Source organism: Macadamia integrifolia, chromosome 10, assembly GCF_013358625.1.
Source record: "Macadamia integrifolia cultivar HAES 741 chromosome 10, SCU_Mint_v3, whole genome shotgun sequence".
NCBI lineage: Eukaryota > Viridiplantae > Streptophyta > Magnoliopsida > Proteales > Proteaceae > Macadamia > Macadamia integrifolia.
The window spans coordinates 12,841,064-12,985,242 of record NC_056566.1 but is presented as its reverse complement, the minus strand read 5'-3'; the positions used below and the strand labels follow the sequence as shown (position 1 = coordinate 12,985,242).

Here is a 144,179-nt window from a genome sequence, read left to right as displayed (position 1 = left end):
TCTCTGTTTTATGTTTCCTTTTCCTGGGGTAACTCAATTTTTTTATTTCTTCATGTACTTTATTTATTTATTTTTAATACTATCAATCTTTTAGCCAAAAAAATAGATTTATTATTTGAGTTTCTTTTTGTTATAGATCTATCCAAGGTTTCTTTTGATGTCCATGCCAAAGGTGGAACCGTAAATAAATCTGCTTATGACAATGTCAAAGATAGAGTATTATTTATTCATTTGAGTCTGGTATGCCTAGACTATAATCTTATATATCCATTTATATTTTTTTAATATTAATATATTCTTTTATTGATCTTTTGGGACCAAAAAAACAAGCCACTAAAGATTGATAAAATAAACTCATTAAAGATTGATACTATCTTCTGCACTCTTACATTAGAAACTATTGAAGACCCATTACATGCAAAGGCCATTTCGAGCTTAAGGAGAAAGAGAAGAAGGAAATGGTCATTTATTTTTTGGGTACATGCAAAAGAAAACAAAAGAAGAAAAGAAATAACCATCTAGACTCTCTTATTGGGCTTTTTATTTTTTTGGGGACTGATCTCATTCTCTCCCCATTGGAGGAGAAGATCCAGACTCTTATCTATTTCTCAGGTACAATTCTTATTTAACCCTTGGAGACACATGGGCTCGCAATGGGCTCTTCATCATAACTGTGAACTCCTCCTTCTCTGAAAAGTCAATTTTTTCTCCATCACCAACCGTCCATTTGAAATCTTTTACGAAATTCGCAACAAAATATTCAAGATGAAGTGTGGCCAATCCAAGTCCAGGACAAATCCTCCTCCCTGCACTAAATGGCATCATCTTTATCTCTCTACTCCCTGTTATATCAATTACTTCCCCTACATCACCCAAGAACCTCTCTGGCTTGAACTCCATTGGATCTTCCCAAACTTTTGGGTCCCTCCCCATCTGAGCCACCATGAAATTCACAATGGAATTCTTGGGTATAAGGTAACCATCCAACTCAAAATCTTCAACAACAGTATGATGCAGAACAAAGTGACCAGGTGGGTGCAACCTCAAAGCTTCCATTACCACCGCCTTCAAGTATGGCATCTTTTGCAAATCTTCTTCTTTGATCTCTTCTTTTGAATGCACAACACCTTTGATTTCAGAATAGAGCTTTTCTTGAATGTCTTGATCCTTCACTAGGTGTGCCATGATCCACTGCAACACTGATGATGGTGCATCAGTCCCAGCATCCAGAAACTCAGAGACTAGAGTCATTATTTCTTTGTCACTGAGATTCCTTTCTCCTTCTTCTCCTTTGATTTTAAGATCGAACAAAGAATCGATGTAGGAGAAAATGTGTCCATCATCTGGGTTTGATCCTTCTTGTCCCTCTTGTTTGATCTTCTTCCTCCATTCTCTTCGAGCTTTTATTGGAGGAATAAGAATGGATTCTTGTCTGCGGCGCACATCAAGCAGTTTGAGCCAGCTTTTTCTGAAGATGAATTTCCCAAGTCTAGGGAAAAAGAGAAAGTAATTGAAGCTAACGTAATTAGACATTAGGGTTCTCTCCAAGTCTTCGATTTCCCTAACGAGCTTCTCATCAAGTTTCTCACCGAAGCAAAGGAAGAGCATCAAAGCGAACATGGCGTATCCGATGTGATCGATTACGGTCACAGGCTTGCCTGATTCAGAATGGTCTTTGAACTGCTGAGTTAGAATCTGTAAGACCCATCTCCTAGCTTCACCAAAGGACTTATAACGAGCAGGGTTGAGGACCTCAGAGGTGATATTCCGGCGGAGAAGCCGCCAGAGAGCACCGGAAGAGGAGCCAACGTCGTCATGGTTGTTAAAGAGGACGCGGCTAGGTGTGACTGGTCCTGGGCGGTGGGCAAAAGTTTCACTGTTCTTGACTAGGGCTTGATGTGCTAGAGAATGGCTTGAAATGAAGACAACAGTAGTGTTGGAAGCAACGCTTATGGAGATGATGGGGCCATACTTATCACGGAGTTGTTGGTAGACTGTTGATTGGATATCAGAAAGTATTTTACGGAACAGAAAGATGTTGCCAAGGAAGGGCAATCTTGAAGGAGGGCCTGGTGGGAGAGGGAGCTTGCTGGTTTTCTTGGCTTTCTTCTTGTCATCAAAGAAGAAGAACTTGAGGGCTGCGCCAAGAAAGAGAGGGAGGAGGATATGCCAAACCTCCATTATTAGAGATTGGAAAGGTGGCTCTGGGGTGGTGCTTTTTTAAGGTTGTAGTGAAGTAATACTGTAAGAAAGCTTTTGTTGAAACACAATGAGAGTTGGACCCTTTTTATAGAGTTTGGATGTCCTGGTATCCGTACAGGGCCCACACTTCAAATCCACTCAATGTGAACTGTTATAAGAATAGAGAAATTGAACCGATTCTGAAGTGACAGAATCATATACATGTATCAGGGATTCAAGGTGGGGATAAGGGATGAGGGAGTGGAATCTACTAACCCACATGTACTCGTGACGATAATCCTCTGTTTTTCTCATTTCTGTTTTTTCTTGTTTTGCTACTTGCAGAACACGACACGTGGACAACTTTAAGACCAACGCACCGGATGTAATAATCCTCACCCAATCTTGACCGTTAAATCCTCTATTGTCCACGTGTCATGTTCTACAGATAGCAAAACAAGGAAAAACAGGGACGAGAAGAACAGAGGATTTTGACCCCATGTACTCGTGGTGACCGAAGAAAAAAAAGAAAAAGAAAAAAGCTATTTAAGTTGAGCAGTTTAATATTTTATATTAAGTATCGCTATCAATTGGTTGGGTTGGGCCGGGTTGGGTTGGTCTTATTCGGGTCTAGTATGCTTGGTAGGCCTATATTCTTGCATCGTGACCTGTCTATTTAAGGAATGAGTCAGAATCTGTTAGTCTTGTGATGGATTCGATCAAGATCTAGGCTTTAACTGAGCTTCTCCTAATCAGGCTAATCGAGCTATAATCGGGTCTTAAACAAGGTAATGTATCAAAAAAAAAAAAACTTAAGCAGTCTTTAATTATTTTAGATTTAAGAAATTTTAATATATTTTACTAAATAAACAATAATTTAGAAAAATGTATTATACATAATTACATTCAATTATTGATAAAAAAAATATCAATATATATATCCTATTCTATCCAAAAAAATCAAAATATAAATATAAACAATCGAGTTAAACATGTCAAGTCGAGTCGGACTTGTAAATAGGCCAAGCCAGTCGGAAACCCATCAATCTTACTCTTTGCACTGTATACTACCTGTTTATAAACAAGCCAGACCTAAGCATGACACATTTAATAATCAATGTAGGTCAGACCGGCCTTTAAACAATTGGACTCAGTCAATCTAATCGATGCGGACTTAGGATTGAAACCTCTAATATTAAGTCCCCCAAAACAAGATTTTTTTTTTTTTTTTTTAAATCCGTTCGAAACCTCAAATGCAAGAATCAATCCTTCTAGAATTGACGAAAAAGCTGAAATCGGGATTTTTCACTTTAAGGATTCTACACTAATAATTGGATTCACCTTTTTCTCTGATCACACATATGAACTAAATTCTGTCCATTGTTCATATGGCACACCGACGACTATTCAGATTTCTGGTTTTTCTCTGGCCAATCATCCCATAAAGTCTTTAAGGTTCCTTTGATTTCAAAGAAGTTGAACGCGAGTGATTGTGACTGACTCTTTTTGACTTTGGATAAAAAGAAATTGAAAGGTTTTGTGTTTTGTAAGAATGATATTTCCTTAATAATGTGAAATGATAACATGGACACATTTATATTATATGGGTTACCAAGACTCCAAGAAAGAATCTTAACAAACTAGTACTGTCACGTGGTGTTATTAGTTACAGTTAGGTACATGGTGGTTACATAAGGGACGTTAATATATGAAGGCAGTCTATGATGGTTAATCCTTATCAGCCCCGTTCTCAAGATCAACGGGGTGAACCAACTGTGAGCCTGTCTTTCGAGCCATGAAATCCTAAATCAGAAAGTCCCTTTGTGAGGATATCAGCAATTTGATCCATATTTGAGATATAGCGAACCTCGTGCTGTTTGGTAGCAACCATGTCACGTATCAAGTAAAAATCAATCTCGATATGTTTGGATCGAGAATGAAAGACCAAGTTAGCAATAAGTTACGTTGCTCCAACATTGTCGCATTGGATAATCGATGGCTGAGAAAGGGAAACATCTAACTCTTGAAGTAATTATCGTAACTAGAGAAGTTCTGTAGCAGCAGCCACCATGATGTCATATAGGCAAATCACCTCCAATGAAATAGATCAAATCAATCTCTTAAACTTTTCAGCAAACATACTTCAAAATGGACCAATGTCCAAAAAACTATTTTGATCTCTCAAAAGATATGATAAAAACAACGTTATAGGTTCATATTTATGTCCTAAAGCAGAATCAACATGGAAAGACACAGTGAAGAAGTTGGCCAAAATTCCAAATAAAACAATGCAAGAAAAGTTGAAAATAAGTTATGATGAATTAGAAGATGACGAGAAAGCGATGTTTCTTAATGTTGCTTGTTTTTTAATTTGAATGGAAAAGAAAATTTCATATTGCATATGGGATGGCTGTGAATTTTTCTCTGAATTAGGAATTAAAATTTTTTGCCTAAAGTCATTGGTTAAGATTGGTGAAAAAAATGAGTTAAGAAAGCATGATCATCTAAAAGAGCATGGAAGGGAAATTGATCGTCAAGAAAACTCTAAGGAGCTTGGGGACCATAGTAGATTGTGATTGCACAATGAGTTATTGGAAGTATCAAATACTAAACAAGTTGGTTAGCCATAAATGATTAGTACATTTAAATGTGTGTTTCGAGTCATTAATGATGCTTTGAAGAATAAGCTGACTATCAATTTTCAGCTAAAGTAATCAGTCACTACAACATTAACCAAATTGCCACCATGATGTCATATAGGTTAATCACCTCCATGGCATCAAAATGCCAAATTTCCGTCATGGCACCATATCCCCAAATTGCCATCATGGCGTCATATCACCAAATAACCTTATCATTAATTATCGTACCCATCATCAATTGGACATTGCACAATGAGAAGGGCATTTTGTGCACCTTACACCTAGGACTAGACATTAATTCCAAAAAGATTCGCTATTTTCTCGTCACACTTTTATTCCATAAATTTTGTGCACCACACACCTAACTGCAATTAATATTCCATTAGAGAGGGGACGGCCGGGATCTCATAGATTCACAATTTCCCACTCTTTTTTCTTAGGTACGAGTTAGTCTCCAATCCAATTCTACCAATAAAAATCAGTCTTCAGTCCAAAAGGGACCAAAATGTGCATTATCATAATGTAGCCTCCAAAATTTCCAAAGGGGTGTAGGATCCTATTTGAAATTTCAATTATTTTGGCGATGAACCCTATGGGGTTTCTGAACCTTCCAAAAATATCTCCCATTATGTCTCTGCACTCTTGACTCTTCATCGTCAATATGTGCGTGTAAATTTATCATTTAAGCATTTCCTTAAATAAATGACAAATTTACACGCACATATTGACGATGAAGAGTCAAGAATGCAAAAACATAATGGGAGATATTTTTGAAATGATATATATACATATATATATATATTTATATATATATATATATATATATCCTGAATATTATATGGGACCTGAGATAGTCCCTAAAATTTTATTAAAAATGAAACTGATAATAAAAAGACAAGAAAGACATAACTCACCTTACCCGAGAGACAAGTCACTCTATCACTCTCAAAAACCCAAAAGAAAACACTTATAAAATAACTATTACATTCTAAAGACTCGTAAACCAACTTTGTCATCTCGAATGATGCAACTAAGATCACCAAAAAGAAGATCATGATCATAGAAAATCAAATTTATTGTAGACTCACAAGTAAAATTAGCTAACCAATCCACTACTCGATTGCTTTCCCGAAATGAAAACGAGATGTGGGCTCTTAGAGAATCGAAGAGGTTGATAATTTCTTGAAATCAATATCAACAACTCCACAAATTATAGGATCTTTGGGTAACCAACTTCACAATCAAAGAAGAGTCAGAGTTAACCCAAAAATCGGAAAGGCCCAATTCCTCACATGCACAATCTCAATAGGTGTATTTAGAATCTAATATCTTACTCTTGTCTCATTTCTAAAAGTTCGATAAAGTAGGAGTATAAAAAGACTTTTCAAAAATAATTCGAAAGTTTATACATGTGGAATAATTTTATTTCCCTTCATTGAAAAAAATAAATATATTATGTTAAAATGATTAAAAAAATAAAATTATAAATCATTTCACACATTTAGGGGTATCAATAAGAAAATCCCTTACTTCAAAGACCTCTCCAGCTCCAAAGCAGTTTGTCTTCATCACAACTTTTTCTACTAGTGATAATTGATTATGGATTATGCAGGACTAGAATTACTACGCATGCTTCCAAAGAAGATTTATTTATTGTTAGGAGTTTATAGAGTTCCTTACCATTAGTTTTCAATGTAGAGTTTATTTTTACCTTTCAAATTCCACAATTGGGTTTGAGTCAATCCCTCTCAACTTTAAAAAAGAAGAAGAAGAGACTAGGCTTACTCAAAACCAAACTTCTATTCTTCCTTTTGACCTAGTGAGGTGAACTGCCCCATTTTGTATATTGGTCTTATGGAATTAGTACACACACAGCCGCCTAGGCTTACTCAAAACCAAACTTGCTTGCCATTTGTAATTGCAAAAAAAATTATTATTATTATTATTATTATTATTATTATTATTATTATTATTATTATTATTATTATTATTATTATTATTATTATTATTATTATTATTATTATTATTATTATTATTATTATTATTATTATTATTTTCATTATTATTATTATTATTATTATTATTATTATTATTATTATTATTATTATTATTATTATTATTATTATTATTATTATTATTTTAACGATGGATTTCCAGATATTCATCCTAACTAGTCCCGTAAATTCATATTGGTCACACAATCGCATCGACCAGACCATACCGAGGTTAAATAAGAATCACTCAAATTTTAAGACACTTCAAATTGTATCCCAATAAATTTTTGATAAAGTTCCAATTCAAGAACTATACCCATCTTTATTTTCTACCCCTAATTGCTCAATTAGATCTCTTTCTCTTCACTCACATCAGTCTATTCACTAATAACATACCAAAAGAAATTAGTCATTCACCAAGAGGCCTTCCCCCCCCCCCCCTCCTCCTTACAATGAGGGTATTTTTTGAATTAATTATATGAGTTGTTTAACAAGATTAGACCATAAATAATTTGATGATTTTGTTAACAAAAACAATCTGTGTGGACCTGGAAATTGAAATAGAAGGATGTTGATAGGACAAAGCGGAAAAAAACGTCATTTGTATTAGCAGAAAGAAAAACAACAGCTAGAGTGGAAGAGTCAAGGGTCAAGAGTCAAGATTCAAAAAGGAGGACTCTACATTTCTGTCACACAAAACCTAAATCAAAAGTCACATTGGGCGGCCATGTCTCACAAGCAAGGGCTTTCCTATCAACCTCAGCTTCCAAGTATGGCCTTTTTTGTCCATCTATTCTATCAATGAACTACCTAAAGTCAAATAGAACTTCCTAAACAAATAGACCGGACCAACCTACAAAAATTAAGCGGCCCCTTTATTGTTTTACAAAATAGGAGTTTATAATACAATGTAACTTTTAATTTGACTGCATAAGCCAAAATGTAGGATTTGGAGCTCTTAGCCTTGGAACAATGGGATTGACACTTTGCCGTAAGCACCTTGCCTTCCTTATTCAATCCCATTGCAACATCTCTTGCTTTAATCAGTATCCAATATGTATTGATATATTACAGTCTAATCTGATACCAATCCAATGTGATGCTGACCATTGTGCTACCGTTCTTACATAATACTAATCTAATACCGATATGAATCCAAGATAAAGAATCAATATGGGACACCAACATGACAATATCAGGCTTATCTATATTGATCGACATTGATACCAATATTAATACCGATCTGATAATGGACATAAACATAGTACAAAATTGAATTGGCACCATGATGGAAGTTTGACAACATGGCACCATGATGGAGATTTGATGATTTAACGATTTGATGCTCTGAGGGAAATTTAGCAAATTGGTGATATGGCATCATGGTAATGATGTAGTTATCTATAAATTGACATAACAATTTGAAATTATGGTGGTGATTTGGTGATTTGATGGCATGGCGACGATTTAGCCATATTGCAATGTGGCGGTAAATTAGAGATATGGCGATTCAACTGGGAAAGATTTAGCCATATCTCAATATTTTTGATACGCCAATACAGATTGGTATTGATCATGATATTGATTTTGCTATCAAAACTATCAATATCGAAATGCAGATTGATGGGAGCTGGATGTTTTCTCATTGCGCTTCATTAATATATATCATTCACAATAATAAAATAAATAAATTAAAAAGAGCAATTCTTACTAACACGAATTTTGTCGAGGGTTAGACTCAAAGATCTCCAACTCACATTTTGAGTTTCAAATCAATTGGAGTTGATCAAGTGATAAAATAAAACTTAAAAATTCAGGCCTACCAAGAGGGTATATGACAAAGCCATCAATGAGTGGGGGCAACCCAAATCAAAGATCACCCACCTTGTATTCACTACCATTTCTGGTGTTGATGCACCCGGTGCTGACTTCCAACTCATCAGGCTTCTTGGCCTTTCCCCGACCGTGAAACGTATGATGATGTATCATCTAGGTTGCTACGGTGGTGGAAGTATCCTTCGTGTTGCTAAAGACCTTGCTGAGAATAATAAAGGTGCTCGTGTCCTCGTTGTTTGCTCAGAGTTGAACTCTGTGAGTGGCTTCAAGGGACCTACTGAGACTGACTTCCACATCCTACTTGGGCAGGCAATCTTTGCAGATGGCGCTGCAGCTTTAGTAGTTGGTGCAGACCCTGACATGTCAGTTGAGCGCCCATTGTTCCAACTCTTCTCTACAGGTACTCGAATTCTTTCATACTCAAATGATATGGTTGAAGGTCACTTGCGTCAAACGGGTCTTTCAATCAGCTTATGCAAAGATGTAACCAAAACTATTTCTAGGAACATTGGAAAATGCTTGGAAGAAGCATTCAAAAATATTGGTATTAGTGATTGGAACTCCATTTTTTGGGTGTCTCACCCTGGTGGGCCGGCAATTTTGGACCTCATTGAAGTATCCCTTGGTTTAAAAGAGGAGAAATTGAAGGCATCAAGGGAAGTGTTGAGCGAATATGGTAATATGTCGAGCCCCACTGTGATGTTCATTTTAGATGAGATGAGGAATAAGTCTATGAAAGAAGGAAAAGCCACAACTGGAGAAGGGTTTGATTGGGGTGTGCTATTAGGGTTTGGTCCAGGTTTAACTGTGGAGACAATTGTCTTGCGTAGCATCGATACAGCTTAATTTGGGCTTATTGATCTTACCAATTTGCATTGATTTGTAGTTATACTCTAGTTTAGTTGGGGTTTTCTGTATAGCCCTATATTATGTCCCTTCATTGGTTTCATTATTTGGTCCTTTTAGAGTTTTTCCCCTAGGGATGCCCCATTTATGTATTAATATGGTGATATGATTTTTGACATTTATTGTTCAATGAGGGCCAAGGTCCTCCTTCCTAAGTTATGATTTTTGCATCCAGAAAAGAACTAAGTTCTATAGGTGTTTTCAACCTTGTTATTTGCATTCTGTGTCTGTTTGATGATTTGTTCATAGTAATTAACATTGAATTCTACAAAGTTAATTGCTTCTATTGGAATTGGAATTTGAAGAATGTGGATCAGGTTCCGTACGGTAGAGTCACACAAATGGAATTCACCATAGAGTTGGTTGTTGGATGAATTCCATTTGTGTGGACCAGCCACATAAATTCTCGTACAAGGACTTGATCTACTCTCGAATTGGAATTGGAACAGTGAAATCTGATGGTGGCGTTTTGTAATTATTCGATGTTTATGGTTGCTGACCATGCCACATATGAACCCTACTGGCAGTTTATTATCGTGCCATATACATAGTACAAACTCCTTTAATACATAGTGATGATTGGATTGTCAATTAAGAGGTTGAGCCGAGGAGACCCAAGTGAACTTTTTTTGGTGGAAAGGTGGAAACCCAAGTGAACTGAAAGCATTGAAATCGGACCCATTAAATTCCCTGTTGGTTAAAAAAAAAAAAATCTTGTTGGCCTCTGATTTTAATAAAATCTATAATGTCGTTCTAGTTTTGTTTTATGCCAATTGGACTGATAAGACCGATCAAACGGACCAATTCGAATCTGATAAAATATTTGGTGGGCAGGCTTATTTTTCGATTCAGGAATTATTTTCATGGTGGAAACATAATTCTAATGTTGCTCTTTTGAAGAAGATTTATCAAGCTGTTTTTGTTTAGATTACTTAAAATATTTGGAAGAAACGAAATCGTCAAATATTTGAGAATTGTAATAGAGGTTATAATATTCTCGTTAAATCTATTATGAATGATCTTCATGATTTCTCCTTACTTGTATCGGTTTAGATTAAATCGATGAAATAAGTGCAACTTTCAAGCACTATGCGTCTTGTTAAGACTGCTAAATCTTCCCCTCAAATCTTAGAATTATATTGGAGCCACCAATTGCTGGTTGCTTCAAAATTAATATAGATGGATGGTCATTGGGGATTAATCTACATTATTCTGGAGCGAGGGGGTGTCTTTAGAGATCATTTGGAATCTCCATTTAGATGTTTTACTTCTTACGAAGATATATATATACTAATTTTTCGGTGAGTTTGCAGCTTTCTTTGGAGCACTAAGACCCGCTATGGTGTTATACATCAATTATCATAACATTCCATGGATATTCAAACAAAAATGGTGGTTCTACAAAGCCTTCTTTGACAGCTCTTCATGGATAATCTCCCATTGTTATCGTGAAGCTAACAATGTCACTGACAAGTTAGCAAAACATGCATCTGCCACAATGTCTTCTATTGACTAGGATGTTGCTCTCTCTTTTCTTGTCTAAGGTATTAACTGGGATGCTCAGGTGAGACAGATACAAATTAATTGTTGTGGTTTTCCCCTTTTTTTTTTCTTTCATTTTTGCTATAGAATAACATTGAATATAAGTTAACCAAAAGTACTGCACCTTAGTTCACAGTTCAGCAAGCAAAGCAACTAAGAATTCATCAAGACGCTGCATTTAAAGAAGTGATCTAGGATCTTCCCTCATTGTTTTAGAACTGTTGCGCTTATAAGTTCAAGAAAATTACTCGCTTACATTTTAAGTAGGGCTCTTTTTGTGTGTCCTTCCTCCATCACCCTCTCCCTATCCTTTACCCACCTTCCGGATCTCCCTCTTTTCTCATATACCTGTGAGAACCTCCTCTTACCAGATCGGACTTTGAAATGAAAATTTACAGGCCCCTCTCCCTCTCCCTCTCCCCTCTAGCTATAGGCATCTCCTCCAGCCTCTTCCCCACCCCCCCCCACCCCTCTCCCCCTCCCCCTCCCCCTCCCGTCCCAACTCAAGTTTTAAAACAACCATTACTGTTCAAAGCAAGAACGGGTATCCATCGCTGCAAGAACGCCCTGCTCATAGCAAACTTGAACTTTCAGGCTATGTTTGGTAGCCAAGAGAAAAGAAAAAAGTACATTTTTTTGTACTTTTTTCTTGTGTGAAGAATTTTTCTTTGTACTTGGTATGTTTTCACCTAGGAGAAGATTCAGCTTTAGAAATTCAAAATTCCTCTTGAAAATTGTGAAGTTTTCTTTTGCTCCCCAAAAAAATTTCTTGCAAAAACACAAGAAAACATGAGAAAAGATGAAAACATAATAAGACAAAAAATGAATGATTACACGATGATTTCCTATGTGTCTATCTCTCTCCTAAAATTCAAAATTTTTTGAATTTTTTTTTTTTCTTTTCTTCTCTTGGTAATCAAACATACATTTTTCTTACCATTTCTTCTTTTTTCTTTTCTTTTCTATTCTAGATTCTCTTTCTTTTCTTTTCTTTTCTTCGTTACCAAACATAGCCTCAGTTCGGTTTGTCCGTAGATCCGCATGTGGCTAATTGCAAAGTCATCTCCGCTTTACTTGAAGGTCTACCTTTTTCTCTTTTTCTTTTTGCTTTTTTCACTATGAACACTGACGCCTACTTTCAAAGTCAACTTTATTACATTGTTCTATACAGCCCATGACTTCTCCATTTTCTTTTTCTTCATTTAAAACTAAAGGGGTAAATTATAAATTCACCTCTCACCATGCATTGACGCTATACAAAAAAGAAAAAATAGACTATATAAACAATCTCCAATTGAAATTACTGTTGTAAATGAATCGCAACTCCAAAGTGATGCTATACAAAAAATACAATATTGGTAGAAAGAACTTATTTTTTTCTCTAACTACGGTTGGCACTTCTTCGGAGACCATAGCGATGATGCATCCCTTCTGTACCCAAAAAAAAAAGATGCATCCTTTCAATATTAAACCTATGCAACTAGAAAAGGTTCGGGAAGAAGTATATATATATATATATATTTATATTTATAGAGTTAGGGATCAATACTTGGTCGTAGGGTCACTACACCAGTGCAGGGACCAACTAGGGGAAACACATAGGCATTCAACAAGGGCAGGTGGTCATTTTGGAAAACTCTCGTAGGTTTAACGGAGTATCAAGAAATTTTAGGCAATTTTTTATTTCTGTTTTTGAAGAACTGCGCCGAATGTCTCCAAGCTTGAAAGGAAGGGTGACTTCAGTGTTCGATCTGATAGGCTCAAGAAGTCTTGTTATCTCTGTCCCTCAGAGTCGGCAAAAAGTGATGCATGAGGTATTTTGATGCCATCCTCCAAATTTCTAGATAAAACTCAATATATAGGGAAAGTAGGCGTCGGAGGTGTCTTCAAAGACTTTAGTCCGAAGAATTTTTTCTTCATTTGGAGTATATCTTGGTGTTACAACAAACTTCATTGTAGAGTTTCGTGCTTTACTTCTAGGTTTGCAACAAGCAAAGGACATCATGAATCTCACGGAGGGTTGGGTTGAGAGTGATTAGGTAGCAATGGTGATTATGGCATCAAAGGGTTAGTTCCTTGGTATGTTTAGCAGCCATGATTTCTTAGAGAGCATTGAGTGGAAACTCACCCACTTTTATCGTGAAGCAAATCTTGTTTCAGACTTCCTTGCCAAGTCTATTGTGAAGTTCGAAACTATAGTTGACCCAGTCTCTTGGCAAACTACGATGCATGATGACCTTCAAATAGACGCTCAGGATAGGGCCAGATTTTGATTTATTAACCCTAGTGGATTTTAGCTCCTTTTATTATTATTATGATCTCTGGTCTATCCTCTGCTGGTGGCAATGTTGGAGGTGGGGTTTACTCTAATGAGATCTCTGTTTTATGTTTCCTTTTCCTGGGGTAACTCAAGTTTTTTATTTCTTCATGTACTTTATTTATTTATTTTTAATACTATCAATCTTTTAGCCAAAAAAATAGATTTATTATTTGAGTTTCTTTTGTTATAGATTTGTCCAAGGTTTCTTTTGATGTCCATGCCAAAGGTGGAACCGTAAATAAATCTGCATATGACAATGTCAAAGATAGAGTATTATTTATTCATTTGAGTCTGGTATGCCTAGACTATAATCTTATATATCCATTCATATTTTTTTAATATTAATATATTCTTTTATTGATCTTTTGGGACAAAAAAAAAAGAAGAAAAAAAAAAAAAAGCCACTAAAGATTGATAAAATAAACTCATTAAAGATTGATACTATCTTCTGCACTCTTATATTAGAAACTATTGAAGACCCATTACATGCAAAGGCCATTTCGAGCTTAAGGAGAAAGAGAAGAAGGAAATGGCCATTTATTTTTTGGGTACATGCAAAAGAAAACAAAAGAAGAAAAGAAATAACTATCTAGACTCTCTTATTGGGCCTTTCATTTTTTTGGGCACTGATCTCATTCTCTCCCCATTGGAGGAGAAGATCCAGACTCTTATCTATTTTTCAGGTACAATTCTTATTTAACCCTTGGAGACACATGGGCTCGCAATGGGCTCTTCATCATGACTGTGAACTCCTCCTTCTCTGAAAAGTCAATTTTTTCTCCATCACCAACCGTCCATTTGAAATCTCTTACGAAATTCGCAACAAAATATTCAAGATGAAGTGTGGCCAATCCAAGTCCAGGGCAAATCCTCCTCCCTGCACTAAATGGCATCATCTTAATCTCTCTACTCCCTGTTATATCAATTACTTCCCCCACATCACCCAAGAACCTCTCTGGCTTGAACTCCATTGGATCTTCCCAAACTTTTGGGTCCCTCCCCATCTGAGCCACCATGAAATTCACAATAGAATTCTTGGGTATAAGGTAACCATCCAACTCAAAATCTTCAACAACAGTATGATGCAGAACAAAGTGACCAGGTGGGTGCAACCTCAAAGCTTCCATTACCAACGCCTTCAAGTATGGCATCTTTTGCAAATCTTCTTCTTTGATCTCTTCTTTTGAATTCACAACACCTTTGATTTCAGAATAGAGCTTTTCTTGAATGTCTTGATCCTTCACTAGGTGTGCCATGATCCACTGCAACACTGATGATGGTGCATCAGTCCCAGCATCCAGAAACTCAGAGACTAGAGTCATTATTTCTTTGTCACTGAGATTCCTTTCTCCTTCTTCTCCTTTGATTTTAAGATCGAACAAAGAATCGATGTAGGAGAAAATGTGTCCATCATCTGGGTTTGATCCTTCTTGTCCCTCTTGTTTGATCTTCTTCCTCCATTCTCTTCGAGCTTTTATTGGAGGAATAAGAATGGATTCTTGTCTGCGGCGCACATCAAGCAGTTTGAGCCAGCTTTTTCTGAAGATGAATTTCCCAAGTCTAGGGAAAAAGAGAAAGTAATTGAAGCTAACGTAATTAGACATTAGGGTTCTCTCCAAGTCTTCGATTTCCCTAACGAGCTTCTCATCAAGTTTCTCACCGAAGCAAAGGAAGAGCATCAAAGCGAACATGGCGTATCCGATGTGATCGATTACGGTCACAGGCTTGCCTGATTCAGAATGGTCTTTGAACTGCTGAGTTAGAATCTGTAAGACCCATCTCCTAGCTTCACCAAAGGACTTATAACGAGCAGGGTTGAGGACCTCAGAGGTGATATTCCGGCGGAGAAGCCGCCAGAGAGCACCGGAAGAGGAGCCAACGTCGTCATGGTTGTTAAAGAGGACGCGGCTAGGTGTGACTGGTCCTGGGCGGTGGGCAAAAGTTTCACTGTTCTTGACTAGGGCTTGATGTGCTAGAGAATGGCTTGAAATGAAGACAACAGTAGTGTTGGAAGCAACGCTTATGGAGATGATGGGGCCATACTTACCACGGAGTTGTTGGTAGACTGTTGATTGGATATCAGAAAGTATTTTACGGAACAGAAAGATGTTGCCAAGGAAGGGCAATCTTGAAGGAGGGCCTGGTGGGAGAGGGAGCTTGCTGGTTTTCTTGGCTTTCTTCTTGTGATCAAAGAAGAAGAACTTGAGGGCTGCGCCAAGAAAGAGAGGGAGGAGGATATGCCAAACCTCCATTATTAGAGATTGGAAAGGTGGCTCTGGGGTGGTGCTTTTTTAAGGTTGTAGTGAAGTAATACTGTAAGAAAGCTTTTGGTGAAACACAATGAGAGTTCGACCCTTTTTATAGAGTTTGGATGTCCTGGTATCCGTACAGGACCCACACTTCAAATCCACTCAATGTGAACTATTATAAGAATAGAGAAATTGAACCGATTCTGAAGTGACAGAATTATATACATGTATCAGGGATTCAAGGTGGGATAAAAATCCTCTATTTTTCTTGATCGGTGTTTTGCTGTGTTTTGCAACCTGCAGAAGAGGACATGTGTCCTCTTTTAAACCAACGGCTGAGATTACTTTTGTTTGAAAGGGTAACTAAATCCGGTTCAAAAGAATGGATGACTCGAACCAACCATTTGAACCGGTTCTAACCAAACAATCAGTTAGTTTTTGAATTTCAAATTCCTAAAAGGAGATTCGAATTTCGAAATCCCTGTTTTCAAAATTTGCCATTTTCCTTCGCACGATTCTCTCTCTCTCACCCCTCTCGCTGCATCTCTCTTACAGGAAACGGTCTCTGCTCATGATTCTCTTTCACCCCTCCCACTGCATCTCTCTCACAGCACTCTCTCTGCAAACGAGTCTCTCTCTCACCCATCTCACTGTAGCTCTCTCACAACCCTCTCTCTGCTGACGAAGGAGCGGGTTTCTCTGCTCTGTTGCGGTCTCCTCCGCTCGCGAAGGTTTTTCTCTGCTCACGAAGGTCTCTCTTCCTCCCAAGGTATGTTTCCAGATCTGAACAAGTAATGTAGTTCTTGAGTTATATTTCTGTAACTTTAGTTATATATTGGACGGAATGAAATGCAATAGCAAATTCCTTAGCATGGAAGGTTTTCTCTATGTTGTGTACAACCATTCAACAAACTCCACTCCGTGGTTGATGGAGGGTTGTACTCCAACTTCTACATAATGAATAGATCTCTATTACCCAAAAAATAAGAAAATTGCCCTCCCCCCTATCTCTCAGTTTAAATGATCAAATCCCCTTTGTGGAGAAGTTCCAAGAAAATCAAAGTTGGATTATAATATTGAGACAAAGATGGGAAATTTCAGGTTCCTGATGACCAGATTTTTGGATCCTAGCTTGAAGGATGGGAATTAATTAACTAACACCTGTGCCCTATTCCACATATTATTGTTTTATATATATGGTCCTAATACTTCTAGATATTGTTCCAATTTGTTCAGAACAGCCTAGTACCCCTTTTGTTATGTGGGTTAACAATAGGCAGATCAATCAAAGCCCACTTCAATTTTCTATATACGCTTCAGAACATATGCTGTAAGAGAACAAACAACTGCAACCTATAATCATGCTGGATTGAATTTAATGAAAAATTTGTCTTCGATCAGAAATATGGATTTGCAGATAGGTCTACAATTTCCTACATAACATGTTAATCATGAAAATCAAAATTTACATGCTTCAATTACAGGCTGGATCAAGAACATAAATTATATATATATATATATATAAATGACCCCAGAAATTGGGGGAAAAAAATGCCAAAAAGAGCTACAAGAATTATAAGACATTAGGGCAAATGGCAGTTCTCCATACTGAGCAAAAGTTGTATCCTCAAGCAATCTGCCACACTAGGAAAATGTGATAAAATACTTCATGCAACAAACAACAAACAACAAACAAATGAATTAACAGAGAACCACAAACACTGGCACAATAGAGAAGAAGGAATATCAAGTACATTCAGTTAATGAGGATCCTTATGTTTGTGCTATTAAGTACAATTCAGTTCCATTGGATCTTTTTTTTTTTCTTTTCTTTGTTATTGCCAATACATCTAGGATTCTAAGCATTTTTATTGATGGATTAGCCTCTGTACTAACAATTTTTTTTTCTATAAGTAAGGAGTCTTTAGCTCAAAATGGTAGAGCATCTGGGTTAATGCCCAGGTTATGGTGGTTCAAATCCACCAAGACTTTGAACAAAACACTTTTGAAGCACTGTTAATGTTTTTTTGAGTTTTTGATGGATGTAGGTCTAGTGTTATTTTTTTTGGGTTGTAATTGTATGCTTTCTGGCAAAGTTCAAGTTTATATGTGTAATGTAGCAGCAGAGATGAGGCAAAACCAACCCTTCTGAGTTTTACATATTCTTCCTCATCTGGGTCCACAACCTATTAGCCAACAACATTTACTTTCCTATTATATACTTGGGTGTCTTGTCCATTGGTGCCATTGCCACTGCCATTAATCGTCTCAATAGTCTCCCTGAGATACAGAAGCAATTGAACCATTGCTTAAGAAGAAATGGTAAGCAGCAAAAATGGGAGATGTAACTACAGTAACTCTTTTGATGGGTGTGGGGATCTCAAGGAAATGAAGAAAGGGTTGGAAACCCTGTTTTGTCTACTGCTCAGGGTAAGTAAGAACCTGTTGATTGGGTATTTATTCTCTGTTTTGAGTTTTATGGGTTTGTTTATTATATTTGTTCATAAGTTCTAACCCTTGAACACAGGTAACAAAACTTGAAGATAATCAAGTATGGATCTCATAGATTTTTAAGTTCTTGGTTTCAATGAAGTGGGTTTCTGTGATAATCTTGTTATTTTGGAGCTTGGACTGATAATTGAGTGGAAAATGTGGTGATAAGGAACAGGTGAATAGAAGAGGAGTTGCAAGGATGGATGGATAGGGCTTGCAGATAATGCAATATCATTGATCCATATTGCTGTTATGTATGAATCAATATTGCTACTTTTCTATGAAATGCCGATTTGCTGCTTTGATCTTTAGATGGTCCTATATTAACCCATTTTGAGTGTAAATAAGTGAATCTATATGATCTCCAGCTTTTTCCTGTTTGTTCTGATCACATCATTGAACCGAGAAAGAGAGCATTTCCTAACCATTGAGAAGTAGCAGATGTTGTCACAGGGGAATGAATATATAGGGAAATGAGCGATAGATTGGTTGATGTAGGTAACAAGCAAAGGATGGCCATTATTTTCATCAATTAAATCTTTGTAGAATTCTCAGATCTGAGAGCCTATTGTAATGTTTTTATATTAATGCATATTACAATCCAGGTAGAAATAACATACAGTTTAAAATGAAGTTCTGAAATGTGGGGTCTTATATGAAGGAAAGTACGAACAGAGGCCATTTTAATGTCAACATCTCTCAAATTTTAATGCTCTTTACTCATAAATGCTTCACTCTGTGTCTGGCTTTCTTGAATTTCTGGTTGATTCAAATGATTGCAGATTTTGGGTACTGAATTCTGGGTTGTAATATTATGCTTTCTGATGAATTGAGACTTTTTTTGGATTGAGTTTTTTCTTCCATTTGTTAACAGGTCAGATCATCTACTTCTTCTTCCCTGTGATTTCCAATATCCTAGTAACCTGCCCACATGTTCCATCCACAACTTTCCAATATCCTAGTAATCATCAGACAAACAGTTTAGCTGCTCTTTTGGCTTTGGAGATGAAAAGCTGACATGGGCATATGCTGGATGGACAACAAGCACATATTTAGCCATATCAGTAATAAAATACTCTGTTTTCAGCAATTCAGCAAAAGTAGACTTGTTCACTTTGAACCTTTAGAATAACTTTAAGCATTTCATGAGAAAAAATTCAGTGGAATCTTGCTGAAGGAAATCTTGATCACCCAAGACTTCAAATGCATGGAATATTTCAAAACGTGAGAACTGGAACTGAAGCCACTGTGCTTTCCTTCATGTTCCTGCCATATGTGGATTGATTTTCCTCTTTTTTTTTTTTGTCCCGAACATTGAGAAATACCCTGCTTATCTTAACCAAACCTTATCCCAAAATAATGGGGATAAAATGGTACATACCAACAAATGAACTCAAGTAACTGGTTAGATGTAAGGGAAATCACCATTGAAAGTTGCTACCAAGAAAACTCAAAACAGAAGTGCCATAGGTATGATCCTCCCTTCCATACCAAATAACATCAAGAATCTAACCTTAGTTGCAATTGATTTTTTTTTTTTAATCCAAATAACATAAAGAAAGTAATCTATTCTTGCTGAGGGTTTAAAATGCTCATTTTGTTTTGACCTTTTAATGCTCATTCAGTTTTTTTCAATAAAGGTTTCAGTATTGGCTTGAGGCAATTCAGCCATAATTGGAACTTAAATGAGTTTAAATGAGTTTCATTTTCTTGCAACCATTCTTGTATTTTTCTTCTCCTTGATACTTCATCTAAGGGCTGGGCATACCCCAGGTTCCAAAGTTGACTCTACTTGTGTGGTAATAGGAACTATAGAATGTAAGTCTTGTTCTGGGTGCAACAGCAGTGAACTTGAAACCAGCAGCCTTGAACCCAGCTTTCCCTTGGGATTCTTATTCAAACAATAAGGATTCAGTCTCCTAACAAATAGAGGATCCAGATTAGGGACAATCACATAACACACAAGGGTTTACTTTTACACCACACTACACAACTCATGTCATTTAATTATCATTGTCAAGGGAAATATTAAAATTAAACTGTTGAAGAAGAGTCTTGGTGGATTCGAACCACCATAACCTGGCATTATCCCAGGTGCTCTACCATTTTGAGCTAAAGACTCCTTACCTACAGAAAAAAAAAAAAATTTGTTAGTACATTAGAGGCTAGAGATTAGGTTGTTCTACGGCAAACCAAGAGAACAGAACAGTGATATCTACCCAGTAATTAAACAATATAGGTAGATCATTCAATTCTAAATAGTGGAAATGAAACCACAAGGAGTGATCTGCAAGTGAGATCTACCCAGTAACCTACTATTACATTATCTACCTATATTGTTTAATAATTACAAATTTGATTAGTATATATCCCTAATTTTCTGTTCCTTTTACTGTATTTGCAGAAAATGTAAGAGTGGAATGAAGAGAATTAAAGGGGATCTGGGTTCTAGGGTGGCATTTAGAACGAAATCTGAGCTTGAAATCATGGATAATGGATTCAAATGTAGGAAGTATGGGAAGAAATCAATTAAGAGCAGCCCAAACCTAAGGTAAACAGCAACTAGTTAAGAAACCTGCTTTAGTAATTTGGAGCATTTGACACCACAAACTAGTCTATCACCGGATGGATCTATATATAGTGTTTAATCTGAGAGAAACCTTCTTTTTTTTTTTTTTGGATTTTCATGGTCTGCTATTGTTTATATACAATAATTCTTTTTTGACTTTACACTGAGAGTGCCTCTCTAGGGTTTAAAGTTGGAGGGACGTACGGCATACCAAGAGAACATAACAAATTAGAGAAAAAAAAATTAGGATCATTTGCAAAATCTAAAATCACACATTATAGATAGGGGTTTACATGTCGCCGATTGGTGTGGGAAAAAGAAGTTGCACAGAGAATCTCTTGGTGTCGCCTGCTTCCTCTTGCAAGATATAGGTAGCGAAAACCCTAGGAGAAGCCTTCGTCAGCGATAATGGGTGACAGAGAGAACAGATAGAGCTTCGTGACCAACAGACAGAGCTTCGTGAGAGCGAGAGATTTAGGGTCAGCTTTCATGAGTACTCAAACCCAGATCAAATAGAGAGTATCAGCGATCTCTTTGTGAGCAGAGAGAGAAATCGACATAGGGTAACAGAGCTTCTCCTTCATGAGAGAGGTCGAGAGCGAGTTAGGGTAAGAGCTTCTCCTTAGTGAGAGCGACCGAGATGAAACCCTAGCAGAGCTTCTCCTTCGTGAGCAGAGAGAGGTGTGAGAGACAGAGAGAGGGGTGAGAGAGAGAGTGTCGTGCGAGAGAGGGCTTCCAGCGGGAGTTTCTGAATGTTTTAATTCAAAAAGTGACTCAGTCCGGTTTGATTCATTGAATGGTTCGGTTCGTTTACCTCAAATCGATTTTGCATGAGCTTCAACCTAAGATCAATCTTGGCCGTTGGTCTAAAGAATGGCACGTGTCCTCTTTTGAACCTAGCAAAACATGGAAAAACAGAAGATTAGAACAACCGAGGATTTGTATCCACAAACAACTCCAACACTGATACAGATATTAATATAATAGTAAAGCCCAAACCTGTAACATAGATCCAAATTAAAAGCCAATCAGCTAGGTCATAAAAGGGTTGTAAAACCAGAAAATAAAATAATGAACACTCACTGAGGTTCAGATATATTCAGGCCTCAAACAACCCTCAAAGTTATAACTTGAGTTGATGGCTGGATGATGAGATCTGAACAATCTTGAACTAGATCAAGAAAATAGGAGATATTCAAGAAATCGATAACCTGACCTGAAGGGGCTCTACAATGCTGATCGAATGACCCTGGTGTCCAATATTACTTTAAATTATGGACTCAAGTGGCTGCAGGATCTGGGAGATATGCTGGCCTGCCGCCAGGTTGTTATTGGGTCTGTGGATCTCCATTGTGGCAGAAACAGGTGATGAGGGCTTGTATTCAGCCAGCCTTCAAACATGTCTCGGACAGAGTAAATAATGCTCAGAAAATATAGAACAAAGAAAGGAAAGGAAAGAAAAGAATCGGTGGAAAGGGGAGATTGGGTTGAACTTCTCACTCTCTCATAGGTCTCTCACCTCAACTGCATCTCACAACATTGTTTGCAAAAAAAACTCTTTCCTTCTTTCTCAAATCGTGTGAGACTCTCTAGGAGTTGGTTGCAATATATAGGCAAGAATGCTTGCCATAAAAAATGAAGCGAGGAAATAGGAAACAATGAAGTAAAGGAAACCAATTTGCTTGTAAAGACAAACAACTTATTACAAAAGGAAATAACTAAGTCTTCTAAAACTTCTCAATCGAGCTCCTCTCGCTGTCTTTCTGGCCAAGGCTGAATTAATAGAAAGAAATCCTAATCGGTAGCCTTAAGAAAGGTTTGCTGCCCAAGGTACGGAAGCCCAAGTGATCTTGCATATCTTGCTGTCTGTGAAGTGTGAACCACCTTTGAAGCCCCAATTGAAGATTTGGTCTACATCAGATGGTCACCCAAAATAACAAAAGATGAAATCCCATTAAAGGCCTGAAATTGTGTCTGGCAGAAAGCTTCAGGTCAGACCTGATATTCACAGTAAGAGTCACAGCACACACAAGCTTAAGATTGCAGACTTGGCAGCTTGAATTGCTTCTAAGGCTTGAACCATGGTGCAAAATCTCAGTAGAAGACTAGAGATCGATCCTAGTCTTGTGGAGCTATTAGAACACTGAAACAGGAGATGTGGACTGAGTTTAAGAAACTCAAGTAGAGAAGGAACAAGAAGAAAGAAGAAGGGAAGACAAGAAGAAGAAGAAGAAGAAGAGGGAAGAAGGGATCACATTCGAACAACCTGGTCTCACAACGTACAACTAGGAGGCAACCTCACAAACTTCTATTCCATCAAATCTGTTTCAATGAATGAGTTACAAACATATAAATATTAAAGGAAAAAGACAATAACCTAGAACAATTCCAAAACTCGCTAAAGTTTTCCTATGTATCCTCTCCAAAATAAAAGATTATATAATAATGTCCTTAATAAATAAAGCTTCTTAAATATTCTACTGAACCCGACCATAATTGGACCCGGTTCTTCTCAATATGGGCCTCCAAATGGGTTTGCAACAGTCAAAGGCAGTGCTAATTCATCGATTCCGTGTTGAGATATAATGGTAAAAATAAATGCGAATAAATAAAGCTCCTCAAATATTCTACTGAACCAATCAACCATAATTGGACCCGATTTTTCTCAACATGGGCCTCCAAATGGGTTTGTGACTGCCAAAGGCAGTGCTAATTCATCAATTCCCCCAGTGTTGAGATATAACGGTAAAAATAAATGTGCATAAATGGGGAATGGATCCTCCTTATTTGCAACTCGGATAGAATAAAAAATATGAAGCTTTGGTGCAATAGAGAACACCAAAGTGGGGTTTCAGTTTGGCTGTTTTTATGTCACGGGAGCAACCTGATCTTCCCCTTGACAAAATGGACAAAGGAGCAACCACAACAACGATTCAAAGAAGCTCGAGGTAAGGCTGAGAAATCATTGTACTCTAACAACTTATGAGGACCACTTTTACTTAAATGGGCCGGTCACAATGGGGGATCCCAAAGTAGGGAGGATCGATTAAACCCAACCTAAATCGGCCCGGACCGACCAATTGACACCCCTACCTATCGATACCCTCGATACTTCTCTGTTATAGACTACAAAATAATATCCATGATTGCAGAACACTTAATCGAGAGCTCCAAAGGCATTCACTTTTTTTTTTTAGGTGGGAGCAAAAAAAACCTGATTCCTTGCTTCTACTTGCATAAGCGGCTCTTGTACTGTTGATTTCATTATCATTTGAGTATTAAAAACTCTGCAATCATGGATCATAATCAGATTTATGCAAGAAAATATATATATATACTTCCTTCGAATCTTTTGCTCAAATATTGATTTTTAGTGTTGCTTTTTTGCAATAGATCACTAGATTAGTGAGAAAGTAACCTGAATGATTGCATCAAATAAGGATTTTTTTTGGGTATTAGTACATGTAAGGAACTTCATCATTTATGCATAATCAATTGAATGCAGTTGTCTCGTCGTGCTTTGTTCTCCTTTTTATACATGACATATTTTACATATTACTTTTTGGTAAATAGTTTACATATTTATACTGTTTTATGCTTCAAAACTGTATTTTGCATATTTCCTAAGCATTTCTGTATATTTCTGACCATTTCCATATGTAACTTTAGCATATCTTGAGTCTATTTGACACAATACGATACAATACATCTCTTAAATCCCTTCTGATGCCGATACTTTAGACCTAGTCATTTTTCATTTATCATCTCTTCCCCTCCTCTCTTTATCTGCTTAGAATTCAATTTTCCTTACTTTTGTTGTTTGGATCCATGTAGCTGACCTCATTAAATTGGATAAGGCTTAGTTTTTTGTTGTTATAGAAAAAAATAGTCATTATCTTTCATGAAAATGATAAATTTTTAACTCCTCCCTGAAGTTGTTATCTCAAGCATTTTCAAATTATAAATTCTTGATATGGAAGGGGTAATTCCGCAACATCAATTTTTTTTTTCTAATGATGATGGAATCTTTAATTAGTTCTTGTTTGATGTTCAGACAAAGAATAAAACTCAGGAAACAGAGTTACCTTGATTTCTCTCCTCATCAGAAGCAAAGTGAAGTGTTGGATGCACTGCTCTTCCTCAACAATTATAACTGAACAGTCTGAACTAGAGAAAAGACAAATTTTGGCCCAGAGTTGGTTTATTTGTGGTTTTTTTTTGTATTTTATGATGCCGTACCCTACATGATAGTACTTGGAAGAATCTTTCTATTGGGTTCCCTCTCTTCTCACATATTCTTTAATCATCTATTATTTCTTTAACTGCACTCTTCTCGTTAATTTTAATTTCAAAAGATTGGTCTTCTGTATGTGTATGTATCAGAATTACAAAATCGACAAGTTAAGTATTTATTGTGTTCACATTCTGATACATCTCTTCGGTAATGACTACTGACTGCTAAATAATATCATTTTCTTGGCTTTCTGTAATCCAAGAAGGTACTACCACACATAAACACGGGAAACCGTTCTAAGGAGTCATCATTCGACGCTTACCATCCTTGGATTGGGGAGTGATCATTCGACGCTGCATGAGATTGGGGGATCAAATTTCTGGCAACCTATGCCCAGATCCATCTATTCAGAAAGTAATGCTTTGAGAGGATTCCATATTGTTCTCATTGGCTCATGGAAATCAAATTAATCCCCTCCTACTTTTACTGGATGAGCTTTCTGACCTCTCTAGGTTCAGGACAATTGAATTGAATCTACAGTTAAGTTTGCTCTGTCATTTGGCTGACCTAACAAAAATCTTCTCAGTTTCTAGGCTAGAGAAACTTTTTGATGATATGGCTGACTATATACGTTCTCCAGTTTCTTCATACCATGCATACAACTCTGATCAGAAAATCTTGTTGTAAATTTCGTTCCAGAAGTGCCTGAACCAGTGTCTTGGTGAAGCATTTGCCAAGTCTCAGGAGTATGTAACAAATATGGAGAAGTGCATAGATTTTTTGTTTGCTGAGCCTGTGTTGCCTTTTGATGCCACCATAAGGCTAGAACGTGCAAATTGCATGGATGAGTGGTCAAAGGGGGTTACCTATCTTAGAAAGTCTCCAAGGCGATGGTTGTTTGAATTTTAAAAGTAACCGCAAGCATACGGATCAGTGTAGCTAACTGGTCGAACTCAAGGAGAGCAGCCACTTTAATTTTAGCTTCTTTTAGTAATGCGAAAGTGTGACGATTGATTATGGTGATCTACTTCTAATTACCGACCTAAAACAAATGCATCTAGAAATGTCCTAACTAACACATCTAGGGAAATTGGTATTGAAATTGCAATAAAAATTGAACGACCTAACCGTTCACATCTAACACGAACTATTCGTCATCTAGGAATTTAAATATTCAAACCACGCAATTAAAAAGAAAATAACTGAAAGTAAAAGTGCTGAAAAGTAAATAAGTAAAATAAAAAGGGAATAAGCTAGAGAGAGGCACACAAGTATGTATATCTACTTAGCCCGAGGGATGCACCATAAATAATATGAGTTTCCCTACTTGACCAGAGAGTACTCTTACGAGAGATTTTCTACTTGACTTTAGGGGAATGGATGCAATACAAATAATCAAAATAAAAGGATGGCTCCATGGCTGGAGAGGGGCAAAACCAACGCATAATCTAGCCATACCTTGGGGGAAAAGAAAAACAATAATGTAAAGCTGAAAAATTTAAAACCTACTTTAAGAATGAAAGGATAGCAAGAAGAGGGAATGAGAGGGGGGGTGAGAAGACTACTGTAAAAGCCTACTTACCTGAATATCCATACTTGAACTTGAAAACTTGATTGAGATTTGAAATACTAGAAGTACTAAAACCAGATCTAGAATAAACCAAATCTGAAATTGCTAGTACTAGAGAAAACAAATCTGAAAGAGAAACTTGAACTTGAAAGGAAATGCTCTACAGCTTGTTCTTGTCACCTAGAACTAAACCTAGAACTAGAACTTGAAAATTACAACTTCAATTGCACAAAACATAAAATTAAAAGACTAAATCAAAAACAAAAGTGCTTGCATTCATTAAATAAAAGAGGATTACAAAAGTGTTTAATAGCAAAAAACTAAAACTAGAACTAAAGGGAGAGAGAGAGAGAGAGAGAGAGAGAGAGAGAGAGAGAGAGAGAGAGAGAGAGAGAGAGAGAGAGAGACAACTAAAAAAAACCCTAAGAAGAGAAGTGTCTCCCTTTCTTACATGATTCTTATTTATAGGGAAGGGGAGAAAAAATCCAACGAATTGGGTTTCTAAAAGGTAGGATTTTGTTTGAGAATTAGGTGTTGATGTGGAGGGGAGAGAAGAGGAAAATCGTGCAAGATGGGAGACCCAACCATTTTCTCTTTATTTTCTTTTTTCTTTTTTATATTTTCTCTCTTATTACCTATTTTTCCTCTTTTTCTCTCTCCTTCAAACTTGCGCACAACCCTTGGACGATTTTCTCTGCTTGCTTAAAGATTTGAACATCTTTGTTGATGATGTGGAGGAGAGAGACACGATTTGGGCAGGAATTATTTCTCCCTTTTTTTTTCTTTCCTTTTTCTCTCTCTTCTCCTTGAATGAATTTCTCTTGCTTTGCTTTGACCAATCTTCTAATTTAATGGAAAATCTCCTCCGTGCCCTTAGACTTTAAGTGGTTGGAAAATAGGAGAGCAAAAAAAAAAAAAAAAACAGCCAATAGGTTCAAACTTGAGACCTTCCAGTTAACATGGGATGTTTGCATACCACAACTCACTAACTATGCTAAGTAATTCTCGTTACAAAAAAAAAAAATCTTCAATTACTAAAGGGGGGTCCATCGGTCCTTGTTGGCATTTGGAATATTCTTTTGTACCCTTGGGACAACTACAGAAGGGCTAGCCTATATCTCGGTTCAGTTCTGATCTATTATTCTTTTTCTGGCCCGAAAAGAATAATTGTGTATGGGTGCCAAAACGAATGCGTACTTTTAATGCAACACATCTATTTTCCTCAGAATTTCATCCTCTTTGTAGCCATGAAAAGAAACTGAACCTCTTTACGTGTAAAATTGGAGATATGGTGCCGATAATTCTTAATACCTTTAAAATTCAAAATCTGCAAAAAGAGTGTAAAACCCAAGGTAGCTCCATTCTAAGTATGTAAAAATGTATGCTTTTATATCCTAGATTTCACACATAAATGTTCTCATCAGAATTCCCCCACACTTAGGCTTTGCTATTCCTCGAGCAAAATAAAAAGAAAAAGAATAAAAACAAAAAAACTAACTCACTTTCATAGGAATCACGGTTGCACTAGCATGTGCAACAAGCATTTAAACCACTAGGTCACCCCTAGAGGATGAGTTGTGTCTCGTGGGTGTTTGCTGTGAATATACACCTAAAATTCAGAAAAACAAATCCCAATCTTGGCTAAAGGTGAGGGCCATATTGATCCCGAGTAAAGATAATTCCTCTTACACTTGATCTAGGGATCTCCACACTTGAATTTTTATTACCCCATATCGATTTCAGGCACAAGCATATTTCTTTAATTTGAAATTCACATTGTCTCTTCCAAAACATCCTTATCTTAAGGCAAGACCACTTGTGAAGTAATAGGGAACCAAGGACTAAGGCATTAGAGTGTTTTTGACCAAACATGTTACCAAGGCATTAATGACATTTATACATACTTTTTTGCTATGTGGTTTTTTTTTTTTTCATAATAAACTCTATCCGACTCCACTACTGTTGGTCTGAATGACATGGTGGAGTAAACACTAGACACCCAAGTTACCATGTAAGCTTCGCTTTTTTGCATATAGCCATATAGATAGTGATGCTAAAGTTATTTTTGAAGTTTCCTCCCTAGGAATTTTGATCAAGACACTATGCTTCCTGGGGCGCAATGCCCTCAGGAAGCATTCACTTATATCACTTATAGTTCTAAGAAAATCAACTCTTACTTTTCACTTATATCACTTTCCACACTTCATTTAAAATTATGTATTTATCAACATATGCCAAATTAAAAAGAATGTGTTAACTCCAAATCAATAGTACAAGGAACCCACAGACTTACATATGGTCTAACACCGTAAAACAAGGGTTTCTTATTTTTCAAAAAGAGAGTCTCATCTCAAGACACAGGCTTGTTTCTTTTTTCTCAACGGGGTTTTTATGTGTTCAAGATGGATACCTTAATAAAAAATTCTTACATTCATACTTCAAGCAACCGAATGGCATGATCATTAACCAAAAGCCAAAGTAGGATTTCATCCTTAGCAAGCTCAAAAAAAAAAGAAAAACAAACGAAGGAAAAAAAAACAAAAACAAAAAACAAAAACAAAAAACAAAAAACAAAAGAAACTGATTTTCCTCCCCCACACTTAAGTCATGCAATGTCCTCAATGCGTGGAAAGAATTAAAAGCAAAGACAATGCAAGGGGGTCATACCTGGGTAAAAGTCAGTCATCTGTGTAAAGAGGTTCATAGAGATCCTTAACCTCTTCACTAGCAGTAGTAGGAAGCTCAAAGAATGGTTTTAGACGTTGACCATTGACCTTGAAAATTGCACCTGTGCAAGGGTTCAAACCTCAACAGCACCATGAGAAAAAAATAGTCTACAATATAAGGACCATCCCAATGGGATCTCAACTTGTCTTGAAAAATATGCAACCTAGAATTATAAAGAAAAACCTTATCACCAGGAGTGAAAGACTTCCTAAGGATTTTGTCTATCATGAAAACACTTGGTTTTCGCCTTATAAATTCTAGCATTATCATAGGCATCATTCCTAATCTCCTTTAACTCTGCTAGTTGGAGTCCTCTATGAGTACCAGTAGTAGACAAATCAAAATTTAGCTGTTTGATAGCCCAAAATGCCTTATGTTCTAACTCAACCGGTAAGTGACATGCCTTCTCATACACCAGACAGTAGGGAGATTGACCCAAATCGATCTTACAAGCAGTCCTATACGTCCACAAGGCATCCACCAATCGATTAGACCAATCCTTATGATTAGGGTTCATAGTATTTTCTAAAATTTGCTTAATCTGCCTATTGGATACCTCAACCTGACCACTAGTTTGAGGATGATAGGGTGTAGCCAGCATATGGGTGATCCATTATTTCTTCATCAAGGCCTCAAAAATCCTATTACAAAAGTGTGCACCTCTATCACTAATAATAGCACGTGGTGTATCAAAGCGGGGGAAAATGGGCTCTTTCATAAACTTGATCACCACTTTGTGGTCATTAGATTTACAGGCAATGGCTTCAATCCATTTGGAAACATAATCTATAGCCAATAAGATTTATAAATTCTCAAAAGAATTAGGGAATGGTCCCATGAAATCAATACCCCACACATAAAAAATCTCAACAACTAGAATTAGGTTGAGGGGCATCATATTTCTCTTGGTCACACGTCCTAAAGATTGACAGGCTTTACAAGACTTGTAATACATAAAAGCATCCTTGAAGAGACTAGGCCAATAGAATCCACACTATAGTAAAACTTTGGCCGTAGTCTTCTTCGCACTAAAATGGCCTCCACATGCCTGATCATGACGAAAAGAGAGAATGGAATGCTACTCATGATTAGGAACACATCGTCGGATAATCTGATCTAGACATATCTTAAATAAATAAGAATCATCCTAGAAAAAATACTTAACTTGAGAATGAAACCTATACTTATCTTGGATGGACCAGTGATCCGGAATCACACTCGAGACTAAGAAGTAGACAATGTCAGAAAACCATGGTACACTGGATACTGCAAGTAATTGTTCATCAGGAAAATTCTCGTTGACTGGAGAATCGACAGTCAAGGAATTGGGAAGCCAAGATAAATGGTCTGTAATTAGGTTTTCACTTCCTTTCTTGTCCCTAGTTTCCAAATCAAACTCTTGCAAAAGCAAAACCCACCTAATGAGACGAGCTTTGGCATCCTTTTTTTGAATAAGGTATCTAAGAGCAGAATGATCAGTAGTATACACCACCACATTGACCCAATTAAGTAAGATCGAAACTTTTCTAATACAAACACAACAACTAAAAATTCATTTTCAGTGGTAGTATAGTTGAGTTGTGCATCATGTAGGGTCCTACTAGCATAGTAAATGACAGTGGGCAGCTTATTAATCCTTTGTCCCAAAACCGCTCCTATGAAAAAATCAGAAGCAGCACACATTAGTTCAAAAGGTTCAGTCCAAAGAGGTGGTTGAATAATTGGTGCATTGGTTAACACCTTATTAAGTTGCTCAAAGGATTCTAGGCATTCTGTAGAAAACTCAAAAGTTTGATCTTTAGCAAGTAGTGAGGTGAGAGGCCGAGCTAACTGACTAAAGTTCTTAAGAAACCTTCTGTAGAAGCCAGTATGACCAAGAAAAGACCGGACATCTTTAACAGATTGGGGAGGTGGTAAATTAACAATTAAATCCACTTTGCCTCTATCTATCTTAATTCCCTCCTTGGAAATTGCATGGCCTAAAACAATACCAGATTTAATCATAAAATGACATTTCTCCTAATTCAAAACCAAATTCTTAGATATGCACTTTTTCAAAACTAGAGAAAGATGGTGAAGATACGCAGAATAGGAATTTCCATTAATCGAAAAGTCATCCATAAATACTTCTAAGAATTTTTCAACCATGTTAGAAAAAATGCTCATCATGCATCGTTGGAACGTAGTAGGGGCATTGCAAAGCCCAAAAGGCATACGCTTGTTAGCAAATGTTCCATACGGGCATGTAAAAGTGGTCTTATGTTGATCTTCTAAAGCAATTGGGATCTGGTTATAGCCGGAACATCCATTAAGAAAACAATAATATTCATGTCCAGCTAACCTCTCTAACATCTAGTCAATGAATTGCAATGGGAAGTGGTCCTTCCAGGTTGTCGCATTAAGTTTTCTATAGTCTATGCACACTCTCCACCCTGATTGGAAATGGGTTGGAATCAGTTCGTTATTGGCATTGGGAATTACAGTAACACCAGACTTCTTGGGCACTACATGAACTGGGCTTACCCATTGGCTATCAAAAATAGGATAAATTATTCTATGATCTAAGCACTTTAGGATTTTTTTTTTAATAGCTTTCATCATCACTGGGTTAGCTCTTCTTTGGGGTCCCGTGGATGGTTTGGAATCCTCCATAAGGTGTATATGATGTTGCACAATAGAAGGGCTTATACTCTTGATATCAGCCATGGTCCAACGTAAGGCTTCCTTATTGTCTTTAACACTTTAAGTAACTCCTCTTCCTGGCTAGAATCAAATCTGAAGAAATTATTATAGGAAGAGTCTGGTCAGGCCCTAGAAAAACATATCTCAAATTAGTGGCAACTCCTTAAGAAAGTGAAAAATAACATGGAATTGTCTCCCCGGCAATGGTGCCAAAAACTTGTTTAAATTTTAAAAATAACCGCAAGCGTACGGATCAGTGTAGCTAACGGGTCGAACACAAGGAGAGCAGTCACTTTATTTTTAGTTTCTTTTAGTAATGCAAAAGTGTAACAATTGATTATGGTGATCTACTTCTAACTACCAACCTAAAACAAATGCATCTAGAAACGTCATAACCAACATATCTAGGGAAATTGGAATTGAAATTACAATAAAAATTGAATGACCTAACCATTCACATATAGCCCTAATTATTCGTCATCTAGGAATTTAAATACTCAAACCACGCAATTAAAAAGCAAATAACTGAAAGTAAAACTGCTGAAAAGTGAATAAATAAAATGAAAAGGGAATAAAGCTAGAAAGAGGTACACAAGTAGGTATCTCTACTTAGCCCGAGGGATGCACCATAAATAATATGAGATTCCCTACTTGACCAGAGAGTACTCTTACAATGGCTTTTCTACTTAGCTTTAAGGGAAGGGATGCAATATAAATAATCAAAATAAAAGGATGGTATCATGGCTAGAGAGGGGTAAAGCCAACGCATAATCTAGCCATGAACCTTGGGGGAAAGGGAAAGCAATAATCTGAAACTGAAAATTTAAAACCTACTTTAAGAATGAAAGGATAGCAAGAAGAGGGAATGAGAGGGGGGGGTGAGAAGACTACTGTAGAATCCTACTTACCTGAACATCCATACTTGAACTTAAAAACTTGGTTGAGATTTGAAATGCTACCAGTACTAAAAACCAAACCTGGAATAAACTAAATCTGAAATTGCTAATACTAGAGAAAACAAATCTGAAAGAGAAACTTGAACTTGAAATGAGATGCTCCATAACTTTTTCATGTCACCTAGAACTAAACCTATAACTAGAACTTGAAAATTACAACTTCAATTGCATAAAACATAAAATTAAAAGACTAAATCAAAGACAAAAGTGCTTGCAATCATAAAATAAAAGGAGATTACAAAAGTGTTTAATAGCAATAAAAACTAAAACTAGAACTAAAGAGAGAGAGAGAGAGAGAGAGAGAGAGAGAGAGAAAGCAACTAAAAAAAAAATCCTAAGAAGAGAAGTGCCTCCCTTTCTTATATGATTCTTATGTATAGGAAAGGGGTGAAAAAATCCAACGAATTTCATTTTTAAAAGTAGGATTTTTTTAGATTGAGGTGCTGATGTGGAGGGGAGAGAAGAGGAAAATCGTGCAAGATGGGAGATCCAACCATTTTCTCTTTATTTTTGTTTCTCTCTTATTTCCTATTTTTTTCTCTCTCCTTCAAACTTGTGCATAACCCTTGGACGATTTCCTCTGCTTACTTGAAGATTTGGACATCTTTGTTGATGATGTGGAGGAGAGAGACACGATTTGGACAGGATTTTTATCTCTTTTTTTTTCTTTCTTTTTTCTTTCTTCTTGCGCAAGAAACCCCCTTGGCCGAATTTCTCTTGCTTTGCTTTGACCAATCTTCTAATTTAATGGGAAATCTCCTACATGCCCTTGGTCTTTAAGTAGTTGGAAAATAGGAGAGCAAAAAAAATAGCCAAGAGGTTTGAACTTGAGACCTTCAGGTTTACATGGGATTTTTGCACACCACAGCTCACCAACTACGCTGAGTAGTTGTTACAAAAAAAAAAAAGAACTTCAATTACTCAAGGGGGGTCCAGGCATTTGGAATATTCTTTTGTATCCCTGGGACAACTGCAGAAGGGTCGGCCTACATCTCAGTTTAGTTCTGGTCTAATATTCTTTTTTTGCCCAAAAAGAATAATTGCATGTACGGGTGTCAAAACGAATACGTATTTTTAATGCAACACATCCATCTTGATCAGAATTTCATCCTCAGCCATGGAAAGAAATTGGACCTCTTTACATGTAAAATTGGAGATATGACGGCCAATAATCCTTCAAGCCTTTATAGTTTAAAATCTGTAAAAAGAGAGTAAAACCCAAGGTAGCTCCATTCTAAGTATATAAAAATGCATAATTTTATACCCTAGATTTCACACATAAATGTGTTCATCGGTGGTTAACGGATCTTCTGGATGTATAGAAATATGAAAACAATGCACAGACTCGAAATTATTCAAGATTTATACGTACAGGTCTATTCTTATCATTTTAACTGCTACTGTACCATACAGGCTTTGGAGGAGGGTATTGTACAAGGAAACCACTTTACTAACCTTGTGAAAAGAATTCAAGCAAGAGCATAGTTGGTAAGGAGTCGCCTAGGCGTCCAGGCAGTTTACCTTTGGCCTAGGCGACAATTGCCTTGTTGCACTGCATGTCACCTTGTGTTTAAACACTTATATATGCCAATTATCATTTAAGTAATTTTTTTTCATTTAATTAAGATATTATTATTCATAAATAAGCAAATACCCCTATTTGAATCTAATAAAAATAGTTTAAAAATCAAATTCCAAAAGGATAAAAAGTCAACCCCCCAGTCTAAGAAAAAAAATTGGATTTTGGTTATAGGGGTGATTTTCAACTTTTAAATGCTAGGGTTTTTCTCAATTATGAAAATTTTATAAATTCTATCATGTTAAAACATTGCTAGAAACCAAAAATCCGGCAAATAAGTGAGAAAACATAAAATTTTAACAGTACTCACGCACTTAAAATTAAGTTTGATTAGAGCATAACTTTGTCATTACGACTCAGATTTAAGTAATCTTAGACTTGTTGGAAAGCTTGTTTTATGTTATAACTAAGACAAAAAGTCTCATGTAAAAATAAAATCACTTGACTAGTCAAACTTATTATAGAACAAGAGCATTTCTCTAAATGTTGATTTTTTATAACTTAATATGACTTAAGGTCAATTTTTTATGATTTAATATGGCTAAATGTTGATTTTTAATAACTTGATGTTGCTTAATCTTGATTTTTTTATCATACAAGGTATATATAGCTTACTAAATAATGTTAGAAAATAGGAAAAGTAACACTTGGTAGCATTGTTCACCTTAAGGGCAGACGCCTTCTCACCTAAGCACTTAGACAACCCTCCATCACCTTGGCGCCATGACAACTATGTGCAAGAGCTAAGCTAGTTGTGATTGGTTCAATTCCATTGACTGAGCTTGGAATACTAAAAGCTTTTATGCTAAACATAGAATCAGATGGTATGTTCCTTCCTTGGACATGAACTAACTTGTGGAGGGGTTTGATCTACAAGTATTCATAATTAAATAAATTAACATGGATATCTATGCTTGTTACTATAACTACATGACGGTCATTTGGCATAGGTGCCATTGAGTAACATTAATGTGTCTGAGCTTGTCTTCATTTTATGGCTATTGAATCTGTGAGCTGGAGCACCTAGCTAGCCTGAGATGCAAACTTGAAGGGAGTTTTTTAAATAGGTAGATTGGAGAGTGTGATAGGGAGGGAAGAAGGGAGAGCCTGGCTTTTCAAACGATAGCCTAATCTTGACTCTCTTTTTAGAACCTGTGTATGGCTTGCACAAATGGGAATGAAGAATGAGGGGTGGAGGAAATGGGAGAGTTTAATAGACATTGTCTCTCCTTTTGTTCTTCTAGAGAAGTAAGAGAGATTTTTCTTGTGTCGTGAACTTTATTAAGGCTGCATTTGGTAATGTTCCAGAAAAATGTTTCTACAGTTTTTCGTTCTATGGGAATGAAAAAAGGGAATAAAGCGTTTGGTGCATTTATGGTGTGTTTCGTATTTTTTTTTTTTTTTTTAAAACTAAAAAAAAAAACGCTAGAAATGAGAATTGACGGAACGACAAAAGGTAGTTCTGTCATTAGAAAATAAATGCATTTTGATACAGAAACTGAAATTTCCATTTTTTACAACGAAACGTCATTTGTAGAATAAAGATGCGTTGGAATTGTGATTCTGAGCCCTATCCATCCTTATGGTCTCTTTCGACCTAAGTCCTTCGTATATGTCATGTCATAATCGAACCCCTCTTTTCTCCAATTCTAGGATTTCTAGGGATTTTGGGTATAGAAAGGGGTATTTCAAGGTTAGACCATCTTAGTCAATTGTTATCTATATAGATTGGAGGCAAATGGTTATGTCCACGATCTGTGAGTCATCATTCGTAAATTGGGTGTATATAGAATGCCCCTCTTTGGCCGAGGCCGGTGCCACAGCCAAAGGGCAAAGAAAAGAACGAGCACATTTTGTCACTCGGAGCATGTACTGCTGTCACCTTACTCAAGTGTGACAGAGGTGCAAATGTGATATGCGATTTTCAACCGTTTAGAATCTTACCCAGACCATTGATCATAGGAAAGAGATTTGAGCCCTTCCAATCCGGCAAAAGATGTTAGTATGTAAAATATTTGATTGGCAGTCATTATTCATGCCATTTGAATGTAGGAAGGAGATTTGAGCCCTCTCAATCCTGCAAAATATGTTAGTACATGATAAATTTTGATTTTCCTAGGCTAGGTCTCCACAGACTAGTCTAGGGTTTTGGTCTTTAGGCCTCTTGGACCCTTGGACTGGGCATCTTGATCTTGGTTTTCTTAGGCTAGGTCTCTATGGACTAGTCTAGGGAATTTGGTCTTAGGCCTCTCAGACCATAGGACCGGTTCTGGCTTAGGCCATTTGGGGCCGGATGCAAAAATCTTAAATTTTGAGATCAAGGCCGAGGGGGCTCCACTTAGGCCGTCCGAGTCGATGATCGTGTGAGATCAACCAGCCAAGGATGTCATGGGATAATCACTCAATGGATGGAATATTTCAATTTCATTCATGGGGCCACAAGTGGTTTGCGGGGCTGCCTGCTTGGCGGGGCCGTGAAAAGCTCGCGGGGCCTCCAAGAAGGGGCCTTTCTATAAAAGGAGTGGTCCCCTCCCCCTTGACTCATTGTCATTTCTAGTAAAAAAAATTACTTCTCTTGTGCCTTTCTAGTCTTCAGTTTTTTCCTTAGCCATGTCTAGGAGGGGAAGGAAGAGGACCCATGGTGGTCGGGTCCTACGGGGGATGTCTAGTCAGGCTTCATCAGCAGAAGGGGTAGATGGGCCGGCCTTCTGGTATACGGGGCAAACGCTCCAAGGTACGTAGGGCCACATTTGTAATGCGGCCTCGGATATATGGGTGAGTCTTTTCTAACCTTTATCTTTTTGTTCTTTTCTTTTCTTTTAGATTCCCCCGAGGGCCAGCTTCTCGAACCTCGGGAGGTATGGTTTCCCGAACAAGGTTCGGAATTGGTACGAGGTCCTTTCCCTAGGGATGAGGCGTAGGATTGGCTATACCTATTTACGTCGGTTGGTCGAGCTGGAGACCAAGAAGCTGGACTGCGAGTTGATGAAGGCCATGATCGAGCAGTGGTGGTCAAGTACCCACTCATTCCACCTTCTAGTCGACGAGATGACGATTACCCTCCTGTGCTTCTATTCCTTGGCTGGGGTATTGTTCGGTGATCGTCCCCTTGTTCTGCCAAAGACTTTGGATCCGGAGGATTTCTTTGCCTTGACTGGCATTCGGACGGCCCATAGGATGATTCAGCTGGCAGACCTATAGGACGGTGGACGACCTCACGAGGTTCCTTGGACCCTATCAAGTCCCTGTAGTGCCTACGCTCCTTCCTCCTCTACACTATAGGATAGTGTTTATTCAGCAACTCTTGTGGTGACGTGGACATCCATTTGGTGCACCTCCTCCAGGACCTCGATGGGATTAACTCCTTCAATTGGGGCGGAGCGGCATACGCTTATTTGTTGGGGACCTTGGATCATCTGGCGTACAGGGACCGTAACATTTACAGTTCGGGTTGCATCATCCAAGTAACTCCCAGCCTTTGTCTTTTTTTTTTTTTTTTACAATGTAGCATGGTTTCTTCGACTAGCCTTGGGTTTATGAGCACTCGATGTTCATGTGCCCGGATCTCCACAGTCCTTATGAGCTTTTCTTCCCAGCATCTAGGAGATAGGGGACAAGTGCATCATGAGGGGGCGTTCAACTCTTCCTAGGGGATCCTTTTCCCGTTCTCTATTGAATGGTCTTATGATGGTGAGTCTTTTTACTCCTTTATGTTTTCCTGCTATCTTTTGTATTGTGCTCATCTGCCGTTGAGAATCCTTTTTTTTTGTTTGATGCAGGTGAACTATAGACCCTTCTAGAGGATCGAGTTCCTCGACCCAGATGAGTTGGAGAGGGCCATGTACTTGACCTGACAGAGAGTATTATTTCAGGGCCATTTGGGCAGGGCTTGGTATTTGAGAGAGCGGTTCACCCCCTAATTATCGGATGAGGCCGTTGTGTCCCTTCTTGTCTCCCTCCTCCCACCATGCATTGCTCGGAGGATATTCCTGAGGGTGAGGCAGAGGAGATCACCGAGGGAGTATGGGATGATGACTTCTTGGATATGGCAGGGATTATGACTGCTTTCTGGAAACGAAGGCAATCTGTGTGCCCTTGACCCCAGAGGGTCCCATGGTGCATGTCTGTTTATTATTTCTTTTCTTCCCTTTGTGAACCCAAAGTTTCTTTATTCTTACTTGGATATGATTACAGTGGAGGACAAGAGAGATGGCCCCTCTTCCCCCTCGGCCTCAGCCAGTCGCCTTTGGTTCTTTTGCTGCAGAGTCATCTTCCGTCAAGGGTAGACCAGTGCACAATATAGCTATCACTTCTTTCCCAGGGTTCCCCTCTTGGACTTATCCTAACGCAGTTAACCCTTTGGCTCCTAGGGATATGCCGAGAAGTTTGGAGTGGGATGCTTTCATTGGCCTTCCGATTCCATATGACTGTGTAAGTTAAAATCCCCTTTTTTTTTTTTTTGCTGATATAATTCTTCTCAGGTCTCCCCGGAGGCGTATGCTGAGATCCCGCGCATGCACTATAGCTTATGCTCGGAGCTGTATGATAGAGACTAGCAAGTGCGGGTCACGGTATGATTCCTTTCTTTTGCCTGTTTTATTTATTTTGTTACCATCCTAACCTTCTTCTTTACTTTTCAGGACACACAACTCAAGTCTCAGATTGATCAAATTTGCAACTTGGAGGACCAGCTAGCGGCATTGCAAGTGAAGTATGACAATACGATGGTCTCAATGGATGACCATGTTGGACCGAGTAATGGGACTAGGGCAGCTCATGATGAAGGACCCTTATAGCCATTCCCCCTACTTCCCTTCTATTCTTATCATTCCCGCACAGTTTGGAAAAAGCACGGATCTTTTTTTCTTTTTTCTTTTTGTCTTTCTTTTTCTTCCACCCCTCTTATTATCTTTCATGATTTTTATTTTGTATGCCATTTTTGGAAATTTTATTCCTGAAATGAAGATTTGATTTTAGGGACCAAAATTTTCTCTCTTTTTGTGGGATTTTGAGAGTCTAAATTAGAACAGGGCTAATTCTAAGACTCAAATTTTCATTTAGGATAACCAAAATAACGCAAAAGTCCAAGTATCACCCCATCAGGCAATGAAATAAATAAAAACAGGAAACCAGCATCCTAGCCCTGAACTCAACGATAGGATAGGTGAGTGACAATTTGGGTAGACAATTTTTGAGGTGGATAGAAATTCACCTTCTCCGGGTCTTTCGGCTTAGTCCATATTGATGACCAATGTATATGTGGGCAAATAGAAGGACGTATGGGTCAAACCCATCATCCTAACGTAGTTGCACCCCGGGGTCCTCATTAGGAAGTCGTCTTGGGGCCACTATGGGCACCTCCACCTGATGTCTTGCACTGTCCTGCGCGGTTCTTCTTTCTAGGTACTCCTCCCAATCATCAATGAGCTTGAATTCTGGGACTTCCCTCTTGTCTTGATAGTGAGAAACTCTGAGCTAGCATTCATTTAATGGCTAGACCAATTTTAACCTCTCGAGTAACCAAAGCTGAAAAATAGCAGGGTTACCTCGATAATGAACTATCCTAAATTTGTGGCCGTGGCTCATGTCATCAAACCCTTTAAATGTCTCAGCAAGGACTATAAGGACAAATCCTTCCTCCTTTCAATTGGTCTACCACTTCTATCAGAATAAGTGGTGCACCACGTCCATGAGTTCGGAGAACATAGTGAGCAAACATGCAAAGTAGATGAACATCCTGCGATCTCTGCTGATGGATCCCCCCCAACGAAAAAAATTTAATGAAAACTCTGGCCACCTTCAAAATGTCAATCTTTCTATATCTGCTCCTTTCCCCATCCGAAGAAGCTTTGAATCTCTTATGAATATTCTCCCTTCAAGGACAGTTGAACCAATCCGCTTTTAGGTGGGGAAAACATACAAGCCCGAAATTCTTCCAAGGTTGGGCAAATTTCAATCGTCCCAAATGGAAACACATGGAGATCAGCATCCCAATGATGAGGCACTTGGCGAATTAGGTTGTTGTGCAATTCTATACACCCAATCTGACTAAGCATTGGCATACTTGCAGATTCTAGCAACCTCGGTGCTTCCATGTTGATGTCTAAGGTCCGTCTTCTCAATATCGCATCCAAGGAGCCCATAGTCTTTCCTGTAATCATTATAAATTGGGGGTAAATTTCTCAAGGTATTGCTCATTGATTACTAATTCTACCAAGGTTTACCACTGTTGCATCAAGTTTTTTTTTTTTAACCAAATGAGGGTGGGAAGGAACTGGCCTTGATTACTAGTGTTGAGCAGCGACCATCTTCGGGGGAACGAATTATGGACAAGAGTTTGACGGACCCTAGGTGAATGACAGATACCTAATGGTTAGATATGCCAAGTGGCAATTCTTGGGGGACACAAGCTATGATGATTTTTAGATACCTTAATTATTAATCTGGAAACCTTCCACTTGCTCGGAGGCTGTTGAGACCACACTTGCACAGGTCAAGTTGCCTACATATCCCTTAAGAGGAATCGGGTTAAACGTAGTTCAAGTGGTACACCCTTTTTATACATAGTATCTCTTGAGTTGATCTATGTTGACCAGCCTAGACATATCTCTGCCATTGAGGTCCATAAGTCTTTACAGCCTTGCCTGACAAAATTTCTTTGACAGTGAATGGGCCACTCCAATTTGGCCTGAATTTTCCCCTTGGGTCATGAATGGGGGCTCTTTGTTCTCAGAGAACTAGTTCACCTTCTTCTATGTGACAGGGCATTTTTTACTTGTTGAATGCTCTTGCCATCCTCAATTGATATTTTCTTAGACTATCCAAGGCCTACATACACCTTTCATCCAAAAAGTTGAGCTCGTCATGTCTAGCCTTCACCCATTCTCCTTCAGGTAACTAACTGGCTATCCAAAAGTACCCTTAGGGGTGGTACTAAGATCTCTACTAGTAGCACTGCCTCAACCCCATACACCAAGGAAAAAGGAGTAGCCTCAGTCGAGGATTGTATAGAAGTTCGATATGCCCTTCAGGCTAATGGTAACTTTTTTGCCCAATCATTGTGGGTTTTAGCCACTTTTTGGAAGATGACCTTGATGTTCTTGTTAGTTGCTTCCATTTCCCCATTGGTTTGTGGCCTATAGGTGGTAGAATGATGCCTCTTGATGCCAAACTTTGGGCAGATTTTGTCAGCTGTGCCCCAGAAATGGGATCCTTGTTCCGATATCAGCTCCTGTGGTACTCCATATCGACAAAAGATATTTTCTTGGATAAACTTTACCATCTTGGCAAATGTGAGAACTACATATGACTAAGCTTCTACTTTTGTGAAGTAATCAATGATCACCAGGATGAACTCGTGCCCGTTAGATGTTTTGGGGTTGATCTTTCTTATGACATCGATGCCCCAAGTAGAGAATGGCCAAGGAGAATTGAGTGAGTGCAGCTCTGTTGGCAGGATGTGTATGATGTTGGTGAATATCTGGCATTTGTGGCAGCTTTTGACAAATTCGACACAGTTTGCTTCCATTGTGTTCCAGTAGTATCCTAGTCTGAGAATCTTCTTGGCTAGCATCTTGGCATTTATATGAAGCCCACACAGACCTTGATGAATTTCCTCCATGATTGTTCTATCTTGATCATCATCCACACACAGCAACTATATCCCGTCATAGGATCTCTTGTACAGTAGGTCACTTTGGAGAATGAACTGGGTGGCATATCTCCTTAGGAACTTCTTTTCCCCATCTTTAGCTTCAATTGGAAATTTCCTTTCCTTGATGAACTCCATTATGTGAGAAAACCAGGGCATGCCGTCCATTGTAAGAGAATTTACTACATTCTAGTTTATGGGCTTGCTCCTTTGCTTTACCACGAATGGTCACATTTGGGCCATAGGATTGCTTTCTACCATGGAAGCCAAGGTTACAAGGGCATTGGCAAACCGGTTATTATCCCTTTGGAGATATTCGAAGGATATCTTATCAAAGTGTCCAATTACTTCCTCTAAATGCTCTTGGTACAGCTTCAGTATCTCATCTCTAGTTTTCCACTTCCTTCCTTGCATTTGAAAAATGACAATGGATGAATCTCCATACACCCTGATCATTTTCACCCCAGTGGTTAGAGATAATTCCACCTCAATGCATAGGCTTCATATTCTGCAATGTTGTTGGTACAAGGGAAGTCAAGGCAGAATGAAGAAGGCAAATAAGGCCGTCTGGTTGGATGCTCCATCAAAATATAGCTACCATTATTCAATTATATCTTTTTCTTCAATTGTCATGATATCTTCATCTGGAAAGGCATCATCTAAGATTCTTCCATCCTCTGTAGGGTGAGTAGCCAAATGATCAACTATAGCTTGCCCCTTGATAAACTTCTGAGCAACGTAGGTGATGTCAAATTCTAACAATAATAGCAGCCATAGAGCCATCTTTCTTGTGAGAGTTGGTTTCTCAAAGAGGTACTTGATCGGATCCATCCTTGAGATTAACCGTACTGGATATGCTACCATGTAGTGTCATAGCCTCTTTGTTGCCCATATCAATGTAGCACAAGTTCTTTCCAGAGATGTGTATCACATCTCATATTCTAAGAACTTTTTACTGAGGTAGTATATGGCATGCTCCACCCCTTTTTTCTGTCTTCAGATCTAATAAGGAGCCCATGAAATACTCCCCACCTGTTAAGTATAATAGAAGTGGTTCCCCCTCCACCGGAGGTGTCAATACTGGTGGGTTCATAAGATATCCTTTTATCTTATCGAAAGCTTGTTGGCACTCATCATTCCATTTTATGGGTTGATCCTTCCTTAGCAACTTGAAGATTGGTTCGCAAATCGTAGTCAACTGAGCTATGGACCTGCTGATGTACTAAATATGACCCAAAAATCCTCATATCTCCTCATTGCAAGGTGTAGGCATTTCTTGGATCGCCTCAATCTTGATGGGGTCTACTTCAATGCCTCTTTCGCTCACAAGCCAACATTTTCCCTATTTTTGCCCCAAATACACATTTATGAGAATTCAACTTTAGTTGATACTTCTTGATCCTCTCGAAGAACTTCCTTAGTGCAAGAACATGCCCCTGCCAGTCCACTGACTTTACTATCACATCATCCACGTAGACTTCCACCTCTTTGTGTGTCATGTCATGTAGGATGGCCATAGCTTCTCTTTGAAAAGTTGCTCTGTCATTCTTCAATCCAAAGGACATCACCTTGTAGCAATAAGTTCCCTATGGAGTAGTGAAAGTTGACTTCTCACAGCCATTTGGGTGCATGCTTACTTAGTTGTATCCTAAGAATCCATCCATAAATGATAGCAAGGTGTGCCTCATTGTGTTATCGACCAATGCATCAATGTGAGGTAAGGGGAAATCATCTTTTGGGCTCCGTTTGTTAAGATCCCAAAAATCGATGGACATGCACACCCTACCATCTTTCTTGGGAATCGGCACTATGTTTGCCAACCATTGGGAGTACTTCACCACTTGTAGGAGCCCTGCATTTCACTGTTTCATAACTTCTTCTTTGATCTTTTCACTCCATTCTGGACACATTCTTCTGAGCTTCTGCTTGACTGGCTTCGCACTGGGATAGGTCTGCAAATGATGTTGTACAATGTTAGGATCTATCCCAGGCATTTCCTCGTAGGACCAGGCAAAGACTTCTACGAACTCCCTTAGAAGACTGATCATCTATTCTGCTTCTTGATCATTTAAGTGGTACCAATTTTCACCTCTCGAGGGCATTGGTCAGTTCCCAAATTAATAACACTAGTATCCTCATGGATGGGTTGGGATTTCTTTTGTTTGCATCACTTTATTAATTTATGATATTCATTAAGATCATCATCAAAAAAAGGAGGTAAGTCGTACTTGGAATAAAAAATTTCATTAATGAAAGAAGGAGTAACAGACTCGATGTACACGGACTCTGGACTTTCCTCAAGAGGGAAAACAAACACTCAATCATAAACAGAGGACTTAACAACAGACTTGATGACTGACTTGATTCTTTTATCAGTGGTATCTAGGTTGGTTGACTCAACAACATGAGCAAACTTTAAGTTCTGCCCCATGCTTGTCCAGTTCAGGAGTGGCTCCCTGGCTTTATGAATGAGCAGAAGGGGCAATAGACCCTCTTCTTCTTCCACAATTATCACGGCTACATTTTCAGAGCTGCCTGTTCTCTTCCTTTGGCCACTTGCGTACGAAGATGAACTGGCTAATTTCATGCTCCATGAAATCGAACTTCCTGAAAGGTGACAATCAATGTAGATTATTGAGCCCTCTTTCGATGTAGTCCAGCCTCTCCATCCTATTATGTAAACCATTCTAGCCCCTTGGTCACAACCCTATCCGCCAGTATGGACTTTTCCATTGCAGTTGAATTGAGCACAATATATGCAAGCCATCATCCTTTGCACCCTTCTTTCTTTGGCATACACACTCCTCCCTTGGAAGGGCTTTGGTTTGAGCTCATGTAATTCCTATACATGCCCTTCTCGTAGGAAGTGACAAATATGATTCTTTAAATCAGTAAGAAGACACAAGGACCAAGTAAGTCTTACTTTTTCTTCCCATTTTCTCTTCAAGAGAATTCAAGAGCTTGGTGTTTCCTTAGGTTAGATTGACATTATTGGATTTTCAGAGGAGAACTCATCTTCAACCAATGCCACTTTTGACATTCCAATAATATAACTCTCTCGATCAACTTCCTTAATTTGCAATTATTCCAACTCATGAGTAACCCAATCAAATTCATATTGAAAGAATACCTCGAACCCTGGTTGCCTTCTAGCGACCATCTCATCAAACCATGGTTCGACATTGCCACAAAAGGGAAAGCTCTCTCCTTCCCTTACGAAGTACCCGCCGAGAGTGGGATAGTAAGAAGCAACTATATTTCTAGTCATCCTTAATAACTTTTGCCCCTTACTTGTTTTGCCATTTCCCGGTCCTGGAGGCTGAGGATCGTATCCCAAACCGTTTCTTCCTTTACTCACCACTAAAGTAGGCACATTTGGGATGCCCTGGTGATATTTACCCAACCCCATTCCAGGGAAATACTGCATATTCTTCATCATTCAACTAACTGGGGGACTCCAAATGGCTTCAGAATTGGTTGGGATGATTTCTTTGGGAGCCCCTTTGGTGAGGACCATGCAAGTTCCTTCTATCTCGAATCTAACTGAGCTGGACTTCATCATCTTGCTCTTCTCCCTTTTCAATGTTAGCTAAAGTATTGACTATCTCAAGATATCTATTTACAGCTATCACTTTCCCGTCATGTATGAACTTTACCTTCTGATGGAGACTAGATGATACTGCCTTTGCTTGGTGCAACCATGGCCTCCGAGAAACGTATTAAAGGATGCCGGTATGTTGATAATCTGAAAATCCACATCAAACCTCATTAGCCCGATCAACATTGTTGTAGTAAGAACCCTAAGGGCCTTCCTTTTAATGTTGTCATATGCTCGTATTGTCAGGCTAGATTGACTCATATCCTCCATATTGATAACAATACTTTTAGCCGACCTCAAGGGTAGGACATTCAAAGCAGACCCATTATCGATGAGCACTTGTGGGACGATCTTGTCAAAACATTCAACCGTTATATGCAAGGCTCTATTGTGTTGTCCTCCTTTTGCTGGTAACTCTGTTTCTGTGAACATTAGTGATTGCACCACATATGTTGCCCTTACTATGTGTGAGGGCTGTACCAAATCGGTCTCAATAGGTACTTGCATATTGGTTAGGGATTTGAGAGCGGCCTCCCAATGTGAGGGGGATGCCATCAACAAACCCCAAATAGAAATGTTGGCTTGTGCCTTCTTGAGTTGGGTCAAAATAGGGTTGTCGGGCTGCTTCCCTGAACTACTAGCTCCAGCCACGTTGTAGTTTGGTTGCTTTACCACTAGGGCCTTACCCTTGTAGTCTTTCCACTTCGGGTTTCCATTATGCTTGGAGGCTTTTTCACAACAATTTCTATAAGATATTGATCCTTATCATCACTATCTATTATAGTGATTATCCCGATCATGGGATCATCTTCTTCTTCAGATTCCCATTCTCGGCTTAGGGTAGGAAGTCGAGGTCCTCCACAGATATCAAGAGCTTTGCTTGTAATTTCTCGATTGAGTTGGAAAGATGCTAGAATCCTGACCCACTGCTTCTTTCAATGTATCTTCTCCTCCTTTTTCTCTAAGGTTTTTCAATTGTTCGGCATAGTAGCGTTCACTGATGGCTACATCGCCTAACATTTGGTCAATTTCCTCCACACGAAGCTTCATTACGACAAAACGCCCATAAATATCAATTATCTATTCTTCAAGCTCTACTACAGAGTTTACATCGCATTCGAAAGCAACTCTGGATCATTATCATTGTCTGCATCAGTGGTGGAATCATCTTCCTCTATTGAAAGTGCCAAACGAATAGCATATGTTGGATCGATCATTGGGTCATCTCCCCCTATAGCATAAAATGAGTATGTCCCTGGATCCCCTGCTACATAATATCCAGACTCATCATCTTCATCATTGCTCCAAGGTTCAAAGTCATCACTATCATTCAAATCTTCCTCCTCCTCCTCATCATCATCTTCTTCACTGGTCTCTCCCTTACTGGGCTCTTCATCAGATTCTTTATTGCCATTAAATTCCCCTGCATCCAAACGCTCATATTATTCAGAACATATGGATCAAAAATCTCCATAGGATCAGACCTTGTTTCATTGGCTCAGATTTTAGCCATACTAGGCTCATCATTTTCTGTATCACTCCCTATGTGGACCAGGGATACAAGCTCTTTGATCTGTTCCCCGACAGCTAGTTCCATTACTGCCTTCAAGATGTCATCTGTAACTTCCTCAATTTCCTTAGGAGTCTCTTCTTGAGAGACAGCTATCTGAATTAGAGGTGTAAGGTCTACCTCTTGATCCTCTTCTAAAACATTTACTGATCCTTTGACGAAGTTGGTTTCAAAGAATCTGATAATGTGAGTATCTCCTTCCAATCATATCTTCCTATCCACCCTTCTTTCAGATCATTCAGTCGTTTGAGGGAATAAGACTAGGTTGGGGATGATAAGGGGTACGAGGTGGGATGGTAGGAAGGAGATGTGATATGGGAAGTGGGGTACCCTGATGAGGACAGAGGGTCATAGGATGATGTTGGAGGATAGGAGGTGGGGTACTCTAATGAAGATAATGGGTGGTAAGATGATGATGGAGTTCTTGATCTCGGGTAGTATGGCAAGAAAGAGGACGATGGTGAGGGTGGATGATATAAGGCGGTTGTTTCTTCCGATGGGGTTGGTGATGAGGGGGGAAATGCGGGTACTTGGTTTCCATACTCTGATTATTCTCCTGATGATTCTTCCTTCTTTGGGGTCTTCTTGACTTTGGCTCTTTCTCCCATGATTTTTTTATAGGTACTAGCATTTACATGGCCTTTGCGCTTCCTTGGTCTGATAAGTTGAGATGGGGCACTTTCTGTCGACTCCTCTTTCAACATACTAACCTTACCATGATTCGAGAGTGGATTGGTATTGACATTGGGAGGTTGTTTGACTTTAACCTCAATGGTTCCATTGTCCACCAAATCCTGGATTGCATGTTGCAAGCTCAAACATCTTTCGGTGGTGTGCCCCTTTTGAGTGTGGTAGGCACAATATTATACCAATCTGGAGGAGAATTACTAACCACTCTTGGAGCTATGGTCCCTAACAAGCCTTGCTTATTCAACTTCTCATATACTGAGGTCAAAGGCATTCCTAACTCCATAAAATATCTTCTTGGGCAGGGAGCCTTTTGGGGAACATCCGACTGTAATACAAATGGCTAGGAGTGTGAACTGTTTGTCAATGATTATGTGACTGTGTTTACCACATTTCCTCGTCCCATTTTGGCACCTTTCCCTAAGTCTTGAGACATCCCTTGATACTGGGTGTCTTTCAAGATCTTGTTCTCAACTTTAGTTCTTGTGGCAATCAATGCCTCAAAGGTTTAAAGGTGCTAGTAATAAAAGACATAATAGTATGGTCTGGAGAGATTCTCAATCAGCATTTCTACTTGTTCTACTTCTAAGGGTCGATCTACCATTTTGGTAGCCTTTTCCCTTAACCTCATCAAAAAAGCGATGAACCCCTCTTTGGGTTGCTATCTCAGCGTTTCAAGCTCCCGTCGCTTCACATCTACCTTAGTATTGTAAGAGTACTGCTTAGTGAAGGCTTTCACAATGGCTGACCAATTCTGGGTTTGTGTTGGCTCTAATTGTGTGAGCCATCTTAGTGCGGCTCTGGGTAACGTCAACATGAATGCTTGCCCTATCTGATCATCAACAAGCTGCCATGATCGTGCAATGGCTAAGAAACACCTTCAGACGGGCCTTAGGGTCTCCTGAACCATCAAACCTATTTGTCTACCATTTGAATTTCTCGGGAATTCTTACCCCAGAAAAGAAACTCATATCATCAGATCCTATTCCTTGGCCTTCAAGGCCTTTCCCTGCTCGGACCAAATTTTTGAGCTTTTCCAGTTGTTCTCTCATCCTTCTTTCCCTTTTGATTTTGGGAGGCTCCCTCTGAGCATGTGCTGCAAATTCTTCCTCTTCGTCCTCTATTACAACTCTTGGTGGAGGGACTCGGTTATAAGCCCCCCGCAGACTAGTTGGTCGAGTAGGGGAAACTCCTCGTTAACCAGTTATCAGATGGGTGAGACACCCCGCTAGCTGACTGGCCTGGCTGGTTCTGACTCTTCTGTGGGAGGGATCATGTCTACTCTTGGAGGGTTCTCTAATAGATGCAGCACTCGTGATGTTTAACTTCAGCCATTTCTATTTGTAGCATCTCTACAGGACGAACCCATGCTGGCTCAGGCATTTCATTGTCGGTTGGATCCATATGGACCAAGCTGTGATCACCAGGAGAAAGACAATCCCGAAGAGATGATGGAGGGGATACTGGACTTAAGCGAGTCAACTGATTACCTGGCATGTCCAGGCAGACCGTGAATAATCCTTGAGACGTGGAATTATGCCTAAATCATGAGTGATTTATTTTAGGATTCTTGTATTCCCACCCCCTTATTCATTCATCCATTCATTTATCAACCAATGATCCATCCGAAGTTAGTCCACCTAATGATAAACAGTAGATCGGGATTGATACCCCTAGCCAACTCAATGTCATTAAGTGGGAAATACACACAAATAGCTTAGACAGAATATTCCTATAAAACATTCCAAGTTAAGAAGGTTATGCTTTCCTTAATCTTATCCCATTAGGTGACCTTCCTCCTAGTTTCCTCTGGTCTTTGAATAATTAGGGACTTTGCATGACTTTTGACAGGAATCACCACGGAGTCATATGTACCAAATTATCCATATATTGTTTCTAAAGAGGAAGGACACCATTTTATCCGAAACCCACTTAGGAGAGCATTTCCTTATGACTAGAATGCGTTGTAAGAAGATTCTTTCCCAAGACCTCAAGTAAGTTCTACAAGTTAGCTTGTGGCATTCCTAGCATTCTCCATCTATTTCCTACATGATGTGAGCATGTAGTGGATGCAAATAGGACCGACCCGGCTAACCTTGATAGGATCTATATACGCAAGGTACATGATCCTTTTGATATACCCAAAGGTACGTGATCAAGAGGGTAGCGTCCTTGCTCATTACTCGTGACTACACATGCAGTTAAGCAACTGGCTACGGGGGTGGTAGAATCGTGAGTGATTGTGTACATAAGTGTAATGTGGGGGTTACTATCATTCGATCTCAAAATGTCATAATATGCGTGGACCTCCCCGAGGATGTTGGCACAATTACGAACATCCTCGCATTTCAACAGCATCCTTCACACCCTTGTACAGGATGAGCTACCATTTGCTCTTAGAGTACTCTCCATGACATGCACTGACCTCCTCGAGGGTGAAGGCATGACAGGGAGTCCCTCGCCAAATAATTTCACTTCAAGCACGATACATAATGTGGTTAGTGAATACATTTACAAACATGGGTTAGCCAAACACGTTCTCAAACAAGTGTGGTGGAAAATGTTCTTGCATTTAAAGATAGCATATAATTTCAGAAGCTTGATAGATCCCCAGTGGAGTCGCTACTCTGAGGTAGTGGCCTGAATTTCCTAGCCCTTCTCCTCTCTTTCTATGTCTTTCTCTTCTGATGTGTGCCTTCGTGGGCCCTGGACCACCACATCACCACTCAGAGATACGTGATGGCTTATTTCACAGGGCTCCTCTCTCTCTCTCTCTCTTTCTCTCTCTCTGTTGAGATGAATGGTTCGGAGGTATACCCTCATTGGGTTGATGATGGTCCAATGGGGGGTTGGGATCATGCAAAAGGGGTTTGGAGTCACCACTTAGGATTATGGGCCTAAGACCAAGGGGTGGGCTCGATTCTTAAGAAAAGGGCCCAGAAGTTGGTCTAGTCCCGAGAATAAAGTACATGTTAGGTTGTAGAATTGATAAGGTGTTAGGCACCCAATCTACCCAGTTCAACCGATCTTCCTACTAGACGCTTAAGAACGAATATTTTCCATGATTATTTCTACACCGCATGCATGGCTAAATTATGGCATATATATACATTAACAAAAAATAATTACATATGCACACTAAAACATGATCAATAAAATGTATACATTATGACAATTCAGATGAGGGATTATACCTGAGCTTAACCCCTATCTCGGGTCAAGAGGGGTGGACCTCCGATTGGTGTGGATATGAACTTTCTTGTGAATTCTTTCGGCTCAGGGGAAGGTGGTCTTGACCTCCAACTTCCTTTCTTTAGAGATGCTAACTATAGTGGTCTTCGGATATTTGATAGAGGTTCGGCTAGGGAAGAGTGATTCTTGTGCTGGTAGTCTAGCAAAACTTTGGTTAGGGAAGGCCGGTTATGGAATCAGTATTTTAGTAGAGCTTTGGCTGGGAAAATGTGATAAGAGGCTAAGACTTTGGTGGATTTTGGCAGAGCTTCGGCTAGGGAAAGGCTCCTGGATGGCTAAGGCTTGGGCGGCACTTCAGTAGAGCTTCGGCTAGGGAAGGGCTACTAAAAGACTAAGGCTTGGGCGGCACTTCGACAGAGCTTTGGCTAAGAAAGGCTACTTGGAATGCTAAGGCTTGGGCGGTACTTTGGCAGAGCTTCGGCTAGGGAAGGCTACTTGGAAGGCTAAAGCTTGGGCGACACTTTGGTAAAGCATTGGCTAGGGAAGACTAAGAAAGGGCTAGGCAAGCCAAGGAAAAGGGGCTAGAGCGGGCAATGCTAGAGGGGTGCGAATAAGGGCAAAGGGAGGGGCCAACAAGAGCAAGAGGGATATGGGATTCACTCACCCAAGGTAAGGGGGTAGGTATATCAACCAAGTGTGTCTTGGGGTAGTAAATAGTGCCCTATTTATAGATTTCTAGATCCCAAGGAGTGATTTTCGGAGGTTTTTGGGTGAGAGAATTCGTGGCCCTAGATCTTGGTCCGACGATTCTATCTTCTGAAGGTGATATCAGAAGATCCGACGGTTCGATTTTGATGTACCATATATCGTTGGGATCGTGATTCCGTGCACTATCCATCCATACGGTCACTTTTGACCTGATTCCTTTGTATATGTCATGTCATGATCGAATCCCTTTTTTCTCCAATTCTAGGATTTCTAGGTATAGAAAGGGGTATTTCAGGGTTAGACCATCTTAGTCAATGTTATCTCTGTAAAATGGAGGCAAATGGCTATGTTCACAATCCGTGAGTCATCATAGCCGGGGAGGGTGACAAAATTGGGTGTCTACAGGATCCCACAGCACTTCATAACCTTTCGGTTTGTTATTGCCTAGCTTGCTCTAAGCGACAAAATGAGGTGTCTATATCCCTACTGTTCCGTCTCCTTTTATTCTTTGACGTGTGACTATATTCCTTTTTCCCCTTGTTTGGATCATTGAATTCCTTATTCTTTATTTGATGTTTGGTTTCCTTCTTCTTTTGGGAGTTCTCATTTTTCTTTCTTGCCTTGTAGCATTGGGTACTAATATGGGAATTCTCCTAATTATTAGACCCTAGGGGCTAATAGGACTTAATTAACAAAAGCTACCATTGTACTAGGCTAGAGGTAGGCCAAAATGTGCATAAAAAAAAAATAAAAAGACTAAGGTTTGAACCAATGACTAGTGGATTTTGATGATTTGGGGTAGCTACTAACCAAAGGTAGTGATTGAGAAAAATAATAATACCACAAGCGCATGGGTCGTGTGTAGATGTGGGACAATCACGAGGAGGTGAGCTCCATGGAAAATTTAGGCAGAATGTACTAACTAATGGGGTTGTCACAAATTAATTTAAATTAGGCTAACAACTATGCAAAACCAATGAAATTAAAACTAAACAAATTAAACTAACAAGAGCAACAAAAACTCATGCAAATTAACAATGTTGCTAAAGCTAAAATAAAATCAGGTGATGTAAGAATAGGCAGAAATAACTCAGGAATAAACCACCAAGAAATTAGAGATAACATGTCATAAAATTGAATCACTAAATTGTATGTTTGAACTAGGTCAATAGAAGATACGAGTCTAAACCTAATATATTCTATAAGTAATTCAACACATATGGCATAAAAGATTATAAGCAAGACTAGATTGAAAGTAAACAATTATGCATACGATTGAATTTTTAGTGGCATAAATGATTTAGAACTTTTCAATTTAGCTTTGGTTGAATGGGAGTTAAATTAATGGGTAACCAATTTAATCACAACTCACTCTTCTCTCATGGTCTCATCCATCCCCAAGTTGGGTGATTTAGTTAGCCATGATGAAGAAGAAATAACAGTGAGATAGAGAGATTGAGACATAGGATTCAAAGAAAATAAAGAAGGAGAGAACAATGTTAGTGAGCAAACTCGCATGAAATAATCCAAACTCTTGAATCCAAGCTCCAATTACAATTCAAAGTAAAAAATAAATCCTAAACAGTTTGTCTAATGCAGAAAAATAATCTAAGCTAAGGAATTACAAAATCAGGCGAAGAAGAATTAAGGGTGAAGAAAAGAGAGGGCGGCAGTTTCAGGCTAGGTCCAAATCTCCTCTCTTTTTTGAGAAAGAGTTAGGGAGCAGTCATATAGGAGAGAGGATAGGGAGAGAGGCGGTAGGAGATAGAGAAGAAATAGGAGTGGAGAGAGGGATGCGTTATATGAGAGAGAGAGAGAGAGAGAGAGAGAGAGAGAGAGAGAGATGGATTCGTGAGAAAGAGATGTTGGGGAGAAGGGTAACATGAGAGTGAGAGGTTTTAAGGGCTGATTAGAACAAGGAGAGAGAAAGTAGAAGAGGTGGAGTTGTATTATGAGTGGGAGAAAAGAAAGGGAGAGAGATGGCATTAGAAAGAGAGAAAATATGTAGTTTCCTATTTCTTCTCTTCATTTTTTTTCTTTCTTCCCTATTTCTCCTCCAATCTTGTGCAACTCCCTTTGGCCAATTTTTAACTTGCTACCCAATCTCTTGGTCAAACTTCAAATTTGATGTGAAATTCCTCCTTTGCACTTGATTGCTTCAGTGAAACCTTTTTCCCATCTTGCCCTTGATCACATATGAATTGATCCATATGTAGCTTGGTGTCTATATCGCATCACATCCGTCCAAATAGCATCAATTATGTGCATAGCCTTGTAACCTATATATGTGAGAAAAATAAATTATGTAATCACTTTTATTATTGATCTAGAATCAAAATACTCAATTAAAACAGTAACGATGTCTAAAATATGGCCTAATCAGGTGGCCTTCCTTAATAGGCATAATGAGATGAAGTCTCCCTTTAGGTTCTGTTCGAAGGAGATAAGATGTGTGGAAAGTTCAATATCTTTCATTACCAAATCTTTGACACCTAAGTTTGCTATAAAATAATGAAAGAAATATGGAATGAAATTGACTTTTGATTGATATGAAATATAACTTCTACATTAGGGAAATGAAAGTAAGATAGGAATCTCTCTACATTGCCTCCTTCATCCTTTGCATGACTCTATCTTTGCTTATTACATTGCCGCTTCTCCGGACAGACTCCAAATTTTCCGATCTATGGGATCTTATATCGCATGCTGAAGCTGAAAACATTATCAATGATGTGTCCTCATTGTGTACAGTATGCATGGTACAAATTGGGCTTCTACCAAATCGGGGGTTAGATTGGGGATCAAGCATGGGTCAACTTTGGAAATTATCCCCAATTCGCTTAGGTTGTGTTTGGTTGTATATTTCGTTGGAGAGTCTTTCTAGTGAAACACGGTTCTCTGTTTTTTAAACCGTTTGGTTGTTTTAGAAGGTGTTTCTACTTAAACATACTAATTCATTTGAAACACCTATTAAAGCTAAATGTTGTTCATATAAGAATTAGGGTAAATAGCAAAACTCACTTTTGACACATATATTTCTAGCCCTCATATAAATAGCTGTTGTTAAGTAGTCATTTATACTTTTTAAGATGTTGGAGCTCTTCAACTTCTTGTAGGCCTGTTTGCCCTTGGACGAACCTCGTCCTTAAAAGTTAATACTTAAGCTAATGGGGAAGGTCTATGGTCCCTGAATGAGTAAAAAAATTAAAGGGGGGTCTGGTAATGGAGAATGATCAGATAGTGTTTCTAGTGTTTGAAATATCGTTACTAGTCCGCTGTTGATCTTTTATCCAATGGTAGAATCTTGAAAACATGGTAGAATTGTTTTGAGAATCCCACAGTGGCCTTCACAAGCACAGTAATGCAACAATTTCATATCTAAACCAGAAATTATGCTTCTTGGGTTCTACTGCTCACCTTCATGATACATAATTTTTGTAAATTCTGGTCCTTTACATCAATAGTTTCCTATCTTTCCTCATTATTACTACCTTCACTTTTTTTATTGCTAATTTTGCTGGTATTACTTCTAATCCTAACTTTTGGGAGGGAGGGAGAAAGTATTAAAGCACGCATTGATAGTTACACAAGCTATTATTAATGGATTCTTGTTGTGTTACCATAAACTCTTATCTTATCCTAAAATGATATTTAGGAATTTTCTAACATTTATTGTTCCTTTAACTTTAAATTTAACTTGCATCCTTTGAATTCTATTGCATTCTCACTGAAAGACAAGGGTGTGTGTGCGGGGGGGGGTTGTGTATGAATTGGAATATTTGGCTGTGTTAGTTCTACTAGCTAATTTAAAATATAAAAGCAGTCATAACATTATTACGACCAAGTAGCTTTATTTGAATTCTTCCTGATTTTGTTGGTTCTTTGGCATCTTTCAGGCATGGATAGATGTGAAGTTGACATCTTCTCAACTCTGTAGAGAAAGCGTGTACAAAATGTCTCTAAAGCACTTGACCCTCAAGTGTGTCTCTTCGAGGCAAGTTCATAGTAGTTTTGGGTTATACTATGTGGACTGCTATATGTGCCTTTATGTATGGAACATAATTGTTTGTATGGCTTAAAACAGAGTGAAGGATCAATCATGCACAACCGATGAATTTGAAGTTACTTTATCCTTCATGCTTGGATGCAAACTATTTAGTTGTGAAGGCTTTAAGTTGAAATGAAAAAATACCATTTGCTTAGAAGAATAACATTATATTGGTTTAAGATCTCAGGGAGTTGAGCAACCCTTTCGTGGAGCAAGCATTACTATACACTGTGGCAACTGCACATGTAATATTTTCTGACAAGAGTAAGGACATGCTATGCAATCTACTTTTGCAAGGTAAAGTTTGTATTTTATGCACTCATCTTGCCTACTTAATATAGCAATAGGACTCCATGAATCTAAATTCGTAATTGTATTAGCGATGTAGGTCTTGATATTACAATCTTAGGTTGCAATGATTTCTATTCATACTGTAATAAGGTACTCTTCTCATAGTGATGAAGTTGTTTGTTTTAGTTTTCTTTGGCTTCATGGTCTTTTACTCCCCCTCCCACTCTTTAATAGAAATAATTTTGAAATTCAAACATGGTAGCAGGTTTATTCTTCTGTTTATTCTACTTTATTTTACAAATTACTAAATCTTGAGCCTGAGTCTAGTTAAAAATGATGTGAAGTGAAGGGAAGGGAAGGGAAGGGAAGGGAAGGAAAGGAATTCAGGAAAAAATATAACGGGAATTTTTCTCTCTTTACCTATAATTTTGTGTAAATAACTTTAAAATTTTCATATCTAGTAGTTAAAGTTTAATCACTTTTCAAGGGAATGTGATGATGTAGGGGGTTCCTAGGTGACTAAGTTTCCTACAAGATTAACTAACTAGGTAGGGTAGACTTAAAGGACTTGGGTAGGACAAAACAAAGAAAGCTCAGCAAACAAGATTTAACATGCAAAATAAAATGAGACTAATGAACAAAGTAGCAAAGAGCAATAATAATCTAGGAAGAAAAACACATAAACTCACTCAAGCTTCAAGGGGGAACATGGGGTAGGGAACATGGCAGCAAGCTAAATTAGGTTATGACATTAGCTTATTAAGCACCAAAGATAGATAAAGATATCATATTATATGCTCCAAAATCAGTTATACTAGTAATAAGAAAATCAACAATACTTAAGGTAAAACAGTGATGTAAATAAAGGTTAAACAATGGCTAAAAAGGGGGGTGGGTTTTAATGGAAGTAATGGAGTAAATAATGAGGGGATAATGGGGGAATGGGAGGGTTCATTCTATACTCACTTATTGCCCAAATCTGAGAACAAAAGAAGACAACCCAGATTTTGAAGTCGGTGTCCAATAACACTCCAATTATTGAAAGGAGCTCAGCAGGAGCCTAGTTTTAACGTAAAGAACAGCAGCACCTAGTATTGAAGAAAAAGTTCGACAATAGTCTAACATCAAAGGGGAGATCAGCAGCAACAGTTCAACATTAAGGGGGAAAAACAACAACAGCAATTCAGCCTCAAGGGGAAATAAAACACTAGCAGCAGTTCAGCATCAAAGGGTAACAACAACAGCAGATGTTAGCCAGCAGCAGTAGAAAGTAAGCAGCAACAGTAAAAGTAAACAGCAGCAGTAGGAAAACTGGGAGAGAGAGGGGGAGGCGAGAGAAGAGGGGAGAGAGAGAGAGAGAGAGAGAGAGAGAGAGAGAGAGAGAGAGAGAGAGAAAAGGAGAGAGGCAAGAAAGAGAGAGAGAAAGACGAGATTGAGAGAGAGGGAATCGTGAGAGGGGTGGGTGGTTTGCTCATTGGCTGATTTTCAATTCTAATTCATTAATTCTAAGATGGCCAATGGCCTTACTCATAAATAGAGAAATAATTACTAAAAAAAAAAAGATTAGCTTTAGGAATATAATTTCAGAATAAAAGTTTCCTAAAACAAATAGGAAATAAAATAGGGGGTTATTTAGTTTCCTACTTAATTCAAAGACTTAAATAAAATAAGGTACTAGGAAATAAGCTACTAAAATAACTAATAGCCGTGGGGTCCATAAAATCTGGACGGTAGGAGAGAGAAAGAGGAAGAGGCCAGCGACAGTCTCTTTCCTCATTCTCACGGTAGACCAAGAAGGGTCGACCAGTAGCCTTCTTCCTCCTTTTTTTTCCTTCTTTCTCTATCTTCCTTCCTGGTTTCTTCTAATCCTCCAACCACAGAGATGGGACTAGTTGGGTCTTCTTCTTCTTTCGATTGTACACTTTGATGTCCCCATCAGAATGGCTCACCAAGACTATGAGGATGTGGAGGTTGCACACATTGTTGCTTTGAAAGAATTCTACTATGTTCATTTCTATGTTGAACAAAAAAAGAAGTATAGAGAAAAAGTGGGTTTACCTTGAAGCTCCAAGAAATCCTCTCTAGGTTGATTTTGGTTGATAATGAAAGGTAGTAGAAGAAGATTGCAAAAATTGATGTTTTGTGGCCAAATTTCCCCATTCTTGGTCGAAACCCATTAAATTTGAGAGATTCTACTGAAATATGGGAAACAATGTATGTTTCTATTGAAACATGTCACTTACATAAGCATGGGCTGGCCAGTTTGGTCGAACCATGTGAAACTTAGGAAATTTCGTCGAAACCTATCAAAACTGGTCAAATCCAGTAACATTTTGGTTTTGATCCTTGGTTCATTTCGAGCCATACCGAAACTGGGAAATTTCGAGGAGATTTAGATCCTTGCTGGAGAACATGAATCGTCAGAATCGAAAATGACTCTCAAGGGCTCAAAATTAGCATTCACATAGACTTATTGGCTTTAGTATGCCTTCCATAATCCCCTTTTGGATTTGGATGACTCTCACCCACTGTTAAGTGCTACCACACAAGCATTATGTGGACTTCCTTCTGCTCTCCCTACTTCACTAGTAGAGGGTTCATTAGAGATTGTTTTGGGGGGAAGGGGGGAAGAGTTTGGGAACAGGGGATGCTTTGCTTAACATATACTAGTGGATCTGTGTAATGATGTAATCAAAGATATTACTTTGATTTGCAACTTTGCATCATTTTGTTCTTCAACCCTGTACAACAACAGCGTTGGAATCCCAATCTAGAACCTAAATCGGAGTTAGAATTACAAGCTGGAGTGGAGTGGCAGTAACAACTGCGACGGGAGGGGCAGCAGTGGCGAAGTAATCATAGCGGTGGTGAGACTCTTGTGACTTGGGAAAAACTCAATGTCAAGTGAAATTCAGGGTGACTTGGATTGAGCCGCCTTTTTTGTTTGTTTTTGTTTTCTTTTTTTAATGTCTAGGCAAGTCAACGTGACTCTTGATTAGGTTTTCAATATTTTGACTCAATTTGGGTGACTTGCTCGAATCAAAACCTTGTTTTTCCAATAATAATTTTTAATTATGTGTGTTCTAGTACTGAATTTTGTGTAGGGTTATATTACACTATTAGAGAAAGTATACATCAGCTTACAATGTATAGAATTTAAAGCCAAACTAACATTGAGTGATTTTTTACAATTTAAGGGTTCCACCATGTTTAGAGGGCCTAAAATAGGATTTTCTAGAAGTTTCAGGACCTAATTTGGCCATATGGACCTTAAAATCAACAATGGAATCTAAGGGTGTAAATCGGCTTGGTTCTAGGTATTTGGCTCAGTTTTGGTTTGGGTCAAAAGAGATATGTTGGAACCGACTTGGTTTTGACATGTGATACTCTAACTGATTTGAGCTCGGTTTGATTTTTATTCGGTTACATTTGGTTTCAGCAAAACTGCAAGCTGAATTTTGAGAAACTGCTTACTATTAGGTACATAGACAAAATACAAAGAAACTAACCCACTAACCCTAGCTAGATGAATTGATAAACTAATATCAAAAGTGAGACTACTCACTCATCACATGAAGGATTGGACAAAAAGGAAAAAAGAAAAAGATGAAGAGACGATTGTAGGCAAAGCGTGAAGCTTAGAAGTTTGGAACACCATGATTGTCAATCTTCTCCTATCGACTGGGGTGTATTGGTTCTAGTTTAGAGTTGGGAGATGAGAGATTTGAGAGATTGGGAGATATCTTCCCTAGCCGAGGGCCACCAGAGAATGAAGATGAAACCCTTCTACCCAAGGTCTTGGCTACCATACTTGGGAAGGAGTGCTTGACAAGAGAGAATATGCAATGAAGTGAAAAGTAAACCAGCTGCACAACTCCAATTCCAAAGCTTCTACTATGGGACTCTTCATTTAGATAAACAGAATAGAAAAACTAAAGGACTTTCCTTCCTTCTTCATTGATATTATTTAAAATTTTTTATTTTGAAACTATGCCATGGGAGTTGTGTCATAATAAGAATAAGACATTATACAATTATACATAATACATCTGACTTCTAATGTCCCTATTCGATTTTGAATTTAATGAGATTGGGGTAATAAATGCTATTAAATTCGGTTTTCGGTTCTTTGGTTGAATCCGGGACCTAGTCGAACCGAAGTAAATACTCTGGTACTCAAATCAGATTTGAATCGAATTTATTCGGTTCGGTTTGATCAGATTAATTCGGCTCGGTTTCTATCTTGGTATTCGGTTTCGGTTACAAATAGACACCCTTAATTGAAACCTGCAACCGAAACATACTAGGTTTCAGTCAAAATTTGCAATATTACGAAATATTTTGGTTTCAAGCCAGGTTTCAAAACTTGGTTGTGAATATGAGCTATTGCTCATATAGTTTCCACTTATTAGTTTATGATTACAACAACAACAACAAATTTTTTTTAACCAAATCAGCAGGTACACTACAAGTTTGAGCTTATGGGCGAGACATTATTCCTCACTTTAAATTTCATAGATAGATTCTTAGCATAGCAATTAGTTGGAGTGACAACCATGTAATAATGTCAACAGTCTCTCCCCTTGGCTTCTCTGTTCTTTGGATTTTGTTTTTTAGTGTTTCTGTGTTTTCAGGCTCTTAAAACCTACCGGTGGACATAGGGACAAGGACTTCATTTTGGAAGGGAGAGGAAGATACGAAGTTAGGGTTTCGCATTTCTGGATTAGCAAAACACAAGCTTACAGGCACAGTTCAGCTCCTCCAACGGGTCTCATATCAGCCCCATTGTTCTCGTATCAGCGCCATGGGTTTTCTGAATCTTCTTCATTCTTTTGATGGCTAGGCCATGCTTGTACGAAATCTGGAGATCTATTGTCTCATTTCTGGAAATCTGGTCCTTATTTGGAGATCTATTGCCTCATTTCTGGAAATCTGGTGATTACCCAAAGTATTAGTCCATGTGGGTTTTTCATCATTGAGAATGTTTGGAGAAAACTCATCTTTAAAAGCTATAAGATTCCCAAATCCATGTTCCAGAACCAGCATATTCAGGGCATTTACTGAAGGGTTTGTGGGCTAACCAAGTAGGGTTCTGGAGGGAGATGCCACATATATGTAAGCATTGCACAGATCTGTATTGTTCACATATATTGGGTAACATGCCTGGGCTGTTTCTATCAAAATATATAAATTGTTTAAAGATTCTCAACTTGTGGTTTTTATTAGTTTCTCTTTCTCTAGGGAATGGACCTTCTCAACTTGTGACTATCATATGTCTACTGGCATGTAAAAATGTTAAAACAAAATAATAGAGAACTATAATTATATGCTTCTGCACATGCAATATTGGATTCTTTGAGATTGGTTTCCTTCTCTACTAAGATTCAGACTAAATTCAATGTTATATTTGATGATCAGTTCGCTGAAGGATTTCTTTCTTGACAGCCAATCTAAGCCCTGAGGTTATGTTTGGTTGTTAAGAAAGGAATATAAATGGAAAGAAAAAATTCTTAGAAAAAAAAAAATAGAGGAGAGACTTAGACACATAACCTTCATCGTGGTGGGTTTATTCATCTTGCGGCCTTTCCCATTCATGGACTGGATGAGGTCATTGAAGAGTATAAGATATAAATTTAAACATTTTAAATGAATCATGAAAGATGGGGACAAGAAAAACCTTGCGGTGGGAAACTCAAGTTTAACACATGGGTTTTTCTGGTATCACAGTCTTTCGCAACTCCTGTAAATTAAATATAGCCTTATCACTATTGCGGTTTTCAAGGATCTGCACAACATGGACCGACGATCGTTGCCCCTACGATGATTGTTATGGGCGAATGTGCCATAGGCATGGCAAGCCTTCAATTACATTGTACCATTCGAGTGGAGCTGTTATTACACCTTGAGATACTTTAACCCAACAACAAAAATGCACAATTTTCTCTATTGAAAACATGGTTTAAAAGCCTAGGTGTATATGGTAGAAAGAGGAGAGATAAATCTCTAGGTACAATTTTTATTTTATTTTATTTTTAAATACTATCAACTGATGGAGTTAGAATAACCAAACAGTTTTTTTTAGATTGAATCCAAAGAATCAAACTGACAAATTAAGTAACCAAACAATTTTTAATGACTGATTCTACAGAATCATTCTCATAGATTTAGGTCAACCAAACAGTTTTCAGGAAGAAATACATAACATAATTATGGGTAACTAAACAGTTTTCCAGAATGACTCAAAAATAAATAATGTTCATCAAAACCACTCTCTACGGAATCTATGCCAAATAAAAAAAAATAACTCTAATGAATTATACAACCAAACACATTTGCTTGAAAGCGAGAATTAGTGGCATAGTGAGATAAGTGAATTCTCTCCTTTTCCCTGTGGTTTTCGTCCGACCTCAACTTTCTTCTAATTTATATGATGCCAAACAACATGCTTCAGATTCAGGTAACTATCTGTTGTGTGCCATTACTGAGTATGATACATGCAATATTGGTCTGACTTTTACCAAATGCCATACATGGTGAAAATGATCCATATATGTAGCATAAGTTATTCTCTATTGTCTACTCTCTATGACGCAAAATGTTCTTCCTTCATCACTAGCAGAGAAAGGCTTAATTTGTATGGTATGTATCGTCAACTATGTTTTTCATGTAGTCCATCTCCATCCATCAATGGTTATAAACCTAAAATGTCCAAATCAATACTTCACATAGCTGAAGGGCTGCCTGGATTAGCAGTAATGGCATGTGACATGTTGTTGTTAAGACTCAAGACCTCGGAACGAGCTAGGCGTTCACTTTGCCATCTCAAATAGCAAACATATGATAGTGGATGAATCCTTTCTCCATGCATACGTGTGTGAAGTACGAACTTGTTTCCTTGTTTGAGCCTTGAACCTTTGAACGGTAGATATTGAGAATGGATTCTCTCCTAAACTTAAGACGGTTTTTCATTTCACACTTTGATGGGGTGTCCACGTAAGTATCCTCCAAGTGATTCTGATCTGACGTCTGAGCCCACCTTAACATAAAAACTGTGGAAATCAAACTGAAAACATTTATTAAAATCGAATTGAATCATTTATATTGAAACTATTTCATAAAGGGTAATTTATAGCCCCACCACTTGGAGAATACCAATATTATAGGATCACCTTCTCTTTTTCACCAAATTAGATTCATATTTTCTACGGTTAGTATCTGTTACAGAATATACTAAAAAGGTTGACATCAACAGGTCATTTTTTTTTTTAAATATCATTTTACCCCTAAAAATAATGGCAAAGAAGTTGTAGAAGAGCTGAAATCGAGGAGTTCCAATGGTTCTTCGTGAATCCCAATCCTTCGTCTACCATAAAGATCTCCTCCGACGATGGTGCAATCAACGACAGAGATTTGAGGAACGTGGAGGTGAGGCTTCTCCCAGAGGCCGCAGTGGTCTCAGTTGGCCGGAGTCCCGAGACTTACGTGGTGGCATTAAAGGTGAAGGCTCCTCCACCCCCGGCATGCACTAGCACGACAGCGCCCCTGCTCGATCCCTCTCGCCTTGCGTCGATCGATCTGGTCACTGTGTTGGATGTCAGCGGAAGCATGACCGGTGCCAAATTGCAGATGCTGAAGCGTGCCATGCGGCTTGTGATATCATCGCTTGGCTCTTCTGATCGGCTCTCCATCATTGCCTTCTCGGCGTGCTCCAAGAGGTTGTTGCCGCTGAGAAGGATGACGGCTCAGGGCCAGCGCTCGACGCGGCGAATCATCGACCTGCTCGTCGCTGGGCAGGGTACCAGCGTTGGAGAAGCTCTGAGGAAAGCCGCTGAGGTGCTGGAAGATCGGTGGGAGAGATCCCGTGGCGAGTATCATGCTCCTATCGGATAGCCAGGACGAGCGTGTCTCTAGAGCGAATTCAGAGGATCGACGGTGCTCGAAACCCCAAGTGTCGTGGACAAGATTCTCACGTTTGGAGATCCCGGTGCACGCATTCGACTTCGGGGAGAATGCGAATTTAATTAAGCCCATGTGTCATCCATCCTCGAAACCCTTTATTTTTGTTAGAAATTATTCTTTTTCTTTTTTCGGGTGCTTCTTGTCTTCTTCGTCTTCATTGATTTCCTTCTCTTCGTCTGCTCTCCCGCCAATTTTAGTGGAATTTTTGTGGCAAAAAATCGCAATTAACCAATAAACTTCTCAGGTTTTTGTTCTTGGGGTTATTGGATTAAATTCCTCTGAACTTATATAATAGAAATGGAATCAGTTAATCTCTACTCTGCTAGAGCTTCAATTCGAATGCGTTTTTAAAGATTGTGTTCCATGTTCAATGGTGGCCATTTTCGATTCTCGCTGACGATGGACTTTGTTTCGGATGTCGGAATCACAAGTCGCAGGAAGGGAGAGAAGGATAGAAGGAGAGAAAGTGACAAGGAGAGAATGAAATGGTATACAAGCGAAGAGGGGGTATTTTTGGGATAATAAGATAAGAGTGTTTTATTCATAAATGCTAAATTGTCATTTTATAACATCACTTAATATAGACGGATGAGAGGGGTTCTGAGTCTAATTGGTGAAAGATGAGGGGATGTTCCTATAATACTGGCATTCTCTAGGGGGTGGCACTATAAATTGTCCATTAATAACTAATTTTATTTTGTTTTTCAAATTTAGACCATTTAGTTAAACAATTTAAATAAAATAAAATCGAATCGAATCATTTAAACCGTTTAAATAAACCAAACCGAGTGACATATAGATGATAAGTTTAAAACATTCAATGCAAAATTAACATACAGTTTAATAAAAAAATAACTTTACATCAAACAACTATTAAAAAAAAATAGATAACAATAAATAATTAAATTCAATGTTGAAATTGATATTCATTTCACTAAAAATTTTAAATATAAAGAAATCATTTAGATAAAATATTAGAAAACATAAGAAAATCGATTATAAATGATTTCGTTGAATAAATAGTTCGATTTCAATTTTATCTAAATAGTCTTACATCGAATCAAACCGAACCGTTTGACACGTAACCTATTACCGACGTATCGCACACGATTTGTTGGCGATTCTCGAATCTCGTTAGACTAATTCTGTGGTCTGGGCAAAATGGTTGGACTTCGCTATGGTTATCTGGACTAACTGTGGACGTGGGGTATTGGGCAACGTTTATATCTATGCGACAATTGAGCTGAAGTGTTGGAAGTTTTCGCTATAGCGGTTGAAACATAGAAGAAGAGGCAAAACTGTCGTTTTCAGAATAACCCCTTATACAGGTGGGAAAGTTTGATACATTTCGAAAGAGTGCAATGACTCGTGCACCTGTGTTATTCGATTCCCTTTTCCCAAGAAGAAGAAGAAACAGAGGTAGGAGAAGTAGAGGGCGGAGAAAGGCAGCCACAGCAGCGTTCACAGAGACCACGTGCACCTCAAACGTTTTCTCCTCGGCTTTCTAGGTCTCACCTCGCAATTGATCCAGTTTGCAGAATTGTAAGTGAATTTTCTACTTTCGAGCAGCTTATTCATTCTTTTTTTTCTAGGTCTCACCACGCAATTGATCTTTTATTTTCAATGTTATTGTTTCTGCTGAAACCAACGTCTGGATTTGAGCCAGTAACCGTTGAAATCGTTTTGCCCCCACCCTTCCCACCCTCTTGTTGTGAAAATAGTTTTCGAAATTTACTTGGAAACCAGGAAATGTTTTTGAGAATGTGCCCAAGATGCTCAAGAAACAATCTCGTTCTGGAGAGGCTTGGATGTATCTCTCTGAATCTGGAGTTGTATTCGAATGAGTGGGGTTGGGGATTCACTCGAATACATGGCGGGTGTTACTGTGGTTTCGGTGAGGCCGTCAATTAGCTGACTGCATTTTCAGGCGGTCTTCCTGAATCGTTTTCATTGCTTGTTTCAGGTTTAATTCAGTTGTGTTTTAATTTTTGTAGCCCTTATAATTTGAAGTTTGATCCTATCCAAGTTGATTACTGAACTTATTGGGTCGGTTTCTGACTTCAGAGTTAGGTCTGTACTACTTTTAAGTGCCTTACGGTTAACTCCAACCTTGCAAAGCTAATTTCAATACACCTATCGATTGGAACAATATTTTCATCTTTGGAGTTCGTACTGGAAGATGGCTTAAGACATGCAGTACTTTCTATGTGGCAGAATGAGAGTTGAACTCATGACCTCTTATTTGTGAGGTATTGGTCCTTGCCAACTGAGCTACCCCTTTGCGGTTATACGGCAGAATGGCGGCAACAGAAGCAACACATTCATACAATGTGTGGCTAAGATCAGGTGTCGAGATTTGGTGGGCAGACTGTAAGTAATATCATTAGAATCTGAATACACCTGGGTGATAGCGGTAGCACCAATAGGAGACTATATAAGTCAACTGGGATGGTTTCATCTTCTGTAGCAAGAACCAATGGCTCTGTTCCCATGAATAAGTGATTTGATGCAAGAAGTTAAAGCACAAAACCAACATTGAGGTAATGTGAAAAGACATGATTCCTATGGTTTTAAGAGAATATATTCTTATGAGGGACTAGTTTTAAATGGGTTAAACATAGATTAATCACCAAGAGAGAGAGGTTGACGAGCTATCTTTACCAGTCATGCTATTTGGCCCATAAACAGTTGAAAAAAAGTGACTTTTAAGTTTTGTCTTTTGAGGTGTGTTTCCCTTTGTTTCCATATAAGGTTTCAAATCAGTTCAGACAGGATCAAATAAAAATTATTTGTTTTTTACATTTATTCTGGATTTCCTTTCTTATTTGAAGTTAAAATAATATACACTTGAATCTCAGAGACGAGGAAAAAAACTCCATTCTCTTTTGAAGACACAGTGATCTTGATTTTTTAAATGGTTACCTTATTGTTTTTTGTTATTGTATAGTGCTGTTAAAATCGAATTATTGGAATGTAAATTTGGTGTATTTTCACAATTGCAGAAGATTGAAGTCAGACAGTTTGACATGAGTTGTCATTGCTTCGGCTCCTGTGTGACAAGAAGAAGGAAGGATCATGCTCATACTCATCAAGAGGAAAATGGTAAGAACGTTTTGATGTGTTTGCTTACAATTTTTTTGACAATGCATCCGATAGAAGCTATTGATGTATATACAAGGTCTGTCAATTAACATGGTAGGAGATCCCCATAGTTTTTTTTGTCTGACCTCCCCCTGACATGCAGCTGGATAGAAACTTATGCATGTTCTTCAGTGCGTTTAAAAAGAATAAATAATTTCTCTTAGCTACTTGCCATGCCACACTTGCACTTTGTGACGTCTTTTTTTTTGGGGTTATTTCTAGGGAGATGCATGTAAATGATGTAACATATAGTGAAAAGCAGTCTGTGAACAGGAATATCTTATGTTTCTTGATGACTGGTCCTCTCTGTTTTGGAATGTATTGCATTTGTCACAACCTCCTTAATGGCTCATCTTAGAAACCGAAAAATGAGAGAGCAAGCAAAATTGACCAATGAAATATGTTTCTTTTGTCCCATGGGACCCATGATGGCAGTGTAATCACTGATATAACAGAACCATTGGGAATTCCATCTGTTCTCAATGTTTGACTTGTGGGGTATTTTTGCAGTGCCTTTGCGAGGGGATATTAAATTCTTCTCTTACAATGAATTGAAATCTGCAACAAAAAGTTTTAATGCAAGCAGTAAGCTAGGTCGAGGAGGGTTTGGAACAGTTTACAAGGTATTTTCATGCTTGTTTAAATTTCACTGTGACAATAAGAAAATATATAAACTTGTTTTCAAAATCGCCGTCTATCCATCTTCCTTCATTTGTTAACATTTGTGAAAATTTTGAAAGGTATAATTAGCATTTGATATTTTGGAAACAACCTCTTTTGCGAAGCAGTGGGTAAGGCTACGTACATTTGCCCCTCCCAGACCTTGCAATAGTGGGAACCTCGTGCACTGGGATTATAATTTGACATTTGTCACAATATAAATGTCCTTGTACTTTTGGATATATTTGTCATAGATTTTCTTATGAGGTTTTTATATTCTTGTTTAAAGTCCATTGTGGTACAAAAAAACTATATGAACAGGGATTCAGACTCTATACATGTCCATCTTCTTTCATTTCTCAACATTCTTGAAAATTTTGAAAGCTAACAATGTTGAGAATTTTATACTTTTGAGCGTATATTTGTGATAGAGGGCCTTAGGGAAGAAGGGAACAATAGAGGAGGGGGAGGAATTCACGCGACCAACCAAACGACAAGGTTCAACCAAATATTTAATTCATCGTTCAAATTTCTGTCTAATACCTTGGGTTACATGCTTTTATATAATAAACTGAATTTAAAACTTGCCTAATTAAAATCTAAAACTGAAATAGCAATTACTAATTACTTCCTAAATTCTAACTAATAAAATTAGAAACAAAATAAAACTTAAAGTGGTGACTCCCTAATGGACTAATAACTACCCAAAATAAAAGATTACATTTCTTCCTAAATAAAATAACTCAAAATTTTCCTAAATAAAGTAAATCATAAAATATTCTAAATAAATTGTTTAGACACTGCTTCCTACATAGATTATGAGATACGCTCAACTTCATATATAGTTTGTAAGAGCCGTTAAGCTCTCAACAATTTATTTTAATAAAAGAGTTGGCTTGTTTCTGTTCGTGGTCTGTGTGATTTAACTGCCCTGTTGGTGGGATTCCAGCAAGGTCGTGAGAGGTCTGGTCATATCCATTACTAGAGTGTCAGTCTTGTTTTGGCTTGACCGAAACTAACCAAAATGGCCGAAATTTTACCGAAATAGTGCATTTTAAGGCTATATAACATATGTAAACCTTTATGTTGCATGAAAAGTTACACAAAGTGGTTGTTTGGATTTGCACCCTTGGTTGGTAGTATACACTGAACTCTATTGTATACCTTGTGTAATGTTGCCTACTCTACACATTGTTTTAATACTAGAATGTTGTACATAGTGTACGTTGTGTTGCATTGTTGTCAACACAGTATGTTCTGAGTCAGCAGAGCAGTACAACTGTTAAGTGATGTGGCAGTGGCTCAAAGTATTAGAGCTGATAGAGTATCAGGGATCACAGAGTATCAGAGATGGTAGAGCATCAATTGAGAGTATCAGAAACACCAAAGTGTCAGAGATGGTATCAGTTGAGAGTATCAGAAATGGCAACTCCTTGATATGACAATATGACAAGGTTAAGGTAGATAGATGATGAGGGTCCTTGGATAGTTTCCAGAGTCATGATAGTGATGTGTGTTTGTGGGCCCCATAGTGCTTGTTAAAGAATGGTGAATGGTCCCACAGTGCTCGAAGAAGTGCACAAGACTCCACAGTGGCACTAGGGGTAGTTTGGTTATTTTACAACATCCGAAACTGTGAGTACAACCTGTAAGGTTTTTTCTGTCAATTCACATTAGACAGGGACTATGGTCATAAGGATATTTATGTGAAGGGGTTTCTGGTGCTTTTAGTGATGAGTGACATCAGCAAGGGTATTTTGGTAAATTCAGTATGCTCACATTGTCTTGAGATGGTCAGAGGTGATAACATGGTAGTATATGGTCTCTCTGATGACATATCAATGTTGTGTGGATAATGTGATGGTGTTTGAGTGCTTTGGTTCAACCATAGTAGGTAGTGCGGATTTCTAGGTCCGAATTTGGCAATTTTAGATTTTTTTCACTCGAGGGCATTTTTGGCATTGATGATGACCCTTTTGGAAGTCGACTCCTACATAGCTCTTGTGAGCATAAAAAATGCTTTCTAATGCACCTGGATTTGTCCCGTTTTGATATCGAATAAAGAAGTTACGGCTTTCACAATGTTCAGGGACATTTTGATCTTTTTACATGGCCGATTCTGTTGATGGGTTGTTCAGAAGGTTTGTAGAGCTTCGAGTCGTGGTCTATACCCTTTTCGTTTTGACTCGATCTGAATCCGTATGAGAGAGTTATGGAGGTTTCTGCCGAACTGGTCTGGAAATTCCAAAATCTAGTTTGAAAGTAGCTCTCGGGTTGCTTAGGGAGTTTTAGTACATTTTTTTATGGATTGGAGGGTTTTTTGTGCAATTACTGAAAGTTAGTCAATGAAGACTTTCAACATATATTGTTTGGTTCAAGGGGGTTATGTGTAATTCTCCGAAGTTCGTGGTCCTCATAGTCACTAAGGACTATTGCTCCTTTATCCTGATCCTATGGTTAGGCTCTGCTGATTTGGCGATGCACAGACAGATGCGTTAGCCAACAGGAGCACGAAACATTGCCTTATAGATGCGTCAGCCTCTTTATTAAGATTGTACAACCACGATTTGTTATTGTAGGCTCATCCAACGGTCCAGATCACTTTTTGAAATCTGATCTAATGGTTGAGATGCGCCCTGCGCCTCTGCACGCCACCAACGTATCCTATGCCAGTTGGAAAGATTCCAAATACTTGTTTCTCATTAATCTGACTTCAAATTGCCATAACTTTTGATCCATAAGGCCAAATTGGTCCATTTAAGTTGCTACCTTGTTTTTTCGTGCTATATCTATTGGAAGCTTTAGAACAGAGTTTTGAGCACAAGAAACCTATTGTTTTGAGAGGGGAAGTTTCCCCTTTGTTAGTTAGCCATTGAATGGGCCTTGTTGCTTAATGGAGGTTATTTTTACTCTATTAATGGTGGTTTGAGAAGATAGTTGAAGAGCTTTAATGGTTCATTGATTCCAAACCAAGAGAAGAACCAAATGGGTTAGAAAAAGGGCACAAAAAATATCAAGAGAAGTCTCACCTTTCACTTGTATGCAATATATGAAGTTCATCTAATGCCTCCAGTGCTTGAGTATCTGAATAACAACATAGAGTTCCAAATCATAGGTGGAGTACCTTGTTTTAATTTCATTTAAATTTTTTACTATAGAAGGCAATTGGGTGACCCGCCTACAAGCACTCCTCTAATCCCAACAGGGAATGCATCTGTAGCCACTTCAAACATAAGGTCAGAATTTGGTAGTCTAAGCATAGGGGTTTTTGTCATCTTCTGCTTGATCACCTTGAATGCTTTAGTGGTGGCTGGAGTTCATTGGAAGGTCACTTTTTCTCCTTTCATGCACTCTGGAATTGGTGCCATAATAGCTCTGAAATTCCGAATGAACCTCCTGTAGAACAAGACAACACCATTGAAACTTCAAACCTTAGTTAAAGTCTTGGGTATCGGTCAATCTATCACGCTCTGTATCTTCTCTGGATCCTTGTAACTCCTTTGGATGACACAATAAATCCAAGGAACAGAACCTCGGGCAACATAAAGGAACACTTCTTCAAGTTATTGTAGAGCTTTTCAGCTTGTAGCACTCTCATCACACATTTCAAGTGTTTAAGATGTTTTTCTTGTGTGCGGCTGTAAATAAGTATGTCATAAAAAAATATACAATAAGAATCTTGCCGATAAAGGGGCGTAATACATGAGTCATCACGCACATGAATGTGCTAGGGGCATTGGTAAGACCAAAGGGCATAACCTTCCATTCATACAATCCATCCTTTGTCTTAAATGCTGTCTTCCGCTCATCTCCAGGGTGGATCCGGTTTTGTTGATATCCACTCCTCAAATCTATCATTGAAAAGATAGAGGCTCCTGTCAACATGTCTAACATATCATCCATTGGATTCACTCTTCTATCTCCTTCCCCTCTTACGTCCTAGTTAATGGCAGCCCTGTTGGTTATTCCCTTGCTTTGGTAGGCCACCATCAAATCTACAGAGTTTTATTTTTTTTATATTTTCTATAACTAAGTGATTGATTTCATGCTTTTCAGTTGCATGATACCATATGTACAAGTAATATGATTTTTAGAAATAGTATCATTTCATATAATAATAAAAAATATTTATATACATAAAGGCATCTGCTCAGGCACCTAGAGGACCAAGGGGTCTTAGGCGATGCCTGTAGAACCAAGGCAGTTACCTTTTATAGATAACCTAAGTTGAGGGGTCTCCAGCTCTCAGGAATACACTTGGACCCCTAGGCAACGCCTTCATAACTATGCCAAGTATTGTTATTAAAAGGACCCGGTCAACCCTTTTTTTTGGGGGGGGGGTGGGGGAAGAGTCCATTATTGTGTTGGTGGATTGGGTTTTGCTGATCCAATCCTGATACTTGAAACCATGGCTTGAGAAAAGACCTAATTTTCAAGGGAAAAGGATGGGCACGCCGCCCGTGTGCCTCACACTAGCGGGCATTGTGTCTATCTCTCTCTTTCCCCCCTTAGGAATGACCCGCATGCCCCTCCTGTATGATGCCCCATCCCACACCCCCATTGGTGCTCGCTAGTATGTGGTACGCAGGCAGCGTGCCTATCCTTCTCCCTTTTCTTTATGACCTAGTAGAAAAATGGCCCTACTATATTATTTGGATAAGACAAGTAGGCTTTTCTTCTTGACCCCAAATCATTGAGAGAAGGCTTTGTTGTGTTGAGGGGCATTGGGTTCTCGATCTCACACTTCTCAGGTGATGTTCACTCGTGCACTACTATGTACTACATTGACAGAGGTCTTGCATTTATGAGGTTCATTAGGATCTGCCTTAAAGTTAATTGACTATGAAAATTTTCTGTTAGTTAGTAATTCTAACCAGTGGTTGTGCATCTGGAGTGTTATGTGACCGACTTATCCCTTTAAAGCTTAAAGGAGAATTTTATAGGACTGTTGTGTGACCAGTTTTGATGTATGGGGCAGAATGCTGGGCAGTTAAGAAGTGCCATATAGAGAAGCTATGTCTAACAGAGATGAGGATGTTTAGATGGATGTGCGACAAAACTAGGAAGGATAAGGTAAGGAATGAGCACATTAGAGCTGACTTGGGAGTTGCCCTGATCAACGACAAGCTCCAGGAAAGTTGTTTGAGGTGGTATGACCATGTTCAAAGGAGGCCTGAGGACTCCCCAATAAGGAAGAGTGATTTGATTAATTTTGAAGGAGTTATAAGAGCTAGGGGAAGGCCTAAAATAACTATAGGAGAAATAGTGAGGAATGGCATGCATAGTCTTTGTCTTGTCCCAAGTATGACCTTGGATAGAGCCTTTTGGAGGGCTAGGATCCATGTTGCTGACCCCATTTAGCTTAGATTCTCCTGACCTATTGGGCTGTGTCTCTTTCCTCTGACTCTCATCTTCTATTTCTCATCTCTCATCTTTTTGCCTCCTTCCCACATTCTCTATTTGGACCCTTTTTCTTTTCTTGGATAAATAAATTTATTTATTACCGAGAGAGAAAAGAATATATAATGGAAAAAAGGGGGGAGGGGAAATAAGGCTAGGACCTTTCAAAAAAGGCAAGCTGGACAGAAAAGAAATCATAAGTAAAGGGGAGCTCCAACAAGAACTGCACCAAAAGCGAAACAAAAGGGGGAACATCACTGGGGGGAAATAATATTAGCCACGAGGCTCTAGGGAGAAACAATGAGCCTGTTCCTTGGGGAGCTGGAGACTATATGGTAGCGGAGAGATCTGAGCTTTGAGTTAACATAAAAGTAGATGGCCTTCCAAATTTGATCCAAAGAGCGGGAGTTGGAAGTCCATCTACGAATGTTTCGCTCTATCTAGAGGTGATTGATGGTTGCGCAGAAAGCTAACTTGCCCAATATGTCACAAATTGAGGAGCCTACAAAAGTCATATCCATCCAGATCCATTCCTTTTCTTGGGGGAGAATATGCCTTCTAGGTGGCCAAAAACTGTGAAGGACTCTCTTCTAGACCAAGGAGGAGAAAGGGCAGGAGAAAAAGTTGTGGTTGGTGTCATCAATGCCACTCTGACAAAGGCAGCAAAAGGGGAAGACATGGATATGACGGTGAATGAGGAAGGATTGCGTGGGGTGGCGGTTAGATATAGTGCGCCAATCTATGAAGCTATGGCGAGTAATGTGACCTTTGAACCAAATGATGTTGCGCTAAGGGGCAATAGGGCCAGTGGATCTGATGAAGTCCCAAACAGAAGAAGAAGAGAAAGTCCCAGTGGTGGAGGGGAGCTAGATACATTTATCTTCCTTTCCACGGTGGCCAAGGGGAAGGGGCGGGAGAGAGGACCAAAGATTAACATGAGGAGGGGGAGAAGTGGGGGGGGGGCCGCCATTGTTAGAGATGATGGATTAAACATGGGCATTTCTGCCAACCCCGATGAGTAGAATCCCTGAGGGGTGTTAGGGATCTAGCTAGAGGGAAGTTGACTGGTCGTTGCCATTGGAAAAGGAAATGGCATTTAGAGCAGTGGGCCGGAGACAGAGAATTTCCCCCCCAGATCTAGGAGGCATCATAGGGAAAGGGGGCGATGCAAAGAGAATTGTGCTTAAGGGGGGAGGAGAAGACCCGATCAACCTAGATGCTTTTATGCTTAGAAGTAATTTTCCAAATGAGCTTAAGGATTCCCACAGAATTGACCTCTTTGTTTATTCTCACCCAAGGCCTCCTTCAAATTTGGGGGGGTAGATTTTGTCCTAGCTTAGGGGATGAAGGAACTTGGTCGAATACGTGCCTTTCCTAAGGAAGGAACAGAAGAGGCTTTCAATATACTTGATGGTAGAAGCCAGTAGGACAAAGATGCCCAACCAATAGAGGTACATGGACTAGAGAATCGATATGATGGGGATGAGGTAGCCTGCATAAGAAAAGAGCTTGCCTTTCCAAAGCTTCATCCTTTTTCTCAGAAGATCAAGCATGGGGGAGTAATGATGGGTAGAGAGCCTACAGGTGATGAGAGGTAGGTGTAGGAATTTGGCCGGAAGGGATCCATTGGAAAACCCTATGAGGCCAAGGAGGAGAGCTTGAGAGGCTTCAGAGAAAGAGGCTAGATTTGAGAAGGTTGATGCGGAGGCCCGAGAGACTTTCAAAGAAATGAAGAGAGGACATGATGGAGAAGATGGAGAGAGGATCAGCCTTGGAGAAGATCATAAGATCATCCGCAAAAGCAAGGTGGGTGAGCATGAGAGATTTACATTTGGGAATGGGAGGGATGAGGAGTTGGTCGGTGGAAGATTGAATGGATCTAGAAAGGACTTCAAGGTCAAGAGAGAAGAGGAAGGGGACAGCCTTGTCTGATACCCAGAATAGACGGAAAATAGCCTGCAGGGCTGCCATTAATCAAGACAAAAAAGCAAGGGGAGGAATGTAAGAGTGAATCCAATGAACAAAGGAAGGGGGAAAACATATCTGAAGCAAGACATTAATGATGAAGTCCTAGCTAATAGAGTCAGACCCTTGAGCATATCAATTTTGAGAAGGGCAGCAGAAAAGTGGGATTTACGATCAAATCCTTTGACAATCTAATGACAAAGAATGATGTTGTCTGCAATGCTTCTCCCAGTAATGAACGCAGATTGGGACCACATGATGCAATATTCATTGTGATCATCTTTTTATATATCTTAACTTGGGATAAGGCTGAGTTTGTTGTTTTTTGTTGTTGGTTGTGCATGCTCAATTCATCCTATCCTTTGAATTTTTGTGGGAAAATTTGCTCTGTACCCTTCTTGGGAGATGTTCCTTTCATTATTTCACCTAAACTGAGTATATACAGAAAACATTGCTGGCAGAGAATTAGAAAAGAAGATAAATCTAGATAAATTGACTTCATAATCTCACTGTTTACTTTTCACTTGATTATCATCGCTTAGGAGCTTTAAAATGTTCAAGTTTTAATGGGCATGGATTTTTCTACTGATCACTAACTTCAGAATTTACATTCTACACTGGAGATAGTGAGGCATGATAAAATGGTTCTGCTATCCTCATGTCTGAAATGTCTTCATTAAGTACTTTTCGTTGGTGTTTTTTTTCTAGGGAATCCTTCAAGATGGAACACAAGTTGCTGTGAAGGCACTTTCTGCTGAATCAAGACAAGGGGTGAATGAATTCTTGAATGAGATTCAAACTGTCAAAAATGTTAAGCATCCTAACCTAGTTGAGTTACTTGGCTGCTGTATCCAAGGGAATAATAGGATTTTGGTCTACGAATATGTTGAAAATAATAGCCTTGACCGTGCATTATTAGGTAATTTCAATGATCGATGCGGGTGAATAACTTTTTTGATTTCTTAAAATGAACTTTATGGAAAGTTTGTTTTCTTGTTCTTTTAGGGACTAAAAGTAAAGCCATTATGTTGGACTGGAGTAGAAGATCTGCCATTTGTATTGGGACTGCCAGAGGTCTGGCTTTCCTCCACGAAGAGCTGGAGCCACATATTGTACATAGAGACATCAAAGCTAGTAATATACTTCTTGACAAGGACTTTGTCCCTAAAATTGGAGACTTTGGGTTGGCTAAACTTTTCCCAGAAAATATTACTCATATAAGCACACGAATAGCAGGAACAACGTAAGTAATCTTTCATATTATAATAATTTTGGTACTTCATTTATTTTATTTTTTAGCATAATGTCATTAGTTCCCACACTGGCATACGATTGCATCTTTCTACTTTTATTCAACACTAAGAAAAAATAAAGATGATCACTTGCCTAATTTTTGTTGGAAATTTGATTACCTTAGTGCTCTTTCTTGACCATTTATTGATTTATTAAGCATAAATACCATGCATATCATTTTCTCTCTTTCTTCTCTTATTTTATTTTATTTAATAGGTTCATTGGCATTATGTGTCTAAAATTTTTCAATCAGCTACACCCTGTTCTATAGATCTGTAGTGCAGTCTTCTGTAACTTTTTGTACTGGAATCTAGTACATGGAATCAAGCAATTAGATAAATAACAATGAACGTTCCAATTCAAATGATCAAAGTTCAATTGTGGTTCATTAACCTTTCATGAATGAGGAAACATAAAATTGGTTACATGTGCTTTTCTTATTGTTATTATGTTGTGATGGTAATGTTCCTGCATATTTTTTTTTTTTAATAGTGAAACAAAATTCATTGATCGAAAAGTATATTACATTTGGTAATCTCTTTCATGCATTTGCTTCATGTCTGTGAGCCTGTTTTGTGGATGCCTGTCCCCACTTTCTTGCTCTGTTGAGAGATATTATGATACATAAAAATGCAAAACTAATCTTGAACCAGGAGAATTCTAGCAGGAGATTAGCTTGCAACGGGATTGCAGGGAAAAGGAACAAGAACCAGAATTAAAGAAAATTTATTATCTCAAAGAGAACTATTCTGGTTGGCCTAAAACTAGGAGTCCTGATCAGGTATGGAGGAGTTGAAGGACTTTCTCCCAGTCCAACAAAAATTATCAGTATAAACTAATACATCTCAACAGAAAAATCAAGGGATTCGATAGGAGGACAGAAACAGAAAGAAGAAAGAAAAAGAATAATGGAAGCTAGGCTTACTAGTAAAGGGGAGGAATCAAACAATAGAATGGTCACAGGACATAATGTCAAGCTGATTACAGGTGTAATCAACCCCAAAATATAGCAATTCAGGCTCCAAATAACAGCTCAGAATTGGTTCAGGTTCTAATACAGAATTGTAACTGAGAAATCAACCAAATTTGGTCAAGGAAAGAAAATCTGTAAGTCACTAACCCAAGCCCTCTATACCTTCACAATTTCTGGATGTTCAATATCTGACTGTTCTGATATGCTAGTGTGAACTGTCAGATGAACACACAGTGTATTCATAGTGCGGTTATGATTATTCCTCACTTTTAAGATTTGACGAGTCTTTCTATCATAGAGAAATTAATGCAAGAGCATCTTGGGGATGCCTGATGGAAGATCCAGATCTGTTCTCTTCCTTAAGAGGATTAATACAAGAGCAGTTACAATTAGTACTTCCTTATCTTTCCTTATTTTCACTATCATTGACCATTTCCTCTCTCCCCTCGTTTCCACCTCATCAATATCTATTTTTGGGTGAATAATATAATTCACTACCAAAGAGAAGGAAAAGTACAAAGTCCCAAAGGGGGAAGAAAGAAAGAAAATAAAATACAAAAAGCCCAAATCCTTAAGAAGAAGAGGGTTGGAGACTAGAAAGAGGAAATCCCCAGGAAACAACAATATGCTTGTTCCTTGGGGAGTTCATACATGAAAATTGGATAGAAGAAAGCTTTCCTTTTTTTTTTTTTTTTTTTTTTTTTTTTTTTTTCTTGTGGGTGAATAAATAGTTCATTACCAAGCGAGAGAAAAGAAAAATTACAGCCCCTTAAGAGGGGAGGGGGCAGAGAAACAGAACACCTTAGGTAGGGGAGCTATTCTTGATGGTGGAGCTGGGAAGATCCCTAGAATTTACAATATGTCTATTTCTAGGGGAGGGGATACAAAAGGAGGACATCCGGGAAACCGTAGCCTTGACATCAAAGGATATGGAGCTCCAAATCTTATCATGACAGCGAGAGTTGGAAGTACATTTCCTATGATTTCTTTCCATACAGATTTGGTTGAGCGTTGCACAGAAGGTGAGCTTTCCCATAGTATCACAAATAGATTTTCCATGGAAAGTCATATCCATCCAGATCCATTCTCAGTGAAAAGCAAGGATATCTTGGTTGGCTGGCCAGCATTTGTCCAAAATTCCTTTCCAGATGGAGGAGACGATGCAAGCAAAGAAGAGGTAATCTATCGTCTCAAGCTCATTGCCGCAAAGGATGCAAAAGGGATCAGTTGGAATACCTCTCTGAATGAGGAAATCTAGAGTGGGCAAGGAGTTGGTGAAAACTCTCCAGGCCGTGAAGCTCTGGTCGGGGATATGGTGAGGGAACCATATAAGGGCCCGTTTGATAACGTTTCAATCGTTTTTGTTTCAAGAAACGGCAGAAACATAAATTTCTGTTTCTAGAAACATAAATGGAATTGAAGGTGTTTGATAAGTCATGTTTTTGGAAGTCGATAGTAACCAACGAAAGAATGGCCACGAGTCATTTCCAGAAACGGCGAAACAAGTGCCTGGGTCATTTCTTGAACCATAAATAGGTAGAAATTTCAATTTCTATTTTTGAAAACAAGTGAAACGAAATGATTTTATCAAACGCTTTTTGTTCCGTTTCTGCCTTTTTTGGACACAGAAACAGCAGAAACGTGTTTCTTGAAACGTTATCAACGGGCCCTAAGTCTGTGCCATGGAGAGGTTTGGCCCTGAGTCTTGACAAACTCCCAAGCTGCCTTAGCTGAGCAGAGCTTCGAGGGGGAAGGCATCCAGTGAATAGTGTCTTGCCTTTGCTAGTGGGAGGCTGGAATGATTGGCAGAGAGTTCCAAATGTCAGCAAGGAGAGAACTCTGGACTGGAGGGGACCAATTGCCAGAGGATAAAATATCAGCCACATGAGCAAGCTTGGGCAAGCCTGAGATGTATATATTCCTGGCACTTATAGTGTGATATAAAATTCCTTTGGGGTGCCAAGGTCAAGCCAAAGGTAGGTGTCTTCCCTATTGCCAATTTAATAGGAGATGACTGATGAGATGGAGGGCTGGATAGTTATGGTCTTACGCCAAACCCATGAAGCATCTGCGGGGACCTTAACTGTCTAAAATGAATAGGATCTGAGGTGGTTTGAGTATACCCAATCTACCCATATATTGTTCTTCTTGGATATAATTTTCCAAGCCAACTTGATTATACCTGCCACTTTGACATCCTTGATCCTTCTCAAGCCAAGCCCCCCTTCGGCTTTGGGAAGGCAAATTACAACCTAACTGATGGGCCGAAGAAATCTCTGGAACATTGTTTACCTTTCCACAGGAAGGAGGCAAATATGGATTCCAACTTGGATGAAATGGAAACCGGCAGCCCGTAGATACCTGACCAGTAAATATAAGAAGCTTGGAGGATAGATCTGATGAGCTCCAGACGACCCACAGAGGATAAAAGCTTTCCTTTCCAAAGTTGAAGCCGCTTTCTGATGAGATCAAGCATAGGAGTGCAATGATGGGTAGAGAGCCTAGCTGGAATGAGAGGGAGCCTAAGGTGTTTCAGCGGAAGGGTCCCTAAGTAGAAGCCAGATTGCTCAAGGAGGGAAGATTTGGCAGTGTCAAAGATACCCAATAAGAAGATGAGGGATTTTGCAGGGTTAATGTGGAGACCTGACATAGTGGCAAACTGAGACAAACATAACATGATGCTATCCACTGAAGAAATCTACTATGGAGAAGATCATCAAGTCATCAGTAAAGGCAAGATGAGTGAGGTTACTAGCCTTACACTTGGGGATGGCTGATATGTGATTCTGGTCAGTTGCCACTTGTAAACTTCTGGAAAGGACTTCCATGACAAGGCAAAATATGTATGGGGAGAGGGGGCAACCCTGTCTTATACCCACAGAAGGAGGGAAGTAACCAGTCAGACTGCGATTCACTAAGACTGAGAAGTGAGGGGAGGCAATGCAGTGGTAGATCCAATTGATGAAACCTGGAGGGAATCCCATGCTTTGTAAGACTAAGACAATGTAATCCCATCTCAAAGAGTCAAAGGCCCTGTGGAGTGTGGATGTCTATCTTCACGAGAGCTGTAGAGGAATGGGATTTTCTATCAAACCCTCAAACTATTTCATGGCAGAGGAGGATGTTATTTCCAATACTTCTCCCAGGGATAAAGGCCGACTGATTATTGCTAACAAGAGAGTCAACCACAAGCTTGATTCTATTTGCCAAGATTTTTGCAATGAACTTATAGAGAAGGTTGCAGAGAGAGATTGGTTTGAAATCTTTCATATCATCGGCTCCCTCTTTCTTTGGAATGAGACAAAGAAAAGTGTGACTAATCCCTTTGATTTGGCTGGGGTTGAAGAAGAAGCTTCTGACTGCTGTGATTATGTCCTTTTTTATGAGCTCCCAATTGGACGAAAAGAATCCCATGCTAAACCCATCGGGACCCGAGGCTTTGCTTTCCTTATTAGAGAAGATGATAGTAGTAATCTCGTCATCAGTGGGGATGGCTAGAAGAGAAGAAGACATGTTGGCTGGAATGAACTTGTTTAGGAGACCATCCGGAATGGGGGAAGGAGGAGTTGGATCCTTCATGAATAGGTTCTTGTAATAGTCAACAGCCACATTTTTTATCTCATCCACTTTGTGGACTTCGGTACCAACAGAGTTGGTCAGCTTGGTGATAGAGTTAAAGTTGTTCTTGGCCTTTACTGATTTGTGCAAGTAGGTAGTGTTAAAAGTCACCAAGCTCCAGCCAGTTAATCCTGGATTTTTGTCTCATGAAACTCTCCTCTTGGGCAAGAAGAGTGGAGAGATGGGCTGCCTCAACCTTCTCTTCATCAACCAGAGAGGAATCAAGGGGATCAGACTGCAGATGAAATTGAATAGAAGTGAGCTTGTTCCTGCAATCAATAACTTGAGAAGAAATATTCCCGAAAGAGTTAGTATTCCATTCTCTGAGGGCAGTTTTGACATTCCTCAGCTTTTTGGCCAGGGCTAAGAGGGTTGGAGTAGGCATGGACAAGTTTTAACCAAGCTTCCTTTACAATGATGGGAAAGTTAGGGTGGGAGATCCACATGTCATAGAATTTGAAGGGTTTGGGGCCGAAAGAGGTATAGGGTTGAATAAGGAGGGAGATGGGTCTATGGTCTGAGGTGGTTGAGGCTTCAAAGGAGGCATGAGAGGAAGGAAAGGCAGTGAGCCATGCTTCATTAATAAGCATTTTGTCCAATTTATAAGCAATGGGGTCTGGGCCAATCTTTTGTTGTTCCAAATGTATTCCATTCCAGACCATCTAAGAGATCTTCAACAACAATGTCTTCAATGTAGGTATTAAAAGCCTCAATAGAAGCCATGTTTGGTGGGTTTCCTCCCTGCTTCTCATTTATGAATCTGATCACATTAAAGTCACCACATATTCCCCATGGTTGGGAGTCAATTTGGTTGGCAATCAGTCTAAGGTCATTCCAGAAGATGTCACGGTCTGCTATTCTGTTGGAAGCATAAACAGAAGCGAGGAAGAATTTGGAGCTGCAGGCAATGTTAGAGATGGAAAGGTGAAGATATTGGGAAGAGGAGGATATAGGGGTGACATTGAGTTTAATGTTGTCCTACAGAAAGTAGATGCGGCTATTGGGGTGGGAGGAATGGTTGGACAGAAATGACCAGCCAGGGGCAATGGCAGAAGTGATTTTGGATAGGTTGGGCTCTTTGAGATGGGTTTCCAGGAGGCAACAAAAGGAGGACGTGAGATCTTTAATAAGAAGGCGCACAACTGCATGTTTTAAAGGGTAATTGAGGTCCCTGGTGTTCCAAACAAAACCTTGAGACATCAGTTACTCTTGGGAGAGGGCTGCAAATGGTCCTGGGAGGTGGAACCAATAGGATTGGCGGAAGGCCGAGACTTGCTTCATCTCTGATATGCCCGGGAGCACTGTTGGGAGGCTGGGATTGAGAGAGATTTGAGCCTTGGGGCAAGGAGGACTTGGCCGCAAGTTTGCGCTTAGCTTTAGTGGGGGGCACCTGGGATTGGAATTTCCAGACGAAGAGGGCCTATTGGGTGAAGAAGATGGAATGTTTTTGCGGGTTATAGCATAGTCCAGATTTGAGTCCGGAAGGTGATGGGTAAGGGTCGAAGAATGGATAGATGGGTTCTGGGCTTGGGGAGAGGATGGGAGCCCAAAATGGTTGGTCGAAAGTAAAGTGTTGGGTCTGAGTTGGTTTAGGATGTCCGGTTCAGGGGTTTGGTCTAAGGGTTTGGGCTCAGTAACATTGACGTTTGGAGGCCCACTATCGGTCTCTGGGAGAGGAGAAGATGTGCTATCACAGGCACGTGCCCCCTCCGCAATGATAAGAGGGTTGTCTTCGAGCGCCTTCGAAGATGTAGTCGTTGGTTCCGTCTCTGGGGAGGAAGGCCTTGAGGCACGAGAAACCAAGGACAAGTGGTCTCCATCAGGATCCGAGGTACTACCGTCAGAATCGGAAGTGTTGCTATCGGATATCGAGCCAGAGGAGTCGGTAGAGGATTCTCTAGGAGAGTTCTCATCAGAGCTATCCTCGGAGCTTCCATCGGAGTCGTCAAAGTCAGACGCCAAAGGAAGGTCACCATCAGCAGAACCGACAAGCAGGGATGGAGCTTCGATGTTGTTAGCGATTTCGCCCAAGGGGGCAAATTGGTTTTGTCTAGCAAGTAAAGGCAAGCTTTCCTTTAATGTCAAAGGAAATGGAATCCCAAATATTTTAAGAAGAACGAGAGTTGGAGGAGCTACATTTCCTAATTTTTTGCTCAATCCAAATTTTGTTGATGGACGCGATGAAGGCAAGCTTGCCCACTGAATCACAAAAAGAAGAACCATCGAAGGTCATGTCCAAATCCACTCTCATTGAAAGGAGATAATCCGATGATGTCTTGGCCAACATTTACCGAGGAGTTCTTTCCAAATAGCAGAGGAGAAGGGAAATTCAAAGAATAGATGGTCAATGACCTCAACTCCATTCAAACATAAGGTGTAAGAAGGAGAGACCTGAATTTGACGATGGATCAGGAAGGATTGAGTTGGGAGACAGTTTGAGAGAGCCCTCCAACTAGTGAAGTTGTGCCGAGGGATGTGATGCTTAAACCAAACAATCTTTTCCCAAGGAATAGGAGTAACCTGTGGATGGAGGATGGGAAGCAAGGCATGCACCACAAAATAGTGTCACGTCCACCATTAGGATAGATGGGAGGCAAGGCAATCTAGACACAAGCAAGAGAAGGAACATTGGAGATCGGAGGCATCCGAGAGCCAGCAATAATAATATCTGATACCATATAAGCTTTTGTGAGACCCGTGCTATAAATAGCTCTAGTAGGAACTTGGTGAAGTAGAATACCAAGAGGATGCCAATGGTCAAGCCACAGAGAAGGTTGTATTGCCATCACCAATTCTAGATGAGATAGCCTGAACAACAAGGGATCAGACCAATAAGATCTTGTGCTAAATCCAGGAGGCATCAGATAACAAAGGGGTAGTCCTGATAGAGTCCAAATGCAGGAGACCTGAATAATAAACCCATTCCACCGATAACTTTTCTTCTTTGAGGCAATCTTCCAAATCAGCCGCAGATTTGACATCATTGATTCTCCTAATCCCAAGCCCCCTTTAGATTTGGGAAGGTAGATATTTGCCCAACTCATTGGACAGAGGAATTTTGATGATTTAGAGCCTTTCCAAAGGACTGCAGCCATAAGAGATTCCATCTGCTTGATTGTAGATTGAGGAAGCATATAGATACCCGACTAATATATGTAAGAAGACTGGAGGACATGCCTAATGAGAACCAACCTCCCTGCATAGGATAGTAGCTTGCCTTTCCAAAGTTGGAGCTTCTTCCTTATAAGATCGAGCATAAGGGTGCAGTGGTGAGCAGTTAGCCTAGTGGAAATAATTGGAAGCCCTAGATACTTGACAGGAAAATGACCAATGGAGAAACCAATTTTGTCTATAATGGAGATCTTGTCCAAATCAGACACCCCATCCAGGAACGAAAGGGATTTCTAAGGGTTGATACGAAGCCCTGAGAGATTCTCAAATAATTAAAGACATCCCATAATATTCTCCAAAGAATCAATGCTAGCTTTAAAGAATATCTTAAGATCATCTGCAAAAGCAAGACGAGTGAGCTTTATGGCCTTGCACTTTGGGATAGGGAGGATACTCTACTGATCCATGCACATTTGAATACTACGAGATAAAACTTCAAGAACCAAAGTAAAGATGTAAGGAGATAGGGGGCATCCCTGACAAATCCCAACTGAAGAGGAGAAGTAACCTACTGAACTGCCATTGACTAAAACAGAGAATCTGGGTGTGGAGATGCAACATTTGATGCAATGGACAAACACTAGAGGAAATATCATCTTGAGCATTACTTCCAATAAAAACTCCCATCTCAAGGTATCAAAGGCTTTGTGGATATCAGTCTTCATAAGGGCGGAAGGAGAATGAGATTTTCCATCAAAACGAATGATCTCATGGCAAAGGAGGATATTATCTAAAATACTCCTACCAGGGATGAAAGCTGATTTGTTTTCACTAACAAGAGTGTCCATCGCAATCTTGAGTCTAGAAGCCAAGATCTTTGTAACAAATTTGTAGATCAGGTTACAAAGAGATATGGGTCTAAAATCTGTCATATAAGCTGCCCCTTCCTTCTCTGGAATCAACCAAAGGAAAGTAAAGTTAACCCCTTTAATCTGACTTGGATTGAAGAAGAAGCTCTTGATGACCTTGATGAGGTTTACTTAAAAATATCCCAAACGGCCAAGAAAAATCCCATACTAAATCCATCCGGACCCGAAGCTCTGTTAGACTTCTAAGAGTGCATAGCGGAGATAGTTTTGTCATTTATAGGAATGCGATGGAGGGCACTGAGGAGGTGATCAGGAATGAACTTGTTAAGTAAGTAAATCATCCAAAAAGACCTCCAATGAAGTGGAAGAAGCTTTAAATAAGTTCTTGTAAAAGGAAGCAACCTCAGCTTTGTTGCATTCAACACTCAAAATAGGGGGGCTATCAGAAGGTAACAACATAGGGATGGAGTTCAGATTTTCTCTAGCTTTAATTGATTTGTCGAAGTAAGTCAAGTTTGAATTCCTAAGCTCAAGCCATTCAATTCTGGCTTTCTGTCTGAAGAAATTTTCTTCTTAAGAAAGAAGAGAAGAGAGCCACAAAGACCTCTTTTTTCTCTTCAGCGAGGAAGATGTCAGAGTCGTCAGATTGGAGCCTAAAGTGGATGGCAGACCACCTGTTCTTGCAATCCAAAACCTGGGTAGAGATATTACCAAGGACATCTGTATTCCAACCTTTGAGAGCACACTTAACATTCCTTAGCTTCCTGGAGAAGGCAATGAGGGGGGAGGAAAAAGCATGCACCAGCTTATCCCAAGCTTCCTTCACCATAGTAAGAAAGGTGGTATGGGAGGACCACGTATGGCTGAATCAGAAGGGAAATAGGGCAGTGATCAAAAGATAAATGGGTCCTTAAAGGAGGCATAAGAGTAGGGGATGGTAGTAAGCCATATCTGATTAACCAAGAACCTATCCAACTTGCAAGCAATCCGAGAGTTGCCACTGCGTTTGTTGTGCCAAGTGATTTAAGGCCAGACCATCAAGTCATTAACATCGATATCCTCAATGCAATCATTGAAAGCTCCAACCGAAACAATGTCAAGTTGATCGGCACCCTGCTTTTCATGCCCATAGCGAACCACATTAAACTCTCCACCAATACCCCACTGGAGAATCCCAACCTGGGTAGCAATATTGCGGAGTTTGGTCCAAAGGTTTGCGCTGTCAAGGGGGCAGTTAGTGGCATAAATGACAATGAGAAAGGATAATCTTGGGGGCATCAGAAATACTGAGATGGAGGGTCTGGGAAGAGGAAGAAAGCAGGGTAACATCTGATTTTTTAGGATCCCAAAAGAACCAAATACGACCATTTAAGTGGTGGTTGTAATTGGGAAGCGGAGGCCATGTAAGGGCAATGGAAGAGGCTACCAGGGAAGCATGCAACTCTTTAACTCTAGTTTTAATGAGACAACCAAAACTAGGATGGAGGAGCTTAATATGGAAGCGAACAACATGTTTTATAGGGGAATTGAGGCCCCTAGTATTCCTTGATTCATTTGAAATCAGAAGGAGAGTGCATCAAGGCTTCCTTAGCGAGGGTGATTCTCTGAAGTGACAACTAGAATCTTGTTCCAGCTTCTCATTGATGAAATGCCAATCAATCTCAATATGCTCTGTCCAGTCATGTTGAACCCGGTTATGAGCGATACTGGTAGCAGCCTTATTGTCATAGTATAGCCGCATAGGATTAGTGATAGCAATCCCAAGATCATTGAGTAGAACCCTAAGCCAGATAAGCTTGCAAACCCCTTGAGCCTTAGCGCTGGACCTTGAGACCACAGATTGTTTCTTACTCCTCCAATTAACCTTGTAGGTGACAAGGTTACTACCACCTAGGAGATTGCAATAACCAGAAATAGAGTGACGATCATCAACAGAACCTGCCCAATCAGCATCAATAGAGGCCTTTGGTCTGGTATTGTTGTTATTTGAGAACAAGTCCCTTTCTAAGAGTAGATTTCAAGTATCTTAGGATACGGTACACTGCTTTGAGGTGAGTGGACAGCAGAGCATGGAGGATTCGACCCACAATCCATACCGCATATGCAATGTCGGGACGGGTGTAAGAAAGATAAATCAGCTTGCCAACAAGTCGTTGATACCTTTCTCGATCAACTAGATCTCCACAATCACTGCTAAGATGATGATTAGCCTCAATAGGAGAGTCTACAGGTTAACACTCAAGTATGCCTGTCTCACTAAGAAGGTACAAGACATATGTCCTTTGTGAGATGAAAATTCTGTTGTGAAATTGTGCTACTTTGTACCAAGGAAATATTTTATAGGCTCCAGATCCTTAATTTCAAACTTTGTTGCAAGTTGAGCTTTGATCTTAGAAATTTCAGCATCATCATTTCCTGTGATCATATGTTGTCCATTAACCATAAGAGCAGAAAATTTACCACCATCACACCTGGGAAATAAGGTGTGATTGGCGGCTTACTTTGCTTGTAACCAAATTGCAGTATAGCTTTGAGGAACTGACCATACTTTCTTGATAGGAGATGAGGATTCAAAACCCGGTGGAATGTATATATAGACTTCTTCCAAATCACCATTTAGCAAGACATTTTTGATATCTAATTGTTAGAGATTCCACCCAAGGTTGGCACCGCAGGATAGCAAAGCGCGAATAGAGTTCATTTAGCCACTGAAGCAAAGGTCTCTTGGTAATCTATGCCATAGGTCTGAGTGAAGTCCTTGGCAATTAATATGGCCTTGTACCTCTTAAAGGTGCCATCTACCCTGGTCTTTACAGTAAAGACCCATTTACACCCCATAAGTTTCTTTCTCTTTGGAGACGGAACAAGCTCCCAAGTACCATTCTACCGGAGAGCTTGCATCTCCTCCAACATAGCATGTTTCCACTTGGGATCAGCCATAACATCTTTCTAAACCTGTGGAATAGAAACAGAGGACAAAGTGGAAACAAAGGCTCGGTAGGACAAAGACAGGGACTCGTAAGAAACAAAGTTTGAAATAGGATACTTAGTACATGTCCTAACTCTTTTCCTAACAACAATGGGAATAATAGTAGAATCAGTAACAGTAATAGGAGGATCCGTATTACCTGACTTAGGCACAGGAGGTGGATCCAGGAGCGATGGGTGTGATGGGTCACTTGCGGGTTGTTTCTTCCTGTGATAATATGTAAGCCCCCTTTACTACTTTCCTTGAGATGTGGCTCCCCCTTAAGACAAACATGCTTCCCCTGCCCCCCCCCCTCCCCCACCCAACCGAAATGAATAGCGTCAATAACAAATGAACTTGAAGGAAGCTTGGCCATTGCATTCTTCCCCTCAAGAGATGACTGAAAATAGGCTCATGATTATGGAAAGTGACATCCATAGTAACAAATAGCTGGCGGGAGGGGGGGATGGTAGCATTTGTACCTCTTTTGGGAAGAGGAGTAGCCAAAGAAAAATGTAACGGAAGGCGCAAGGATAAGGCTTAACCAAAGACCTGAGATGGGATATGGGAGGCAAAGAAGTTTGGAGTCCAAAACACTGGAGAGAACCCTGTTAATGAGATATGCAGTAGTAAAGACTGCATACCCCTAATAAGGATTCAGAACATTCATGGTAAATATGAGGAGAGGGTGATGTCCAGAAGATGACAGTTCTTCTACTCAGGAATACCATTTTGTTCGGGAGTGCGAACACAGGAGGTCTGAAACATAATCCCCTGACTATCAAGATATTAGTGAAAGCTAGCATCAATGTATTCAGTTCCATTGTCACCCTTTAAGATCTGAACCTTGGTATCTAACTGGGTCCAGATTATGGTGTTGAAGGTTTGGAAGCATTGAAATGCCTCGGATTTGTGAAAAGGAAGAAAGAATCAGGTTAAGTGGGTGCAATTGTCAATAAAGGAAATAAACCACCGGAAACCATCACAACTGACAACATGAGATGGACCTCCCACTCATCAGAATGAATAACAGAAAAAAGGATGCTCACTTTTCTTAAAAGAGATAGAACAAGATTGTGTTTGGATAGTTCACAAGTTTCACAATGAAAAGTGTTAGGACTACAATGTCTTACTAACTGTGGAATCAATAAATATAAAGTACGAAAAGAAGGATGACCAAGGCGTTGATGCCATCGGTGCACTTGTTGAAGGACACTATCAACCAGAAGAGTGTGAGCAAAAAGAGGGGTTTGCACAGTGATGTAGTACTATATTTGTAAGAATCAAAATAGTAGCCAGTTGACAAGGATTTATATTCAAAGGATGGGCTAGATGCAAATAATGAAGACTAGGAGTGTAATAAGACATCAACTATGGAGGAAAAACAAAACAATAACCCTGAGGGGGCAAAATAGTAATTTTTAGCCTAAAATTAGGTTTAAAAATTAGGGTAATAAAGCGCAAATAATCTCTGATTTCAATAGTTAACTTGAATCAACAAACGGAAGTAAAACAGTAACTATTTGAACACAAAATAATAACTTTTTCCAAATCTTGAGAAGGGAAGGGCAGACTTGGTATTTTGCAAAAATCTCAAGACCAAGCCATTTGAAAGGGCCCAAATTTTATTCGATCTCCAAATTAGGGTTCTTGAATGCCTAATCACAATTTGAGTTCAATTAGATGGCTGAATTGCTTAATCCGAAAAAACGTGTGACATCCAGCCTTTTAGAAGACTTGAAGAAATTCAAGGAAAACTTGAAGAACAATACTTGTTGTTGGATGATGAAGACGATGAAAGAATAAAAAAAGAAGAAAATTGAGATGGGATCATAGTTGTCACGGCGCCAAGGCGAACCAAGACGGTGGAGGGTTGTCTAAGCGCTTAGGCAAGAAGGCGCACGCCTTGAGGCGAACAAGGCGACCAATTGTTATTTTTTAATTTTCCTATTTTCTAACATTATTTAGTAAGCTATATATACCTTGTATCATAAAAAATCAAGACTAAGCAACATCAAGTCATTAAAAATCAACATTTAGCCATATTAAATCATAAAAAATTAACATTAAGTCATATTAAGTTATAAAAAATCAAAATTCAGAGAAATGCTCTGGTTCTATAACAAGTTTGACTGGTCAAATGATATTATTTTTGACTTTTTGTATCAGTTATGATATTAAACCAGCTTTCCAACAAGTCTAAGATTACTTAAATCTAAGTTGTAATGACAAAGTTATGCTCAGGTCAAACTTATTTTTAAGTGCGCGAATGCTGTTAAAATCGCCTGAATGAAAATAATTTTATGGATATCAAAACAAAAAATTATTTTACTGGACTTTTGGTTTTTAGCAATGTTTTAACATGATAGAATTTATAAAATTTTCATAATTGAGAAAAACTCCAGCATTTAAAAGTTGAAAATCGCCCCCTATAACCAAAATCCAGTTTTTCTTCTTAACTGGGGGGTTGACTTTTTATCCTTTTGGAATTTGATTTTTAAACTATTTTTATTGGATTCAAATAAGGGATATTTGCTTATTTATGAATAATATCTTAAGTAAATGAAATAACAAATATAAAAATGAAATAACAAATATAAAAATGAAATAACAAATATAAAAAGCATTTACTTAAATGATATTTGGCATAAATAAGTACCAAAACACAAGGCGGTATGCAGTGCAATAAGGCGACTGTCGCTTAGGCCCCAGGCAAACCGCCTGGATGCCTAGGCGACGCCTTGACAACTATGGATGGGATAGATGTGGGTGGGGTGGTGGAATGACTATCTCGGCCTAGGTCTCTCACCCACAACTGTCTCAGCTGTTGAAGGATTCTCTCAGAATTTTGGGAGTATGAAGCTGCAATTTCATTCATAAATTCGTGTCCAATGTTGTAGCCCCTTAGAAACTTATATAGAAAACTCAAAATAGACTCGTACACAAAAAAAGAAAGGCCTAACCCAATTCTTAACTAATTAGGAAACATAAACTGACTAAGAAAACTACAATAACAAAGAAAATAAACTCAAAACATGACTCTAACTAAGCTAATGAATTAAATCTCTTTTTTTTACTTTCTACCCATAATTTAGGCCTTTTAAAGTGGCCCGTTACCAAAAAAAAAAAGGGAATCAAAGGCCCAACATAGACATAACCTAACCCAAGGCCATTTTCAATAAAATAAGCCCATTGAGTGATTTATCTGTATCAATTCTCCACCCCTTAAAAAAAAACTTGACCTCGAGTTTTCAACATGAGAAGGACCACCTTGGTGTGATGAAGGTTAACTTGCAGTCTATGGTAAAACTTAGACAATTCTTTGACAAGTTGTAGTTGTCAAAGTACATATCCAATTCATAAACTCATTCAAGGAATATGTATGAAGTAATTTCCCCACGAAAATAACGTGGCTCCATCCTTAGTTAGGTTAGGCTCTGATACCAATTGATGTAGTACTATATTTGAAAGAACCAAAATAGTAGCCTGTTGACAAGGATTTATACTCAAAGGATGGTCCAGATGTAAAAAATAAGACAACTATAGAGGAAAAACAAAACAATAACCCTGAGGGGCAAAATAATAATTTTTAGCCCAAAATTAGGGTAATAAAGCGCAAATAATCTCTGAATGCAATAGTTAACTTGAATAAACAAACGGAAGCAAAATAGTAACTATTTGACCACAAAAGTTACTGTTTTCAAATCCTAAGAAGGGAAGGGCAGAATTGGTATTTTGCAAATATCTCAAGATCAAGCGATCAGAAAATGCCCAAATTTTAATCGATCTCCAAATTAGGATTCTTGAATACCTGTCCATAATTTGAGTTCAATCGGATGGCTGAATTGCTTAATCCGAAAAAACGTGTGACATCCAATCGTCTAGAAGGCTTGAAGAAATTCAAGGAAAACTTGAAGAACAATAGTTACTTGTTGTTGGATGACGAAGACGATCAAAGAATAAAAAAGAAAGATGAAGGATTGAGAGGGATAGATGTGGGTGGGATGGCTATCTCAGCCCGGGTTTGGTCTCTCACCCACAGCTATCTCAGCTGTTGAAGGATTCTTTCTCAGAATTTTGGTAGCACAAAGCTGCAATTTCATTCATAAATTCGTATCCAATGCTGTAGCCCCTTACAAACTTATATAAAAGACTCAAGACAGACTCAAACACCAAAAAGGAAATACCTAACCCAATCCTTAACTAATTAGGAAACCTAAACTGACTAGGAAACTGAAATAACAAGGAAAATATACTCAAAATAGGACCCTAACTAAACTAATAAATAAAATATCGTTTTTCTACTTTCTACCCATTAAATTGGCCCATTACAAAGAAAACCCATGGGATCAAAGGCCCAACACATACATAACCCAACCCAAGGTTTATTTTCAATAAAATAAGCCCCTCAAGTGACATCTACATCACACAACAGTGGGGGCTTATCAATATAGTACAGCCCGTCCCATACCTTACCATAGTCAATTGTTGTGCCCGTCACCAGATCCTGCAAATGACAATGGGTGGAATAAAATGAGATAACAATTGAGTTCAACGGTAAGACGATAAATAGAAAACATGTTAGCATAAAGATTGAGAATATGAAGAACAAAAGATAAAGAAATAGTAGGTGAGCATTGAACAGATCCTTTACTAGAAATGGAGGACAAGGAACCATCAACAACCTGGACTTTGTACTTACTAGAGCTAGGGATGTAGGAATGGAACAAGTTTGATAAGCTAGTCATATGCTCTGAGGCGCTAGAATCAAAGATCCTAGAGGGACCAGAAGAGGCAGAAACTTAAAAAATACCTAACTGAGCGAGATGGGAAGCAAGTGTTGAGGTTGGTGTCCCTAGGTTGGACATCATGCTATAGGGCCTATAGCTGATCTGAGTAGAAAGGCAGCGAGGAAGACAAGCCTGATGTTGGAGGAGTAGGGCCAAGAACATAACTATCAACAATCTCAGATAGATGAGCCTAGGGCTGGGTAGATCCTTGTTTCACACTACAACCCCCTCCCTTTGGGTGACCATGTAGCTTCCAACATGTCTCTTTAGTGTGACGAGGTTTACCACAGTAATCACATTTAATTGTTTCTCTGGTGGGTGTGGTAGATTTAGAGGAGTCAACAATAGCAAGAGTGGAACCAAAATAAAACGTGGAGGAGTCATTGTTGGCATCATAACAAAACAACGGTGGTTCTTTTACTGAAGGAGATTGTAGGCCTATAGTAAAGTAGGAAGCGTGTAACGACCAAGGATCTGAACATGTATCGGATCGTATTCTGGATTGAGATCGGTAAAAATGTCAGACTCACTCCATTTCTCGTTACTTCTTGTATTAGTTGCACATGGCATAGGAAAAGGGTGGCAAAAATCAAGTTGTTGCCACAGAGAGTTTAAGGTAGCATTGTAGGTAGACAAAGACGGATCTTTATAAGACATCTCATAAACCTGGCAATGCACAGTTCATAAATCTGTGCATAATTGCTAGTATAGGCATAGGTCTATTACACAGCCTCCCAGAGTTCTTGGGCAGAGTTCATCAAAACAAAGCTAGAGCTGAGAGTAGGCTGCATAGAATTGAGCAGAAAAGACACAACCAGTGCATTGTGGGCCAAGTAGTGTTGAGAGCAAGACCTCTAGGTAGTCGAGGCTTGTCATCAGTCAAGTGCCCCGAAAATGATTACCTCGTATGGTCAGTAGGCAGGCACGCGACCAGGGAAGGTAATTAGACCCATTTAGCATCATTGTACCTGGTTAGAGAGTAAGCCCCAACACAAGATGCCTCACCACTCCCAGAGTCGACCATGATAGTGCTTTTATCCCAGGTACAATGAAGCTAACCAAGTCAGAGAAGAGGCCAATGAAGATGGGTTTAAATGGGTTTAAAGAAGTCAGGAGGCGGATCAGGCTATTACTGCATACTAGGGTATATAGTCAAACAACAGACCATAGGCAGTGTAGGAGGCAGTGGTGGAGGCACAAGAGGTGGCAATAGCATTCAGGGAGGCGTGAGGCGCAATGGGTAGGCAGTGCTATTGGTGAGCAACGAGGGCTGCTGGGAGGCGGAGCGGCAATAGGTGATGCAAGAGGCAACGCAGGTAGCAGGGGCGACATAGGGGGCAATGCAGGTAGCAGGGGCAACAGGGCGACATAAGCAACATGGGCTGCAAGGGGTGATGCAAGCAACATGGGCTACAAGAGGTGACGCGAGATAGTAGAGGCTGCAGGTGTGACGTGAAGCAGCAAGGCTGCAGGGTCGGCGTGAGGCAGGAGCAAGGCGTCATTGTAGGGAGCAGTGCAAGGGAGGCACTAGGAGCAGGGCCGTAGGAGGGAGGCACGAGACGACAACGCTAGGGACAACGGCAAGTGGCGGAAGGGCAGGAACGGATCATGTGGTAAGGTTAGGTGGTCAATTGTGTGGCATTGTTCAGTCAACCATGCTTGACCAAGGGAGGCCGAAGCCTCAAGAACGGTAGAGGGAAACTTATTGATGGCTGCAAAGAAATTAAAAAAATTATTTAAGGTTTTTGGCTTTGATACTAAGTTGAAATATAAAATATGAGAGAACAATTAATAACATTCACCAAAATCAAGCATATTAGAACTCGTAAAAATTTAAGTCTCAATAAAATTCAAAAACAACTAAATCATAAATAAGATGTCCCAAACAATACCTACTAGTGGCAATCTAAGGTGGGTTCCCAAAATTTAAATTAAAAATCACTCTATCAAAGTTTACATAAAGCAACATCCTATTATAATCATCTACTAAAGTTTAATAAATAAAAAGAAAGCTTCTGGTCGACCTCGAACTTGCTGCATCTCATACCACCAATCTTACTCCTTTGTAATGTCACATTAAATGGAGTGAGCTCACAGTCTTGTAAGATAGAATGTAATAAGGGAACAATATAGAAACAATAACCGAACAACATACAACAATTAAACAGGTACTTTTAATATTTAAAATTTTCCTTATAGTAAAACACAACCATTTACTAAAAAATCCCATTTTCATTTCACACTTAGCCAGCATTGAGGGAAATGAGCTGCTTCTGTTCCTAGCTATGAGAGGGGAACTCGGCCCCCCAAAACGCATAGTCACACATATGTCACCACACTGTGACTAAATATACACCATTGTGCACAGGGGGCATAAGTCTCGCGGCTCAACGGAACACCCCTCTCTAGTCCAATACGGAGCAGTCCACTTGCCCTCACACTCTTTCACAATTTCACATTCCCAAAAAATCACATTTTAGTCACAATGTAAAAACACCAATCAAATTTTTAAACGAATATTTAAAATAACATCCACGTTTACTCAAAATCCCTTTCAACATAATTTAATATGTACCACGTATCACAAGCTACATATGAATATAACTCAGTCTCTACATATAAGTGAATATAACATCAATCATAATGTTACAACATTCAACATGCCATTACAGTCATCTCATGCAAAAACAAGTCAAACATACCACACGCTTGTGTACATTTAGTACAATCCACTTACTTCCGTTTGCAAAAGTGTTATCTCCACACTCTGAGTCCCAATGTCTAGAAGGTCCCAATCTAAAATTAGTAATACCCTATATTAATTACTATTCCGCCCGAGTCCTAAGATTTGGGTCCCATAATAGGTTCCAAGTAAAGAACCCCATATAAAGATCATAGTTTCATTTGGGTCCCAAGAAAGAATCTATATAAAGATTTTAATTTGACTTGGGTCCCATATTGGGTCCTAAGAAAAATATCCAATTAGTTTAATTTGGGTCTCATATTGAGTCCCAAAAAGAACCTTAACATTATTGAAGGTGACAAGTCCAATTAGATCATTAATAAAATCAAGTTTAATATAGGTCCCATACAGGCTTCCAAAAAGAACCCTAACATTATTGTTGAGGGTGACATGTCCAACTCGGTCATTAATGAATAAAATCATGTAAGAATAAAAGGTGGAAGAATCAATACCTGAAGTGAGCAGAATAAAGCAGTGAAGTAGGCAGGCACAATTTTCCCCTTCCACGCTCCCCTTTCTCTCATTTTTTTTCTTTCTTACGATCCTCCTTCTCTTCTCTCTTCCTTTTCTTTTATAGCTCACAACCCCCTTTCTCCTCCTCCCTCTCGGTCACAACTCTCTCCCTCATTCTTTTTTTCCTTCTCACTCACGGAATCCTCTCTCTCTCTCTCTCTCTCGCGACTTTCTTTTTCCCTTCTATCTCTCCTCTCTCACGTCTCTCTTTTTCTCCCTCCTCTTTTGCAGATCTCTCTTTTCCCTTCTTTTTCTCTCTTCTTCTCTGTCACGTTATTGTCTTCTCCCTACTCCCACGATTTGTTTAATTGGGGTGGGGTCCACAACAATTTAAAAGAAAAGAAAAAATCTATTAAATAAAAAGAAAAAGGATTTGATTTAAATAAAACCCCCTTACTAGTAACAAGATTTTAACCTAGGATCTCTAGTTAGACAAGGTTCTAACCACTGAGCTGACTCATTAAGTCATTAAATAGAGCCTAACTTTAAATATTTAAGCAAGCTTAGAAAATAACATAAAAGAGATATCTTATTCTAAGGTTCCAAACTTTGGGGGCATTACATCCTCCCCCACTAAGAGGAAAATTTCATCTCAAAATTCACATACCTTATTTGTCAATTAGATGCGGATGATGAGTTCTTATTTCGTCCTCGCGCTCCTAAGTTGCTTCCTGTATTGAATGATTTCTCCACTTTACCTTCTCCAACAGTATAGTCTTGTTTCGCCACAATTGCTCCTTGTTTTCCACTAAACGATCCAGTGCCTCCTCATAGGTTTAAATCCTTCTTCAGTTGGAGTGCCTTATATCTTAAAGCATGCAAAAGATTTGGTCTATACTTCTTCAACATGGATACGTGAAATACATCACGCATCCCAGATAAGCAGGCGGCAGAGTAAGATGGTATGCCACCGGCCCGATCCTTTTAAGAATCTCAAATGGTCCAATGTACCTAGGGCTCAACTTGCCCTTCTTTCTGAACTTCATTACTCTCTTCATAGGGGAAATCTTTAGAAACACCATATCATGTACCTCCAGATCAAGTCTCTTCCTTTTATTGTCGGCGTAGCTCTTTTGTCTACTTTGTGATGCAAAGATACGTTTTTGAGTCAATTCTATCTTCTCACAAGTCCTCGGTAATATTTCAAGACCTAGGATCTTCTATTCACCCACCTCATCCCAATGGGCAGGAGATCTGCACTAGCGTCCATAAAGGGCCTCATATGGTGCCATTCGTATAGTGGTCTGATAACTGTTGTTATAGGAGAATTTAACAAATGGTAAACGATCTTCCCAACTACCCTTAAGATCCAATACACATGCCCTCAATATATCCTCCAAGATCTGCATAGTTTGTTCAGACTGTCCATCTGTCTGTGGGTGAAAGGCCATACTAAGGTCCACTCTGTGACCCATGGCATCCTGCAAGCTATGCCAAAATTGTGACGTGAACCTCGGGTCTCAATTAGATACAATTGAGACAGCTATCCCATGCAATCTGATCATTTCATCAATATACAACTGAGCCATTTGTTCCAAGGAGTAGGTCATCTGTACAGCGAAGAAATGTGCTGATTTCATCAACCGATCCACAATCACCCAAATTGCATTTTGTCCCCTCTTCGTCTTTGGCCAAGCTCTGACAAAGTCCATAGTTTCTCATTCTTACGAATTGCAGCTTTCAATGCTGTCTCAAAAACCTATTCGACTTGTACAACTTCAGAGTAATGTGTTCCCACTTCCACTCAGGTATAAGATGTGGCTGTAATAGTCCCGATGGCCTCTGGTGTTCAGCCTTCACTTTTTGGCCCGTTAAGCAATGTTCTACAAAATTAGCAATTTCCCTCTTTATGTTATTCCACCAATACACACCCTTCACGTCCTAATACATCTTCCTGCTACCTGGGTGTATAGAATAAGGGGTACTGTATGCTTCTTCCATAATTTTCTGTTTTGGGTCGGCATCATCAAGCACACAAAGTCTTGTACCATACCTCAAGGTCATATCATCTAATAGGACAAAACCGGGTTGTTCACCTTCCTTGACTCCTTGATTTTCATCAATTTAGGATCCCCATCCTGAGCGGATTTGATCTTCTCAATTAGTGATGGCTGTAAAGTGAGATGCGCCAATCTCCCTATAACCCGATTCACCCTCACTTCTATGTTCATCTTCCTAAAGTCCTCGAGTATATGTCATTGTGTAGTTATGAGGGCTGCAGAGTATCCCTTTGATTTCCTGCATAAAGCATCTGCCACAACATTAGCTTTACCCGGGTGGTAATTGATGGCAACATCGTAGTCTTTGATTAACTCAAGCCATCATCTCTGCCTCATGTATGACTCCTTCTGGGTGAGGATATACTTCAAGGTTCTATGATTGGTGTATATCTCACTCTTCTCTCCGTACATATAATGTCTCCAAATCTTCCTTGCAAACACTACTGCTGCCAATTCGAGGTCATGTGTCGCATAATTCTATTCATAAGACTTCAGTTGTCGTGACGCATAAGCCACCACCTTGCCATGTTGCATTAAAACACAGCCAAGCTCTTTCCGAGATGCATCACTATATATCATTAATCCTCCAGTATTGGAGGGAATCGTTAACACCAGGGCAGTTGTTAACTTCTGTTTCAGCTCTTCAAAACTTGCTTCGCATTCATCGGTCCACTCAAATCGGGCATTTTTCCTCATTAGTTTTGTCAATGGTACAGCAATCCGAGAGAAACCCTCCTCAAACCTCCTATTTCAGTCACATTAGTGGGTCTAGCCCAATTAGTGATGGCTTCAACCTTGCTATGGTCCACCGATATGCCATTGGCCAATACTACATGGCCCAAGAAGATAACCTTGTCCAACCAAATCTTACACTTGTTGAACTTTGCATACAACTTTTCCTCCCTTAGAATCTGCATCAGAGTTCTTAGATGTTCCTCATGCTCCATTCTTTTAGAGTAGACCAGTATGTCATCGATGAAGACAACCACAAACTGGTCCAAGTACTTGTGGAATACCCGATTCATTAGATCCATAAAAACAGCACGTGCATTAGTCAACCCAAAAGGCATCACTACAAACTCATAATGACCATACTTTGTTTGGAAAGCCGTCTTGGGAATATCTTCCTTCCTAACCATAATTGATGATATCCCAAATGAAGATCAATCTTTGAGAACAGTCTCCCCTTGCAGTTGGTCGAAGAAATCATCAATTTGCGGTAGCGGGTATTTATTTTTTATGGAGGCCCGTTCAACTCCTGATAATCGATGCATAATCTCATTGTGCCACCCTTCACAAATAATACAGGAGCACCCCACGGGGATGCATTGGGCTGAATATAGCCTTTGTCAAGTAACTCCGGCAACTGCTCCTTGAGTTCCTTCAACTCAGACGGGGCCATATGTTATGGCACTTTAGAAATTGGCGTCGTGCCAAGAATAAGGTCGATGGTAAACTCGACCTCTCGATCAGGTGGTATTCTTGTTAAGTCTTCTAAAAACACATCTGGAAAATCTCAAACAACTGGAATCTCTTCAAAAGTCGGCCCCTTGGTTTCAACATAGATTACATTAGCCGAAAACCCCCCAACACCCCTTTTTAAGCATTCGTCTAGCTGATTTCATAGGAGTAGACGGTGTGGTTTTAGCACTCACCAATTGGAACTCAACTTCACCTTGAGTCCTAAAAATAATCTCCTTCCTCGAACAATCGATGACTAGCATGGTATGCAGTCAACCAATCCATTCCTAAAATTACATCAAAGTCCTTCATATTTAATAGGAAAAGGTTTCCTAGTAGTTCATGATCATTAACTTTCACTACACAAGACTCCAACAACATAAGGGACTCCATAATGTCACGCAACAGGGTGGCAACAAACAACTCACTACCTAAACACTTCCCACAATATTTATCTTTAACGAAAAAGCATACAAAATAAAAGAATGAGTTGACCTAGAATAAAAAAAGAATATAAGCTGGTTGACTAGAAATGGTAAGTGTACCTGTCACTGCCTCAAGTGATGCCTTGGCATCATGCTCTATCAGTGCAAAAACTCTCCCCTATGCCTTAGGCCTCATACCTCCTTGAGTGCTTTGGTTGGACCCTTGAGGACAGTCCTTGATTACATGTGCTGGCTTTGTACACTTGAAACAGACTTTTTCAGCTAGTTTCTCGGGGCAATCATTGGGCATAATGCCCCGTCCTTACACATTTATAACACGTCACAGACTCCTAGTAGCACTCCCCAGAATAGGCCTTTCCGTACTTGGAGCAATTTCCCCCAAGTTTCTTGTTATTGCTAAAATCACGCCCCCCTTTGGCAGCTCCACCCTGATAGTTGTTTGGTTTGAATTTCTTCCTTTGTTCATTTGCCTAAGAACGGCTGTCTACCTTGCAACTCTTATCTACAATCAGGGCTCGCTTCAGAACATCACTGTAATTATTTGATTGGTGGCTAGTGACCACAATCTTTATCTCCAGTTTCAGTCCATCTTCAAATTACCTGGCTTTCTTCTCCTCTATGTTCACTAGTCGTGTTGCAAAACAAGCCAACTCCTCAAACTTTCTCTCATACTCGGCCAATGATCTCATCCTTTGTTCCGCTGTAGAAATTCCTTCTCTTTCTCCTGACGAACTGGTGTTGGGTAATACTTGTCATTAAATACTTTAACAAATTTATCCCAAGTCACTGGTTAAGTATCCCCCCTAAGTACACACCTCGTAGTCTCCCAACAGAAATCAGCATCACCCTGCAACATGAAGGTGGCACACTCCACCTTCATTGCACCATTAGTCTTCGTGAATCTAAAGATCTTATTCATCTCCCGCAGCCATGACTCAACAGATAAAGGATTAGTGGTTCCCTAAAACATAGGTGGTTGGAACTTCCTAAACTGCTCAATTACCTTTGCTACATCTTGTCTCCTCTAATAAACAACCATTTCCTGAATTAGATGTGGTAAAAGAATTTCCCGATGTGTTTCCATATGATTTGACGAGATTGCCCCCGGACCGAGAGAGAGTTTGTTATAAACTTACTCCTAGGGTCGGCACTTGTGCCAAAAGCCCTTTACCGCATGGCCCCCGCAGAACTAAAGGAATTACAAGTATAGCTTCAGGACCTTCTTAAGAAGGGATTCATTAGACCTAGTGTGTCTCCGTGGGGAGCACCGGTACTGTTCGTCAAGAAGGACAAGAGTATGAGATTATGTGTTGATTACCGAGAGCTTAACAAGCTAACAATCAAGAACCGGTATCCTTTGCCAAGGATTGATGATCTGTTTGATCAGCTGCAGGGTGTTAAAGTATTTTCCAAGATTGACAGATCGGACTACCACCAGCTCAGGATTAAGGATAGTGATGTCAGCAAGATAGCCTTCAGATCTCAGTATGGAGATTACGAGTTCTTGGTGATTTAATTTGGGTTGACCAATGCATTGGTTGCATTCATGGACTTAATGAACCGAGTATTCCAGGATGTCTTGAACAAGGTTGTGACCGTATTCATAGATGACATCTTGGTGTATTCCAAGAATGCAGAGGACCATATTGTTCACCTAAGACTGGTATTGCAACGCCTGAGAGAGAAACAACTCTACGCCAAATTCAGCAAGTGTGAGTTTTGGCTTTCACAGGTGGCATTCTTAGGCCACATTGTCTCAGATTAGGGTATAGAGGTTGACCTAGGAAAGGTGAAGGCAGTTTTAAAATGAGACACCCCCAAGAATGTGGTAGATATTTATAGTTTTCTAGGATTGGCCGGGTACTACAGGAGATTTATTGAGAACTTCTCCCGTATTTCTGCACCCATGACCCGACTCAAATGAAAGGGCGTGAAATTTGATTGGTCCGATGCTTGTGAGGAAAGCTTCAGCAAGCTAAGGCAAAAGTTGGTTATCAGCCCCAGTCTTGACTATTCCAACCGGTACAGGTGGTATGATTGTGTACAGTGATGCTTCGAAACTAGGATTTGATTGTGTGCTAATGCAGCATGGGAAAGTCATTTCCTATGCATCCCGCCAATTGAAGGAGTATGAAAAGAACTACCCAACCCATAATTTAGAGTTGGCAGCTGTGATATTTGCCTTAAAGATTTGACGGTCACTACTTGTATGGTCAGAAGAGAGATATACAGTGATCACAAGAGCCTCAAGTATTTCTTCACCTAAAAGGAGCTCAATATGAGACAGAGGCATTGGTTAGAATTGATGAAGGATTATGATTGTATTATCCACTACCACCCAGGGAAAGCTAATGTATTAGCCGATGCACTTAGTTGGAAATCTCAGGCACTGACTCTTACATCACTGACCACTAATGAGCATCTCATCGAGGAGGCCAGGAAACTAGATTTGAAGCTACTAGTGGAAGGTGTCACCTTATCATTATCAGCCTAGCCTAGTGGATAGAATTACTGCAGCTCAGGTTACTGATTCAGAGTTGCAGAAACTGATTACAAACTGCAAAGAAGGGAAATAGAAGGACCCGGATTTCTCCTTGACCGAAGGGGGAATTCTTAAGTTCAAAGGAAGGTTCTGCGTCCCTAGCGATTGTGACTTAAGAGACTATCTTGAGAGAGGAACACAGTTCTCCATACTCCATCCACCCCGGTAGCACCAAAATGTACAAGGACCTAAAGGCTGCCTACTGATGGAAGGGAATGAAGAATGATGTATCCACACATGTGTCAAGGTGCCTCACTTTCCAGCAAGTCAAGGTAGAGAAACAGAGACCTCATGGCTTACTATAGTCACTACCTATTCCGGAGTAGAAATGGGAGAATATCACTATGGACTGTCACAGGATTACCCCGCACTAACAAGGGTATGGATACCATTTGGGTAGTTGTTGACTACTTGACTAAAGCAGCTCACTTCATCCCAATTAAAGCAACCTTCTCCATGGACAAGTTGGCCAAGTTATATATCGACAACATCATCCGGCTGCATGGTGTACCAGTTAGCATCATCTCTGATTGAGATCCCAGATTTACTTCTTAATTCTGGATATGTGTGCAGAAGGTTATGGGTACACAACTGAATTTTAGCATGGCATTTCACCCACAGACCGATGGGCAGTCAGAGAGGACTATCCAGACCTTGGAGGACCTATTTCGAGCATGTGCCTTAGACATGAGTTACAGTTGGGATGAGCATATCTCTCTTATTTAGTTCTCCTACAACAGTTACTAGGCCACCATCGGTATGTCTCTGTTCGAAGCACAATATGGTAGGAAGTGCCGAACTACTCTCTATTGGGATGAAGTTGGTGAACGACACTTCTTAGGTCCAGACTTGATACAAGCCACTAGTGAGAAAGTGGGTGTGGTTAGAAAGAATCAAGGCATCTTAGTCTAGACAAAAGAGTTTTGCTGATGTCAGGAGGAAACATCTGGAATTCGATGTAGGAGATAAGATCTTCCAACGGATCTCCCTAGTGAAAGGAGTGTTGCGGTTCAGTAAGAAGGGAAATTTGAGTCCTAGATATATGGGACCCATGACATACTGGAGAGGATAAGATTGGTGGCATACAAGATAACTCTACCTCCAGAGTTAGAGGGCACCACCTATAATGTCTTCCACATATCAATGCTGAGGAAGTACATACCTAACCCGACTCATGTTCTGACATATGTACCCCATGAGTTGGATGAGGATTATGCCTAAATAGAGTTTTCAGAGAAGATTGTTTGACCAGAAGGACCACATCCTCCGCAATCGTACTGTTTCATTCGTCAAGGTGAAGTGGATGAACCACCCGGAGCAAGAATCCTTTTGGGAGTGAGAAGATGAAATGAAGAAGCAATACCTTGAATTGTTTAACTTATAGGTATATTCCGTTTTGAGAATGAAATTCTTGTAAGGTGGGGGATGTTACACCCATACCCTAACCCAGTCTAATTTGAACTTTTGTGGTAGATCTCGGACCGGAGATACAGAGTATCAACGGGTTTTGGCTCGCTGAAACTCATTGCAAGAAGGGAAGGGATGACCCCACTTGCTTGTGCATTTCATGACAGTCCAACTGGAGAGGATTTAAGTCTTTCGATCCCAAGTGATAAGTGACCCGACACCTCCCTACCGAGTCCCGGCACATACCTAAATTGTCTGAAGAACATGGCCATAACCTAGGGCAACCCCTTAGGGAATGACCAAGTGGGGATAACAGGCAATCAAGGCACAACACTGCCTTGACCACCGGATACAAGGCCATTGGAAACACCTGGGCTGAATCCGGTGACCCTGAATCCAGTGCCCATTAAGCTCTCGAATGGGTTCCAATGCCCATGGGTCCCACCACCCACATCGTGGTCAGTCTCGTATGACCCCATGCACTCTCCTACACCCTTCCTTATGACTTGTATTCCCTATGAGTCTAAGGAGGTGGGCCCACGTGTCCCGAATGGCGGGTTAACCCACTTGGACCGGATAAGGACCAACTAAACAGGCCCTAAGGATTTCACTTACTATAAATAGAAGTGAGTCATTTCTCACTTCTCACTTGTCCAAAAACATGGACGGGAGAGAAGAGAAGAGAGAAAGGAAAAGAAGGAAGGAGAAGAGGAAGGAGGAGAAGGGAGGAGCTTGACCTAGCTCCCGACTTTGCATCCTGCTGTCGGAATCTTACGGGAGGTAGGTGCTACTTCCTCTACCACTCTCTTTTCTTCATTTGAGCTAGTGTCCTTGAGTAAGGGAGTGAATCACCAGATTGAAGGGGTAAGCCTCGACCTCGGCACCTCTTGGAGTTCAATTGAGTGTGCATTTCACTCTCCCATGTGATTCCCAAGCTCAAACCAAGCCGGGTGAGCTCCGGCAACTCTTATGACCAAATGAGTAGTTCAACCGTTCAGTTACCGTATCTCCCAAAGCTTAAAGTGGAGGTGGGAAGACCCCCTGCAAACTCTATGGAAAAAAACCTGAAAATCGTGCTCGAGTCAAAAAACCCCAACTCCCACAGCTCATTTATGGGAATCTATCAGAAACAGCCACTGGAAACAACCTGGGTTGGATCCGGTGGCATATTTCCGATGAAGCCCAGGCTCTTATGAGTTCTCTGCCATGGCCACCGGAAACACCATTAATATTTTCGGTGGATTTTTCATATTTTCGGTGACCTGTCTAATGCTGTCAGAAATTGATAGTGTTTGTACCCTTTGGGTGTAACCCTTGTGGGGCCCCTCTAATGTTTCTGACAAGCATTAACACCTGATTACTCTTGTACCTAGGACAGAGACAAGCACGTACAACAAGTCTGATCGTTAGTTGATTCCTGTTGATACACTTAGAACCCGATCCAACCAAGTTACAACCAAAGTGAGGGATGGTTGACTTTTATTTTAGGATGAGTGATATATTTTAGAACTGCTCACATGTGTTAGAAAATTTAAATGATTGTTTAATTTTGATATGATTATGTTGATCTTATGGCATGTTATTTATGACGAATCATTATGTTTATGAAATGTGGAAATTGGATATGTGATTATGTTAGATGTGGATTGTGAGGCGGGATTCGACGTGGCCGAGGTGGTTCTGGTACTGTGATCGCCGTGTGGATGTTGCATTCATGCATTGTGTATGTGCATTAGATTTAGATATAGTCGTGGATTGCACTTTGTGGCCGATGGTGATTCCGGTATCGCGTAGTCCATACTCAACTGCTTGATGCTAGCTAGGCTTGGAAATAGATGCGATGTGCCCGACAGGTGATTCTGGTATCGTATTTCATACTAATTGTATCATTATGCAAGGCATATAATATATTGTGGTTAGGTGACATTTCCTATGCTACGTCCCCTTGCCAATAGGGGTAAGGTGTTGGATAACCCAGTGGTGGTATGTTCGATGAACCTTTCTGGAATGCCAAACCTGTGGTACGATGTGATAGCAATGCAGGAACAAAACCAACCTAAAACCCCCAAGGATATAATAGCAATGCAGGAACAAAACCAACCTAAAACCCAACCCGATAGGAGAGAGAGAAGGACTTACGATAGGGCTAGAGAGAGAGAGGTGCCGCCAGGTCTGTGGGGCTCCAATTGAGCTGCAAACTTGGTGGATTGTAGGGCCCAGGGATGGTACAAAAACCTCCAAAGTTGATAGTCTTCCGACTGCTGGTTGTGGAGTTATGTACTTTCTTGATTTTCAGACCTAAGAGAGAGAATCCAAAAGAATTCTTCTAGAACTGTAGTAGGGATGCTGGGGCAGCAACAAGAAGAGTATTGAGTGATCCTTGGGTGGTTGTGAACACCCTCTGAAAAGGCCAGACAGATTAGGGATCAATTGGGGAATGAAGAGGAGATCGATCTCTCTCCTAATTCCTCTATGGGTGCTAGTTGGTTCAAGATTTTGAAGTTCTGAATAGATCTGATTTTCTTAGGATTCTTCAATGTCAATAAGCAGTAGGGAACTAACAATAAACAGTAACAGTAGGTAATAACATCAGCAGAAAATAAGAGAAAAGGAAAGAACAAAACAAGACAAGTGGGGCTGGGATAGGCTCTCTCGGCTCGAGCATCTCACCCATAGCTATCCAGGTTGTTTAAAGAATTGACTGCAATTATTCATTATTCAAATATGAGAATTGAGAGTACATAAGCTCCTCTATATAAGAGGGCAGATTAGCAGTCATACCATAACTGGGAGTTAGACTCCAAGTCGGATTAGACCTTATATAATAGAAGTTGGACTCTAAACAGGACTAGACTAGAACTCCAGCATGGAGTAGGTAACTAACTAGTCATTCACTAATACAGAAACCTAAACTGACTAAAAACTGAAATAACAAAGGAAATAGACTCAAAACAGGACTCTAACTAAACTAATGAATTGAATCCCGTTTTGCTACTTTCTACCCATATTTTAGGCCCATTAAAGTGGCCCACTACAAAGAAAACCCACGGGATCAAAGGCCCAACATACAAAACCCAACCCAAAGCTTATTTGCAATAAAATAAGCCCATTAAGGGACTTATCTACATCACCACAGAGTAGGCCTATTTCAGCTTCATACCTGGCTTATTATACACAGGAAAATTAGGTTAATCTTGCCCTCTGTGTATATGCCACTGGTTAAGTATTCAGCCCAACTTCCCTCAATGCACTGCCACGACCTGGCACCCGAGGCAAGCAGCTGTGTTTGGACATGAGGTATCACATCCGAAGCTCACAGACCATATGTGCTGTCCGAACCATAACTTTCAACCCATATATCAATTAGGTCAACCTGATCTAAATTCTAGATGAAAGCTAACTTGATTTCCAACGAATCTCACTATTACTACTCTAGGACCCAATGAACACGTGAAGATACAAGGGAAATGAGTTACATCCTTGACATTAAATCTGTAATCTACGACTCATCTTTGCTTTAGACATTGCACCCCATAAACTTCCTAGACCAAGTGAGTGTGAGAATCCACTGAGGGTGTTGACAACAATGACCACTTCTCAATAACAACACCTTATCAACAGTTCCATTGTTTGTCAGTCAAAGTTACTTCACCTCATAGAGCGAGTGTTTGATGTTTCATAGATTTTTCGTATAGAGTATCACTTGGACATAAATGTAGAGGAACTTTTCCTTCTCAAGTTTGTCAAAGACCTAGGTTTCAGACTTAAGAGGAAGCCATGAAAAGTTTGTCAGAGAACAAATGTGATGAGGTTGACACCTGCATCAATAGATTTCACCCGCTGGTCGTCGAACTTTTTACTGTCAGGGACCTTCATAACCATGCAATATGTAGTATATAATTTCAGACGAGACCTTTTGTTTTTTTTTTTTTTTTTTTTTTTTTTGGGGAGGGGGGGGGGAATTAGTTGATGTTTTTTTGATCTTTCGTTGTTTGTCCTGCTGTCATGGAGTAGTGCTGTGTGTTCTGCTCCAGAGTAACCTTCATTGTAAAGTGATTAGGCTTACTGCAAAACTGTTCTCAACCAGTTTTGTTGTCTGAAACTATCATAGTATTTTGGATAGACCACTTGGGGAAGACGGTGAGTCTTATCTCTTAATCATGGTACGATATTTCGGTTGAAAATTTTCATGAAATATTTCAGTTTTCAAGAACCCTTGAAACAAATCAGGGGTTGACTCTAATAGGGATACCAGATTTCAGCTGAAATTTCAGCATTGTTTTGGCAAAATGATACAAAGCAATGTTATAAATTCAAGATTTTGATTGAATTTTGACCCATTTCATGAGTTTTGAAAGGAAGAGAGAAAAAAACCCCTGAAATCCCAGGTTTCATGCTTTTTGGCCAAATCACCTACACTTCTTGGTGGAACAAGGTGTTGGGGACTAATTCAATGCTTCTGATTTTCTGTATTTTTCCAGTTGTGTCGACTCAGCACTAACAATCATCTAGTGGTCTTGCTCCTTCCTGAAACTACATGGTGCTAGGATGGGTAGAGGGGTCCAATATATAACATGCAGTCATGTAACTTGTACTCAAAAAGTATTTATGTAATATGTGACATGTAACATGTATCATATTAGTACATCTACCTTGTAATGTTATTTATAATTATGAAATGCTTTTTTTTTATTTTATATTCATAATGCATATTTAGTTTTAATTGAATTTTTGATATTCTAATACTAAATTATGTGTAGAATAGGTTACATGAAAGCATACAACAGGTACGACATACAATAGCTAGCAACCTAGGATCCAAAGTAAATATTTTAATATGTCTAGAGATGCTTAATTAAAGTTTCTCGAAGTTTCATGCCAAAATATGACAGTTTGACCACCGAAACGGCCAATCAAATTTGCAACTGAAATATAATACAAATTCTGAACCTTGCTTTAAGCTGAGATGGTTGATTTGTTGGCTCCTACACTTTTGACATCCAATCTACATCGTCTTGTTTCATGCAGTGGTTATTTGGCACCAGAGTATGCGATGCGTGGTCAGTTAACCAAGAAGGCTGATGTATATAGCTTTGGGGTCCTCATGCTTGAAATAATAAGCGGTAGAAGCAGTACAAAGGTGACTTGGGGAGGGACCCAGAAGCTTCTTCTGGAATGGGTGGGTCAATTTCCCTTGGTAAAATTTGGCAATCTTCTCAGAAGTAACATCAAAAAGTCTTGAGCTGTTTCTCTCATTATTTTTTGGACCAATTCATTTTTTGAGTTAAATTTTTTGTTTTAGGGATTCTGGTTTTTCATTTGAAATTATTGGTGACTGTCCAATTTCCAACCTCTGTTTTCAACAAACGGCTGATATACTTCCATTCAAAATTATCCATGTACTATCCTTTCATGTATATATTTACTAAACCATTGGTTGGATTTCACAGACTACTACAACTTATTTACCTGCTTAGGGTATTCCTCCTTTCAGTTTTCTTCCCCTTCAGCCCTCTTTTGGACTGAGCTATTGAGTTCTGTTTCTGTCCTCCCTCATTTCAATAATTCAATGTCAGTTTAAAATATCAATGACAAATGAAACAATTATTCGCTCAGCCTACGTTGCCGACATTGAAAGGCATTTCTCTTCCTACCAGCCTCCCGTTTGATGGGCTCCATTGTGAACTGTTCAGTTGGAATTTGAAGTCTGTTTTCTGTGATGGAAAAACAAACACTCTCATGCCTTGTTCATGTTCTAAATGATTCATCCCAACTGTTTCGTTCTTTTGTCCTTGCCTATCTTGTATCTCCTCTAATCTTTAATTTTATGCATCGACAGACCTGGCAACTCTATGAAGAAGGAAAATTATTAGAGCTGCTTGACCAAGAGCTAGGAGAGTTCTCGGAGGAAGAAGTCCTTAGGTACATTAAGGTAGCTCTCTTTTGCACCCAAGAAGCAGCTGGCCGAAGGCCTACAATGACACAAGTTGTTGACATGCTCTCTAGACACATCTGGCTCAACGAGAAGGAACTGACTCCCCCAGGTATATTTCAAGAATTAGGAGGGCTCAGTGGAACACTGCCTTCATTGAATAAAGCATCTATCGACTCTACCACCCAGCTGCAAAGTTCTGTTTTCACCATCACTGAGATGACACCTAGATGATCGAATTATCCAGGTGCAAAATAATTTTTTAGACCATAATTGTTTCTGTAAATTTTTTTTTTTTCTTTTCGGGTGGCGGTTTTGGGGGTGGGGGAGCCTGCGAAGGAATAGATCTTACATCTTATGTAGGTGCTGGGAAAGTTAATTGAAGCTGTTTGGGGATGCAGTAAATTGATACCGGCTTGCAAATAGTTTTCATTGTTGTTGGTTTATTTCTTTTTGGGGGTGGAGGAATGTGTTTTATATGAAGCTGAATGTTAATTTGTACATCAACAACCCAGCCTTATCCCAACTATATGAAGCTTATTGTTATTTATAGGGAAAAAGAAACGTAAAAGGTAGTGTGGCTCCTGTGCCCAAACTTAGTGGGGGGCACCGTGCCACCCCTCATGAAATGCAGAAATCCCTCCCGTGTTTCAATTAGCTCCCGCGCTGGTGTAAAGACCACGCTGCCTTTTAAGGAACCCTCTACCTATTTTATTTTACCAAAAAATAATGAAAGAAAATCACAATGGAATGCTCCCCAATAATAAAAAGGGAATACCCAACTCTCTTTCTACCACCCCCCTCCCCTTTCCCCTTTTTAATCCTGATTTTTTTGCTTTGCACCCAAAACAATATCTGGGAAGCCGGTCGGTCATCTCTAAGGACGGAATCATCCATGTGTCAAGTTCCAGCTTCAATTCCATCTTTTGGTCCACCAAGCTAGGATATCTAAACTTGTATTCTTTTAACAGAATCTAATTTGCTTTATAATTGTTTCTATACTTTAAAAAGAAATGTTTATAATCATTATCCCATATGATTGTATAAATTACTTAATTTTTTTAATCATATTTAGTAATGATATATTTTAAATGTAAATTTTTTTTTTCAAATTATAGCAAAGGGTTTTGGATGTAAAGAAGAGTAAAATTTTATAACCAAATGTGGAATGATTTGAAATTAATGTTAAAAGTCACATGGTTAATTTCTTTTTTAAGTATGAAAATTTAATTTCCCTTCCCTTTAATTCCCCGTACACCTAAACATAGCCGACATATTTGGGCCTCATAGGCAGTAGGAAATTTCACAAATACATGCCTTACTGAATTTGAACTTTTTAACGAGGAGCTGCAACAAAAATGCACTTTCCTGGAGTAACTGAGCAAGACTGAAATTTTATTGCTTCATGTGGCATTGAAGCCTCGAATCTCCCAAGGATTTCGGGTGCAGGTGTGATAGAAACTTTTCCCAAATTATAAATATATTCGTGTTTAGACCAACTAAAACTTGTACGTATGATGCCCAACTCCTTTCCAATCCTGTAACCTGGTTTTGACGCTCTCTTAGACTGTATTAGATATGTCAATTTATGAGACCTACAGCCTAACCTAAGCTTTGTTTTATTAGAAGACTTCTTTTTTTTTTTTTTTTTTTTTTTTGAAGGGGAGGTTTGATAGTAGTCTCTGTTCTTGGACCTACCGAGCCACTCTCCTAATCAGTAACAAATCTGGCCTAGTCTTCTGGGTTGGATGGTAGTCTCACACATCACTGATTGACATTGTCAATGTTCATGAATATATAGAGGCTGAGAGGAGGGCGATCACAGCTCTGAAAGTTTTGTTAATTAATTGTTTGGTGAAGATTAAAATTTGTACATGAAAACAATTGTATGTTAGCTTAGTTGGTGATACCCCTGGCTAGCAGTTGGTAGGGGTAGGAGGCTTGGGATTGATCTCTTGCTTCACTTGGGGTGCTGGGTGAGCGTTATGTTGTGGGGGGGCCGCATATATATTGCTCTTGTATTTAAAATTTTAAAATTCATCAAATTTAAAAAAAAATAAAATTGTAAATAATTTGGGAACTTAAGAATGTGACCCAGAATACACAATCTTTATAATAACTTCAATGAAAAATTGAATAAAATAGACCAATTTTTTTGGCCCTAGATAGGCAAATTGGTAAATTGTGTTTAGTGGAGATGAGAATGTTAAGATGGATCTGTGGGAAAGCTAGGAAGGATAAGGTAAGGAATGAAAGCATTAGAGCGGACTTGGGAGCTGCCCCAATCCATGATAAGCTTCGGGAACGTCATTTTATAACATCCTAAATTCAGAACTCACTCAATCTTGAAGGTGGTGGTAATGAATTACAACCAAAAGTTAAAAGATAATGATGAGAATGGGTGGATGAATGAAAGTGATGGACAGGTAAGGGAATTGATTTATTTTAGGTGTTGGGAAGGCCCCACACATGATAGGATATCATGGTGTGAAGGCAGGATAGCAGGGAAGCCAGCAAGGGCTAATCGATGGGATAGGCCCCTGCCAACCGGCCAACTGGCCGAATGCCCAGATTTGGCATTTTTCCTTTGTGGGCCCCACTACTTTGCAAGGTTACTCCACCCATTTCTACCATTGATTAGGGAATTATTAAGAGCCCTAATGCAATTGGAATTATGTCAAACCCTAATTTCTATATTAAGTTATTTAAGTTTAAATGCTGAGGAAAATGTGTTTTTACAAAATGTAATTGCCAAACAGACCCTAGTTTAGCTTATAAATAGGGGGGGGGGGGGGAGTCTGCTATTCTCTCCTCTTAGCTGCTGTGAAATAGAATGAAAACAGAGAAGGGAGAAGAAGAAAAGAAAAGAGAAGAAGGGAAGGAAGAAAGAAAAGGAAAGAGAAGGAAGGAGAAAGAGAGTGCAGCAGCCCTCTTGCTGCTGTTTACTCATGCTGTTCCTACTATTGTATGGCTGCTGCTATTACTGTTCATGCACCTCCTTAAGCTGCCAATAGTTGGAAGAAGTTTCCAAGGTGCTGCCACAACTGGAATAGATGCCTAGAGCTGGACAGGTGCATGTAAACTTGCCTACACCTCCTAGGAACTTCAGGAAGGTAAAACCCTTAATCCATCTTTGTGATTTGAGCTAGAATAGGAATCGTCCATGGTTAGGGTTATTATATAAATGAAATTGGGTGAGGGAATTTGCTCATGGGAACTCAGTACACCCTCCCACAGCAAAAGGCCCAATCCCTGAACCCAAATGGAACCCAAAGTGACGGAGGGTTTGTCCCATAAACCCTAAACCATAGGGCTTTTCCAAATTGAGTAAAATTAAATGAAATTGAAGGTGGGATAGACTCTTACCTGACCGAAATTTTTACCCAGAGACAGGCAGAAGGTTTTGCTGACCCTTTCAGGGAGCAAATTGGGTAAATTGAGACCTAATTGAACCAAGACAGTGCTCCGAGACCCAAATTGATTTGGGGAATTTGTTTCTAAGGTAATGAAGTGGATGCAATGAAATTCAGGTGTTGGAACCACCTGGCACAATTCTGCCAAGAGAGGCAGGGCTGTTAGGCTGATAACAACCAATTTTACTAGGGGAACCGGCTAGCCGATTGGTCCCTGACAGAATAGGGTGGGTAAGGAGCTTTGAAGGCTGTAACCCTATAGCTTGTACAGGTATAACCTTACTTGTTCAGTAATGGTTAAGCCATGTGAAGGCATGCTCTATGACCTAAAAAGGGGAAAGAAAATGCTATAGAAGGTGTTGGGTAGTGAAATATCAGTATTTCCCCTACCTATGCTTGGGACCTTATCCAAGCACGTTTATGAGCTAAGAGCAGTGCAGACATATCCAGTAGGGCAATTATGAGTTAAACACTTGTGAATCCAATCTAGTAGACCAAGAATGGGCTTAATGACTATGTAGGTTGACTAGATAACCTACCCAGACCTCAGGAGCTGGACTAGATACCAGTCCGGTCAACTGGAGTGAAATACTGACTTGGGGCCAGTGTGCTTCTTATCGGCAGAGTAAAGAATCTAGAATATAGATCCAAATGAGATTTGAAAAGTAAGATTTATAAAAGGTTAATAACAATGGAATTTAACTCAAATGTAAAATGGTTACTTAGGAACCTGCAATATACCCGGTGAAGATACTCATGATCAGGAATTTAGCGAAAGAACATTGGATTCGGGAAATCAGGTGAGTGGGTGTTTGGTTTGTTTTTACGGAGTATTTCTTATATGTTTTCATTTTGTCTGCACATGTGGAAATGTGATGAAACTTGTTATTCATTTATTTTGTATAAAAATGTATAAATTTTCACATGATGCATGTTTTACCGATTTGGATGTGATCGAGGTTTTTGTGGATGAGTAGTGTGATTTCTATGTGGGAATGGATATAATATTGACGGTCTGTGGCATGGTGTGGCTGAGGTTTTGTCAGGTGTCATGGGCTTAGAGGTCAGTCTTACAACTAGGACCATAGAGGTATGTATGTGGCAATAGATGTAATATTGCTAGTCTATGGCACGGTGTGGCCAAGGTTTTGTTTGGTACCGTGGGCTCAGAGATCAGTCTTACATCTATGGCCTCAGATGGTTGTGATGGATGCTATGATTGAGTTGGATGCTTGTAGATGCATATGGTTAGGATCACATCCCAGTGCTATAACCCTTTGCTAATAGGGGATAAGGTATTGGCTAATTCCACTCGGTGGTAGGTCGCAGAGGACTACTACACCCGGATACGATGTACTGTATCCTGCGAGGGCACAACATGGTACAACGTACTGTATGCATAACAGTCAAACCATGGGGGACTGAGGCTCTGACCAGGACTGGGTAACTCCTGCTTGCAATGAGTTTGTATTCCTGTGGCCCAACGTACATGGTAGGGAATGCCACCTACATTGCTTATAGCACTTATACCCATAGATACTGAGCCTTAGTAATTAGAATGGAAAATAGACTAATAAATGAATCATGTGGATCTTGCATATGGAACATGTGGTATGATATTGTGAGCTTGTGATGGCATTCATGATGTGTATGTGTGTTCTTGTGTGCTCACCCCTCACTGAGTTGTTTAGCTCACCTCCATTGGTATCGTCTTTTTAGATATTGGAACTACAGCTTTGGGCACGACAGAGACAGTTCGGATATCCAGGTGTAGTTATTGGACACATGCTGGTCAGATGATTAAGGTAATGTGTACATAACGCATTATTGCAGAATGTGTTGTAAGGTTTTAAATATTTATATGAATGGGATTTATGGGTTTGTAATCATATTATTCGATACCATAGTAGTTTGGTCACCACACTTATTTATGTTTTACGGATCTTATATGCATACTCTGATTTATTAGATGACTTGTGAAATGGGTTTGGTTATCATACTGCATCTGTGATCCTGGGTATTGTCAGGCTGACTGTGTTGAAAATCCAATGCCGCATACCTTAGCCATATTTGGGGCAAGGTGTGACACATTTCAGATGGAAGGTATAATCATGTTCAACAGAGGTCATCAAATGCACAAGGAGGAATGCTCTGATCCAAATAGAAGGATGTAAAAGAGCTAGGGATATGCCAAAAAGTGACCAAAGGAGAATTGGTGAGGAAAGACATGCACAAATTAGGTCTTGCTCCAAGTATGCCATCGATTAGAGCATATTGATGGGTCAAGATCTGGGTAACAGACCCCACTTGTTGAGTTCTACTTCGTTAGAATTTTTATGATCTATTTACTTTCACTTTTACTTATCCTTTTTCTTGCCCCTTGCTTTGATTCACGTAGTTGATCCCATTAAGTTGGGATAAGGCTTTGATGTTGTTACTATTGTATAACAAACATTTGTATAACACGAGTTGAATTTTACATTAGTTTCTTTTTCTTTTAACCAATTTTTTTACTTTCTCAAATTTGCAAGAGAGAGAATAATTAAAGAGGCTTAAAAAGTTTGAAACTGAAATTTAACTTTTTCTTTTTTTGAGAGGTAGGACTCATGGCTTCTTAATTGTGAGGAAACGTCTTTTCCAGCTGAACCACCCCTTGGGTTTACCCTTATCGCATCCGCAACATAAAAAGTGCCTTGCAATCCCAAGCTCCAGATATAGTTCACCATCTTATTTGCGTAACGACTCACAAGGAGAGAGAGTCCACTAATCGACAAGGCAATGTTAAGTTATTTAACACTTCTGTCTCTATTGTTTTGTCATTTGGTTGCTGGGGGTGGGGGAGATTTGGTGGAAGAGGATGGAGATTGGTAAAATGGAATAAAAAATGAGCTTGAGATTAAGATTAAGTGGGTTAGACTTTTTTTTCCCCCTGAAATGGATAGACTTGTTTTCAGTTCAAAGCCTTGAGTGTGGATCAAGTCCTCGTACGAGAACCATTCTTGTGCAGTGTTTGATTTACACATGGACTCCATTCAAAAGAAAAACCAATTAAAAGAAGAGAGATTAAATGGAATCCATGAGTAAATCAAATACCGTACGAGAATCATTCTCTTATAAAGACTTGATCTACACTCCAAAGCCTTTGTATACAACTTTTATCTTTTGGAACTTTGCCTTTGTATACAACCTTTATCTTTTGGAACTTTTTTTCTTAGACGCCCACAGAAGGAACCTCTCATACACATAAAATGCGGCTATCTGACCATTGGATAGAGAGATCGTGATTTAAATTTTCCATGTTCCAGAAATATCCTAATTCACTTAAGTACAAAATCATCTCCAAGGATATACATTTATGTGTATAGTACTTTGACCACTACCACTTATATGCATATCTCAAAGCCTAGATTTCAAAGTTCTATTTTTTTGGTAGAAAGAAGATCTATTCATGAATACAGATTACACTCCTGCCATTTGCAACTGGATCAGATATGCAAGGATTGGAATTTGGCCAAACAATCCTATCCATAATAGATTGGGCCCTCCTTGCAAGGGTATTTGCTAGCACATTAGCAGCCCTTGGAATATATTGGAACTTACAAAAATCAAAGTAAGTAGAGAGGTGTCTAATATCTTCAATAACCTCAGGTACTGATATGGCCGACTCTTTAGATGTGTCTTGCAAATATGATATCACCTCTTGGTTATCACTCTCCACTAGAAGACGATCTACTCCCTCAGAAAGAGCTTCCAAGAGACCTTCCATGATCGCCAAAACCTCCCCTACCTTTACATTGCAAAAAGAGGTGGGGTTTGAGTCATTTGACACTACTATAAGGGGATGTTCATGGTGATTTCAAAACACAAAACCCACCCCTCCCTTCTTCCTTTCTTGGTGATATGATGTGTCACGGTTTAACTTAAATAAGCCAATTGGCGGGGCCTGCCATGCTAGATTCAATGTTGTCACTGAAGTAGCAATAGAGCCTTTTATAAGTCGTCCAACAGAGAGATATTCTTCTCAAGCTCTTTGGGCAGCCACTATCACATCTGTAGGGGTCCAGTCCTTCCTTGCAAAAACATTTTTATTTCGAGCACACGATAAGAACCAAGAGATAAAAGAGCAGAGTTTTGATCTCCTTAGATCGTTTCTTCCCTAATGTTGCAAAGGAGGACCAATTCTCAATCTACTTTTGAAATTTAACGTCACTAACCTGTGAAACCAAAAGAGAAAGACTGCAACCAAATACAGCTCTTGCAAACAGACACACTAGTCTTGTCCCTAATGTTGCGAAGCTCTATTTTATCATATGCAATTCTCTAATAGGGCTGAAACTTAAAATATGAGTATCGGACCTAGGGGACTACATCTCTTTAAAATTTGGGCCCATCTCTGAAGGCTTGAAATGTCTCTCTATCACTCTCATGAGAGTAGAGAAGAAGATTTTTCCTTAAATAGAATTTAGTACAAAAGTAATACAATGTTATACTAAAAGGAAATAATCAATGCAATCAATGTAAAGTATTTACTTGTTACTTATGGAAGGTTGGTGGTGGGAGATCAATATGTTCAATGTGATCATCCTTATCAATCTCTTGATTATCCTCCCCTTATTTGTTATGATTGTTATCCTCAATACACTTTCTTTATGCGACATGATCATGATCTTCAATGTCTTGGTCATTCTTTCCTTGTGTGTTATGATCATTATCTTCGGCCTTCTTTGGTATCATTCTTATTTTTTATTGTTTCTCCTAAAAAGTTTTTTGGTTGCGTTTGGTACCATTTGTGGATTGTTTCTGTTTAATCCTAACCCATTTATGTGTCAAACCAAGCCTCCAATAGGCTAAGGTATGTAGCACTGGATTCTCAAACACAATTAGTCTACCTCTACCAATATCACAGATGTAGTAACTTAACTCACAAATGCCACAAAGATCATAACTACATATTATAGTAAGCTAATAAAATCATCATACATTTACCCATACACTAAAATGATAAATTATAAGTATTCAAGACCCATTTAATAACAACACATAGGTATAATTATTACATCTTACATAACTTATAAATATTTACATCAAAAGAAAAAGTGAAGTGACGTCCATCAGCATCCATGTGCCTCACAGACACAAGCCTCACAATCGCCATTGAAATCCAATCTTGCCTTAGCACTAGTTCCACCATTTAAAAAGAAGAATCCATATGGGATGAGCTTCAAAAACCCAATGAGGGTTGTGTAGGCAAACACACGCAGTACAAATGATGCAATGCATGCTCCATACAATTATATGATGCATGTGAATCCATTTGGCTACACTACTTTTCTATTTTCATTACTAAGTCTATAATCTTGGTATTAGTGGTATCCCCTCCCCAGCACGTCGGGCTTCAGAGATATAAGATAGTTGCAAGCCGGAAGTCTACAGGTCCAGGAACCCTACACATCGGTCACCCTGCAAACCACCAAAGGTAACCCCTATAGCCCATGGTCCTAGAATCCTACACATCGATCACCCATAGTGTGTCCACCTCTGAGTACAGTCTGTCGTACTGTGGACATGGTATTCTTGTCAAATATACCATCCTTTTGGGATTATCCAGTACCTAACCCCTACTAGCAAGGTGTGTAACACTTGAATTTTGATATCCTAACCATATGTATTCTAAATGATGTAGGTACTATCACTATACATCATTCACAAAATCCACATACACCGGGCACACAGTGCTGGAATCCCCCTTTGGCCTCACCGTGTCCCATCTTGGGAATTTACCTCCACAAATCCACATACTATATCCACATTTCACAATATATCCACAATATATGCTTGAAGGATGGAAGGCAAGGTTTCTCTCATATGCTGGAAGACTGCAGTTGATTTCCTCAGTTCTACAAGGATGCTATATATACTGGTTAGGTATTTTTGCATTACCAAGTAGTCTTATAGCAAAGGTGGAGTCAATTTTTTTTTGAATTTTTTATGGTCTGGTCCCTCTTTGGAAAAGAAGACACTTTAATTTCCTGGGATGCTGTATGTAAACCTAAGGAGGAGGGGGGTTTAGGGCTGAAAATAGTGAAAGACATGAATGTTGCTGGAATTATGAAGCATAGATGGTGGATTGCTTCTCATAGGAAGAGCATATGGGTGGACTGGATTTACAAAAGGTACTTAAAGAAGGACACAATTTGGATTGTAAAGGCTGCTAGTGAGGCTTCTTGGGTATGGAGGTAGATTTTGAAATATAGGGACAAGGTGGAAGGTGTTATTATGCATATGGTAGGCAATGGAAGAGCCACTGGGGTATGGCTAGATTCTTGGCATCCTAAGGGTATCCTTATTAAGAAATTTGGGGAAAGAATAAGATATGATTCTGGTTTGTCTCATCTTGCTACAGTTGATGAAATCTTAAGGAATGGGGAATGGTTGCCTACTCCAGCTACAACTCTTGATCTTATTGAAGCTTGGGGATGTCTTCAAACTATCCCTAGACTTCACTATGGTGACGAGGACTTGGTGGTTTGGAAAGGAGATCCTACAGGTGTGTTTACAACTAAATCAGCATGGGAGATAGTAAGGAGGAAGGAGAGAAAGTTGGACTGGAAGAAATCAGTATGTTTGAAGGCAACATACCTCGACATTCATTCACAACCTGGTGATGTTTAGTTGAGGCTCTACCAACAAAAGATTAGCTCATCAAGAGGAGGATGAACATTAGTCCCCAATGCATTTTCTATTGGGTAGGTATGGAAAGTAGGAACCATTTATTTTTTGAATGTCAGTATACTAATGCTATATGGGAGAAGGTTGCCCTACTATGCATTCAAAATGGGAAGAAATTTGATAGTGTCATGGAAATTGCATTGTGGGTAAAAAATGAATTTCATGATAATGATCCTCTCAAAGCATAGTTTTTAAGGCGCTGGTGCGACAGAGGCGTTTGACGGTCTGTCGGAGCGCCTTAGCAATAAGACGAGCATAAAGCGTCGCCTTAGCAATAAGGCGAGCATAAAGTGTCGCCTTATTGACTAAAGTGTTCTTGTGTACTTTTTTTTTATAAAACCAATCTATTTGACTCAAATACTAGTTGAATCCTATTACTCATATGCTAAATAAATATTAAATGTTTATATTCATACCAATGTAAGATATTCATCAAAAAAACAAATCAATAAAGTGAATAAACTAAGTTCATCATCAATTCATTATGAATCATCAATCATCAATCATCAATCATCAATATTCAATCATCAATCATCATAACATATTAACATATAATATAAATACATAATTATGAAATAAAATTATAAATATAAAGAAAAGAAGACATAAAATATACAAGTATTTATTATACTTACCTCTATGATGCCATAATGAGTGCCTAAGCCCTAAGGTCATCCACTATATTTCTACTCCTGTCAAAGAAGTAATTAAGAACTTAGAATTAAAATACATCGAAAGTAAAAATCGAGATGCCAAATTAAATGGATGAGAAGTGACTAACCTGGGGATTCTTAATCATTCTAAAAAACTTTAAACTTCAATGAAGCTAAAACATAAAATAAACTAAAATGCTAAGAATTTAGTAAACAATGAAAGTCAAATACTTAAAAGTTCAAGGACTCAAAAAACTTTAAAGTTTAAAGACTCAAAATACGTCAAAGTTCTAAGACTCAAAGGCTTTCAATCCAAATCAGTAATTAAATTAAAATCTTCTTCTTCATCTGCATTCTGTTGCTGGCTTGCATCATTTGGAGCTATGCCATAATCATCCTCAATGTTTTCATCATCACGAATATCCTCTTCACTCATCTCATCCACTTCTTCATCTGACGAATCCTCAAGCTCAACCCTCCTACCACGCCGGGTATAGCAAAGATTGGTTCCACTGGTAGATGCTGGAGCCCTCCTTGGTCTATTGTGGCTTTGATAAGATGAAGATGCTCCAAGTGCTCTATCAACATCTCTCTAAGTGACATCATTCTCAGGATGCACTAATTCATCATCTGATTCACCAATCATCCACTCACTACTCCAATTAAGATCATCGAGCAACAATGGATTGTAGTTTCTAAATTGTTCTTTTCTTTCTTGGAACCTTGCTTGAAGTCGGCGATTATATTGAATGTAGACAAGATCATTTAACCGCTGATGCTCTAACATATTCCTCTTCTTGGTGTGAATCTGAAAAACATTAATAATATGAGGTTGTCTACTTATCTTCAATAAAACCATATTAAGTGAAATACATGTACTATTGTACTCAGAACTCAATAGTCAATACTCACAAATTCAAATGTGCTCCAATTGCGCTCACAACCAGAAGATGAGCAACAAAGACCAAGTATGCGCAATGCAAGCTTTGAAAGCTCAGGAGCAGTACTTCCATGTCAAGACCACCAAGAGACTATAAATATATAATATAAAAAAATAAGTTAAGTAAAAAATCAACATACAAAGTTCTAAACTAATTAGAACTTTAAAAGGAAATATGCTTACTAGGATTCAACTTGTCCCTTTGTCTAATCGCCATGTCCTTTGCAAAACTTCCTTGAACAGTGGTATACTTGTCAACCTGGACAATGATCTTATCTAGCAAGGTCTCATTAGGCACCAACCTTACAAGAACATCATTGAAGGCATCACTTGCTTTTTTAGCTAAGTCCAACTCATTATCAGTATTATCTGCTATTGCCTTAAAGAACTTGTTTGGATTGAGGAAAAATGCAGCTAAATATATTGATCCATTCATCATAGTCTCACAACGGTGATCAACAATCGCTATAATTTTCTTCCATTTCCTTTCATCGTCTCCAAATTTTTTTTTTTTATGTTCTTCTTTGCCACTTGTATTGCCATATATACTTCAGGCATAGCAGGCAACTCATCACCATCTACAATCCTCAAGAGTTGAAGAAGAGGTTGTGATGCTCTTATACAATCCATCACACCATTCTAGAATGTTGTAGCAAACACAGTCTCAGAAGCTTTCTTCCCTGCCTCTGTAGATGCAAGCTTAGAACGGGACCATTCATCATCAACAAATAATTTTTTCAAAGATTCTCTGTGCTTGTATAAGCTCTGGAGTGTTAAAAAGGAAGAGGCAAATCTAGTCACTCCAGCCCTCACTAAGTCTTCTCCTTATTTTTTGCCTCATGGCTTCAAGAAGACGAGTGTGCCTGTAGATGAATGCAGTCAATTTCCTGCCCTTCAATATAACAGACATATAAGAGCGTAATTTGTCTACTTCCTCCATCATAAGGTCTATGCAATGAGCAACACATGGACTCTAAAATAACCTCTTCCTTTTCTCCATTAGTAGTCGACCCGCTGCAACATAGTTGGCAGCATTATCAGAGACTACTTGAACCACATTATCTTCACCAATCTCTTCAACCTTACTATCAAGTAGCTTAAATAACATTTCAGCTGTTTGTGATTGGCTAGATGCATCCACAGACCCCAAAAAAAAAGTCCCCTCCGGACAGTTGACAAGAAAATTAATTAGGTGCCTTCCTCTCTTGTCTGTCCACCCATCTGACATGAGTGTGCATCTATGTTTCCTCCAATATCCTTGATAGTTCACCTTCAACTCATCAATTTTATCCTTTTCAGACTTCAATAGAGGCCCCCTATAGTCATGAATTGAAGGGGGCTTGAAACCTGGTCCATATTGACCAATTGCCTCTACCAATTCCTCAAAACTCCTTAATTTCAAAGCATTAAATGGAACGCCACTCTCATAAGCTCACCTTGCAAAGTAAGAACGAAGTTTATCTCTTTCTTCTTCTCCTCTTACTCGGTTCTCCATTGTTGTCTGATATGAACCTTTATCCCGCCTATCTGCAACCACTTCTTCAGGAGTCCTCCTCACATGCTTATCCATGGGACCCCTTACTTGTTGTTTGGATTGTGTTTGAATGATAGCTTTATTTCTTCTTGAAGTTATCCCAGAGCTAGGGATAGGAAATGAGAGCCCCAAATCGGATACTATATTCTGTTGTGGTCCCATTACTTCTGTAGGTTCATCACTAACATCCAAATCATCCAAACAATCAAGGTTCCTCTTCCTCTGGTTCTTCAATATTGCATCTCTCATCTCTTTAGCAATTGCTTCAGTTGTTTTCACACACTTGGCTACATCTCCATAGCCACCAATAAGATATTGCTTCAATCGTTTTATTCCTCCCCTGATATCCTTCCCACAAAGGGTACACTTAATCCAATTTCTGTCTGATACGTCAGGCCAATACCCATATTTCCATCCAGGATCATTTGATTTAGCTCTCCTTTTCGGATCCTTGCTTGGATCAATCGTTGATTGTGCAGTAGCAGCAGTACTTGTATTTTCACCCCCACTGCTACCACCAATTGTTTCTATAGATGACTGGATTCAACTTGTCTCTTTGTCTAAGACTGTAATGTTAAAAGGTAATCAGAATAAGAAGGTTGTAATCAGACTGTAATGTCTCCAAAATTATTTTAATAAATATGTTAAGCCCTAATGTTATTAAAAAAAAAAAAAAAACCTGAACCTACACTTATCAACCAACCAATCATCTTTGTCACCATAGGAAGAAAAAAAAAACTAATCATACGAAGAAGGAAGAAGCAGAGGAAGAAAAAAAAAAAAATCATACGCAGAAGGAAGAAGCATGGAGAAGAAAGAAGAAAAGAGAAACAAAAACATGCACAACTCAGAAATTTAAAATACAAACTAAAACATACCTGGCGAAGAATCGAAGGAGAAGTCGGAGGTTGCCGAAGGCTGTCAAAGGAGAAGGAGATGCCGCCGGAGAAGAATCGAAGGAGAAGGAGAAGCCGGAGGTTGCCGAAGACTATCGAAGGAGAAGGAGATGCCGCTGGAGAAGAATCGAAGGAGCCGGCTGTCGCCAGATGTTGTCGGATGTCGCCAGATGTTGTCAGATGTCACCAGATGGCTCCGAAATCTATCGGAGGAGAAGGAGAAGTCGTCGAAGAATGATCGTCAGACGCTGGGGCTTGGGGTTTTGAGTTTTGGAGGCAAAGTAGCAGATTGACTGACTGAGAGAGAATGAGGCATGATTTTGACTGGTTTTGGTTTTTTTTTTTTTATTTAATTTTATGGTAAGGGTTTTTTTTTATATGATTTTTGATCCAATGCATCACCTGTGCATCAGACTTTATACACCTCCCAATGAGAATATGTAATTTGGAATCTTAAGAAAAACAAATTTTTTTTTTTTTTTTAAATATCGAGTACATAAGGCGACCGCCTTATACACTAAGGTGCTATAAGGCGTCGCCTTTCACGCCTTTCAGCGACTTAGTGTATAAGGTGGTCGCCTTTCACACTCCCCATGAGTCGGCGGACTGCCTTACTACCAAACGACCGCATCAGCGCCTTTTTGTGCCGCAATACAACACATATGGTAGGAAAGAAACTTTAGGATTTTCAAATAAAAAATCCGAACTACTCTACAGATTATGGAAGCCATAATTTCAGAAGTAAAAATGAAACGCTTAACTATGAATTTTATGGCTGAATGCAACCCTATAAATCAGTTTTTAGTAACAAATAGAGGAATCAAAGTCACTTGGAAAACAGTGATCCCTAGAGCTTGTTGTTGGTTTCAGCCACCTGAGAGAATGTAGCTTTGCATTGTGATGGGGCCCTTACACATGATAAGGCATCCTATGGAGGGCTGATTCGATATAGAATGGGGAAGCCCATTGTAGCTTCTGTGGGAATGGGAGATGTTACAAGTATATTGTGGCTGGAATTAAAGGCTTCTCAGAGGAAAAAGTATTTGTGTGGGGAGGAATATCATGGAGGTATCAATTTGATCAGATTCAAAACTGGCCATTGATATGTTAAATGGTGTAGTAGAAGGTCCCATGGCAAGCCAGAGTCATTAGAAGTGAGATCCTAAATATCTCAAAATCTCTAAAAACAAAGGAATTCAAGCATGTTTGGAGGGAGACAAATAAACCAGCTGATTTTATGGCCTCTTATGCAACTGGTCAAGGAGAGACTATTATTCAGGCTCAGGATTTCCCAGATGAGCTGAATAGTTTAGTTAGAGATGATTCTGAATTTAAGATTTATTACAGATTGTAATGTTCCTTTTGAGTTCCGTTTGTAATGCAGGGTCTGTCCTCCTTGGTATCAAAGAGTTTTTTTTTTCCTTTCTTTTGGTCTGTCCATAGAAGGAAAATAAGATTGCCTTACTTTGTATATTCTGACTTTTTCTTAATAGATTCACATCACTTATACAAAAAAAAAAAGATATATAAGAAACAAACATATGACATGTCCATACAAACTGAAAAAGTAATGCAAAAACACTCTGCAAATTAAAGTTGACACCCACTCACCTCGATACCCAATCACAAAGTACGATAGATTCCAATGATCAACCTCATATCCTCATTCTGGTAGTTTAGGTTCCTAAATATTTAACGCCTAACATTCCATAGTATAGGTTCTCGGCTGAACTTATACAAACCTCAATAGCCCATACACATATCCTATATTCAAGCCTCGGGAATGGCCCCTTGCTGTCCCAGCCTATAGGGCCAAACATGGTTTAATGATATGTGACATGACCCAACTCCAATTGAGTCCACCCCCTAGTGGGTCATGTCACACATTAAGAGAACTTCGCCAGTTGATGTGATGCCCTATATCAAAATTTAGTTGCATGCCTCGGGTGCTTTGACATAGCAAGCACTAAGGGCAGCTAGGCTACCTATTTGGGCAGTGAAGGTTGCACAGTGGGCATGCCTACTACATGTGTACCTGAGTCATACACTGAAGGAAATAGGTCAGGGTGGTATTCTGAAGGTCATACACATGTCAGACCTGTTAGCCAACGGTTGGGACTACTGGGTGGACAATTTTTCTATTACCGATAGGTAACCTGTCTGACCACCGGCCAATCGGTGCCACCTGTTGATGGTGTTGTCTGGAGCTAAATCACATTAATGCTCTGTGGGTCCCACAACCTTTCAGGCATGTCTCGACCTCGACCATTCACATAGGCTGAAAGAGCATCCAATCCTGGTCATATGGCACTCAACATGCAAATGATTAGGTGGGCCCATATGGCAGCATTGATGATTAATGCCATTCCTAGTTTTTGGACTTAACAACCAAACAGGCCCTAGTGGATCATGTATCAGCCACTATATAAGCCATTTCCCTCTCATTTCCCTCATTCATAGCACAAATTTCGTTTGGGGGAGAGGAGAAGAAAGAAAGAAGAAGAAGAAGAAGAGGAAGAGAAGGATGGAAGGCTGGTCTGGGCTGGAATTTTGGGGGCTGCACATGCTGTTGCTACTACATGGCTGCTGCTCAGCTGCTGATGTTTCCTTCTATCCCGTTGCTTACTTCTCTACTATACATACACATATAGGTAAGAGAAGACCATCATTTACTTGTTGTACAACAGTTGGAGTCTTGATTTCTCATTCTTTCATTTCTCTCACTTATGGACCAAATTCGGATGGAGAGGAACAGGAGAAAAGAGAAGGAGAAGGGGATTTCATGCTTGGAGGCTGTTGCTGCTGTCCTTGTGTTGTTATGCATGAGTTGCTGTCCAAACTGATACCTGTTGCTGCTGCATGTTGCTGTTCAAGCAAGAAACAAGTAAATTAGGGAGTATGGTAGCTGCTGTACACACACCTTGAGGTAACATTCATCCTTATGCTGCTGTACAGTAGGATAAATAGGTATAAAATGAAATTCAGCAAGGTTTCCCAAGCATGCAGCCACCCAGAATTGAGAACCTTGGACTGCATGACTGGGATTTGGCAGGAATTCAGTTGCAAGGGCTGTGTAATATATGTTAGCATGCTATACTTGTGTTAATTAGGTGAATTATAGGTTGGTAGTGGTCCCTATAGCTCTTTCAACCAGATTTGGGCTGAATGTGTAAGGATAAGTAACCCAGGGATGGGGAATTTAGCTTGTATGCTTGGAATTTGGGTAAATTAACTACAGGGACTGAATTTGTGCATGGTAGATGTTGTACCTGTGTTAATTAAGTATGTTATAGGCATTATGTAGTCCCTGTATCCATCTACAACTAAATTGAGAGATGTAGCTATGGAGTTGGCCACCCAAGACTTGAAAATGGGTTTTCTGCATGGAAATTTGGCAAGTCTGTGCTGTTCATATAAATTTGGTTTGTTATGTATGTTTGTTGTCCATACTGTTAGGACAGTATTCAGACCCTAGTAAGTGTTCCTGTAGCCTCTTACAGCAGGGTGTTGGGTTGCATACAGGGAATTCGATGTTCCTGTATTAGAAACTCAACTGTAGGAATTGGGTTGATGTTGTAGGCTTGTTGTCCATACATTTAGGACAGTATACAGGCCTGTGACTAACCCTGTATTCCCCAAAAATGAATATCAAACTTTATGTGAATGGGGTTCTTGCCCCAGAGGTGACAATTCAGCAGTGGAACCCAAAGAGGGGTTACATGCATGCTGAAATTATAAATTTGGGCATTGCACTGGTCTGTATTTATCCCTGCAGTCACGCACAAATCGGATTTGGGCACTGTATAATGAGGGAAGCCCATTTCAGAACTGGGATCACCATCTCAGAACTGAAATAGTAAGGGTAGAGTGATTCAAAGACCCACCTATATCTCTGACTCACTTATGAACCTCAGAAGTTGGAAAAGTTGTAAATTTAGGCTGATCAAGGGTACAACCTTTCAGCTGAGGTTATACAGCCCAATTAAGAGTGCATACTGGAGAATTTAAAATTAGTAGATCTCCTATTGGTGCACTGCTGAACTTGGTTTAAATTCTCCAAGTCTTCTTCTATGAACTTTTCAGTTTAGCAGTGGGATTTTAGTTGAGCTTGGATTTCAAAGTTGGGTTGACTGAATAAATGGATAGAGCTTAATGGCTCCATTTATAGGGAAACAAAAAGTAACGAACTTATGTTCTTAATTTGAATGGTTACCTGATCTAATTAGATGTTAAAAATAGATATTAGTGCCTTTGGGTTTTCCCATGCCAAATGTGGGGCTGCTTATGCCGAAAAACCACAAGTCAGCAGTGTTTGCCTATGCACTGCTGAAATTCAGCAAAGTTGGCCAAGTATGGGTTTATGGACTATGATGGAAATGGTGTAAACTATTTGGAAATGGTCCCTTGGGTGTGGGACATGTCCACATACATAAAAGAAACTCAGGGAATCAAGTTAGGTGAACAAAAGGGCTGGCACACCTAAGGCCAGTGGTGAGTTTAACAACTGTCAAGAGCTGCTGGAACACCTCCACCAGCAGGTGCCTACCGCAGGGTGGTGCCCCTGCATCTGACCTGCCGGTGGGTGATTTTTTTAGGGGAAATGGCTTCTGTTTTGCTGCCTCTGCCCCACCCACCAGTGGATTTGTCAATAGTTAATGGGTGTTTATGTGGGCTTTGAGTCCTGATTAAGGGAGTTCAACTGAATGTTTGGAATAGGGGCTGCCTTGGACAGTTGGCTGAAACTAATGTAAATAATTGAATTGATGTATAGGAACCTAATTCATTCGACAAGGATACGCAATGATGGGAATTCAGTGAAAAACCATTGGATTTGTGTATCGAGGTGAGTGGGTGATTGTGACTTTATTTTCGGAGTGTTTCTATATATATTTTGTTACTGTATGCTCATGTGAAGAGAGAACAGGTTGTCTCTCCGAGTCCCACTTTCCCTTCTTCAATAGCACCGGCACCGGCACCGGCACCAGCGCCAACATTGGCACCAACACCCTCACCAATGCAATTGTAGTAACCAAGTTACTAATTGTCTCTCGTCTTAGATTCTTCATTCTTCTCTTTTCTCGCAGATTGCAGTCATCCCTTCCTTTCTCTGTTTCCTCCTCTTTTTTCTTTCCCTTCACTTTCAGGGAACGTGAAACTGTCCGGCCTTTGACTTCGATCGAGCAATTGAGATATTGATATCATCAGAAAAATGTAAGAATCCCCAACCTAGGGATTTTGATAGTTTCTTCTACTGTGAGATTATTACAGATTTGCAAAATCTTAAAATACAAAACAATACTAGGTTGATAACTCTCTCTTCTCATATACTCTATTTCTTAAGTTGTAAAAAATGGTTAAAAAAAATACTCTTGCACATAAGGAGCCTTTGTTTTCAGGCTCCACCTGCTAGGGTCGTTGATAATGACTTGAATCTCTTTGGGGAAGAGACAGAAAAGGACAAGAAAGCCACTGAAAAACGTGCTGCAATTATCAAAGTAGTTTGGAAGAAGAAAGAATGTAAGTTGTTATTTTCTACTTTCTATACATTATAGTCTGTTATGATATCTCCTTTCTATTTCGTCCCACTGAAAAACATGCTGCAGCAATCAAAGCAGTTGGGAAGAAGAAAGAATTTAAGTTATTATTTTCTACTTTCTAGACATTATAGTCTATTATAATTTCTCCTTTTTATTTCATCTTTTGAGTTTCTTCCCTTTTTTTTTTTTGATGTTTGGTTTGCTTTGATAAACTGAAACTATTAAATTTTGTCCATTCTCCCATTTTTTTTATAGTATGCTTCCTTAAAAAAAATGCAAATCTATAGGTGTTGACTTAAACTGGCAGTTTTATTGTTTTGTATGTAAAACCTGAAAATTATTTTCTTATTTTTTGTTATCAGCTAAACAATCCTCTGTTTTGTTGGATACAAAGCCCTGAAATGATAAAAAGTAAATTGCAAAAACTTGAAGCAGTCAGAAGTGTTTGTTCCAATTGGAAGGCTAACACTAGGGAGCATGTATGTTGTTTTCCTTCTGTATCAGAATCCAGATGTTCAGTCTTTCTTATTGGTTTTGTATTGCTCTAATTTGTGCTTGAGAATGTGAAAAATATTTTCCCTAAACCTCTTCTGGATGTAAGCTTCAAACTAATACCACCTGTTGGAATGAAACTTCTGTATGTCGTGGCTAATCTTTTTCTTGATTATTTTAACCTTATTTCATATTTTAAATACCTTATATTTTTCATTACGCATTTTTATCTTTCATCCTTCTTTTTATAAAATATTGGTACCCTTTTATTTATATATCCTTTTTAACCAATGTTAGAAAAAAAAAAATTCGACATATTTTAGTTGAAAATTCACTTTATCCTTCACTTCCTCCCAAGTCCCGACCTAAACCTTCTCTTTCTCTGAGAACATCGTGAAGAGAGAACAGGTTGTCTCTCCGAGTCCCACTCTCCCTCCTTCTTTGATAACATCGGCACCGGCACCGGCACCGGCACCGGCACCGGCACCGGCACCGGCACCGGCACCAATGCAATGGTAGTAACCAAGTTACTAACCATCTCTCCTCTTAGATTCTTCATTCTTTTCTTTTCTTGCCGATTGCAGATCATCCCTTCCTTTCTCTATTTCCTCCTCTTTTTTCTTTCCCTTCTCTTTCAGGGAACGTGAAACTGTCCGGCCTTTGACTTCGATTGAGCAATTGAGATATTGATATCATCAGAAAAATGTAAGAATTCCCAACCCAATTATTTTGATTGTTTCTTCTACTGTGAGATTAAGACAGATTTGCAAAAAACGGTTGTACAAAATACTCTTGCATATAAGGAGCCTTTGTTTTCTGGCTCTGGCTGCTGAGGTCGATGATAATGACTTGAATCTCTTTGGGAAAGATACAGAAGAGGACAAGAAAGCCACTGAAAAACGTGCTGCAATTATCAAAGTAGTTGAGAAGAAGAAAGAATGTAAGTTGTTATTTTCTACTTTCTATACAATATAGTCTGTTATGATATCTCTTTTCTATTTCATCCCGCTGAAAAACACGCTAAAGCTATCAAAGCAGTTGGGAAGAAGAAAGAATTTAGGTTATTATTTTCTACTATCTAGACATTATAGTCTATTATAATTTCTCCTTTCTATTTCATCTTTTTAGTTTCTTCCCTTTTTTTTCTGATGTTTGGTTTGCTTTGATAAACTGAAACTACTAAATTTTGTCTATTTTCTCCCATTTTTTTTTATAATATACTTCCATAAAATCATGTATATGACAACATCTGGTAATGCAAATCTATAGATGTTGACTTAAACTGGCAGTTTTATTGTTTTGTATGTAAAACCTGAAAATTATTTTCTTATGTTTTTGTTATCAGCTAAACAATCCTCTGTTTTGTTGGACATAGAGCTCTGCAATAAAAAAAAAATGAATTGCGAAAACTTGAAGCAGTCAGAAGTGATTGTTTCGATCGGAAGGCTAACACTAGGGAGAATGTATGCTGTTTTCCTTCTGTATAAAAATCCAGATGTCTTGTCATTCTTATTGTTTTTTTTATTGCTCTAATCTGTGCTTGAGAATGTGGAAAATATTTTCCCTAAACCTCTTCTGGATATAAGCTTCCAACTAATACCACCAGTTGGGATGAAACTATAGTATGTCGTGTATATGTTCCTATTATTAGAGATGGCATATTCTTGGTAGCACCCATCCCACCACAAATCCGCTCAGAGTTGAAAACTTTAACCATTCCATGCATCATAGTTCACCAGATAGAGATGGATAGGTTGTACCCAACATATGCTCTTCCACTGGGCTTCCACTGTGAGTTTATTCTCTACCACTGAATCCCTGCCTCTTGATCACAATAACCTCACACCATTATTAGTCCAGAAATGGACACACTTGTCCATCTTAGGCCTGATATGGTGGTGATGTGATATGCACGCTGCTTCGCATTTCTCTTTCCGTCCATGTGAATGAGTGGTAAACCATCATCACTGACTCAAGCATTGCTTTGTCCACGCTTGGCAACCATAACCTGCTTCTCCAAGCTTGTAGTTCCAGGACTAAATATCCAGAGCCATTTCATGCCTTCGTTTGGAATCTCAAAGTGTAGCCTAGAGCTCTACAAGATGGAGTTCTAGAGGGAGAAAATATATGAAAGGGGTCTAGAGTTCACCAATCCCTATGCCCCAATGTCGATGATTTTGGGTTCAGAATTATGTTCCTTGTATAATGAGTTCTAAGTTTGATATTTACCATGCATACTGTTCTTAGTTTTTAGTAATTTCCTGATGGTAGAAATTAATGTTGTTGATTCCTGTGCTTCTCCAATCAACTATTTCGGATTAGAATCTAACATTTATTTCCTATGATTTTTTAATCAAATTATTCCAACCTTTATTTCCTATGATTTTTTTAATCAAATTATCTCAACCTTTATTTCCTATGCTTTTTTTATCAACTATATTATTGTTTTATGTGAACTGTAGGATTGACTTAATCCTTCACTGAATATGATTGTGCTATGAAAATTTGTTGCATTGCAAATGGAATGCATGGTTCCCTATGAAGACCTTTGTTGAGGATGATTCAACAAGTATTTTTCTTAGTTGTATGGACAATGGAGAAAATATTCTTGAAATTACACCCATTCAAAGATTCTGGATTTCATGTAATGGGTGTTCAACCATATCCTATGTAACAAGGACATTTCATATTCATTTGTGCCAAACATTGATACTCGATGTTTATGTTCCTCACCATTAATTTTGTTTTCTATATAAGCCTACATAATTTTCAGAGCAAGTGTTGTGTTGGGACATTGAAACCCATGCTAATGTTCTTGTTACCTAGCCTTTATAATTTTTCTTAGGTGCTTGAATCTGATAACTGATGATCTCCACTAAATTTGAATCCGATAGTTGATGTCCATTTTCACAATTTTCTTCTGTTATACACCAGAGGCGGGTAGTTGACCTTTTTCTTCTTCTTCTTTTTTTAATCTTTTTTTTATTTATCGAGAGGAATGAGGTTCCCTAGGCATAGGCCTTATGGTCTGATTATGCAAAATTGGGAGATTCTTGACTGCACCGCAACACTTAGAATCTCATGCTCAACAAAATCATGTTTTTTATTTTGTGAAACATTGTGGGTTTGAAATGTACCTCCCTCGCTCCCTCTCCTCTACCGAACATGTATAAAAAGCAACTTGACTTTAAACTTTCTTTCAGCTACAGTTTCTCAAAGGATCAAGAACAAAACTTGGTTATTCCTCTTATGTTTGGTAGTTTAATAATAAAAAATTTTAAGGCTTTCTACAACTCTATTTTGAATGAAATATAGTATAATCTTGTAATTAAGGAATATTTGTTGTAGCCTCCAATGCCTCTCATGTGTTTGCAAGCTGAAAATTGTTTCTTAGTAGAGAAACATAGAGTTGTATCATGTTTGAGATTTTAAATGTAACCGTAAGCGTACGGATCAGTGTAGCTACGGGTCGAACTCAAGGAGAGCAGTCACTTTATTTTTTTTCTTTTAATAATACGAAAGTAAACCTATTAATGGTTGTGATCTAATTATAACTACCGTCCTAAACATATGTATATATATATATATATCTAAAATAACGTCCTAACCATTCGTCATCTAAGAATTTAAAGACGCAAGCCACGTAATTAAAATTAAATAAATAAATAACTAAAAATAAACATCCACGCAATTAAAAAAAAACAATAAAAAAAATGCTGAAATAAAAATAAAGTAAAAGAAATGGGATAAAGCTAGAGAGAGACTCCAAAGCCAACACATATACTAGCCATGAACCTTGGGGGAAAGGGATAGCAATAATGTAACGACTAAAATTAAAATCCTAAATTAAGAAAGAAAGGGTAGTTAGAAGAGGGAATGAGAGGGGGGAGAGAAGACTACTGAAAGAGCTTGCTTACTTGAAATCAATGCTTGAACTTGAAAGCTTGGGTGATTTGAGATACTACCAGTACTAAAAATCAGATCTGGAATAAATCAAATCTGAAATTTCTAGTATTAGAGAAAACAAATCTTGAAAAAAAAAAAAAACTAAACTTGAAAAAAAAAGATGCTCCACAGCTTGTGATCTTGTCACCTAGATCTAAGCCTAGAACTATAACTTTAAAATTACAACTTCAATTGCTTAAACAATAAAAATAAAAAACTGAATCAAAAACAAAAGTGCTTGCATTAATTGAATAAAAATAACTTACAAAAGTGTTTAAAGCATAAACCTAGAACTAGAGCTAGAGAAAGAGAAAAACTAGAGAAAGAGATAGAGCAACTAAAAAAAAAAAAAAAAAAACCTAGAAGAAGAATGAAGTGTCTCCCCTCCTCTTACATGAGTTGTATTTATAGGTAATGGGGAGGTAGGGCAACAAATTTCTCTTTCTTAAAAAGGAGAAACCCACAATTGATAGTGAGATCTTTTTTAGACCAAAAGTGCTAAGGTGGAAGAGAGAGAAGAGAGAAATAAACTTGGAGAAATTTCCTATAATTTTTTTTAGTTATTTTCTTTCCTTTTTTTATTTTTTATTTATTTCTCTTCTTTTTCTCCCTCCAAGGGATGATTTTTCTTCCTGCTTTGTGTGATTTGGACAATCTTTTGGTGATGATGTGGAGGAGAGATAAGATTTGGATAAGATTTATTTCTCCATTTTTTTTCTTTCCTTTTTTTTTTTCTTCTCTTCTTGCGCAGGAACCCCTTCCACGATTTTCCTTGCTTCTAATTTGATGTAAAAATCCCCTCCATGCTCTTAGTGCTTTAAGTGAGTGAAAAGTAGGAAAGCTTCAACAAAATTCTCCAAAAAACGACAACCATGAGATTCAAACTTGAGACCTCCTGGTGAGTAAGGGAATTTTGCACACCATAGCTCACCAACTACACTAGGTAGTTGTTGGAGAGATATGACGCCCGATAATGCTTAAAGTCTTTAAAATACAAAACCTGTAAAAAGAGAGTAAAAATGAAGGTAGCTCCATTCTAAATATATAAAATGCATGTTTTATTACCCTAAATTTCACACATAAATGTGTTCATCAGAATTCCCCCACATTTAGACTTTGCTAATCATCGAGCAAAACAAAAAGAAAAAGCATAAAAATAAAAATCCTAACTCACTTTCGTAAGAATCACGGTTGCACTTAGCATGTGCAACAAGCCTTTAAACCCCTAGTGGACGAGTTGTGTCTCGTGGGTGTTTGCAGTGAATATACACCCAAAATTCAAAATAAATAAATCCCAACCTTGGCTAAAGGTAAGGCTCATACCGATCCGGAGCAAAGATAATTTTTCTTATAAGGGATCCCCACACTTGAACTTTTATTATCCTTTATCAATTCCAGGCACTAGCATATTTCTTAATTTGGAACTCACCTCGTCTCTTCTAAAACATCATTATCTTAAGGTAAAACCACTTGTGAAGAAATAGGGAACCAATGATTAAGGTGTTGGAGTGTTTTTTACCAAAACATATTACTAAGCATTAATGACATTTGCACATTTTTTTCTCCTTTTTTTTGCTTAATAAACTCTATTCTACTTCACTACTTTTGGCTTGAATGAGACATGGTAGAGTAAACACCAGACACTCAAGTTATTATGTAGCTTCGCTTTTTGCATATGCCCACAAAGACAGTGATGCTAGAGTTCTTTCAGAAGTTTCCTCCCAAGGAATTTCAATCAAGACACCACGCTTCCTGAGGCACAATGCCCTGTCTAGTTCCAAGGGAATCAACTCTTATTCTTCTTTATACCACATTTCACATTTCATTTAAAATTGTGCATTTGTCAACCCATGCCAAATTAAAAAGAAGGTCTCAACTCCAAATCAAAAGTACAAGGAACCCACAGACTTACATATGATCCAACACCATAAAACAGGGGTCTCTTATTTTTCAAAAGAAAGTCCCATCTCAAGACACAAGCTTGTTTCTTTCTTCTCAACAGGGTTTTTATACATTCAAAATGGGTACCTTAGTCAAAAATTTTATTTTCATACATCAAGCAACCGAATGGTATGATCATTAGCCAAAAGCCAAAGTAGGACTTCATCCTTTAGCAAGCTCAAAAAAAAAACAAATAAAACAAAGTGGAAAAAGCAGAAACTGGTTTCCCTCCCCCACACTTAAGTCATGCAATGTCCTCAATGCATGGAAAGAATTAAAAACAAAGACAATGCAAGGGGGTCATACCTGATTAAAAGCTAGTCATCAGTGTAAAGAGGTTCATGGAGATCCATGACCTCTTCACTACTAGTATTAGGAAACTCGAGGAATGGTTTAAAACGCTGACCATTAACCTTCGAAATTACCCCTGTTCCTGGATTCAAAATCTCCACAGCCCCATGGGGATATACATTATGGATAATAAATAGGCCATCCCATCGGGATTTAAGCTTACCAGGGAAAAGATGCAATCGAGAGTTGTACAATAAGACCTTATCACCAATTGTAAAAGATTTACGCAGAATGTGCTTATCATGGAAAGCTTTGGTATTTTCCTTGTAGATCCTAGAACTTTCATAGGCTTCATTCCTAAGTTCCTCAAACTCAGATAGTTGGAGCCTATGATGAATTCCCGCATCGAAAAAATCAAAGTTGAGCTTCTTGATGGCCCAAAAGGCCTTATGCTCCAACTCAACTGGTAAATGACAAGCTTTCCTATACACCAAACGGTAGAGAGACTGACCAAGTTCGATCTTGAATGCAGTCCGATGGGCCCACAAGGCATCAATGAGCCTGAGGGACCAATCCTTACGATTGGGATTAATAGTTTTCTCCAAGATTTGTTTGATCTGCCTATTAGACACCTCCACTTGGCCACTATTTTGGGAGTGATAAGGGATAGATAACTTATGGGTGATCCCATACTTTTTCATTAGGGTCTCAAAAGGCCGATTACAAAAATTAGTACCCCTATCACTAATTATTGCACGTGGTGCACCAAAGCGAGAAAAAATGTTCTCTTTTAGAAACTGGACCACTACTTTGTGGTCATTAGTTTTACAAGGTATGGCCTCTATCCATTTAGAAACATAATCAACGGCCAAAAGTATGTACAAATTCCCAAAGGAATTAGGGAATGGTCCCATAAAATTGATGCCCCAGATATCAAAGATCTCAACTACCAAAATAGGGTTGAGGGGCATCATGTTCCTCTTATTGATTCGGCTAAAAGACTGGCAGGCGGGACAAGCTTTACAAAAATCAAAGGCATCTCTGAAAAGAGTGGGCTAATAAAATCCGCATTGGAGAACCTTTGCGACAGTCTTCTTAGGTCCAAAGTGTCCACCACATGCATGATCATGACAAAAAGAGAGAATAGAATGTTGCTCATGATTAAGAACATATCGTCTGATAATCTAATCTGGACATATCTTAAACAAATAAGGATCATCCCAGAAAAAGTGCTTAACTTGGGAATGAAATCTATACTTATCTTGGGTGGACCAGTGATCCAGAGTCACACTTGAAACTAAGAAGTTGACAATATCAGCAAACCATGGTTCACTGGACACTGTAAATAACTATTCATCTGAAAAGTTCTCGTTGACTGGAGATTCGACAGTCAAGGAATTGGGAAGCCGGAATAAATGGTCTGCAACTAGGTTTTCAACTCTTTTTTTATCCCTAATTTCTAAATCAAACTCTTGCAAAAGTAAAACCCACCTAATGAGACGGGCTTTGGCATCCTTCTTCTGAACTAAGTATCTGAGAGCAGAATGATCAGTATAGACCACCACATGTGAATTAACTAAGTAAGATCGAAACTTTTCTAATGCAAACACAACCGTTAAAAATTCTTTTTCAGTGGTTGTATAATTGAGTTGTGCATCATTTAAGGTCCTACTAGCATAGTAAATGACAGTGGGCAATTTATTAATCCTTTGACCTAAAACTGCTCCTATGGCAAAATCTGAAGCATCACACATCAGTTCAAAAGGTTCAGTCCAAACAGGTGGTTGAACAATGGGTGCATTGGTCAACTCCTTATTAAGTTGTTTGAAGGATTCTAGGCACTCTTTGGAAAACTCAAAAGTCTGATCTTTGACAAGTAATGAAGTGAGAGGTCAGGCTAACTGACTAAAGTTCTTAATAAACCTTCTGTAGAAGCCTGCATGCCCTAGAAAAGACCGGACATCCTTAACAGATTGAGGAGGTGGTAAATTATCAATTAAATCCACTTTGGCTCTATCTACCTTAATTCCCTCCTTGGATATTACATGGCCTAAAACAATACCAGATTTAACCATAAAATGACATTTCTCCCAATTCAAAACCAAATTCTTAGATATGCACCTTTTCAAAACTAGGGAAAGATGATGAAGACATTCAGAATAGGAATTCCCATGAATTGAAAAGTCATCCATAAATACTTCTAAGAATTTTTCGACCATGTCAGAAAAAATGCTCATCATGCATCGTTGGAACGTAGCAGGGGCATTGCAAAGCCCAAAGGGCATACGCCTGTAAGCAAATGTTCCATATGGGCATGTAAAAGTGGTCTTATGTTGGTCCTCTAAAGCAATTGGGATCTGGTTATAGCCGGAATATCCATCAAGAAAACAATAGTATTCATGTCCAGCTAACCTCTCTAACATCTGGTCAATGAATGACAATGGAAGTGGTCCTTCCAGGTTACCACATTAAGTTTTCTGTAGTCTATGCACACTCTCCACCCAGATTGGACACGAGTTGGAATTAATTTATTATTGGCATTGGGAACTACAATCACACCAGACTTCTTAGGCACTACGTGAACTGGGCTTACCCATTGGCTGTCAGAAATAGGATAAATTATTCCATGATCCAAGCACTTTAGGATCTCTTTCTTAATAGCTTCCATCATCACTGGGTTAGCTCTTCTTTGGGGTTCCGTGGATGGTTTGGAATCCTCCATAAGATGTATATGATGTTGCACAATAGAAGGGCTTATACCCTTGATATCAGCCATGGTCCAACCTAGGGCTTCCTTATTATCTTTTAACACTTTAAGTAACTCCTCTTCCTGGCTAGAAGTCAAATTTGAAGAAATTATTACAGAAAGAGTCTGGTCAGGCCTTAGGAAAGCATACCTCAAATTAGATGGCAACTCCTTAAGATCTAGCTTAGGGGGCTCAACTATGGAAGGTTTGGGAATGGAATTGGAAAGGGGTCCTAAGGGCTCCACAGGTGTGAAGACTCAAGACTTCAGAAAAGAAATTTTCACTATCATCATCCAACTCATCCATACACTCTTGAATTCTGAATCAAAATCAATATCAAAGTTGGTAACTAAATCATCAGAAAAATCCAGAAAATCCTCAAGCATATTGATCTCTTCTTCCATATGTGGTTGCTTGCCAATCCTAAACATGTTAAACTCAACAGTTTGGTTACCAAAAGATAATCTTAGGAAACCATTTCGGCAGTTGATTAATGCATTACTAGTAGCCAAGAATGGTCTTCCTAGAATTATTGGGATCTCATCCTTGGTTGAGAAGGGCTTAGTATCTAACACAATGAAATCAACAGGGAAAATAAATTCCCCCACCTTTAGTAAGACATCCTCAACCATCCCTTTAGGAATCTTAACAGACCTATCTGCCAACTGAAGAGTAGTTCCAGTGGCTTTCAATTCTCCCAATCCTAGTTGCTTGTACACATGGTAAGGTAAAAGATTCACACTTGCGCCAAGGTCAAGTAAGGCATGCTCAATGTAGGTGTTGCCTATGACACAAGATATGGTAGGGCTCCTTGAATCCTTATACTTGGCTGCTATAGGCTGAGTAATTATGGAACTAATGTTACCTGCCAAGAATGCCTTTTTGGGCACACTAGTGATACGTTTGTGAGTACACAAATCTTTCAGTACCTTTGCATAGGCGGGGATCTGGGATATGGCATCCAAAAGAGGGATGTTCACTTCTACCTTTTTGAAGACTTCTAAAATTTTATCCATGGAAGCAGTCTTCTTTTTGTGTACCAAGCGATTAGGAAATGGGATAGGATGAACATAAGGACTGTTAGGGATTTGCCCTTGTTCAGAAGAATCATTTTTGGTTTCTTCAACCAAATCATCTTTAGTTTCAGAAAAATCTTTAGGTTCATCAGACGAACCTGGAACAAGAGGCACACTTGTGTCCTCAACTGAAGGAGAGTTAACAGGAGTAATAGATGAGGAAGATTTAGGAACGCTCTGTTGGTACTCTCTACCACTCCTAAGGGCATAAAAAACATTACATTGGTTAGAGGGCCCTTGTTGGGTCTGACCTTGTACTATATTCAGTGGTGCATTAGTTGATGTTTGTGAACTAACAGGCTGATGATGCCTAGGGTTAGGCTCTGGTTGACTGGGTAAAGTTCTCTTTCTCCCTCTCACGCATAATTGAGACAACTTGAGTGAGTTCTCTCGTAAGATTTTGATGGCTTGTCATGAGGAGGGCCATATTTTTTTCCAAGTCACTTATTCTACTTGCCTCTCCAGTGTTGGTAAACCCAGGGGATTGCTGATAAGATGATAGGAGAGGGGCCCTAGGAAAACTAGCCTGAGGTCCTACATTTGACTTAGGAAAAGTATTTTGAGAAAAATATTATTGTGCAAAGGGAGGCCTTTGGAGTCCAGGTTGACCTTGATTATGGAAATTGGAGGCTTGGTTGCCCTGATTCCAAGAGAAATTTGGGTGATTTCTCCATCCTGGATTGTAGGTGTTACTATATGGATTATTCTGGTATAAAGCATTAACATTATCATTAGAAGTGCCCCTAGAGGTGTTGGGGCATTCTTCTATGACATGTCCAGGGGATTGGCACCAAGCACAAATCTTAACCAAATTGACTGATGATGGCTCTCTAGGAACAATAGCCTCAATTCTCTTGATTAGGCTATCCAAATGGGCTTCCTTGGCTACTATCCCATCCACAAAATATCCTTTTCCTCCTATGGTTCTTTCACTCTCTTGGGTTGATTCCCACTCACGGGTTTTGTCAGCTAAGTCAAGTAAGAATTCCCATGCCTTTCCTTCATCTGTAAAGGATGTGAATCCCTCAGGGCACATAGACTCTATCATTTGTTTAGTTGGGTAATCAATACCCTGATAAATTATTTGACATAAATGCCATAGGTCTAGGCCATGGTGAGGGCATTCTTGGAGTAGATCCTTGAATCTCTCCATAAGTTTGGAAAATGACTCACTAGGCTTTTGCCTAAACTGAAGGATATCACTTCTAAGCTTATTGGTCTTGTGAGTTGGGAAAAACTTCTTAAGGAAGACAACTGTGAACTGTTCCCATGAGGTTATGGAATTTGTGGGTAACCCATACAACCACTTCTTAGCTTGGTCTTTCAATGCAAAAGTGATAAACCTAAGCTTAACAGCATCATCAGAAAGCTGTTGGATCTTAATTAGAACACATACCTCTTCAAATTCCCTTAGAAATAGATATGCATCCTCAGAGGTCAACCCATGGAAGTGGGGCAACATAGTGATGTATTGAGATTTGAGTTCAAAATTATTGCCCTAAGCTTGTGGTAGAACTATGCAGGAAGGTTGGGCTATTCTAGTAGGATAGAACCTATCTTTCAGAGGTTTAGGTGAAGGGTTTTGCTGTTGGTCTCCCATATTGAAGGGTTTTAAAGAGAGCAAACGTATAGGGTCACTACTTGTTGGATCTCTTCTTTCTAACCGATTCTTAGTATTACGTACCCACCTAACACTCATGCAACAGAAAACTACCCACAACTAAAGTAAGACAAGTACAAAAGAATGGATAGAAAAACTTTTTTTTTTAATGATTTTTTATTTTTTTTTGGCTTTTTAGGAGCTTATCGATAGGGATCCGGGGTTGCTCAGGTTAATTCCTGAGGTATTGCTACAGGGCAAAACCTGTCTTTATCATACTGTGAGGTATGGCGACCTCTACTGATACAACTATTATTGCAAGTTGCTCTTCTCAGAAATTCAATAAAAGAAAAGGAAAAACAAAATAAAACAAACAAAGCACTTCGATTTACCAAAAGAAAGCGAAAAATAACATGGAACTGTCTCCCCGGCAACGGCGTCAAAAACTTGTTTAAGATTTTAAATGTAACCGCAAGCGTACTGATCAGTGTAGCTACGGGTCGAACTCAGGGAGAGCAGCCACTTTATTTTTTTTCTTTTAATAATGGGAAAGTGAACCTATTAATGGTTGTGATCTAATTCTAACTACCTTCCTAAACATATATATCTAAAATAACATCCTAACCATTCGTCATCTAAGAATTTAAAGACACAAGCCACGCAATTAAAATTAAATATATAAATAACTGAAAATAAACAACCCACGCAATTAAAAAAAATAATAAAGAAAAAAAATGCTGAAATAAAAATAAAGTAAAAGAAAGGGGATAAAGCTAGAGAGAGACTCACAAGTAGGTTCTCTACTTAGCCCAAGGGATGCATCATAATATGAGCTTCCCTACTTGACCAGAGAGTCACTCTTACAAGGGTTACTCTACTTGGCTTTAGGGAAAAGGAGACAATTAAAATAAAAGCAATAAATTGATGGTTCTATGGCTAGGAGGGGCAAAGCCAACACATACACTAGCCATGAACCTTGGGGGAAAGGGATAGCAATAATGTAATGACTGAAAATAAAATCCTAAATTAAGAAAGAAAGGGTAGTCAGAAGAGGGAATGAGAGGGGGGAGAGAAGACTACTGAAGGAGCCTACTTACTTGAATCAATGCTTGAACTTGAAAAAAAAAAATATTGCTCCACGGCTCGTGATCTTGTCACCTAGATCTAAGCCTAGAACTATAACTTAAAAAATTACAACTCAATTGCATAAATCATAAACATAAAAAGGCTGAATAAAAATAAAAGAGTGCTTGCATTAATTGACATAAAAAAACTATTACAAAAGTGATTAAAGCAAAAATAGAGAAGAACTAGAACTAAAGAGAGAGAGAGAGGGAGAGAGAGAGCAACTAAAAAAACTAGAAGAAGAATGAATTGTGTCTCCTCCTCTTACATGAGTTGTATTTATAGGGAATGGAGAGGTAGGGTAATAATTTTCTCTTTCCTAAAAGAGAGAAACCCACAATTGATTGTGAGATCTTTTGAGTCCAAAAGTGCTAAGATGGAGGAGAGAGAAGAGAGAAATAAATTTTGAGAAATTTCCTATAATTTTTTGCTTATTTTCTTTCCTTTTTTTTTTCTAATTTATTTTTCTTCTTTTTTCTCTCTCCTAGGGACGATTTTTTTTTCTTCCTTTGTGTGATTTGGACAATCTTTGGTGATGATGTGGAGGAGAGAGAAGATTTGGACAATTTTTGGTTCTCCCCTTTTTTTCTCTTTCCTTTTTTTTCTTCTCTTCTTGCTTCCACGATTTTGCTTTCCTTTTTTTTTTTCTTTTTCTTCTCTTCTTGCTTCCACGATTTTGCTTGCTTCTAATTTGATGTGGAAATCCCCTCCATGACCTTAGTGCTTTAAGTGAATGAAAAGCAGGAAATCTTCAACAAATTCTCTAAAAAAAAAACAACCATGATATTCGAACTTGAGACCTCTTGGTGAGCAAGGGAATTTTGTACACCATAGCTCACCAACTACACTAGGTAGTTGTTGTTACCAAAAACAAATCTTTAATCACTTAAGGATGTGGTCCATCGATCCTTGTTGGCATTTGGAGTATTCCTTGTACCTCTGGGACAATTACAAACGGGCTGGTTCTGCATCTCGATTCAGTTTTGATCCATTATTATTTTTATGGCCTGAAAAGAATAATCATTTGTACGGGTGACCAAACTAATGTGTACTTTTAATTGAACACATCCATCTTGCTCAAAATTTTGTCCTCTTCGCAACCATGGAAAGAAATAGGACCTCTTTACGTGTAAAATTGAAGATATAGCGCCTGATAATCCTTAAGGCCTTGAAAATATAAAACCTACAAAAAGAGAGTAAAACCCAAGGTATCTCCATTCTAAATATGTAAAATGCATGTTTTA

The 144,179-nt window shown here is 39.0% G+C and overlaps 6 protein-coding genes, 4 long non-coding RNA genes and 1 other non-coding gene across 29 annotated transcripts; 9 read left to right on the top strand and 2 right to left on the bottom strand.

The window, feature by feature from the left end:
* Window positions 1-340: 340 nt before the first annotated feature.
* On the bottom strand, window positions 341-2,236 carry LOC122091060 (cytochrome P450 89A2-like). The gene has a single exon (XM_042660877.1). It carries the CDS (start codon window positions 2,179-2,181, stop codon window positions 622-624), a length of 1,560 nt encoding a protein of 519 aa, XP_042516811.1. The 5' UTR covers window positions 2,182-2,236; the 3' UTR covers window positions 341-621.
* A 5,955-nt stretch (window positions 2,237-8,191) lies between these two features.
* Window positions 8,192-9,706, top strand: LOC122092207 (chalcone synthase 2-like). Its single transcript, XM_042662549.1, has 2 exons — window positions 8,192-8,202; window positions 8,635-9,706. The coding sequence occupies exons 1-2, from the start codon at window positions 8,192-8,194 to the stop codon at window positions 9,497-9,499; spliced, it is 876 nt and encodes a 291-aa protein (XP_042518483.1). The 3' UTR covers window positions 9,500-9,706.
* Window positions 9,707-13,861: 4,155 nt separating this feature from the next.
* Window positions 13,862-15,728, bottom strand: LOC122092418 (cytochrome P450 89A2-like). The gene has a single exon (XM_042662734.1). It carries the CDS (start codon window positions 15,671-15,673, stop codon window positions 14,114-14,116), a length of 1,560 nt encoding a protein of 519 aa, XP_042518668.1. The 5' UTR covers window positions 15,674-15,728; the 3' UTR covers window positions 13,862-14,113.
* A 2,128-nt stretch (window positions 15,729-17,856) lies between these two features.
* LOC122090775 lies at window positions 17,857-18,320 on the top strand. Its single transcript, XR_006143731.1, has 2 exons — window positions 17,857-18,100; window positions 18,198-18,320. It is a non-coding gene; the product is annotated as an uncharacterized LOC122090775 (long non-coding RNA).
* Window positions 18,321-37,434: 19,114 nt separating this feature from the next.
* On the top strand, window positions 37,435-39,452 carry LOC122092468. Of its 4 annotated transcripts, none has more exons than XR_006144147.1 (6): window positions 37,435-37,944; window positions 38,077-38,170; window positions 38,260-38,596; window positions 38,675-38,762; window positions 38,851-39,051; window positions 39,121-39,452. It is a non-coding gene; the product is annotated as an uncharacterized LOC122092468 (long non-coding RNA). The 4 variants fall into 4 exon arrangements; XR_006144145.1 differs by having other exon boundaries at window positions 38,260-38,602; XR_006144146.1 differs by having other exon boundaries at window positions 38,675-39,051.
* A 15,058-nt stretch (window positions 39,453-54,510) lies between these two features.
* On the top strand, window positions 54,511-64,115 carry LOC122092206 (E3 ubiquitin-protein ligase WAV3-like). Its single transcript, XM_042662548.1, has 3 exons — window positions 54,511-54,636; window positions 55,783-55,880; window positions 63,536-64,115. Exons 1-3 carry the CDS (start codon window positions 54,511-54,513, stop codon window positions 64,113-64,115), a joined length of 804 nt encoding a protein of 267 aa, XP_042518482.1.
* Window positions 64,116-65,432: 1,317 nt separating this feature from the next.
* Window positions 65,433-110,462, top strand: LOC122091716 (cold-responsive protein kinase 1-like). 7 transcript variants are annotated; one of them, XM_042661811.1, is made up of 8 exons: window positions 65,857-66,147; window positions 66,249-66,724; window positions 67,187-67,286; window positions 67,836-67,948; window positions 76,059-76,269; window positions 76,356-76,593; window positions 109,113-109,263; window positions 109,924-110,462. In XM_042661811.1, the coding sequence occupies exons 3-8, from the start codon at window positions 67,211-67,213 to the stop codon at window positions 110,248-110,250; spliced, it is 1,116 nt and encodes a 371-aa protein (XP_042517745.1). In that variant the 5' UTR covers window positions 65,857-66,147; window positions 66,249-66,724; window positions 67,187-67,210; the 3' UTR covers window positions 110,251-110,462. The 7 variants fall into 7 exon arrangements, with proteins under 7 accessions (XP_042517748.1, XP_042517744.1, XP_042517749.1 ...); XM_042661810.1 differs by lacking the exons at window positions 65,857-66,147; window positions 66,249-66,724 and adding an exon at window positions 65,435-65,726; XM_042661815.1 differs by lacking the exon at window positions 67,836-67,948 and having other exon boundaries at window positions 65,855-66,147.
* Window positions 110,463-112,845: 2,383 nt separating this feature from the next.
* Window positions 112,846-115,892, top strand: LOC122090542. Of its 4 annotated transcripts, none has more exons than XR_006143669.1 (4): window positions 112,846-113,129; window positions 114,156-114,229; window positions 115,149-115,234; window positions 115,494-115,892. It is a non-coding gene; the product is annotated as an uncharacterized LOC122090542 (long non-coding RNA). The 4 variants fall into 4 exon arrangements; XR_006143671.1 differs by having other exon boundaries at window positions 115,457-115,892; XR_006143670.1 differs by having other exon boundaries at window positions 115,399-115,892.
* A 3,627-nt stretch (window positions 115,893-119,519) lies between these two features.
* LOC122092205 lies at window positions 119,520-120,101 on the top strand. Its single transcript, XM_042662547.1, has 2 exons — window positions 119,520-119,602; window positions 119,684-120,101. The coding sequence occupies exons 1-2, from the start codon at window positions 119,520-119,522 to the stop codon at window positions 120,099-120,101; spliced, it is 501 nt and encodes a 166-aa protein (XP_042518481.1).
* A 6,552-nt stretch (window positions 120,102-126,653) lies between these two features.
* On the top strand, window positions 126,654-133,042 carry LOC122091253. Of its 7 annotated transcripts, XR_006143886.1 has the most exons (5): window positions 126,654-126,832; window positions 126,937-127,107; window positions 128,953-130,915; window positions 131,085-131,150; window positions 132,673-133,042. It is a non-coding gene; the product is annotated as an uncharacterized LOC122091253 (long non-coding RNA). The 7 variants fall into 7 exon arrangements; XR_006143884.1 differs by having other exon boundaries at window positions 128,953-129,392; window positions 129,592-133,042; XR_006143882.1 differs by having other exon boundaries at window positions 128,953-129,392; window positions 129,578-133,042.
* Window positions 133,043-141,316: 8,274 nt separating this feature from the next.
* On the top strand, window positions 141,317-141,423 carry LOC122092566. Its single transcript, XR_006144219.1, has one exon. It is a non-coding gene; the product is annotated as a small nucleolar RNA R71 (small nucleolar RNA).
* The last annotated feature ends 2,756 nt before the right edge of the window (window positions 141,424-144,179 follow it).

Coding starts and splice junctions, on each gene's coding strand:
- LOC122092205 (XM_042662547.1), top strand. CDS start 119,520: ATGAATGTTGCTGGAATTATGAAGCATAGATGGTGGATTGCTTCTCAT. Junction 119,603..119,683: donor GTGGACTGGATTTACAAAAG/GTACTTAAAGAA, acceptor TTTGAAATATAG/GGACAAGGTGGAAGGTGTTA.
- LOC122092418 (XM_042662734.1), bottom strand. CDS start 15,673: ATGGAGGTTTGGCATATCCTCCTCCCTCTCTTTCTTGGCGCAGCCCTC.
- LOC122091060 (XM_042660877.1), bottom strand. CDS start 2,181: ATGGAGGTTTGGCATATCCTCCTCCCTCTCTTTCTTGGCGCAGCCCTC.
- LOC122091716 (XM_042661810.1), top strand. CDS start 67,211: ATGAGTTGTCATTGCTTCGGCTCCTGTGTGACAAGAAGAAGGAAGGAT. Junction 76,594..109,112: donor ACACGAATAGCAGGAACAAC/GTAAGTAATCTT, acceptor TGTTTCATGCAG/TGGTTATTTGGCACCAGAGT. Junction 109,264..109,923: donor AGAAGCTTCTTCTGGAATGG/GTGGGTCAATTT, acceptor ATGCATCGACAG/ACCTGGCAACTCTATGAAGA.
- LOC122092206 (XM_042662548.1), top strand. CDS start 54,511: ATGACTCTATCTTTGCTTATTACATTGCCGCTTCTCCGGACAGACTCC. Junction 54,637..55,782: donor ATGTGTCCTCATTGTGTACA/GTATGCATGGTA, acceptor GGCATCTTTCAG/GCATGGATAGATGTGAAGTT. Junction 55,881..63,535: donor CTCAAGTGTGTCTCTTCGAG/GCAAGTTCATAG, acceptor AAGAAGTTGTAG/AAGAGCTGAAATCGAGGAGT.